Source organism: Silurus meridionalis, chromosome 7 (assembly GCF_014805685.1).
Source record: "Silurus meridionalis isolate SWU-2019-XX chromosome 7, ASM1480568v1, whole genome shotgun sequence".
NCBI classification, from domain to species: Eukaryota; Metazoa; Chordata; class Actinopteri; order Siluriformes; family Siluridae; genus Silurus; species Silurus meridionalis.
This window is the reverse complement of record NC_060890.1, coordinates 7,543,515-7,655,514: the sequence shown is the minus strand read 5'-3', so window position 1 is coordinate 7,655,514 and position 112,000 is coordinate 7,543,515. Positions and strand designations below refer to the sequence as shown.

At 39.1% G+C, this 112,000-nt stretch overlaps 1 protein-coding gene across 1 annotated transcript; it reads right to left on the bottom strand.

The window, feature by feature from the left end:
• Positions 1-5,878: 5,878 nt before the first annotated feature.
• Positions 5,879-108,601, bottom strand: ank3b (ankyrin 3b). The gene is given in 50 exon segments (XM_046853623.1): positions 5,879-7,320; positions 7,838-7,916; positions 8,279-8,446; positions 8,578-8,661; positions 10,212-10,298; positions 10,592-10,817; positions 10,938-11,577; positions 13,002-13,145; positions 13,459-13,590; positions 13,971-14,045; positions 15,979-17,875; positions 17,877-19,264; positions 19,267-21,837; positions 22,964-23,045; positions 23,830-23,856; positions 24,291-24,413; positions 24,599-24,724; positions 24,866-25,094; positions 26,506-26,602; positions 26,743-26,947; positions 27,335-27,546; positions 28,060-28,214; positions 30,212-30,436; positions 31,775-31,807; positions 32,095-32,201; positions 36,433-36,535; positions 39,034-39,157; positions 44,425-44,497; positions 44,727-44,822; positions 46,646-46,744; positions 46,851-46,949; positions 48,760-48,858; positions 51,485-51,682; positions 54,082-54,180; positions 55,369-55,467; positions 58,856-59,053; positions 59,299-59,397; positions 59,975-60,073; positions 61,758-61,856; positions 63,762-63,959; positions 64,155-64,253; positions 66,205-66,303; positions 68,192-68,290; positions 69,837-69,860; positions 70,322-70,507; positions 72,135-72,233; positions 74,468-74,566; positions 75,620-75,718; positions 79,257-79,358; positions 108,338-108,601. Coding segments are annotated over 49 exon segments (11,892 nt in total). The 5' UTR covers positions 108,449-108,601; the 3' UTR covers positions 5,879-7,320; positions 7,838-7,856.
• Between the last annotated feature and the right edge of the window lie 3,399 nt (positions 108,602-112,000).

Here is a 112,000-nt window from a genome sequence, read left to right as displayed (position 1 = left end):
TTAAATTGGTAAAAAAAATAGAAATAGTAATCATGAGTGTGTGTGTGTGTGTGTGTGTGTGTGTGTGTGTGTGTGTAAGAAACACAAGATGTATTTATTTATTCTGAATATTATTTGTTTTATTCTGTATACAGGAGGATTAAGGCAATGCTGGATAATAATGGTGCTCATTGGCACATTGACACAGTTTTTACATGTTCACTGAGGGTGCACTTTTGTTGCCAGTTATTTAGACAATTATGGTTTTATGTTGAGTTATTTTCAGAGGACAGTAAATCTGTACTACTATACATGCTGCACAATTAACTACTCTAAAACTTTCATTTGAGTATTGATCCTTCAGAAGATATACTAAAATGGTTGCTGAAATGTGAGGGGTGTTTTCACTTTTGTGAGCTACTGTACATACTTACATACATGCTTGCATACTTACACTCAGACAAACTTGCGTACATACTATGCAATAACTATGTAAGTATGCATGTAAGTTTAGAAGTTTGCAAGTATGTTATTATGTACATAAGTACGCAAGTACATAAATATGTATGTAAGCATATATGCATGTAAGTATGTAAGTTTGCAAATATGTAAGTATGTATGCATGGAATAGCCCCAGCTGAGTCTGGAACAGCATGTAGGTTCTGGTACAGCATGTAGGTACTCCTTCAGGGGAACTTGCCATTACCTTTTGCAAAGATCTAAAGTTGTAACGTATTTGGCTTAGCTGATCGCCTTCAAAAGGTCATCAGTGTGTGGCATTGGGTATCATCAGGCCTTGATTGTGTATTTAGCTTTCTGATGTCGATGCAGATGTGCAGGGTGTCATCTTTCTTCAGGATGATAACAATTAACTATTGACTATACGATAAATATTGGAGGGTTCAATAACTCCTAATTCCAGCATCGTCTTGATTGTCCTTCAGTGGTGCCACCTACCTCACAGGAACTCAATACAGCCGCTGTTGGGAAAGTGTCTGATCAAGAAGGTGAATCTGGTCTTGTATCAGGTTGGTTCTTCAAGGCCTTTAACAGAAAAACAAGGTCTAGTGGTCCAGAAGGGGTTGTAGCTCAGCCTTTTTGTCCTTCTCCGAATGAAGCAGATCAATGTCTACTGGCTGTGCTCTGCTGTTCTCTCACCTTCATTTCTGACTGTTCATCAAGTTTTGAGGTTTCAAGTTTCAAGTTTTATTTGTCATATGTACAGATGTCAGTGGCAATGAAATTCTTAAGTGAGGCTACAGGCAAACTATTAAATATTTAACATTAAACAATCTACAAAAACAGAGGAAGAAAAAGGAGAGAAAGTAATAATGAGGCATAAAGAAATTTTTTACATGTGGGTGCAGAATTAAACAAATTATAGAATATATATATATATATATATATATATATATATATATATATATATATATATATATATATATATATATAGTTCTCCCACTTAGAAATCGTGGAGGGGTCTGAAATTGTCATTGTAGGTGCATGTCCACTGTGAGAGACATAATCTAAAAAAAAAAATCCAGAAATCACAATATATGATTTTTAAACTATTTATTTGTATGATACAGCTGCAAATAAGTATTTGAACACCTGTCTATCAGCTAGAATTCTGACCCTCAAAGACCTGTTAGTCTGCCTTTAAAATGTCCACCTCCACTACATTCATTATCCTAAATTAGATGCACCTGTTTGAGGTCTTTAGCTGCATAAAGACACCTGTCCACCCCATACAATCAGTAAGAATCCAATTACTAACATGGCCAAGACCAAAGAGCTGTCCAAAGACACTAGAGACAAAATTGTACTCCTCCACAAGGCTGGAAAGGGCTACGGGGAAATTGCCAAGCAGCTTGGTGAAAAAAGGTCCACTGTTGGAGCAATCATTAGAAAATGGAAGAAGCTAAACATGACTGTCAATCTCCTTCGGACTGGGGCTCCATGCAAGATCTCACCTCGTGGGGTCTCAATGATCCTGAGGAAGGTGAGAAATCAGCCCAGAACTACACGGGAGGAGCTGGTCAATGACCTGAAAAGAGCTGGGACCACCGTTTCCAAGGTTACTGGAAACCCCGTTGTACGAGCAACCTATAGTACGAGCAAACGGAGATATGAGCGACCTCGCTCACAAAATTTTACCCTATTTCACGAGCAAATTTCGAAGGCATGAGCAAACCCATGCTGTTGGTTCCCCGTTTTTGGCGGAAGGAAGCATCGGTCGCTTAGTTAATGACGTATCACTCGGTTGCTCTCGTTGTTCAGTGCAGCAAAAACTTACCTTTTTTTAGTTTTATATTTTTATTTCACTAGAGGGTCACCTGGTGGTCTAGGAACCATCCCCAGCCACTCTCAGTGCCGGTCCCAAGCCCGGATAAATTGGGGAGGGTTGCGTTAGGAAGGGCATTCAGCGTAAAAACATGTGCCAAATCAAACGTGCGGAGGATCCGCTGTGGCGACCCCTAACGGGAGAAGCCGAAAGAAAGTTTATTTTTATTTCACTAGAAATTTTGAAAAATGTCTCCCAAGAAAATCAGTGATGGTGCTGTGAAAATGAAAGTAATTAGAATTACCATGGAAACCGAAGAGGTTATGAGCGTGGTGCGCATCCCACACTCGCAATCAACCACTACCACATGAGTAAGTGTTAAATTATGTTTACATTACGGTTATTTGCGGTGGAATTTGTTTGTTAAAATAGGCTACAAATACTTTTTAAATGCAGAAATAAGCGATCGAATGAGATCTCGGAACGGATTAAATCGCTTTTACATTCATTCTTATGGGGAAAATTAGTCGAACGTACGAGCAAATGGACCTGCGAGCAATTTTCAAGAGCGAATTATGCTCGTCCAATGGGGTTTTACTGTATATGTATGTTAGGTAATGTGAGCATGAATTACTGTCAGGGGATGGAAAAGACTGAATATGTTTACGGGAATGACGCATGCTATGGCGTGCGTGTGCAACATAATCAAGTCATTATTTTTCTTCGACACCTTTTTACAATAATTAAACATGTATACACCACCTAGTGGACATAAATGGAATAGTTATTAGATAATAAGAGAATTATGTAGGAATATGTGTAAGTATTTATGTATGTGTTACGGCAGTGACCACGCATAGAAAGCGGGAGTAACTCAAGCATTGTTTATTGAGAGACAAAACATAAAGTTTTGGGAGAGTTACGAACCATAACACGGGGATAATCCAAAATGCGGGTAAAATCCATAAAGCAGGTACAGTCCGTAACGTGAGTATTATCCTGTTACTGGGAACAAGGAGCATGAACCAGCGGGGAATGCTGGCGGTCTGGAATCCGGTAGATTACTAACATGACTAAGCAGATTCGACAGCGACTGAGGTCGGAACGGAAAAATTAGCCACATATCAAGTTTAACAATGCTTAATTTAGACATTTCAAAGGTTTAAATGTTGCTTGTTAAAAGGAAAAAATATGCATTGCTGTACAAAAGCATAAGCATTCGCTTCTGTTATTTGCTGCTTTTAGATTTAGTGTTTGTTCGCACCGTTTTAATTGAATTCGTCACCATGTCGTGAGCTGATTGCGCAACCTGATGCTCGTGAGTCACGACAGAACAGATCCAGTGCAACTGTACCGAAGATACAAACACTTTACACAATAACACTTCATTTAATTATTCAGTTTTCACATGATGATGATGATCTACAGTTTTTGCTTACCGTGCTGATGTTTCACCTTCATCCATGACACCAGTGTGTCTTCTCATGTGTTCATGCTTCACTGTGGTACTTCCATCCCACACAAGCTCCGCTCCTCTTACAGGTTACACTTGTGTTCTTTGTAGCTTCGCTGTGTTATCTTACCGTCATGCTAACCCTTAACTCCAGCAGCCCAACTATTGATAACAGCATTCATTGACAACAAATTAAAATATCGATTATTATCCATTAGTTGTTGCAGCCCCAGTCACATAGTTTTCTCTCGATCTATTTAAAAATTTCTTTCGGCTTCTCCCATTAAGGGTCGCCACAGCGGATCATCCGCATGTTTATTTGGCAAATGTTTTTACGCTGGATGCCCTTCCTAACGCAACCCTCCCCATTTATCCATGCTTGGGACCGGCACTAAGGCTTGTGCAACCCTAATGGCTGGGGTTGGTTCCCTGACTGGGGATCAAACCCGGGCCGCAGCGTTGAGAGCGCCGCATCCTAACCACTAGACCACCAGGGAACCTCGTTTCTCTTGATCTATTTAACAGGGTATAAAGTTGCAGCAGAAAAGCTGTTACCTTCCAATCAGATCGGGTGTTCCACATGGATAGATGCACTCCCAGCTAGGTCATCAGTACCTGTGAGTTTGGATCCTTGTAATGAATTGCCAACTAAAAACTGTGGCCTTTAATTCCAGGAAACTGTGCGCAAAAGTTAATACAGGTCCTTTTATGTCTTTAATTAAATGCTGCTCATCGACTACATTTGATGCCTTGCCTGAAATACTCATCATTCTTAAAAGACTGCTGGGTAATGTGTCAAAAACACTGCAGTTATTAGCACCACGACACCCTACCACATCTTCATGGAGTTTCTAACTTCTCAAGCATATTATGATGTTTGAGAGTTGCTTCTGGCACATCTGTCACAGTCCCTCAAAGGCCCAGCATGTGGTTAAGAAATAGGTTTCTTTTGCCTGTGAAATATTCACATTAACAAAAATGTTTTGGTGAAGTGCACACTTTGGATATATCAGAGTAAGTAAGAGTCTTTTTACTTGTCACAAAGACACTACCGCATAGTAAAATTCTTCCCACACATATACCAGTGATGTTAGGAAGCTGGGGTCAGCCATGATACAGCACCCCTAGAGGATTAAGAGCCTTGCTCAAGGGGCCAAGAGTGGCAGCTTGGCAATACTAGGGCTTAAGTCCACCAACCTTATGACATAGTAACCTAGAGCCTTATAAAAACCAACATCATGTATTCCAATTTTTAGCCAAAATATTGATTTTACACATCTTTTCAGTTTATAAACTGAATTATATAGTGTACACTTTTCATCAATAGTCTGACAACTCTTCTGAAATGGTAATAATTTGATGGGTCCTGTGGATTAAATTTGATGTGATCGCTGCACATTGGCACTTCCCTGTATGCTGGTAAGTCTGAGGTTGCACAGTCGGCTTAACTTTTCATATAGCAACTTATACAGTCACATTCTGTCCTAAGAGGCCTCGCATTAAAATATTCCTCTTCTTGTTTTCTCATGATCCCGACATAAATGTTGTTTTCTCATTATCATGACTTAATTTTATAGTGATCTTGACATAAACATTGTTTCCTCATGATCAGTACTTAATTTTTTCTTTGTATTCGGCATAAGAGCATGTTCTAGAGTCATGGATAATAACCATAACCGGCGAGAAAACTCGGAGTTAAAATTAAGTCGTGATCGCAAAAAAATCACGTGAGAAAACAATACAGAAAAATATTTATAATGCATGCCCTCTTAGGATTTCTGTAACACACTGTATTATCTTATATCTTAATCAGGGTCCCGAAACTTTTTGCCATATAACGTTTTCACCAAGAGTGGCAATATTAGTGGAGGGCACCGTAGAATAGCATTGCAGAAAGCCATAAAAAAAAAGTAATCCCAATCATTTTCTGTGACCGCCTTATATTAGTGTAATGTAAATAAAAAAGAACTTGAAATATATAGTACAGAAAATCTGCAAGGTGTCTTTTAAGTGGTATTGAAGTCTTACAATTTGGACACATGATGTAATACACAACTCGTATGTGACGTGATCATTTGCCATCCTTTGCCTTCAGCGAACAGAAGGGTAAATGATGTGTGTGGATTTTTATACATGCAGATAAAAGTTCAAACGAAGCAAGCTTTTCAGATTTTGAACACAATTTATTTTTATGCTTAAATAATTAATTCAATCATCCAGTGTATGGTTTCTCATACAAGTTTGTTACCAGATCATTCAATGAATACCTGAAGGTTCTCTCTCTCTCTCTCTCTCTCTCTCTCTCTCTCTCTCTCTCTTTCTCTCTCTCTCTTTTTGAGTATATTCAACATAAGGAAATATTTCACCAAACCCAAATAAAAAAATGCCCCTTATAACCACAGCAGCCTTGGAAACTAGTAATACACTGTTAGAATGGTTACAAATGATTGGCGTACAGAAAGACGTCTTAGTGCCAATACACATGAGACCGGTTAAAAGTTAACGGTGTGCCAGTTTAAGGCATGATCAGCTCTCTCTCTCTCTCGTTCTCACACGCCGAGCTTTTCCATGACTGCATAGCATACCAAACATTTCGCTGTGAGAACTTTGCATTTCGATCATGTCCGGTTTACTTCCTGTATAGTCTGTTGTGGTACAGTGGTGTCATTATAAAACAGTATCAGTGACAAATACCAAGGCTATGAGTGTGCACACAGATAGAACATTTATCACACTTCTGGTTATGTAGATAGGAAACAAATCCCCCAAAAAATTATAATAAGGTGAATCACATGCATCAAAATATTAGTATTCTGAGTAAAATCTTTTTTTTTTAACACAACTGCTGCTATGTCTGTTTTGCCGTTATTGAGACATTGTGGTATGCTTAGAAAGAAAAAGTACTTTGTTCAAATCAAGCAAACTTGTGTAAAAAGTTCTTTTTTTTGTGTAATTACAAGTACCTGTGGAGTTCCCCCTTCCCCTCCCCGATGTTTTTTATTTATTTTTATTTATTTAAAGTTGAAATTAATTATCAGCATTCATTTCGTTTCATTCCAACACACACTGTGACTCTTTCTTGCCAGTGCATTCACATTTGTGTGAGCTACTTTTAGAATTTATACAGTTCTGGTGTATGTACAGGATTTTTTTAAAAAAGCATTATACAGCCCGACGCTAGTCCGAGAGTGGGGGAGAAAAAAAACATTTAAGGTGAGTGTATTCAAAGACATGTTCTTCAATTTCTGTCAGTCCACAATGCTCCTTTTTTTTTGTGTACCATCTTTGGTCATGGAAATTCTTCAATGGCGTTTCTTTGTTTTGTTTTTAATCATCGGCACTCCTCCAACATAAGGCGCAGAAGAAGCTTCGTGCCGTCAACCGTCTCGAGCTAACGTGTCATTTCCCGGCACCGATCGTATGCTTTGTGTCGTTGACAGGAAGTTGGAGTTTTTCCATGCTCATGCGAAATCATAAAGTCCTCGTCCTAAAAACCATGCGTTTATGTAAAGGCTGCAGACGCATCTCCTGCCCGGGTCTCCTGCGTTGCGTTTCCAGTGATCCTTTTTCCTCAGGAAAACAATGATGAAACAAGTTCAGATCTCTAGCAAAGAGAAATAAGAGCGGGCCAGTTAAATGAATGTCCGTGTCGTTTGTATAGACCTTTTTAAACAGCGTCACAATGCTTTACAGGAATCCGGATGTAGATGTGGATCTCTGGTCAGCAAGATAGAGGGGACACGTTCAAGGAAAAACTCCCTGCGACGTCATGCCTTTCACTTGACTACATTCTATCAACTGATTGTGTTACCATTTAAACATTTTCTTGCTACAAAGTACATGATTAGCAGTTGTTTGTACACTAAATACTGAGCTTTGGATATTCTTTAATCGGTTGTGTTTTATGACAAACATGTATCTGGCTGGTTGCATGGTGAGCACACAGCCTTCAAAGAATTCTCTAGTGATCAGGTCATTGTGCTGTTTGCCAAAGAACAATGTGGTGGCCTGTACAGCATTATGACTTGTGCTGGAAAGAAATGGAAATGTTACAAAGCATTGTGGACGTTCAGCTGGTCTTTATGCATTAAATGGGAGCAAACTCTGGGACATTAACGTACCAGATAGCACACACGACTGTTACGATTGGCTCTTTTTCCCTTTTTGTCTCGCGTCTTTCTTCTTGTCCCCCTCTCTGACCTAAAAGAGAAAGAAAGATATGGTGAGACAACTAGAATCTGAAATCCTGCTCGTCCACGATAGGTTAGGACGCGGAATCGTTTCCTGGAATGCAAGCTTGTAAAAAAAACCCCACAACAACCTTGAAAGAATAGCAACACACTCAAGCAGATAGCACAAATTGAACTCTAATACTCAAACAAAAAAAAAAAAGGTGTTAAATGCAACACTGTGAGCCACTTGGTGATGGGAATGCTCTGACTCTTTTGTTCACAATCTGTCCACACAAGCATCCAAGTCTTAGATGTCACAACAAGCGAGTCACACGCAAGCATTTTTTTTTTTTACAACTCCAGTGGAAATCAAGCCTGCACACAGCACACCTTCCCAACCTCAGAGGTTTCGCTTATGCACTCAGGGCTTTTAGATGGCCCCTCTTCTTCTTCAGCAGCACGCTCCTCGGCCCTAGCGGCCTGTCTGGAGTGCCTGCTTCTCTTCTTCTTGCCTTTTTCATCTTTCCCAGGCACACGACGCACCACTTTCCGGATGACCTGAGAGAGAGGCTAGTAAGTCATGCAATACAACGCGCTTCTCACACTCACGCAGATGAATATTGAAGGATTGACACATTAATATATACACAAATGGAGAGCGGAAATGTGACAAATGGCTAATTGGTTACTTTTCGGGTGACAATGTTTCCCTCTTCATCTGTGAACTGCTCCTCTGTGACTGACTCGCCAGGAATGTTTTTGGCCTGATCACCCTATAGAGGAAGACGCATAAACAGACTTAATTGTGTATTAGTAAGCACGGACATGCGCATACAGTCACGCAGACTTGTGCAAGCTACAAGCAGTTCCGTAAAGCAGTAAGTGATCTGGAATTTTCAGCTGTAAGGTCTTCTGGTTTCACAGAAAATAAGCCATGGATAGAGTTGAAAAACACAGCAGGTGTCTACAATGAAACTAATGAACTTTACACAGGCTTTAACGAAAGACAGTGTCTGTTACACTGCTTGTATCTAAACAGTAGCCTACCAAGAAAGTCATTGTTTGCTGTCTTCCTCCTTCCTTTCACAACTATTTCTAGTTTTTCTTTTTGGCATCGTCGTGCGTTTAAAAATCACCATCGGTGAATCTTTTCTCCCCATGCCGTGCAGCTCAGAACACAGGTGAAGTGTGTTTTTTCATGACCGGTTGTTTTCAACGTGACGAATGATTCGCATTTCCTGTTGACAGTCCGAGTGAGCGGCAGGTCAAACATCAGAGGAACCTCATCCATATTTATGATGTGGTGCGGCCCGATTCAGTGGGAGCGCATCTGATTTAATATAAAGAGTTTCATTGGTTCACCTGAACCCGTTCGGCAATTCCGTTGGTCTAATGTTTTGGTGCTCAGTTTTTTGTCTTGAAGCTTGTGAAACAGGGAAAAACCAAGGAAAAATCCATTTATTAGCCGCTTTGTTGTTTAAGCCGTGGGGTTCAAAGCGTGGGAAAAAAGTAGCGGCTTATAGTCCGGAAAATACGGTAAGTTGTTAGCAACCAGCCTTAACCAGCTCCAAATTTATTTTTCTTTAAACTTGCACTTCCCCATTGCTAAAAAATAAAATCTGTTCTGTGGTTCAAGACACAGATTCGCGCCAATAACAGAAAGCTGATTGGCTGTTGGTCCTATTTGGTTTTACCACAGAAACTAACAAACAAAAACATTCTAAAGTGCTGCAGAAGCATTTCAATGAGCGTTAGAAGAAGCGTTACATGGACATCGAAAAAGTAAGGCCTGTTTAAAATAATTTAAGACCAAAATTTTTTATATTCAAGACTTTATAAGACTTTTAGATGCAGAAACCCTGAATATAGATGAGCCTTGTCCTGTGAGTTTTAGGTACAGCCAACAATACAACATTTAATGGTCATGTGACCAACTAATGGACAAGTTCAATTGAACTATGCAACAAGTGCTTACAATAAAGGTCAATGTAATCTTTTCTTCTTGAAATAAATGTTGTAGACAGAATTTTTAGTGCAACAATCCTAATTACTTTAAACATAAGAGATTTAAATCTGGAGAATTTTTTCCTGTCTGAATTCATCTTTTTTTTCCCCTTTATCTTCAGATGATGCAAATAAAAGTCTACAGAATGGTAAAACAGAATAGCTTTAAGAAAAGTAAGTTAAATGATGAAAAGTTATAAAGATGATAACCTATGAAGAAATTTTTATAATAGAAAAGTAATCACTCCATGCCCACACATACATAAATATGAGCACACACAAAGACCACTGCACACCCTGCACTTGTAACATCAAATACCTTCAGAATCACCCTCCGCCGATACACCCTGGTGGTGACTGTGTGTTCCTCATCAGAACTGGAGTCATTGTCTTTATGTGCTCCTTGCTGAAAGCAGTTCAGTATATTTTGGTTGGCCCAGAGCCCTTATTTATGTTTTAATAAAATAAAAAAAGAACACTTTAATTTAGGCTACTGTTCTACCTCGGTCTCAAGGTTGGCTTCCAAAAGCAGTGAAATAAAATTGTGTTAAGACTTAAAAACCTAACCACAAACTCCAAACCATGAAACCATGTTATTTTGGAGGCATAAATTACCTTCTGTGATTGGGCTCTATAAAATCTCTAAAGTGTTCAGTGTTCTGGGTTTCTCTGTTTAATTCAATTGAATAATGACAATACCTTAGCTTTTGGCTCTGCTGTTTCCTCTTCCATGGTGCCCTGCCCAGAGGTGGCATCATCTGGGTGGATCCTATCAATTTTCTCAGAGTCCCTGCTGCTTTTTCCTTTCACCTTACTAGGTGGTTCCTGGGGCTCATGCAGTGAGCTAGCTTGGGCCTGGAGCTCTGTATGATCCCCGTTCTGTCTTTCAGCTTGCAGCACAGAAGGAGTGGATGTTGGCTTTTGGCTAAAAAGAGATTAAAGATAGGTCATGAGCTTGTCCAATGGTGCCTGGTTTGTGGAAGTGAGGGCCTCGTTAGAGGATGTAGTTTTTAATCTATAAAACTGGAAAGTTGATAAATCTCACCTCCTGTCCTGCTGCATTTGTGTTTCAGCATGCAGAACCGAAGCGGCGACCTCCTGGCTTAAACTGGATAGTCCTTCTTGCAGCCCTGAAATCCAAGACATCTCTTTTTCTGCCTGTTCCATTTGTGAGAGATCTGCCTGCACTTTTTCTTTGCTTATCTCATTTTCTGAGCCTTCCTCCAAGTTAGTGCCTTCAAAAAGTGACTTGGGCTTCTCCTGTGCCATCGCTTCCTCCTCTTCCTCTTCAAAACCAGACCTGCCACTTTCTCTTGCCCCATAGGCCCCACTGGGAGGAACCTCTTGCTCTTGGACAGCGAATTCCGTAAATACTTCTGGATGTTTAGATGCCTCATCACTGCCAGGAAGCTCCAGGTCGTCTTCAGTCGAGCCCCCTTCTCGACTATAGGACCCCCTGCCACCTATTGAGGTATCCTCAGCTACCACAGTAGGGGGTGCTGCACTGGAGGAGAGTGCATCCCTGGAGGTGGTTGCCAAGGACAGTTCATTGGGTCTGACAAGGGTTTTACCAGGTGAGTCTACACTACCATCCTCACTAAAGAAATCATCATGGCGGAGGGGGGTGGGGGGTTCATAGGAAAACACTGAGGGACTCTGCAGCTCCATACTGATGTCGTGGAAACCTGAGTAATACAACACAGCAGGACTGAGGTGCATGCAACACCACAACACCAAAATGCATCTACCGGGTTCAACAGCTTTGTGAGTTTTTTTTTTTTTTTTTTTTTTTAAATAAACACATAAAATCAACACAAAATGGAACAATGGTAATGATTTTGAAATGAAAGACATATTACATGGCAAAACAATTATATGATAGGTATTAGATTAATGAACCAATATAGATTTGAATGAGGGTGCGGGTCACATAAACACTGTGGCTCTTCCATGTAGGAATGATGAATTATCAGTGGAGTGAAAAGAAAAAACAAGACAGCACCGGAATATTGCAAACAGATAACACAGTTATAACAGGTAAGGAGGCACAGAATGATGAAGAGGGGACACCCGGGAAAAGTCAAGGACACCTTAGGGTGAAGTTTGGAAAAGAATGACAATGCAGTGTTAATTGTGAATATTAGTACAATGAAAGCTAGCAGTTCAGAGTTTGCAAATGTTGCAGGGTTGAGCTGACAGTGAGTATGGAGCTGCAGCTAGAGTTAGCATTATGAGTGCATTTACGAAACTAGGTAGCGAAAGAGGAGACAGTTGCGGCTATGCCAAGAGTGTTGCTCAAATGCACAGAGGTGTCGCCTTGGGAGCGGGCATGTGGCTTGAAGAGTAGCGGGTCTGGTTTTGCAGAAGACTAAAAGAAGGCACTCTAGCAGGAAGGTTCAGAGGCTGGGATATTAGAAAACAATCAAGCTCTACAGGCACCAACAAAGCATACATTCCACCATGCTATCAGAAGAGCTAGATGAGATTGCAAGATAGCTGTTGTTCTTATTGGAAAGAGTAGAACAAAGCCTGTCAAAGCATGCATGTTACAGATAAGCGATGTAGCTATCATTATGTTTTCATGTATCGAAGAATTTGCACAATTTCAGCATCGCAGGTTTTGTTCTGAATATCGTATATACATATAAACATAATGGTTATGTAAGTTTAGCATGAACCAAATGTTAATCCCACCATATAACACACAATTTATAAAGCAGACATGGGCAATTATAAAATTCGAAAGCCATTTAGTCAGAAGTTTTAATAGCCGAATAATGATGTCTCATTCCACAAAGATGGGATTAAGTTTTAATATTTATTACTGCATGCATTATACCAATCCATACAGTTAAACACAATCATATCACACTGCCCAACGCTGGTTAGTCGCACCGGTTTGACTTAGGAGCAGCATAAATAATTTGGAGATACAAATAACCTTTGTGGATTTAAAACGTGAATCAGGTGCAATCAAAATCGGAATTTGGATTTGGATTTTAGTTCTGTAAGTGTTTAGCCTTTATGATTTCATTTTCCTACTTCGGCAAAAATTCAAGAAAGAAAGAAAAGGAGAAATAGAGTTCAGCTAGATGGGGCTAAACTTTACCATCAGCCTGATCCCGGAAAACTGCGTTATCATCTGCAAAACACCTTGTGCCTGAAATGTTACCATAATCAAATATTGGCCCTTCCAGCAATGTCACAATATCCATCCGATTGATCTTTGTCAGTGCTGCGGTTAAGGCATCCGCTAAAAAAATAGAAAAGAAATACACTTAGTTTCAGAACTCATACAGAAACCAAGTGGAATTGTAGATTCATTGGTAATATTCAGTACAGTCAGTTTGAAGTTTGGGCATGAATGGCAGTCTTTTACAGAGCAGCCACTCTGAAAGAAGCAGCTGGATAAATTGTATATATAATAATATGGAATAGCGCAAAGATTTTTGCCCAGGCGATATTTAGCTGCTTATTGTGGATGTGTGGTATCTATCTGAAGTTCAAATGTAACATACCCTGCTGTTTACCATCTAGCAAAAAGAAAAGAATACAATACAACTTACTTGTTGCATTTTTACCGTCTCTGCTGACCCATTTCTTTAATAGCATGAAACTTTGTGCTGTCAACGAGTTTGGGTTCTCTACACGGATGTGATTTATCTCGTCAACCGAGAAATCCATTTCCCTGGCCAGCTCTGCAACACAGTAAAAATACATTACCGGTCTGTCTCTTTTTCAGACGCCTGTACATAGTACTGCAGTGCAGGAGGGTCAGGAGAGTGCAGATGGTACCGCTACTGCCAAATACTCATGAAAGCTTAAATATAGAAAAGTTAAATGAGCAACATCTATGGCATATGGTAGACACCAGTTTCCAAATTGACCTACAATTATCTCATTTATACACCTGAGCTGTTGAGCAGTCAACTCAAGGGCCCAGCATTGGTAGGATGGTAATGGGATTCCATACACTACTATACAATCATGAGTCCAACATCCTAAACACTGCTCTACCACTCAGAAGACATTTTTCCATTCTTTAGACAGAAACACTGCTTAGAATTTTCTCTCTTACCTGTCCAGCTGAGGCCAAGATGATCAGCCACTATAGCCATTCGCAGGTCTGTCCTCTCGCAAGGACTTTGAGGGCCTATTAGTTAAAAAAATGCAATTAGTAAATACATAACAATAGCAAATCCAATTAAACCTAATGGAAATGAAAATAAATATATAATATATTGGTATAACCTTTACCCCCAAAATTAACTAAAGTTTGGATATGTTGAGGAGAAAAGAGGACAAATGCTATGTTTTAATTCATCTGGTTAATAATTTGTCAGTGGTGTTAAAATTAGTAAGTTTGCAAAGAATAATTTGCTACTAATCTATAATTCTTCTTAGAGTGAAAAACTATATGGAAAAAAATAAAAAAAATACCTCACTGAATACATGATGATGAACACAACTCACAAATGAACAATGGACAATTGTTTCAAATGCTTCTAATGTTTCTGCGTATGACCAAAAGTCAAATAATTCATACAAGCTACTTAACACTTTGCATAGGTGATAATCTGTCCAGCACCCCCTCTGACATAAGCATGCTACAATAAACCTGGCTACATCATATAGAGTGAAATCATAACAAGAGACACATGTACACAAAGAGAGAAGGATGAAAGAATGATAGAAAATACATCTACAGTTAAATCACGCCACAAGCAGTCACAATGGTTCATGCAACTAAGATCATACAAGTGGAAAATTTTACAAACTAGGCTCGATTTCCACGCCGGGGGCCACTTGAGACCCAGCACCCTGACTGCCTTCACTTCCACCCGTCCTCTTACTCCTCCTCCTCCTCCTGTCTCTGCCGGCCTGCTCAACCTCTGCTCTCACGTCTCTAGCAGACCTGGATGTAGTGGAGGGCTGGGATGCTTCTGACAAAGATGTGCTCCTGGATGTGCTCCTTTCTTCATCCTTATCATCTCCCTGCATCTTTTTGTCTTCATTGGCATGGCGGTCCACAAGTTTTACTGTTTCACTAGCCTTCGCGTTAGCACTTTTGCCCACGGCCTGCACCTGCTTCTGGCTTTTTATACTTTTTGATGTGCTTGGAGAGTCTTTCTTGGGTGTACGTTTACCTACTAATCCCTGAGCTCTTTTTTTCTCTTTCACTAATGTGTTTGCCCTACATTTTGCTACTGAAGAAGGACTAAAAGTCTCTTTTTTAACCTTCAACACTGGGATGCGAGATATCGGCTTCACAACCGTGAATGGATCTAGTCTTTTGCTGGGCAATGCTTTGATTTCTTTGTTCAACAGCCGTAAACTTAAACCTGCACTGCTACATGGTTTTGTTGAACGGCGTTCCAGTATCGGCAACCTAGACTTCAGCGGCTTTCTTTTATCATTTTCGAACTGTGGAATTAAGTTTTCTTTGTTCGCGGCACTTTGTTCATGGCATTGTGGAATTACATTTGCCTTGTTCAAATTGGAGCTCTTTTCTCTCACTAAGTCTGAGTCTGTTTTGAGTAAATCCTCTGGAATATGCTTAGAGTAGCTGGACTCGGGATGTGACTGCTGATCCTGTTCTATAGTTCTGTATTGCATGTACTTATTTACAACACTGGAGACCTGAAGACTGTTATTATTATTGCAGTTTTGTGTCTGGATACATGTCTTTTCTGTCTTGGATAAATCTGTCCCTTGCTCGAATTGGCTTTCTGTACTTGTTACTGGTTTGAGGCCATCTGAAGCTAGTGAGGTTTTAAGTGTAAAACTGTCCCAGTCCATACACACCAAATCCTTATTCTCACCAGAAGTGTCTTTGACTCCTATCTTAAAAGAGGAACACAAATTAGAACTGACTTCTGAATATGAGGGTGGCTCCATAATGTTGTCATGAGATGGAGTGTCCGAGCGATCAGCACAAATCTGAATGATATTGTATGATATTACTGAGCTGTTATCCATCTTAACCTGTGCATGCTCTACTTGCTGTGGTGGTTGTGATGTGACTACATTTGGATTTGTGACCCCTTCCCTTTTATTCCCAGGTCTCCGTCCATATAAATGCTCACCAATCTGGAAAAACTGCAGTCTCTCTTCAACAAAATCCCGTTTGCTCATGTCAATTGCACCACTGCGGGTCATCTCAAACATCTTCCCTTCATGGAAGGGAAACGGGTTAGGTTCACTAGTCGGTGTGCTTTCATCGGTTGGAGTTCTCGCAGGAGTCGTGTCAGGGGTAGTCGCTTGGGACTTCTCGTCTATAGCTAGCCCAAAAGGCTTGGGCTCGTCATCTTTAATTCTAGCATCGACAACTTCATCATCTCCTCCTTTACTTGACCAAGGATCAAAGTCCAAGCCTTTTGTTGCAATTGTTTTGAATGGAGTATTAAACTCTTCCTCAAGCTTGTAGCTAAAGTAAGTGTCAGACAGTCCTTCTTCTTTGGATTGTCTTTTGTCCATTTCATATTCTTTTCCATTTTCGCCTTTTTTATCAACAGGATCAGTCTTTGTTTTTGCCTTTTTGTACTCCTCTGTTGGTGATTCCTCTTCGATTACTTCTAGTTTGCTTTGGCTGAAAGAACGGTCACTTGGCCTAAGCATGCTTTCTGATGCCCAAATGTCTTTCCTGTTGTCATTGGAAAATCCAAATGGTTTTACATCTTGTTCATTAAGGCCATCATCCTCATCCTGAAAGTCATATCCATCCAGAGAATCGATCTCTGTGGCATCTGTGTCATGGGAGAACTCAGCAGTTGTTGCTATTGAGCAGTCTGTAATAGACTGATCATTGCCATTTTGTTCATAGTCATTATCCTCTGCTTTGCCATTACCATTTACACCTGGTTCTTTATGATTGTCATTTCTCTCATTCTTTTTGGGTTTGGATTCCTTTTCGTGGTCCTGCTCTTCAATTTTAAAGGTATATTTCTTTACAGGAATGGGCTGAAATACTGATTCATCATCACTTGAGTCACTGTCATTAGCTCCTGGAGGCACAGGTGATGGAGGCTGAACTCTAATTATGGGCTCAGCAAGTAGATGCTTATCATGCTCCTCCTGGAGGTTCACCTCCATCATATCAGTGTCAATCTCTACAGATGGCGTAGACCCTTTTTTCTCTGTTTGTGATGAATCAGAGTCCAAGGGAGGGGGAGGAGGAAACTCTATGTAGGCAACTCGTTTGTCTTTACTTGTCTGCCTGGTATCCTGACTTCTGCTGTCTGGAGTGGTGTCTATGAGTTTTTCTGGGGCAGGTTCCTTACATGTAAACGCTTTGCCCTGCTCTGAATCCTCGGATTCTTCTGAGACTTCAGCTATTGGACTAGCACTGCCTGGTATAAATGCCATGAAACATTCAGGGGTTCTTGATGTAAGATCATAACTGACTTCCTCAGAGCTCGGTGTTTCTGGGGTCATGGGACTTTTTCCAGAGCTATCAAGAAAAGATATTTGTTCTAATGTGTCGTCATCTGGGCTTCCCTGAGGGGAAGTTGGCTGTCTCTGTTTGACTGTGTAAACTGTTCGGCTCTCTGAACCGACTATTTTTCTAACAGATCCATTTGGCCCTCCTGCTAAATCTTTCTCACCCTGCTTTCCCACTTGTACACTTACATAAACAGGTAACGTTTTCAGTCCTTTGAAACTTTCTCTGGTGGTGACTGTAGTAACCTTTTCCACTCCACTAGTGTCATTGTAGTTCCCTGAACCACCTCCCTCTACAGAACCCTGACATATCTTTGTTACAGCCTCATCCCTAGACATTTCTGAGCGACCCTGAACTCTTGTTTTAGCTAAGGTAGGTATTTGTGATGGGCTCTTTTCTGATTGTTTAACAACTGTATCTTGTTTTGTTTTCTTTGCTTGGTCAGCATCAGGGAGACCAGAGGGCATTCGTACAGGAATTTGTGATTCCAGGATCTTTTTTTTAAGAGTCTTCATTTGTGCATCCTCACTGTCTAGATGGTTTTTTTGAAGTCACATCTGATTTTATCTCCTTTACAAGTAACTCATTTTTTAATTGTTGCCCCTTAAGATCTATACCAATTGTGCTCTGCTTATCAATACTATGGATTTGTTCCTTAACACTTTCACTAGTTCGAATTTTATTGCTGTCACTAGGTTCCTCTGTGTCTTTTGGCTTGCTGACCTTATCAAACTGTGGCTTGCTAAAAATGTTGTCTGGTGTTTCTGAGGAAAATGACGCAATGCCAAATTGCCCGGAGGTCAGTTTACTTTTATCACTCTCTGTAGATTTGTTCAGAGGCTTTCCTTCCTCTGTGGAATCTACATTGGAAGCTTTTGAGCCTGCAAAAAATTGATACACTGGTAACTTACTTTCTTGAAGCTTCTTTACAGGTGGTTTTGATTGTGCACTTGGCATACTTTTATCTTGATTTTGGACCTCTGTTTCAAATTTAAGCCTAACAGAGCTCACTCTGGAAGTCTTTACTTGAACTGGGGGAGAAATTTCACCAGGCTGCGACTGCCAAGCACTGTTTTCCTGTTTTGATTTGTCCTCGTTTAAGCATGACTGCACACGCCTCTCTGGGCTGCTTGGCAAACTAGTGCTTTTTCTTTCATGCATGCTCCCAAACAGTTTCTGTTTCCCCTTATCCCATTCCTCTGAGCTGACCTCAGTTTTCTGCTTTGTTTTCTGAGGACTACTGCACACTGAGCTTGGGCCTGACCGTGTCTCTCTAAAGTCTCTAACTGAAAGCTTTTTCTCAGGGGATTGAAGCTCATCATTCAGCTTTTCTGTTTTGTCTCTAAAAAACTGTGAAACTTCACTTAACTTTTCTTCTGCCTCTTTAACAGTTTGGTCCACACGATCTTCATATATAAGTTTCTCTCTGTTTCTGTCTTGCCTGTCTTGGGTGAAACGCATCCTGACTGTATGCTTGGGGCTGCCAGGTTCTGTTGTATAGTGCAACACCGTCAGTTTATCATATTGATCTTTATGGAAAAATTTGTCAGATGTGTCCCTTGCTGACCTAAAAATGGATTCTTTTTTGGGGTCATAAAATCCTTCTGCTCCCAAATCAGTAGCGTTGCCATTTCCCTGGTTAATGACTGAATCTTCAACGTCAGACTGTGAAGCATCTAATTTCTCTGAAAGAAGCATTTTCTCAGCAAACCTATATGACTCTCCCCTCAGCTCGGACAGTTCATCGTCATGATATTCAATTGACTGCTGGCTTAGAAGTTTAAAAGCTTTATATGAGTCATCAGCAATTAACTGAGCAGAACTGGGTCGACTCTCCTCCTCTTGAGAAACAGGTGTATTGACTCTAGAGCTCTCTAAAAAAGAGGGCACTGTTTCCTCAGCAGTAAATAATTCGTCTTCTTGCAGCGCCCAAAATCACCCTCTATTCTGTTAGAGAATTCCCTTAGACCACGGCTGCTTTTGCATACATACTCAGGGTGTTTCTTTGTCTCTCTGATTATTACTTCTGTCGGGTCTGTTGTGTTGCCCTTTTCTATGTGAACCTCAATTATTCTTTCAACTTTAGGCTTTGTGTCCTTGTCAAGGAACCGTGGTGTTAATTCATCTCCTTTGATAGAATCCTTATTAGCCTTGTGTTCAAACAGACCAGCCAGTTCTTTGGAAGGGTCTCTTCCTGACTGAAAAGCTTTCATTATGTCTCGAACTGACATGGTTTCTTCAATTCTGTCAGAGCCTGCATCTTTTAACTGGGGTTTGTGGTAGACCATTCTAGTTGTTGTGGTTATATGAGTTTCCTCTTTCAGGCACATACTTTTGCTCATTACAGAATCGTCTTCAGAACTGACTTTCATCTGGAAGGCTTTGACTTTGTCTTTGAGCGAGCCAGCAGCAGACTCGGGTTCGATACAAGCAGGTGACTGTAATGCTGCAGCCTCTTCCATAAGGGGCTCACAGGCCTCCTCGGGATGTTCATAGCTTCTGATGACATGAACAACCTCTGTTCTGGTTTCTGTTATGACTGGGGGTATAGGGACATCTGAAAAGAGAGGTTTGGGTCCTGTGCTTTCCGCACTTTGAGGAGCCGAAGGAGTCTTTTCACTTCGGGTTTCAAAACCACTGTCTGAAAGTGGGCTTTTATCTTGATCATGGGAAAAGTCATCAGGGGATTCCAAAATTGCATCTGTACCACTGTATGAATCAGTTAACTTGCATAAATCTTTCTCTGAAGGAGAGGTGCGCATGCCTGGGGGTGGCATTTTGAGTTTATGCTCGGATTTGAATGTACGTTTCTGCTTCTCCTCCCCCTCCTTCATTTCATTGTATTTGCTTCTTTCACCAGCAATTTTTGAAAGTGAACTAGCACCAATGTCATTCATTAAGTAGTCAACCACCTTGGCTAAATTCAGGTCTTTGTCTTGCACCGACTGTGGCCTAACTGGTAGGGTGGATTCAAAAGGGGGAAGGGGTTTTAAAACACTCTGTTGAGCTTCCTCTATTTCATCTTTAGAGAACTCTTCCCACTCATCCTCAGAGGCTTTGTCCTTAGTATAGACCTTTGTCTCACCTAGTACATCCTTAGAAAGGATTTGACTAACTTTCACAAGATCTTCTTTAACTTTCTCAACTAAACTGAAAGGTTCCTCATCTTCCATTTTAGATTCCCTGGTACCCTGGGACTGATATGTCTTCGATACATTAGTGGCATCATTTTGCAATATGGCAGTCATTTTTATTAGACCCTCTTTCATGTCGGCCACGTCTCGCATAATATCTTGACTTGATGACATTTGCGAGGCAGTGGCTGACTTAAATGCTGCTGAAGGAATATAGAGTTGAGGTTTTGAGGGTTTAGATCTGGAAGTAAATGTTGTTGGTTGACTGGTTGTCTGAGGTACAGCTGACATTGTGTCTGATATCTTCTTTTCTTGGGGCTCGGGGAGAACGTTCATTAGTGAGAAAACTGGCACAGTCATAGTATTAGTTGAAAGTGGGGTACCAGAAGCACCCGGGGCTCTATATGAACCATACACTGAATTTGACACATTAGATCTCAGAGGAGATGGCATGGATTTTATTGTGTCATAGCCGGATGTAGAATAGCCAATTAGAGTTTTTTCAGCCTCACAAAAAGCTGCACTAACACTGGATGCAGCTGCTTGTGTTGTAGCTTGTATTCTCTCCTGCAAACTGCTAGTTCCTTCTGAGAGCAGTCGGGGTGATAAAGGAGTATACGAGGAGAATTTGACTGGTGACACAGATCCATTAAGAAGAACTGTTTCAGCAGAGGCAACAGTAGGTCCAACTGATGAAGAGAGAGATGAGAAAATTGTCCCGTTGGAGATTGTACCTCGATCTGGAGATGTTTTCATAGATGACAGACTTGTTAAGGTTTTAAATGTGGGTGTTGCTGCAGTAGGTGCGGAGGTAAGGGTTGATCGGAGTGACAAATTTGAACTATAGAAATTTGCAGCTGACTTTGGAGAATCAGGGGGGGTCATTGTGGCATATGCTCTATCGAGTATAGAACCATTTGTTGTTACAGAGATAGGCCTTGAAGACAATGAAGCAGCAAGTCCCTTGATCGACACAGGATCTGTGCCGGTTTTAAAAGATGAAGACATGAGACTACTAGAAACTGGAGAAGGGTATTGGCCTTGCTGTACAACAGTTTTTATGGGTGAAGAGATAGATCTGTATGTTCTAACGGGTGATGCTATGTCACTAACAGACTTTACAGGAGATGCATTTGTGGTTCCCAGGGTTGACTTGAGTGGGGAAGCTGAGGTTATTGACCAGACTGACTTTAATGGCGAAGCAGATGGTGTGTTGGAAGGTGAGCTGGAGAGGGAACCCAGTCCACATTTTGTTTGCCCAGGGATGGTAACAGGAGCAGCCGACCATGCCTGGTAAGATCTTGTTGAAAAGACAGGTTTGTGAGGGTAACCAGCAGGCAGTGTTCTTGTTGTACTTCGCTCAACTGTTTCTTTAAACAGGCAAATTAAAATCCAACACAAAATCAACAAAAATGGTTGAGAAACAGAAAGACCAGAGGGAAAAAATTGGTCAGTGGTGCTGTCATAGCAGAAAGAAGAACAATGTTTTCATGGTGGTACAAATGATCTGAATGATGAAAAGCCAAAAAAACCAAAAGATTCACTGTGATCCATGGTCCACAAACAGCACACAAAATATAACTTAAATAAGTCCAACAAAGGAGATGACTTTGACAAGACCCTCCCTCCCAAAGCAACAACAACAAAATAAAATTACACTGCGACATAATGAACAAGACAATAAAACAAACCTCAAAATGGCAAGACAAATGCAGAGAACCCAGAGGAAAACAATTTCTCTTTTGACTTTAGATGTGCTACATTCCCCTGTTACTGGCTACCTTGATTTTTACTAAAAGTGCCTTTTATCTGTTTGGAAAAACCAGTTTCATTCCAAATTCGGGTATTCTGACAAACCAGAAATTAATATTACTAAACAAAACAAAAAGATTCTACCCTACTTTCTGTGCTTTAGCAAATTGTACTATTGCAAAAAGCAGGCTAAGTGAGTAGGTCTTAGGTCCATAATGACTCGTCATGCAGGACTGAGTAGTCTTGGTGACAGGCATTTCAGTGCAAACTGTGAGAGCATTTCAGAGAAAGTCTGTTTGTGACTCTCCATGCATTTCTGTCAAAAAAATAAAGAAAGATTCCGCACAATCACAAAGCCAAAAGGAGCAATACTAGTTGTAGGAGGGGATGAAAAAGGAGGAGACTCATGACTTAATTTGTCAAGGCAAAAAAAATTTAATGGGTCATTTCATTGTTTTCTTGTCAATAAGAGAAGAGAACAGAGACAGTGAATAATTTCTAACAAAATGAGCAGGCACAGCACAGCAACTTAAATATCATCGAAAAAACCCATGCAAAATAAAAGGAAACTGTATAGAACAAGCATGAGGACTTTGTTATGCATGGCAAGAATGTGCAGATATAACATTTGCATTTTCAATTGGTAAATAGTCTATATTAGTCACATGTTAGCTTTTTTATGTTAACGTTACACACTACTAAATGTTCACCCTCCCAAGAATGTTAATGAAATATCACACTCACTCAATCCAGGCTCAGTCAGATAGCTGTACCGCTTACGTAAGGCTAGAGATGCAAAGGTATGACGTCGTTCTGGCTTTTCAGTCTGCAACAACAATAACAAAAAGGTCCTATAAATTCCCCCCCTTATTAGCCCTAGATGTAAAGCTATGCTAAGAATTTTAATTTACTCACAGAATTTTGTAACCTGGCTTCACTATATTACATTGTCTGACTGTGCCTTTATAAAATTAAATTTTATATATATATATATATATATATATATATATATATATATATATATATATATATATATATATATAAAACTTTAGCTAAACTGTTGTATATTCACCTAAAAATAAAAAAAAGCTTTTCTTCCTATATGGGGCAATTGGTACTATGCAGTAAAAGTTGATTGATACTGATAATGATGAGAAAGATACACCTTTTTTCATTGTTTGTACTGTGATCATGTTATTATAATAATTTAATCAAAATATAAAACATGGACTAACATGTTTTTCTGTCTTTTATTTTTACTCCACATATTATGTAGTTTGCATCTAAAAATTGAGGTGACAATCATAAAAAAATAAAAAAAAATTATAATAATAAATAAAAAAACATTAATCTAAGCCATAGGCAATCTTTAATGCATTGTGACAGAGTACACGGATGCGTAAATAAAAATGATGGCAGTTCGCCAATGATATGAAATATATATATGGTCTTACAGTGTATGGAGTTAAGCCAATGCAAAATTTTAAAATCATACAATAAAGCCCCATGACAGGCTGCACAATGTGTGGTTTCACAGAGCAAATAACCTAGAAACTAAAGCAAATGAATCACCAGCACACCACATGGAACTGAGGGGACAGGACTATTACCTCTTCATCAGGATCTGAGTCCATATCCTTTTGGTTCCCAAGATGCATTGCAGAAACGGGGAATAACGCAATGGAGAGCAAGGGGTAAGAAACATCAGGATGTGAAAAGGGCGATTGTGAGCACACAGAAAAAGAGCCACCGCAAAGCCATAGCAAAGAAACAGCAACAGAAAATTAAAGATGAACTGAAAAGATACAGGAAGCAACCACAAATTATATACTGTTGGGAAAAAAAAGCATAAGCCTGTGCACCATCAGCCAAAGCATGGTTCCAAATCAAAATTCTGATTTGGTTAGCCATAGCCACAGCAAAGACCAGAGAGAAGCTCAAAACAGATAAAAGACACACTCAGGCAGTTTTGACCAAGTTTATCCCTTATCGCTGCAAACACTGATCTACCTTCTCCTGAGTATGAAGATGACATGATATGACACAGATGACTGGATCATTTCAACCTTACCTTTTTGAGCGCAGGCAGTGTGATGTTTAAATTACAGACAGCGGTCTGAGGAAGCCCCTTTACGTTTTTAATCTCTCTGAGGAAGGACAGTCGTCCACAAGGTTCTTGACTGTTGTCCCTCACCTTTGGCGGTTACGTGTAGAATGAGTAGATAAGCATAAGACATTAAAGATGTGAGCTTTGCATAGAACCTTGACCATAGCGCCTAACTAATTCTTCTCGCTTTAGTGCAAATGCTAAGCTCTATGGAATTATATTTTGTATGTATTGTATATAAACTAAGTTTACAAAAAAAAACAATATATTACCTTTACACAGAATGGAAGTCTGTTCTCTTTAAATGCATAGAAGTTAAGAACCAGCTGCTGTCCAGCTTTGATCAGAGGGGTTAAATTGCCATAGCAGTCCACATAAATGGGCTTCCCTTCCAAAACCTGTAAAAAACCAACAGTAGCAATGTAGGTTTTTAATTTATATGGTTTATATGCAGCCTGAAGTGATTGATCTCACTTCCAATACAATAGGAATAGGAGCAACGCTGATCTCTATTTTGTTGTTTTTGTTCGATGACCAACCTCAATGTCTTTGCTTCTGGCCACCTCCTCAAAGTTCTCTTGCTGCTCCAGGGTCTTGTCCACTTTGTCATCTGTCATGCAGAAGCATCGCAGATTAGATTCCACATGGTCGTTCATCTTGGCGAACACTACGAACTTGGCCATGTAGGGCACACAGATGAGTTCCCTGTAGAGCTGAGTGGCCAAAGCTACCGTCTCTGGAATCTGATGGCAGTCAGCAAGCCAGAACCTTAAAAGAAAAAAAAGAAAGAAAGAAAGAAAGAAAGAAAGAAAAAAAAAAAAAAATATATATATATATATATATATATATATATATATATATATATATATATATATATATATATATATATATATATATATATATATATATATATATATGTATAAATACTATGTTTAACTACTTGGGCTGTCAATCGATTGAAATATTTAACCATGATTAATCGCAACATAATCGCCCATTATTATCTGTTTACAATGTACCTCAAATAAATACTTTTCAGGTTTTTAATACTCTAATCAACATGGGCATGGACATACAGTATATGGATGTTTTATGCAAATGTATGATTATTATTAGTGTAACCAGTCTCAACACAGAGCATGAAGTCTAAATAGTCCTGTAAATGTTTTAAAGTAATTATGGTGTTTTAAATTACGTAAACCATCGGGACACACAGTGGAACTTTTGCTATGTTTCCACACGGACGGTTTTAATTGCCGGATGTCTGCATCATGGTTTACACTCTACATCACACTTTAAAATGTATGCATTTGTATATATATCAATATAAAATTGACATTTAGATACAGACAAGCAAGACACTGTCCACATTGAGTCATGAGAAAACTGAAAATTACATTCAATGTAAAATCCCAGAGAAGGTACCATGTATAAACTACATATAAACTCCCAGTTAAAGTTTTTCAGGTGCAGAATGTGAACTTAAATATAGATAAATATGTGTTATCTTAAATGGACTCTGAATGACTGCTTGCTCTAATGTCAAAGGCATTTGGCAGCTAAACGAGCTGAGCTTATATCAAATGACAAATACATGCTGTGTGCTTTAAATGCTTAGGACTTTTTAAATAGTTTAACTAAAAAAAAAAACCCAAAAATCCAGAAGAAGCCAGCTGTTGGTTCACTGATCAAATATATTGTTCAAAACCTTTTGACTTTCAGTATATTTCCAGCTATGTTGCTCTTGTTCTTTTGCATTTCATGATCTTGAAGAATGATAACTATCAACTCCATACTATATTGTACTAATCATGTATTTGATTCCTATAATATATAATTCCTATAAATAATGATTTTTGGTGCTTGATTTGAGACTTGGCACATCAGTAAAACAAATGTTTATTGATTACAATTTTTTTAAACCTGAGTAAGGAAAGGATGTTGTGAATAAATGCGTGTTGCGTTGAAGGTTTTAATTTTGCCTTTTTTGTATTTATTTATTTCTATTTTTAATAAAAAGGTAAAATAGAAATGCTAGCTGCAATAATCACAACTTAATAAAATTAGTGCCGTAAAAAATGTTTTTTGTCAATTTTGACAGCCCTAATAAATACATTAGATCATTATTTCTGATTTAAAAAGAAGTGTGACGCTTTAAACTGAAATCTCAGTCAAATACCTGGCAGATACGTTGGTAGTGAACGAGACGCAGTCATTCGAGAAGGTGAGAGGAGTAGTTCCAGTAATGTCTTCCCACTGTGCGGGCGAGGTGCCACCTGTGAAAGAGCCATCATCAGCATGTGTGTAAAAGGAAATGGACGATAAACAAGCCCATCAACCAAAAGCTGGTGCCTTTGGGAAAGCCTTTCTATGAGCCACCAGTGTTAAAGAAGCAATGATTATAGACCGGTCTTACCTGTGATGCTGCACAGAAGGCGCAAGCATGGTGTGGTATCTCCTTTGTAGCCGTTCATGCCTTCCCCTGATCGGGGAGGCACAGGGATGGTCATAGTGATGGGCTTGTGGAACTTTCTTCTACGTGGCTCTACCGTCACTATGGGGCTGAACGTGGCTCTGTTGCCTATGATCTTCTTCACCGTCTCTTCTGGGACTGGCTGGGTCTGAAAAGCAAGCAAGCAGTCGATCACTGGCATGGGCCTGATATACTTTTTATATCATACTATTACTTTTTACCCCATTTGAATAAAAATGCCATCACCCACTTTCTAACTCTCCTGCTAGCTCTAGCCCATCACATGGCAAGGGCTAGCCTACTAAACACATGATCCCAGCTATTTCATATTTTTTAATCATCTTCGAATATGCTCTCTTCAATTCTTATATAATGTGTCATTCATCTTTAGATAGTTTACGGCTCTAATATAAGGACTTTCAACCAACAATGAGACTTAGAAGTTTTTTGCAGCTGTAAGGAAACCAAAATATCTCATTTAATCTGTTAACTGGACTGTTATGAACTCTGAATTGACTTTCAAGTGTCTGTATACCTGAAGTCCAACCCTGATCTTCTTTGTGAGAGCTCCTTCAGGGAAAGAGGCCTGGACCTGAGGAACAGTCATGCTGGATAGCACCCCTCCCTCGGGACCCATATGGTTAGTCTCCTGCTTGATCCGTGACACCACCGCAAAATACTGTGGGAAGTCTTTAGTGATGATTCTACAGATGCGCTTCTTCTCCAGGTCTTCCACGCTGTCCAGTTCTTTAGGGAAGAACCATGTACAGTGATCATTTTGAGCTTGATACATATAAAGGGAGGCAATATACATTCACCAGCCACCAAACACCTGCACAGTTGCTCATTTATGCAACCATGCACTAAAATCTGTAGACTTTATACAAAAGGTTCTTCTTGATGAGGGAGTTCAGAGGTGAATGGACACTAGGTTAAGCTGACAGGAAGGTTATGGTAAATCAAATAACTATTTTATACTTTTGCTGTAAGCAGAAAACTCCCAACTTCTGGTGGACAGACTACTGCAACAGAAAACAACATCAGAGTCGACTTCTGTAAGCTGGAGTCTGATACTACAGTGGGCACAGGCTTTCTGGACACTGGACAGCTGAAAATCATAAAACTATTTCCTGATCTGTTACAGAAAACTTTGTGTCAGAGTTACAGTGGACTTTCTGCCATATAATGTTATAGAGGTTTTTTATTGGTACAATAAAACTATTCTAATTATAGCTTCCTAGTGTTTTGATGATGTCCTACCTTCGTCCATGCCATTAAGCAGATCATTAAGGGCTTCAGTCTTGTAGTCGTATTGGTGCTCCTTCCAAGATTCTCCATTATCACTCCTAAGAATGATCAGCTCACGCTCCTTTCCTCTCATGGAGCCAAAGTGAGGGATCTCCACTATCACAGGGCTGTAAGGACAGATCACACACCACTAAGATTTCAAAGTTGCTCTTTCTAATGGTAAATGACTGATTATAGTATGCATGGGGCATACTTCAGCAGTGCAAAAGAGGGCCACTTGGTTCACCTGATGATAAAGAGCATTTATATGCAAGTTTTTATTTTCTATACACATAGGCATGTAAACTAATATATACTCTATCAAAGTCAATACTTTCTCTTTGTTTTATCCACTAGATGTGAAGAGATCCAACAAGATGAATGAATTAAAAGTCAATTCGAATGAACCATTCGAGATTTGGATTGGGTGCTAAAGGACTTGAGAAAACAGGTGTTTTGTATGTATAATTGTATCTAATGTAGGGTTTCTCAGTTCTGGTAAAAGAGTACCTCTGCTCTGCACATTTTGGTGTTGCCTCTGCTCTCAAATCATTAATCAAACTCATTGAACTGGGTTTAGCTATGAGGAGGGAAAACACCAAGAAATGCAGGACAGGGGTACTCTAATATGAGGATTGAGAAACTTGTGTAACATTTGCTTAATTAGTGGCATATAGGTTTTTTAAGCAATCCATAATACATTAGTTATATTGCTGTGGTAAAGCTAACACTTTTAAATGTATGCATTTGTATATAAATCAATATAAAACTGACATTTAGATACAGACAAGCAAGACACTGTCCACATTGAGTCATGAGAAAACTGAAAATTACATTCAATGTAGAATCCCAGAGAAGGTACCATGAAAATATTACACATAAACTGCCAGTCAAAAGTTTTTCAACACAGGTTCAGGTGCAGAATGTAAAATAAATATAGAAAAATATTTGTTATCTTGATTGGACTCTGAATGACTGCTTGCTCTAATGTCAAAGGCATTTGGCAGCTAAACGAGCTGAGCTTATATCAAATGACAAATACATGCTGTGTGCTTTAAATGTTTAGGACTTTTTAAATAGTTTAACTAAAGAAAATAAAATACAGAAGAAGCCAGTTGCTTGTTCACTGATCAAATATAGTGTTTAAAACCTTTTGACTTTCAGTATATTTCCAGCTATGTTGCTCTTGTTCTTTTGCATTCCATGATCTTACAGGATAATAACTATCAACTCCACACTATATAATACAAGTCATGTATTTGATTCCTTTAATATAAATCGGTCCAGGGTTGACTCTCTAAAACCGCAAAAAGAATGATACCTTCTCCAGAAAGAAAAGAGCAAATGAATCCATCTCCCACATGGGATGGCACAGTGGGAGTCTGAGATTGGTCAAACATGGCAAAAGTTGGCAGCCATAACAACAGCAGTGAACATGCCCAACAAGCACATTACAGCGAGCATGATCCACTTTCAGCGACCTCACTAGTCGTCTGAAAGCCTTAAAGAAACGGGTGACTGGAACGTAAAAAAAAAAAAAAAAATGAAAGAAATAAAATCAACAATGGCTTCAACCAAGAGCAGTGTCGTCTTTTCTCAGGGTCTCCTACCCAGCAAATTTTGTTCCTTGCGGCCCAAGCTGCAGAATTCGGCTAACGGAGCTCTCGCCCTCATTAAGAGGGGGGAGTTTTCGGGGAAGATGGAGTTTACTGAATAACATCCATGCAGCAATTAGAAGAACAAAAAGGAGGGAACACAAAACATCTGTCATCGCTGCAGGAATTGCTTGTGTTTCATTTAGTCACTTTAACCTTCTAAACCTCTCCACATATTACAGTCAATATCGTGCATTTGTTATGGTGGAGCTCCTTCAGAAGTCTTTACTTTTGCTCACATAATCAAGGAAAGTACACTCATCTGCTTGGAAAATGACAGCACTGGGACATGGCTACATTGAGCTTTGCATTAAATTGCAGCATTATTGTGAAGTATCAGAGGCTGGCTTGACACTAGTCTCACTCCCAAATTGCCTAGCCACCACACACTTCAAACACAGATGGGTTTCATGGCAATGGGGAGTAAAGAGGAAACAGGAAAACAGAATTTGCTTTGGAGCACGACCTACCCGAGGAACTGAGCTCCGGCAGGGCCCACCTCCACCAAACGGCTTGCCAGTCCCTCTCCCTCCACCATGGGCGGTGGTGAGGCAAGCTTGTGCCGCTTGACCAGGCGACAGGTGATGCGAGTCGGGGCTGTGCACTTGCGTGGAGGGATGATGATTCGCATACCATTGTGGCGGCTGCCTCGCATGGAGCCGCCACGAGCATCCACCATGAAGCTCACCAGGAACCTGTAGAGAGCAACATGGAACAGTGATGAAAAAAGGAACAGACAAAGACGCTTTGCCCTTCAGTGATCACCAGTGAGGACTGTTTCCATGCTGTGATAAAGAACTCACACACAACAAACACCAGAAGAGGCAAACGAGAAGAGAGGCTGGAAAGTGGGACGATGAGATCTCAGCCTTGGCAGTTCACTCATGAAGGCATTTTGAATGCTTTGTCATGTGACAGCATTAGTTATTATGTCTGAGAGTTAATGATCTCCAGATATGATTTTATTGTTGATAACAATCAACAAGCATGGTTTGAAAGTTTTGTGCAAACTGCCAAGGAAGGTCACTCCACAAGCAAACGCGATCAATGGTGTCACTGGAAAAATGTTGTGTTACTAGAAAGAAGAGATTGTTTCAAACAAATTTTTCATGCTTTATCCAAACCAGGTAAGACAGCAGATAAAAGTTGACCAACAGTACTGGCGGTATGGCTTTATTTTACCAATAATGACTAAGACACCAACATTATTTTTACCACATGTATGTCAGCATTGTAACATCTCTGTCCATAATGGGTTCTTTAAGCTTGGCAATTGTTGAATAATTGTGAAATCTTCACAAATTTATATCTAACATATCTAAATTACTTAACCAGTGCTCTGAGTTTGTTAAGACTGTAAGTTTAAGCCTATGTTACACATACTAATAGAGATATCCAACAATAAAACATTCTTACCAACTATCACCCATGTATTAAACATACAATCATATTACGCATTAGTGCAGTTTGTGAATCTGCACTAATACAACTTGCTCATATATTTGTTTATATATATTATTTTTGTACTTGCCCACCAGCGCCCACAAATTTCTTACACTGCCCAGAGCCTTTATATTTATTTGCTGCACAATTTATCCACTTAAATATTATATGCTGTACATATATCAAAGGTCTTCTGATAAATATGGTCTACTACTGATACAGGGCCTCCCTCAAACAAAGTCAAAAGCACTGAGTTGTCCAGAATGTCTTTATATGTTGTAGCATTAAAATCTCTCTTCATTGGAACTGAGGATGAAAATGCCCTATGCACAGTCCATTAAAAGATGGTTTGCCAAAGATGCTGTAAAACTTGAGCAGCCTGCAGAGAGCCCTGACCTCAACTTTGGGGTGAACCTTTGGTTTACAGTTAATATAAGCAGAACACTGCTGTATAAACCTGTTGTATAAACCCCCAACATTTTATAAATAAACTTTTTATTAAAAAATTTTATTTAAAGAAGAGCTCAATTAAAAACGAGCAGGCAGAAGAGAAGAAAGAAGGTGTAATCATAGAACACAACCATCATCACCTGGAGTCAGATCGAGGAAGTGGAGTAGAAACACTGCAATGAAAAATAAAATGGAACAGCGAAGGAAAGATAAAAGTCAGCAAGTTGGATTAACAACACCAGAGCATTGCAGGAATATAGCAGAGACATAAAGAGAGGTGATAGCTGCATAAAAAACAGCAGAAAGACAAGGGAGGAGAAAGAATGCATATTATATGCATCTTATCCATTGTTGGTTGGCTGAGGATCCATTATTAAAACAAAAAAAGAAGAACTGAGAGATGTTGGGTCCCAAAAGAATTTGGGGTATATGTCATTTTAGGCACACGTGTACACCTTACCCTGAGTGGACTGGGCTGGAGACCAAGTTGACATTGTCCAGGGCGTCTCCTGTCCAACTGTATCGCCTAAGAGAGTCAGTGTCGTACTCTTTAGCTACAGCCAGATGCTAAATGTGAGAAAACACACACACACACACACACACACACACACACACACACACACACACAGTCATTACTGTGTTTTGGCGGTAAACCACAACAACCTCAATTTCAATGCATGCCAATAAAACAGCACTAAGTGTGAAGTGTTGTGTAGCTGAGAAGTGTAGCCTTTGTCACAATTAGCATCTCAGCCACACACGTATCATCGCACTGAGTGACCGATGGCAGAAAGCATCCAAAGAATATATACATGCATGTTCAAAATAGGTCGTAGGGGCAGTGGAGAGTAGGAACTGAAACTTCAAATGCAAATAATACTCTAAAGCAGTCAAAACTGGGCTACAAATTATAGAGCAACAAATAAAGAAGTGCTTCTCGGATAGCATAGGGAATACAAGCACCATGTAGATTAACAGCCGCTATGCAAATGCAGTATTTTTTGTATCAATATATTGCCTGCATTTGAGCTGAAGATCAGCAAAATCACATTACATCTTTCATTGAATTGAATACCTTATTATGTGGCTCAACAACGCAGTGCATCGCTTTACAGACAGCCTGAAGCATTTAAAGAAGAAGAGAATTTTTTAAACACACTGTAATCACCACTGATAATGAACTAACCACATAGTTCCACATAGTTCCTCTTAAAAAAGTTAAGCCTGTGGGATGTGTGCAGTGTTGAATAGCGTTTTATAGGGAGGAGTTAATATCAGAATTACACCCAAAGGCATAATGGTACTCAGATCTCAAACAACCATAGACATAAGTACTAACAACACAGTTACAAAAATAAATCTGATCTTTTTAATTGTCTGGCAAATTGATTGCAATAATTCACATATGATATTTATGTTTTTGGGCAGTAAATGCACTCGAAAAAAACCCAGAATGCCAAAATTCAACATACCGATACACCACTATTAATCGATATATTCAAGAAAGAGACTTACAGTATCTCACAAAAGTGGGGACACCACTCACATTTCAACAATCATTTGAGTATATCTTCTCGAGGGACAATACGATAGAAATTAAACTTGGATATATTTTAGAGTAGTCAATGTGCAACTTGTATAGATTTATACAGTATAGATTTACTGTCCACTGAAAATAGCTGGCAACAAAAGTGAGTACACCCTGACAGCTGTATGTCATGCAACCATACAAAGCTACATGTCTTATTCTTCATGTTTATGTTTTTGTCTGATTGACAGGACCATACATATTTGTGTATCTTGTATTAGAGCAGTTAAAACTTGGGGCTTTGTGTACAATTCTCTCATACTGACCACTGGATGTTCAACATGGTACCTCATGGCAAAAGACTCTCTGAGGATTTGAGAATTAGAATTGTGGATCTCCACAAAGATGCCTCGGCTCTAATAAGATCGGTAACATCCTGAAACTGAGTACAGTGGCCGTGGTCATACAGAGGTTTTCCAAGACCAAAAGAAGTCGAGGCCTTGTGCTGTGTGTCAGGTGCAGAAGCTGCTTTAAAAAAGCAGACGCATGAGTGCTGCAGCATTGCTTTAGAGGTTGCAGAAGTGGAAGGTCCGGTTGTCAGTGCTCAGACCGTACGCCACACACTGCAAATTGTTGGTTTGCATGCCCATTGTCCCAGAAGGAAGCCTCTTCTAAAGCTGGTTCACAAGAAAGCCTGCAAACAGTTTGCTAAAGACAACCTGTCCAAGAGCATGAATCACTGGAATTATGTCCTGTGGTCTGATGAGACTAAGATAAAACTGTTTGGCTCAGATGGTGACCAGCATGTGTGGCGACACCCTACATTAGTACAATAAAACCTGACTTTACTAAAGTCCTTGTGGCTAAATAAGCCAAATCTCCACAATCACTCTCTAAAATCTAGTAGATCTCTCTAGTAGTTTGGAGGTTATTATAACAGGAAATGGGGACTGAGATGTTTGAAAAGCACATCTGTATATACTATTACATGTCCACAAACTTTTGTCCACATAGTATATTCAACTGAAAACAATTTGCATTAATTACTGCGATTAGATGTTTATTTCAAAGCTTGCCATCTTCTCATTTAGTTTCATTTTTAAAAATAATATTCCATTTGACAAAAACCACCACCAACTCTTTCTTCACTCCACATATTAAATGTTTTTTTTTTCTGAGGGCTTAAAGCAGAGAGGGTGTAGTAAAGACAATGCTGTAGATACAAGTGGTGAACTGTGGCACAATAGTTACTCAAGAGAAGGTTATGGTTAGCCCTAGCACTGCCAAATCACCACTTATGAGTCCCTGACCTTAATCCTCTTTTCTCCAGTTGTGCTGCATCATCACTGACCCTGAACTCCAACCGCAGTTTCCTAACAAACTGTGATATTCGAAGAAAGAATTTCACTATGCTGAAGTGTATATGTGACAATAAAAGCCTCCTTTAAAAAACAGTTAATTTTTCAAATGCATCTTTTAAAGACAAACCTAGTAACCTGAGGTCCTGAAATACAATGCAGGCCATATTAATATTTAAATGTGTTTGTCAGAAAACATTTGAATACAGCCCTAAGAAAGAAGAGCGAGAGAAACTAGAATTTTCAGTGGTTTAGAGGCGTCCTTTGTTGAAGAGCTTGTGCAAATAATAAGGGAATGTTCTGAATAATTTAAATAAAGCCCCTATTGTATTCCCCAATTATATATGAATCCAATATTATTTGTCTGACATTCTTCAGGTACTTCTTTCTAAGCCTAAGAAGCCACAAAATCACATGTATATAAGCAGAATCTAAGAATATCAGTAAATACCCCACAGTAATATGGATTTAATAATTATATATATACGCACATACACACAATTTATACTACTGTATTGAATTAGGCTCTATCACATTGTATCCTATGCTTCTTGTTGTTCTTTTATTTAATCAGGGTTTACCCTGATGGAGGCTTGTAGACATTTTGTAAGTACATAAACCACACCAGACAGCATATTTTAGATATTTCTAAATAAAAGATATTGCTTTGTAATAAATATAGCTTTCTGAACTATTTTATAATTATGTTTTTTCTGCACAAAGACATTTTCAACCTTTAGTGGAGCTTGTGGACAAGCAAATATAGCCCTAAAGAAATTTGCTGCCTGGAGAGGTTTAAAGGGTCCATCTAAACACATGCTATTGTTCCAAATAAGAATACGTTGAGGTGTGCTACTGCTTTTAGTACATAATAGGCAGTGCAAAGACTATAGGTGACTATTATGTAAAGTAAATCAACAGTGGGTCTAAAGAGTGGTCCAATAAAAGAGTGTTTAGTCCAGAGATCGCAAGCTTATATCCTGATACAAAAGAGTAAATAATTTGCAAAGTTTTCTGAGTGTCGCTGTTGATCACTAAACAGTCATGGGGGTCTGTTAGCTTGTGTATGCAGTAGTGGGTGGATAGCGCTTTTGTACGAATGCGTTACTTCAGCTCAATACTTTAATAATAACTGGCAGATCAAAAAGCTATTGCTTTGTAGGCCTCTTGTGTCTCAGAGGAAGCATGTGATAGCCTTCAGCCTCCTGGTTTAGTAGCTATGATAAAGGAAACTTAACCTGTGGCCTGGAATTGGCGAAGACTAAAATTAGGTAAAATATCAGGAGGTTAAAAATGTTTGTGAGGTTTGAAGCCTTGTTACATACATTTTGGAATTTTCTTATACCACAGAAATACATCAGCTAACAACTCAGCATGTGCCATTTTTTTTTTTTTAGCTGTTTTTAGTTTTTAGTAATTTGAAGACAAAAACTTGCAGCATGTAAGGTGTGACTGAAAATCCTGAAAGAGTTCCCATTCTGAAATAGTTCCCATGGTAGACTATAGCATTACCTCCGATTATTACAAAGTCTCCTTACAGAATTATCACAATATCAATGACTGATTTTTCTATTTAAGTAGATGTAACGTGTATCGCATAGAAAATAATTTTTCATATTGAAACGATGCAGCTGGGGCTGTTGTCTGTGTTGCTTTAACTGATAATTAATCGAAAACTTTAATTTGATTTAATTTGTCAATTCAACATCTGACGTTATCTAATATACATTTTTTTTCTTTACTACATAGTCATTTAACACTTTTGGTTGAACATTATGAAAAAAAATAGGCCTGTTTAAGGTTACACTCTGAAACAAATCCTGCTACTCAAAAGTGTTAAGTCAGCTCCTGGCAGGAAAAAATAAATACAAACGAGAGAATAAGAACAGGATGGAGAGGATAGGAGGCGTACCGTGTCTTTGCTAGGTGCCAGGATCTCCTCGATCATCATGCTGTCCCTGGTGAAAGAGCTCCGGTTCAGTGTGTTGGACCTATCCGAACTGAAGGAGCGCAGGCTGTTGGCATTCGCAGTATAATCACACACAGTGCACGTGGGGGAGGGAGCGGGGCATGACAATGAGATGAGCACAAAACACACAGGCACACACAAACACACACACACACACACACACACACAAACAGAAAAATAAAAATAAAACACACACCTGTTACTACATGCAGCTTCCAGGGAAACTGGCGCACAAATTCAAAAGAAAAACGACAGCACAAGTGTCAAACGATGAAGAGCTCGTGTTGTGAAAATAAAGATGTATAACCATGAGTAGCGTGTGGTATTCGAATAATAATTGTATAAACCTGGAAATGGCTGACAGAGCTATGTAGAGCTATGATATAAGCTATTTGTATGAGCTTTTTCTCCCAGACATGTGGTGATAAAAACAGTGATAACGATCTGCGGATACTCTTACGGTATCCCGACATTGAAATAGATCGCCATCTCAAGCTGCAAAGAAGGCGACGCCTTTCTTAAAAATAATCTAAGCTGAGCTACTATGTTCCTGCAAGACTGAACTCTATACTTCCAGCACATGTGTGGTAAGTACTAGTGCTCTTTCCCATGGTCAGTTCTAAGCTGTGCTGGCTGCTAATGCAATACCTGCCCATAAATTGTTCAGGGGCAGGTGAATTTACTGCCAATAAAATATCAGGCATGAAAAAGTGATTAGAAGAGGAAGTTAGTATCTGTGAACTCCATGGAACCCTGGAAGCCACATGAGGGGAAAAAATAGAACCACATCAAAAACCCGAAAAAAAAAAGAAGCCTCAAACCAGTTAAAGAGCTCGGAACAGGCAGAGTTCTTTCGAATTACATCAGGCCAAATGTAAGCTGAACTCTGAAATCTGAACTTTGGTCGACAGACACAAAGTTCGACAAGTTCCCAAGGGTCAAAAAAAAAAAAAAAGTAAAAAAGCTGGATTTGTCAGCAGTTTTTTTTGTGCATGTTTTTCTAATCTTCAACAGCAAAACAGATGAAGGACATTACAAGACGGGTGTTTCCATGATGTAATGACTCATGGAAGCAGGGGAGGGTGGTGAAGGGTTGATTTGGGGGGGGGGTGTTTGAGGAGGGGTACATCAAAATCCACAGCCATGCCCTCTTACCTGACTCTAGGACTATGTGAAGAAATCAGTATGGTGGAGGAAGGAGAGAGGAGGGACAGAGGAGATAGATCGAAAGCAATGAATCAGAGAGCGAGCAAAATGCAGTGGTTGAATGACAGCAGCTTGTAATGTTCTGCAGTTGCATTTGCAACACGCTCTTCAACCCTGCCGAGCTCCTCGGCTACATGTGCTTTCGTTCAGCGTGTAATATCCCTCGAAACATAAAAACATGACGTACATGTTACAATGTTATATGTTACAGTGTTTTCAGAACGAGTGTGTTTCTGTAAACAAATCTGGCTCTCCTAGGGGCAGCAGGGTGGGGGGTGTTCTGTTCAAACAGAGAGGAGATCTGCAGTGCTGTCTAAGAACATGCAAAGCAAGCAGATAGTTGGCAGATGTTGCTTAAAAAAAGGAGGATTGAAATTTAACAGAGCTCCTCAGTGTCAAACAGGAAGGACTGAATTAAAACCGAACCCACAATTAGACTTAAACATTTAGAGCCGACTCTTCACCAGATTAGCAGTATGATATCATCAAAGCATCACAGGAAATGCTTGGGCCGATACGGAGCACGGTCCTAACTCCCTTTCATCCTGTGTAATGTTTGTGTATCACACATACAGTTTGATTTACTGGCCAGTGTAAAACTTTTTAACATCCGAGCTCCATGTGGGTTAAACATTAGCCTTGTGGGTCTAGTGGGTTAGTGTGTAGTATGTGGGGCAACGGGGGGGGCATTTAGTACTGTAAACATTGACCAGGCTTCTAATAAAGTTAGCAATCCGAAGGAAACAAAATAAAAAAATAGAGATAACAGAACAGATAGTCATTCAGCTCAAGGTCTGTGTGAGCCATACAAAACAATTCCCTGCTGTTTCCTTCCATGCCAAAAACATGATCGCATCCATCCTGAAAAAAGCCGGCGACTTGGAAATGATTCCAGATAATATTTTACAACCCTTTGACTGACATTATTGAATATGTGAACAGACCGTAAACTACAGCATTAATGCATTCAGGTAACATTATTAATAAAACTAATATTGATGTAAATGTTTGGTTAAAAATGTGAAGTTACACCTAGAGAGCACCAGAACTATTAAAATTTGTGCATGAATAAAGTGTATTTAGAGATATCAGTCAATGTTAACTTCCTGTTACTTTGTTCATCGTATTTATTGCTGTATCAATGCTGAAGTTTATATCAGACTTTCAAGATCTTGTTATGTAACACTTCTTCAAACATTATTTACAGTGCATCATATTTAAACCTTATTTAGGTAGAATGCCTGTTTATATATATATATATATATATATATATATATATATATATATATATATATATATATACAGTATATATGTATGTATGTAAAAAATCAGGGTTACCTTCCAGATCGGGCACCAATGCTAAAACCCACATATCCTTCCTGAGGCAAAGAGTCGTCCCCCAGCTCTCGCAGGTCCTGGGGGCCCAGGTACTTATCCGTGTCCCCCATCATCACGTCCTCACCTAAAACGCAGACAGACTAGGCATAAAACTCTCTTGTATACTCTTGGTACATACATCTCAGCTCTGTAAAATCGACAGTCGTGCTCATTTCACGATGCATAGAAAAGTTGATTTATTTGTCAGTCACTAGCAACACATGAAAAAAAAAGGGGACAGAAAATGTTTTCTTCAAGCATTCAAAAGACGGTAATGATCCAGGCAGCAATTTGTGAGTTTGATTGAGAAAAGAGAAAACTCTGGCAGATACAGTACACGCACTAGAACAGTATAGAATCTAGGAGTGTAAAAAGAAAAGATTTCCAGCAAGTGCACACTAGAGAGAAAGAAACTGGGGTGTGTGTAGGAGGGGGAGACAGCATTCCAGCAGTGACAAAGCGGATCCTGCTCCCCCGCTGCTCATCGCCACAGCAACCCCTCCCCATGAAACCTCTTCTTCTGTACTATTACAGACGCACACACTCTCACACACACATGCATATCCCCCCATACAATGTTTACTTATCATAAAAGAATTTCCCTTCATACACCCACACCCTGTCATGGAAAAACAAAAAACAAAACAAAAAGAAAAACAAAACCACGTACCATTGACTAGCCCTCCACACTGCCTGGCTTTCAACCACAAGCTTAACAGTCAGCAAAACCTTTCTGAGCAGTTCTCTCAGAGCACACACACCACACTCACACGCTCACACACACATACACAGATCAGCTTTCTCTCGCCTGAGCTGCCATGCGTGTGCTGCAGTGCTAATTCTATCGTACACGACCAGCCCAGGACGCAGTAAACAAACCCAGGCAAGCAGCTGCAGCAGCACTCAGACTAACTCTTCCACAGCTGAGTGGTCATGACCCTCCTTTAGCGTCACTCCATAGTTTCAAAGGCCATTTCATTCCCTGTTCGCTGCATAAGTCCACTTCAAATCTCAAATCAGATCAAATCCAGAGGAACGCACATACTGATGCAGCTGCATATCCCGGGCCCCTTCCCCCTGCCTGCATGGCCAAAAAACGACAGTCCTTCCCATTGCTCTGCACAGACACATACTCTTGTACACACACCCTCTTGGCATACACACCCCTCGGCTGCTGACGAGAATTTGAACTGCGCGGGAGCACAGCAATTTCGAAGGTCACGGCAGGGGTTGTATAGAACTCGACTCAATACGCTATGATTGGATACTCGAAGCACCATAGCCCCTTTACTATAGCACAATAGAGAGTGAGTGTGTGTGTGTGTGGAAGGGGTTCTGGGGAACTAGGTGTGCACAGTAATCCGACTCTAAGGAACGGAAAAAGGAACAAAAGAGCTGCTTTAGAGGCAGAAGAACAACCAGTCTGGTGGGAGGGATGGATGGACCGGCAGCCACCTGCCCCTTACCCCTTTATTAAACAGGAAAGACCATGTGAGCTTCCAGGGTTCAAATACCATCTAAATTTAAACACATACCAGTCCAGAAAATCCAATTCACATTAAGCATTTATGACTTGCCAGGACCAGAAGGAATCCTAAGCTTAGAAAGGGGGTTTGGTTTGTCTGTAAATATTTTGAATGTGCCTCTGAAAGCAAAAATGTTTCTTGCCCCTCATTCACTTATTTATGACATATTTTAATTTCATAGTCTGTCACCGGCATACCTAATAAGAACTCCAGACAGACAGGGGTTAAACCTGGAGCTGTAAGACCACAAACCTATTAACCTGACCATAAGATTAGTATGTGATTTTTAAACATCCCATTCTAAATTTACAGTAACTCACAAAAGTGATTACACCCCTCACATTTCAATCATACAGAGGTTTTCCAAGACGGGTTCCTCTCGGAACAGACCTCGCAAGGGTCCATCAAAGAAGTCGAGGCCTCGTGCTGTGCGTCAGGTGCAGAAGCTGCTTCAAAAACAGACGCATGAGTGCTGCTGCATTGCTTTAGAGGTTGCAGAAGCGGAAGGTCCGCTTGTCAGTGCTCAGACCGTACACCACACACTGCAACAAGTCTGTTTGCTGGCCGTTGTCCCAGAAGGAAGCCTCTTCTGAAGCTGGCTCACAAGAAAGCCTGCAAACAGTTTGCTGAAGACAACCTGTCTATGAGTATGAATTACAGGAACCACATCCTGTGGTCTGATGAGACTAAGATAAACTTTGGATAGTCTCCAGCATGTGTGGCAATGCCTGGTGTGGAGTACCAAGAAAATTGTGTCTTGCCTACAGTCAAGCATGGTGGTGGTACCATCATGGTCTAGGGTTGCATGAGTGCTGCTGGTACTTGAGAGCTGCGGTTCATTGAGAGAAACATGGATTCCAAAATGTACTGTGACATTGTGAAGCAGAACATGACTCCCTTCCTTAAGAAACTGGGCCGAATAGCAGTTTTCCAACATAATAATGACCCCAAAAACACCACCAGGATGACAACTTTCTTGCTGAGGAAGCTAAAGATGATGGTGGCCAAGTATGTCTCAAGACCTGAACCCTATTAAGTACCTGTGGGGCATGCTCAAGCAGAAGATTTAGAAGCACCACAGCTCCGTGATGTCGTTATGAAGGAGTGGAGGAGAATCCCAGCAACATGTTTGACATGTTCACTTAGGGTCACCTTTGTTGCCAATTATTTAAACAATTATAGCTGTATGTTCATTTACTTTTAGAGGACAGTAAATCTGTACTGCTATACAGTCCAAGCTGAACACTGACTACTCTAAAATATATCCAAGTTTCATTTATATAGTATTGTTCTTTTTGAACATATACAGTAATTCAATGGATGCTGAAATGTAAGATCTGTACTCACTTTTGTGAGATGCTGTAGTCCCCATTTGGTGTTATACTGGAACCTAAAGTCTACTGGGAAGATGTTTCACTAGATTTTGGAGTGTGCTTGTTGAGATTTGTGCTCATTCGTCCACAAGGGTCTTAGTAAAGCAGTCGGTATTAGGGTGAGGAGCTCTGGAGTGCAGTCAGCATTCCAATTCATCCCAAAGATGTTCAGTAAGAGTCTAGGTCTAAGCTCTATTGGAGGCCACTCAAGATTTTTCACTCCAGCCCATCCAAAGCATATCTTTATTGGAGCTGGTTTTGTGCACAGGTGCACTGTCATGCTCGAATTGGTTTGAGTTTCCTAGTTCAAGTAAATGGAAAATGTTATGCTACGCATCCAAAAACATCCAATTTTGTAGTAACAATTAAAGGTAGAACCACATATATCTGAAAATGTCAGGTTTCTCAATAGTTTTGTCCAATAATTGTATTTGCATGTTCAAAATCACCAATTAATACATCTATAGGTTTGCAAGGATTTACAGATCATCGTCAGAAGCCAATATGAGACAGCTGCTGGATAATGTAGTTGTCAGTCTGCCAGTTAGTTTTATATTCGTAGCCTTACACTGGCACTCCTTCAGCTGGAGAGCAATCCATACAGAGAGAAAAGCAGAAGAAGAGAAGGTATGGCCCTATACAAGGCACCCAGCCTGTTGCATTCATCCACTAGGTAAACTATGTCCACGTGTAAAATGCTGTTCATTGTCACATGATTAAAAATGTGCATGTAAATCTAACCTTACACCAGGTGTGCACATTTAGAAAATGTGTAAAAGTGTGTTGACTAATGGATCCAAACACTCCAGCCACAATAACAGGGTGTATTCAAAGGGCACTGGCTATATGTGTAAATGAGAAGCTATCAGAGTTATGTCAGTGGAATCATGAGGGCAGGCACAAGTGTCAGCTAACAGTAACTGGACCCAGAGCAGTCTTAAGACACCCACACACAGTTTACTGACTAGGACTGCACTCAATAGACAAAAGTTTTTGGACACCCGTCTATAAGATCGGTGTGTACACAAGGGTGTTAGTACAGTCAGGTATTGAGGTAGGTGAGGTAAGGAGGCCTGGAGTGCAGTCAGCATTCACATTCATCTCAAAGGTGTTCAAAACGGTTGAGGTCAGATCTCTATAGAAGGCCACTCAAGATATTCTATACCAACCCATGTACCATATCTTCATGAATTTCCCTTTATACACAAGGGCATTGTCATACTGGAAGAGGTTTGGGTCTCCTAGTTTAGGGGAATGTTATTGCTACCACATCCAAAGGAATTTATAAAATTGTGTGCCTCCAACTTTGACAGATAAAACAATCAAGAGTTTGAGTAAATGTTCAGTTCAAACATCAAATGTGATCTTTGTGATTTTAACTATTGTAGGTTTTGGGTACCATATGATTTATATATTGATTTATACTGATACTGAATTATATATTCCATAAACTGCCATTCTCTTAGATTTTCACATACAACAGTCTCTAGAGTTGCAACAGACTGGTGTGAATAACCAAAAACAACAAAAACAAATTCAGTGTGTCACAGTTTTATGGGTGGAAATACTTTTGAGACATCACAGGAAAATGGACAGATTCAACCGTGTAAGTGTTCCAGAAAGCACATCACAACATAAGGTTTGTGAGCTATAAAACAGAAGACTTCATCAGGTTCTGTTCCTTTTAGTCAAGAACAGGAACATGATCCACATGGGCACAAACTCAGTAAAAAAAACCAGCTTACTTTTCAGGTGTTTTTCAGCAGTTTCTAAAATTCTTCTTTATTTTGATGTTTGATCTTGACCTGTATATACATGATTCAATGTACTGTACTGCTCACACATGACTGGCTGATTAAATAGCTATTCTATTTATATATACTGTATATATATTTTTTAACAATGATACGTAGCTGCAGTGTCCAAGTAATATACATATTAGCCAGCTCAGATATGAACTCTGCATGACCCTGCATCTGATGTGTAAATACCATTATTTATTAAAACAGAACACTTGGGAAACCTTATACGATTCACAAATAGCAAAGGAAGTGAGAGTGTCCAGTTCGACTGGTATTAAGAAGCAACGTTTGCGTGAACACAAGCCTATGATATTAAGCACAAGTGCATCCAGCACTTAAATAAATGAAAAATGCAAAAAGAAATGCTGTTAGTTTAGAGTAAAGAGTGAAAAAAAGACTTGGAAGAGCTAGTGGAAAGCAATAGAAAAAAAGAAAAAGGAACAAAATAATACCTTCTTCAACATCTGAAATATAGTCCTCACTGAGAATTTCAGGGACATTGGCTCTACGAACTGCATGATTGAAGCATGAGATATTAGGATGAATATTCATGTGTGTGGATTAACAAAAGTTAGTATAAATTAAAGTGGTATAATAATAATGGAGATAAAGAAATGAGTTATTATTGGACAGAATGAATAGCAGATTTACCTTCATCATCAGACATGTCCAGAACCTCGTTCATTGTTTCTGGAACGTTTATCTTGTGCTTTTCAGTCACAGTCTGCAAAAAAACAAAAAACAAAACAGTGTTAAAAAGTGGCCTTGTTTTAGTTCTTGTTTTAGTTGTAAGATTCTGAATTAAAAAATGCTTTACATGATTATGTATATATTCAAGCTACATTCATCTGTACATGTGCTTTGAATAAGTGCTGTGTGTGCATAGAAATCATTAATCTACACTTAACTAATCATTTTATATTTAGTCATGTGTGTATGGCATGGAGTCTCACCATTGTGGTCAGGGTCTCCTCTGTCACGACCTTGAGGGTGTCCACTACTGAGATGTAACCCAGTCTCCTGGCGATAGACAGAGCTGTGTTTCCATTCTGTAAACAAATAAAAAAACATCATATCAGATCATATTAATCATACTGTATCATTTATCATACTGTCTATAAGGATACTTGATTACACTAAGATCACACCCCCATTCAAACACTCAAAGTCAGCAAGCTGTACACACACACACACACACACACACACACACACACACATTTATATTTCGATTTAATTTATGCCGCTTTTTCTATTTGCTTTTGGTTTTATTTCCTTTTGTTTTAATCGTTCCTAAAGTTTTCACTTTTTGTCTTTTGAAGGAAAAAAAAACGCTATGTTTAGTTTGTTATTTAGTTTGAGAATCATTTTGTTGCTGATATAATACATGCTAAAAACCTTGATGCTTTGAATTAATGTGTATTTGAAAAGGTAAATGTTCAAAAAGACAAGATTTGCTAAAAATGTTACAAAGAACAAGCTATAAAAATCACTGAATGTTAAATTTAACATTTATTAAAGCTCAAAAACACAAAAAACACAGTATTAAGCATAGGTAGATTACCACCTGTAATGCAAATGCACTGTAAGCATGATAGCAGGGGTTTTTAGTATAAAACAGCCAAAACAAAGCCGGATTGGCAGGGAAAACTCAAAAATGTGAAAAAAGGCTATGGTTCATCCACTTCTGCATTGTACCTAGATCAACAGCACTCGATTTTTTTAAAATCCTGTGTAATTCTATTTATTTTTTGTTTGTATTGCTGGTAAACATTATAGCTGCAGCTTGGTTTTCATTTATTTAATTTTTAGTTGGATAAAAATATTGCGACACCTGACCCCAATTGTTACCACAAAGTTTTGCATAGGGGTATTGCATTTGCCTGCGGTAGCATTAAATTCCCGCTTTTAGAGAACTCAAACCTGTTCCAGCATGACAATGTCCCTGTGTACAAAGCATGAAGATATGCCTTACATAGGTTGGAGTGTAAGATCTTAAGTGGCCTGCTATTAAGCTCTGACCTCAACCCTATTGAATAACTTTGGGATGAATTGGAATGCTGACTGCACCCTCACCCTAAATTTCTACCTGCCTTTACTAAAGCCCTTGTGTCTAAATTAGCACAAATCTCCACAAGCTCTCTTTAAATCAACTGGAACATCTTACCAGAACAGTGGAGGTATACACATACAAACCTTCTGATCTCCAAACTTTTGTTTATATAGTGTAGTCATGCCCATATGTTGATCACCTGATTTTTTAACTTGCTTGTTTTTTAACTTGATTTTGATCAATATTATATAATATATAATCACTGGGATATGCGAAGAAAGAATCTCACTGTTAAGTACATGTGACAAGTATAAAGCCCAATAATAAATGTAACTGAATTGCACAATTGAGTCGTTATGTATCATTTAAGGAGGAGTCTCCAGTGTCAGTGGTTTGTAATGGACTGGAAGTTTTCTTGCTATGGGAAAGTCTGTTAAATTTTAAGTAAATATTATGACAGGATGAGTTTTTTCGAAGGTCCTTGTTTAATGGACATTTCACTGCAGTACATTAATAGTTATGGTGAAAGAGGCCTAGGGGCATGCTTACATAGGCAATTTTCTTGTCATTCATGCAGTAATAAATGACAATTAATAAACAATATGAAAATATTGCCTCAAAAATGTGTAAATTATATTATAAATTATAATTCATAATTGTAATTATAAATCTTTAAAGGCTATCATATATAGGAAGTGCTTGTTGAAAATGTATTGTTCAGATAGAATTCCTTTCTAGTCCTGTTTTACTCCATTTCCATTCTTTCACCATTACGGCCAGCACATGAATGCAGCGTTTAGCTGCAGATAAATATCCACTTACCACTGTGAGCTCGTTGGGCGAGGCTCCGTGCTGAAGGAGGAGGTTAATGACATGTGTGTGGCCTTGCTGTGCTGCCTGGTGCAGAGGAGTGTAGCCGTTCTGCACAAACACAGACAGAAATTACATTTTTTTTTTTCATCTCTGATGATATAGATTACAGTAAGTATAAATATCACAGCGTTAACCTGTCGTAATGTGTAATTACCTTTGTTTTAGCGTTAACCTTAGCCTGGTTTTTCAGGAGAAAGTGCACCATCTTTATGTTGCCATAGTGACAGGCGACGTGCAGTGGAGTGTATCCCATCTGCAGATGAGAGCAAGGGCGGGCATGAGGGAGAGAGAGAGAGAGAGAGAGAGAGAGAGAGAGAAACCAAGAGAATGAAAGATTACACCATTTGCTTAGTGATCCAGTTATTTCTGGATGCACTTGTATAAATCTTTCATACCTCTGCCCCTGTTCTACATTACACCACTGCTTTTCATGTTTCATTCAACTTGAATGTCTCTAAATGCTGATCGTTATGTTTTAGATATCAGGTCCTAGACCGGTGTTAGCCGGTTAATTCTGTATATTTGGCTTCTAAATACATTTATTTGATATATTTCTTTGTATTTCATTGATTGTTATGAACAAATGGTTTAACTCCTACAACCTGTACGCTGAGGGAAAGGGGGCAGCATAGGACCACTGACTTACTCACATAGCGAATTGTATCCAAAGCAGATAGTAAGCAGATAGTGTGTGTTTCAATTGCCTTCATTACTATTACACCAACTGATGTATTTTACGATATGTGGAAAAAACCTGTAGAAGAACCAGACTTAAAAAGGAATCAATTCAATCAACTAAGGAGACGTGAATGCAAAACTGTTCATGACAATTGTAGCACAATCCATGGTAGAAGGTGTGATGGTATAAATTGCAAACCAGATGAATCTTGATGGTGTCTAAGTGCCACCATACATGGTGTTTTTTTTGTTTTTTTGTGTGGAGCTGTTCACAGCAGCAGCGAATAGTTTCCAATTGTATTCCATCCAGAGAGAGTGTAAGAATGGTGCAGTGAGTAATACTGCCACCTTACAGCTTCAGGGTTTCTAGTTCCATCCTAATCTCAGATTACTGCCTGTACATGTTCTCCTGTGTCTCAGTGGGTTTTTTCTGGGTTCTCCGGTTTCCTCCCACCTCACAAAAAAAAACATGCAAATGAGTGCTCAGTGTTCTCTGGATTTGGCAAGCACCACAGCCTTGTTTGGGATGAAATCTTTACTTTGAAATGAATAAGTGAAGAAGAATATTATGGTTACGCATCTCATTAATGGGTTTTGTCCTGAATTGAGGTTAAATCGACATAAATAAAAAGCAAAACTAATACACAATCCCTGTTTACATAAATTAATCTGATGGAAGATTTGCACAAATGTATCTGAAGTGCAAGGTTTTAGACCGTAATATAGATTTGTATAGAAGGTAAAATAGGTGTACCTAATAAATTGTAGATTTAGTCTTAAGACTAAATTTAGTCTGAGGAGTGTGTTTTCCCACGCCGTGTGTTTTTGAGGCAGAAACTACGTATTACTTTGTGTACACGGATGAGCGAGCTCACTAGCAAGCTTTCCATCTCAGTGGACCCTCAGTTGGTTGATATGTTGTGTGAAAGAGATACTGAAGAAAAGGGCATGATTATGATCACGATCAACTGCAGCTGGGAATTTAACCCCGGTAAATAGTGTACACACTTTTATATATTCCATCGCTCCTGGACTACTCTAATCTCGCTCTACACCTTCTCTTCTCTACATCTCCAGTGGTGTGTGAGAGAGGTTTCCTTTTCTTCTTTATTCTGGTTGTGCTTTTGCTGTGTCAAGTGTTCTGAGTCAGTGTGTACACCATGCTGTGCTGAGTATTGATCAGCGTACGGGCTGCCAGACTCGCTTCCTCCCTCACTACAGCTGCACTCAATGACCTCCAGCCACTCCTGGATAATACGCCCTGCAGTAGGGCGTGATGCCACCGGCCAGACTGTGTGTGTGTGTGTGTGTGTGTGCGTGTGTGTGTGTGTGTGTGTGATTTGCTGTGTCTTTCTATGACAGTGGAAAAAAGTGTTGCAGTGTACCTTTGTTTCGGGATCCACAGTGGAACCCTGGTTGACCAACACTTCAGCTACGTTCACTTTGTCCTCCTGGGCCACCAGGTGCAGAGGAGTCAACCCACTCTATAACACACACACACACACACACACACACACACACACACACACACACACACACATGCAGATGAGTATTTAATAATAATAATAATAATAATAATATAAAAAGAAGAAGGCAAAGAACAATAGAAATAAGACAAAAAAGCAGGAAAAATCACAGATCAAAAAGAAGAGGAAGAAGAAGAGAAACAAATACTACAATAGGAAAATGAAAAAAGAGAACAAGATCAAGGGAAAAGAACAAGAAGGCAAGGAAAAACAACAAGAACAAAACAAGAAGAAAAAGCAGAACAAGAACAAAAAGAAACAGAAAAAAAAGAAGAAGAAAACTGAGAAAAAGACATGGAGAAAAAGGAAAAATAAAGTAAAACAAGGAGGAATTAGAAAGAATACAAAGAATGCCAAAAAGTTAGAGAACAAGAAGCGAAAGAAAAGTATAAAGAGCGAGAAGGAAAAGGAAGATGGGAAAGTGGAGAAAAATAAAGAAGAACAAGAAAAGGAAAGATAAAAGCAAAAAAATGTGAATGAAATAGAGAATTGAAACAAATCTCAGAGCTCAGATCGTTGGTGTAAAACAGAGACACTTTATCAGTGTTTTAAGTTTTTTTCTTTATAATTATATATGACATATACCATTATGATCACCTGCCTAATATTGTGTTGGTCCTCCTTTTGCTTCCAAAACTGTCCTGAACCGTCGAGCATTAACATCATTAATTGTGTTAATTGTTGGATCGGACCACATGGGTCAGCCTTCGCTCCCTACATGCATTAATAAGCCTCTGCCGCCTGTGACCCTGTCTCTGTTTCACCACTGTTCCTTCCTTTGAACACTTTTAATAGATACTGCCCACTGCAGATCAGGAACAGCCCACAAGAGCTGCATTTATGGAGATGTTCTGACCCAGTCGTCTAGCCATCACAATTTGGCCCTTGTGAAACTCGCTCAAATCCTTACACTTGCACATTTTTCCTGCTTTCATCAACTTTGACCACACAATGTTCACTTGCTGCCTAATAAATCCCACCCACTAACAGGTGCCATCATGAATAGATAATCAGTGTTATTCACTCACCTGCCATAATGTTATGGTCAGTGTATTACATTGTTACATTAAATCTTGACAGAAAAATAATCATATATTTGTCTCCTTAATAAGCCTGTTGAAATCTTTATGTGTTTTTATAGGCCAGACTCTAAAGAGGATCAAAACGCTAAAAACCATCATAGTTCCTTTATAATTATCACTTCCCATCTGCTGTCCTGCTCTTCTCTAGTCACAGCTGGAATTAAAATCCGAGGCCACATCTGCTTTTTAAGCAGCATGTTTACTTTCTCTCAGCTACATGCTACATGCTACATTTCGTGAAGCATATTCACTTCTTACTTTGCTCTGAATCTAACTGCTTTGAGTTTTGAAGATGTGTACTGTGTACTTGGGTTTCTATACAGTGCATTGATTAGTACAGAAACTGCCAGGCTGTCTGTCTGTCAGTCTGTCTTAATTCATGTCAGTCAATTTTCTCTGTACTTTTAAACTTCAATTATTTTCAGCTTTGCCTAACAGTAAGAAGGTCAAGCTGGTAAATGAGCCACTGAAATGGAGATAGACTTTCACCTTTCTGAAAATAAGGGCACTGACACAAGGATTACTCCTTGATACAAAGCAACCTACACAAAGGTACAAGTACTCCATGTACTCCATTTCTTTTCCAGTATTCCAGTAAAGGCATCATCATAATGTTCCAGACTGGCAGATTCTATCTGGAGAAAAGAATGTGGACACCTGACCATAAGATTTGTATGTGCTTTTTGAACATTCAATTCCACATTTATAGCTCATTTATATAACTCAAAATCTTCCATTAAAACACATTTAACCATATCTTCATATGTAGCTATCATAGTTCACACAAGCATTGCCATACTGGAACAGGTTTGGGTCTCCTAGTTCAAGTGATGGGAAAATGTGATGCTACTGCACCAAGAATAATCTTGTACACTTGTGTACTTTTTTTGTGGTAATAATTTGGAGAAGAACCACATATGGCTGAGGAAATTAGTTGTCCCAGTACCTTTGTCCATATAGTAAACATTCTTCTTCTTTCGGCTTCTCCCATTAGGGGTCGCCACAACAGATTATCCGTCTCCATACCCCCCTGTCCTCTACATCTGCCTCTTTCAACCCAACTACCTGCATGTCTTCCTTCACCACATCCATAAACCTCCTCCTTGGCTTTCCTCTTTTCCTCCTTCATGGTGTCTCCATTCACAGCATTCTCCTACCGATATACCCCATGTCCCTACTCTGCACATGTCCAAACCATCTCAATCTCGCCTCCCTCACCTTGTCTCCAAAACGTCCCTATATGCGCTGTCCCTCTAATAAACTCATTTCTAATTCTGTCCATCCTCGTCACTCCCAACGAAAATCTCAATACAGTAAACATTGATTTAAAAATAGACAAATGGGCTCAGTTAGTATAGACAGTTAATATAGTGAGAAATTACTAATATGATTCTGAGCCATACACATACACACACACACACACACACACACACACACACACACACACACACATATATATATATATATATATATATATATATATATATATATAGGTACTCTACCTTGTTGCCCATATTGATGGTGGCATCACGTGCAAGCAGCAGTGTCACCATGTCCACGTTGCCCTCCTGGGCTGCCAGGTGGAGTGGACTGATGCCCTGTCGGGTGACCGCATTGGTGTCGGCTCCATATTCCAGCAGTGTGGTGGCGATCTCCATCTGATTCTTCTTGGCAGCTATGTGCAGAGGAGTGTAGCCATTCTGAGAGGAGTCAGAGGGGCAGACAGAGCAAATCAGGACACGGTAATAAAAACAGGCCTACAGGAATGTTTGGTTACTTTAAAAACAATGATAAAATGAGGGCTGAGTTGATATCATTTAAGATGAGTGATCCTCTGAGATATATTAGGAATATATCTTTTTCTCCACATTAATCAGTTTTAACATGCAGCCGAGAATTTATTTCCCATTTTGCCTTGTGGTACGACTGTAAAACCACAAGCTTTGTTAAGTGTCGCCACTGTCGCCCACAGATTTATGGGATTTCCAAAACTACAAGCCAGTCCGGCTTTTTTGAAACCCGACATAGCGTGTTCGATGAAGTCTGTGTAAGCTGTGTAAGAGAGGGGGAAAAAAAATCACATGGTTTTAAAAGAGAGCAAGTCTATAAATGTCACTGAATGGGATTGCCAGGAGCAGTGGTGATGTCATGGCAGGACTGGGTGGCCAGGACCAAACAGCCTCCTCCACACTAGAACTGACAGCTGGGAAAACAGCAGATTGAACTGGGTCAACCTTTTCTATCAGCGAACCCAGTGTGCCAAAGCTGACAAGAGCCCCAAAGCAGATTAGGCAGACTTCTACCATTTACCACATACATATATTCATGTTTTTTTAAGTCATGATTCACAACTCCACCCATTTACAATTTTATTGAAATACTAATTACTGCTTTTGAATCACAATTCTATTTAATAATAATTTAGATCATGATGATTTCTAGCCTCCACTTTGCTTTTATACGGTGGTCGCGACCCCGGTTTATTGGGAATTGCGTTTGCCACATAACTAATTAGTTTCGCTGATTTTCCTGGTCTCTCGCGGATAGCACAATAGACCAAAAAACGTATAGGGAATTGTATTATGGAGTTTTATGATAAAATAATGAAATGTATTAATAAAAATATAGTTATCAATTATAAAATGAAGTAAAATGTTAATACAATACAGTACTGTGTACATAAAATAGCATTTCTGGGGTGCATTTATAGCGGTTTTTCTTTTATCGTGGGCGGTTTTTGAACGTAACCACTGTGATAAACGGGGCATTACTGTACTGTATTCATCAGGTTGCCAAATTAAGCTTCATTAAATTATTTAAATTACTTTCGTTCAGCATCTTTGTTTACAGCAAAAAAACCTGAATTCAATTGATTTTCTGTACATTTCGGTAAAGTTGAGAGTGCAGACAGTGTTAGTAATGTACAATATACAAAACTATTATTAATGTAAGATATAATGCAAAGATTGGAAGAGGGAAATTGTTTGGCCTTTTTTGTGGGTTTTATTTATTTTTTTGACAACCAAACTGTCAATGTGTTAATCTCAAACAGATGCCTGTATAAAGAACAGCCTATAGTAAAGTCGAGTGTACTACTTTCTTTCAGCTTCTCCCATTAGGGGTCGCCACAGCAGACCATCCGCATGTTTGTTTTGGCACGTTTTTACGCTGGATGCCCTTCCTAACGCAACCCTCCCCATTTATCCGGGCTTGAGACCGGCACTAAGAGTGGTGGGGGTTGGTTCCCTGACCGGGGATCGAACCCAGGCCGCAGCGGTGAGAGCGCTGCATCCTAACCACTAGACCACCAGGGGACCCAGTGGAAGTCGAGTGTAATAGCCACAATTGCGAAGAAAAGTTAAAAGTAAATAATAATAATCAAAAAATAAATAAAAACCTTTACAGAGTGCATAGTACAAGCCATGATATCGCTGATATTAAATTATTAAAAAGTGCTCAGTAATTTACACAAAAATCATTCAAATAACTATTAAAAAGTTTTTAACATCAGTCCTGTGTGATTTCTTTGTCCTTTGGTTTAGTTTGTGCTCTGTGGCCCAGTTTATCAGACAGCCTTATGTGTCAAGAAAAAAAAAAACCCACAATGTCCCATTTCAAATAATGCATCAATACAAACTGCAAAATGCACAACTCACAATATCCAATACATATTATTTTCCAGCTGCGTCAAGCGAGGTTAAATGAAAAGATCCAGGACCTCACGCCACTGAGTGACAACACTACAGAGCAGCTTTAATTGGTTCAGCATGCTGATTTCCCAGCAGGGCTGTGACCAATTCTTTGAAGGCTTTCTGAAGGGCAGTTTGTTTGTTACTAAGATCATGAGGCAACAGAGATAAGGATCAGGAGCTACTTGAAGATCCAATAGCTCACCCGCAACACCATAGCATGTCAGGGGTGTTAATGAGGACACATACTTTCAAGGATGATATTGGGACTGTAAGTTACATGATGGAAAGAGAAAGGAATGTGGCCTGGAAGTGGAATTAGGCTGTGAAGGATTTATAGGGAGTGAGGTTTATTATGTAGTGTATGTATTACTGCGTATATGTGTGTGTTTGCTTTTGTATACTAGTACCTTGGCAGCTGCATGGGGAGAGGCCCCCTGGTCCAGGAGTAGAAGTGCCACTTTCTGGTTATCATAGTGCGCAGCTACATGCAGTGGAGTTAGTCCGCTCTACAAACACCCCCCCCACACACACACACAGTGAGATAAAGACATAAAAATGCACCATCATATTTGCTGAACTATGTTATAGTCTTCAAAGTTAAAGACTATATGGACATTTGTGCACACCCAACTATAAGATTCATATATGACTTTTGAACATCAGATTCCACCTTTAGTCTTTATTTGCTGTTATAATAACATCTACTCTTCGACAAAGATGTCCCATTAGAATTTGAAGTGTTTTTGCAGAGATTTATGCTCAATTCTATCTAATTTTGGGCCTCCTCTTTTGTGGTAACAGTTTAGAGAAGAAACACATTTGACCGGAAAAGTCAGGTGTCCTAGTAGTTTTGTCCATATAGTGTTGATACACATTATGCACATTTCTGTACAGACTCGTACAAAAGGCTTTTTCCTGGACGACTATAAGCTTTTGGCTTGCTGAGATTACTGAGGGGATTCCAGACATGCATTAGCGTTCATCTTCATTTAATATCTACCAGAAATGGTATGCAGCCTATAATATCTTAAGGCTTCATGGGCAGAGTTGGAGACTTAAGTTCAAATGTTAGATGATTACTTATTCCAAGAAAGTTAGACACAATCAGAAATTTTTTTTCTCAGAACTCTGTACATAAAGTGCATGGGGTTGCCAGATTGAGTTACTTAGAAGCATCTAGATCAAAGAATGCCGGATAGAAAATGTAGACAAGAAACATTTGTCACAGAAAAGCTAGTCTGCACTATATAATTACACGCAGTTTCAGTAACTATGACACTAATAACTGCAAATTTGGCAATGTCATAAAACTCATGTACATTAGCACCATGACTGTGCACTAGCATAAAGTATATAGTCTCAGTGGAGTACAAAGGAAGCAGCTATAAATCCATTTCACTGATTTACATGATCGATGCAAAGGTGCAAAGGGGACAGATGTGCAGTTTCCAATGTTCTGAACTCGCAAGTTCTTAAAAAAAAAAAAAAAACAGGCTATAGTTTGTCAAAATGAAAAAAAAAAAAGAAAGAAACAGGGAGAAGAAAAGCTTAGGCCTGTATGACGTGTATCTCAAGCATGCACTGTTTTCTATTTTATTTTACTCTGGTCATGTTCTGTCCCCACTCCACTAATACACTTCCCCTTTAGAAAACATATACAAAGTATGTAACTTTCTTTTTTTTTTATACATCACCTTTCCTGATGCATCTGGAGGGGCTCTCTTCTGCAGCAGAAGGTTGGCCACTTCGATTTTACCGTACTTAGCTGCCACATGCAGCGGTGTAAATCCCTTCTGAAATATATAAATCAATAAAATGATGTTATGATTATAAGTCCTGTTTTTGTGCAAGGACAAACTTGGAAAGTGGCGGTTTAAAAGATTGCGACAGTATTCTGCTTTTTTTTTTCTTTCAATTGCTCCTCTATTCTAGAGGAATAATGTAACCCTGGTTGCCCAATATCCTGTTGAGTAACCATCACAATATGTTTTTGATGCCAATCATGAAAAAAGTGTGCAACAGATCAGCTTTTATGACAATAAAAAATTGCAAAAGAATACTACAATAACCCCCTTTTATTAAGATTACTCTAAACTATAATATATATAATATATCTAAAATATTTGCTAGGATAGCTCTGGACATGGCACTGTGATTAGCGAAGGTCATTCTTATCACAAATATATAAAATGAAACACATGCCAATGTTTGTGTTTGCTGGTGTGTTTGATCGGTGATGAAACGCTGCCTTCGAAATGAGGTCAAATAGTTTTGTGCATTACAGCTATGCAGCTGCTGTATCTTTTCCTGTTTCTCTCTTTATAACTGACAAACTTGTCTTTTGTTCCACTCACTGTTTTTACAGGCTTGTTCAGTAAGACTTTTAAGTCAAGAAAGTTTCGGTTCCGACTCGAGGCCACAATCTTGTCACAGTCATGCAGATAAGATGAACTGGGGCAAAAAAAACTTCTTTGGACCCCTCCACAGGGTGAAACAAGTGCAGAAATGAACTATTACTTTGCTTCCCACCATTCTGACTCAGTATATGTTTGCTTAGTATGCTAGTTAGGAAGTTTAACCACTGGTCATGAATAACTTTCTTTCGGCTTCTCCCATTAGGGGTCGCCACAGCGGCCCATCCGCATGTTAGATTTGGCACATGTTTTTAAGCTGGATGCCCTTCCTAACGCAACCCTGCCCATTTATCCGGGTTTGGGACCGGCACTAAGGCTTGTGCAACCCTAATGGCTGGGGTTGGTTCCCTGACCGGGGATCGAACCCGGGCTGCAGCGTTGAGAGCCCCACATCCTAACCACTAGACCATGAATGATCTCTGGAATCCTCTGCCACAGATTATTCCAGAAACGTATAAAGAGTGTTGTGTTATGTTATGTTGTGTTGTGTGGTGCTTAAACAACCCTAAAAGAGGAGGACACACACCATTATGTGACAGATGTTTCAAGCTGTGTGCATGAGTGTCTCATCAGTTTGCTGAGGGTCACCTTCTCACACAAACACAATACAAATACAAAGCATTGAACTTATAGTTAATGCAAAAACAGAGAAACACACCCAGTGTTCAAAACTGTAAGAAGAATGAGTTCTCAGAGATATCAGAGATAGTTTTAGCTTAGGCAATGGACTCGCAGGTTTACTTCTCCACCACAATTCTGCCATGGCTGGGCCCTTAAACAAGGCCCCTAACTCTTAAATGCTTAGTTGTAGGTCACTATGGATAAGGATATCTGCCAAATGCCAATAAATGAAGATGTGCAATCAGGAGAGGCAGGGGAGGGGCAAAACAATTATAAATGTAATGAAAGGTGAAATTATAGGGAAGAAAAGGTGAAATTATAAATTAAATTAAACAAAGCTTTTTTCTCTCTGATCTGCGTTATGCCTTTTCTCTATGATACAGCTTTTGTTGTTAAAATCAACAATTTGCAGAGTTTGGGTGTAATTCCTGGTAAGGCACAATGAAATTCAAAAGATGAGCTCAGCCTCATCCCGAATTACACAATCCCATTTACACAGAACTGAGCGTGGTGAAGAAGTGGGTGCATTTGTGTGAATATCACCAGTATACTGTTTGTAGACCTCTTATTTGCATGTAATCGCCTTCCGTCGTCTAGGAAACCTATTTGACATATCTGTCTAAATGAGGTTTATAAGCTTGTTGCTATCGATTAAACTGCCACGAGTAAGCCATTACAACTGCCGCAATGATGTCTAACTGATTGTATAAAATTACGTAACATTGCGGAATCAAACCAAGTTATTGAAAATGTAATAATTTAAACTTTTTGGGGTTCATATGTAGTGGAGGTGGTACCTCAGTGGTTAAGGTATTTGACTTTGGTTCGGAAGGTTGGAAGTCTAAATCCAAGCACTGTCAAATGCTATAAATGTAAAAGTAAATATATGTGTAAATCTGGTTCTGTCTGTCCAGTGTCTGTCTGTCCATACTGAGCAAAACATTACGGCTCGCCTTATATTTCCCAAAGACAGACCTATGAGTGCTACTAAGCAAAAAAAAGTTGACACAGCAGATCTGTCTATGAAATAAAAACATTTCCGTGTAACCGCTGAATCCAGCCAATAAAAATAGTCAAAAATATGTGTTTGGCTAGTTTTTGCATGGGTTGGCATGACAACAGACAAATCTCTGGTTTGGACTTGATGATGAACGCTTAACAAGGCGGTCCTGCAAGCCAGGGTTATACAGACTTGCTAAAACCTCGGTGGAAACTTTGCTCAGGAACTGGGTGTATATACCACCTCCCACACAGCACAGCCGCTCTGGACCAGTCAGAGCGCAGAACAGAGCCAACCACCTCCAGAGACAGAGCAGTGAGCCCATGACTCACATAACCACGGTGCAGTACCGTACAGTAACAATGTTTTACATGGTCTGTAAGCTTAAGTGGGCGTGGTTACAGTGCTCAGATGACTCTGTAGTGTAATGTTCGCATTCACTGAATCGTCACTATTTGGCAAACGAAACACGTTAAGTGAAGAAGCACGATTTTTCCGAAGGTGCTTCTAATTTAATAAAACAATTTTTGGAAAATAAATTTGTTAGTGCTAACTTGCTTTGATGACATAAAAATAGCCTATAAAGAAAAAAACAATGGACTAAGAAGTGTGAAGAAATGTTGATCAATGATTAGTTGTTAGCAGAATTGTGCACTTCCTGCCAAGTTTTTTATTGCTAGGTATTTTAAAAATACATTTATAAAAAGAAAGGACTCTAAATTGTCACTAAAGTTAAATTGCTAAGCCACAAAACCGATATGAAGCTAAGCTAAGCTGGTGATGCAAATGTCAAATAAAATATATTTACTGTATTAGAGAATTAGGACAGTGGGATTAACCTTCGTTTACCAGTGTGCTCGGATGTGAAAATAAAAACCCATGTGCGAATTGTTTGACTAATAGCTATGCAGACAAGGTAAGCAATGTCAGGCTGAAAGCTCTATACTTTATGGTGAAAGATGTTCTAGAGAACTCCATCAAGGGAGAAAGTCAGCTGTACTACTTCTTTGCATTTGTGAATTGTTCACATTTGAATTTGTGAATTCTATGCATTAGAATTTTTGGAATTCTTCGCATTTGAATTTCAGAATATGTACATCGATCCAGATGAGTTACAAAGTGAACGCATTCCTGTGTGAGACAGACCTTGGTGGTGATGCTCAGTGAAGCGCCCTGGTCCAGCAGTATAGAAGCAACGTCCTTGTGGCCCTCGCGGGCTGCCAGGTGCAGCGGTGTGTACCCAGACGTGGTGGTGGAGTCAGGGGCGGCACCGTGCTGCAGCAGCAGCTGCACAATATCGGGCTTCCCCAGACGACTGGCGATATGGAGAGGAGTCTGGTCATCCTACACACACAAAACACCCATAGTGCTGCTTTAATAACGAAAGATATTTAGATACAGGATTCATATATATATTCGCTCTACACTAAAACTGAAAAGAATTATTATCCACATGGTGGCTGTTGGGACGTACAGTAATCCCGCCTGTTTAGGTTTCCAAGCTAGAACAATGCCGAAATGTTTAAAATGAAGTACTACAGCATCACACAACACAATGAGGACACACACTTATACACTATCTATCATACCTTGGACTTGGCATCGACGTGAGTTCCGTTCTGCACCAGGTACTTCACTACGCCCGTCTGTCCAGCCCTGGCGGCCATGTGTAGAGCTGTCTCTCCCCTCTACAATACACACACACACACTCAAATACCACCGACTCAACAAGTAAGCTTCTGGGAAAAGGGACCACTGCACCAAGACACTACACTTTTGTCTTTGTGAGTTTCTGTCTGTGTGTATGCCCATGTGCTTGTCTGTATAGCCTATTAGCTAAAGCCAGTCCCCTTTTTCTTTCCATCCAGTCTGCTGTCTTTATTACAACTGCTGCTACACACGTGTCCCAAAGCAAATTTCTGTCTGAGGGAGGGGGGGGACAGTTGCACATGATTACAGTCTGCCTGCTGGCCTGGAACTATAATTACAGAAGTGTTAGAAGCTCAGACCTGTGCTCTCAGACCCCTGTTTAGTCACAAAAACCAAGTCTGTTATTACCCTAAAAGGCATTATAGCATTAGGACATCAGGGGGGAAAAAAACAACAGGACAATGACAGGTTTTAGACAGAAGCTGCATGCCTTTAATGGGACAGAATTGTTTCCATTGTTTTTCCTTAACATTTTTTTTTTAGAGATTACAGTAGATGTGTGCTTTATCTGACTGTGATACACAAAAAATGTGGGGCTCTTGTTCCAGTACTCACCACGTTGGTTGTGTTTGGCGATGCTCCATGATTCATCAACTGAGTCACAATGTTTTCATGCCCCATAAAGGCGGCCACATGAATCGGCGTGAGTCCAGACTGTCAAGATAAAGGCAGAGAGAGAAAAAGACAAAGAGAGAGAGGGAGAAAGAAAGAGAGAGAGAGAGAGAGAGAGAGAGAGAGAGAGAGAGAGAGGGGATTAGAAACTTGCCCCTTTGAAGTCCTGGAAATTCAGATGACCTCATTGCTCAGTGAAAACACTACACAGCTAGAGAAGCGATTGGTTTGCTACAAAACATGTGATTGAACAAATTTGTTTTACAGCAGTCATTCTCAAATGTTTTAGAGGGCAGATATCCCACTGTGCACAAATGCCTATAATCCTAACACGCATTTGTGATTCTTCCCCAACCTGTTTTCACATGACAGTGCCCCTGTGCACAATGCCAGCTCCATAATGATATGGTTTACATGGGTTGAGTTGAACACCTTCAAACACCTGACTGCACCCCAGGCCTCCTCACCCTACATCATACCTGACTTTACTAACGCCTTTATGGCTGAAAGCAACAAATCTCCACATGCACACTCCAAATTCTAGTGGAAAATCTTCCCAGAAGATTGGAGGTGATTATAACAGCAAATGTAGACTAAATGTGTATCGGGGTTGTTTAAAAAGCACATATAGTCTTATTGTCAGGTGTCCACAAACCTTTGTTTAAATTTTAGAGTTTAGGTAACCAGAGAGTTAACTGTCTGGTTAACACTATATCAATACATTTCTAACACACATGATAATCTAAGTCTATTGATTAACCAATTAAAAAGCAAACAGCATAAAAAATTGCATACAGTCTTCTTCTTTCGGCGTCTCCCGTTAGGTGTCGACACAACGGATCATTCATCTCCATACCCCCCTGTCCTCTACATCTGCCACTTTCATACAAACTACCTGCATGTCTTCCCTCACCACATCCATAAACCTGCTCCTTGGTCTTCCTCTTTTCCTCCTTCCTGGTGGCTCCATCCTCAGAATTCTCCTACCAATATACCCCATGTCCCTCCTCTGCACATGTCCAAACCATCTCAATCTCGCCTTCCTCACCTTGTCTCCAAAACGTCCTACATGCGCTGTCCCTCTAATAAACTAATTTCCAATCCTGTCCATCCTCGATACTCCCAACGAAAATCTCAAAATCTTCAGCTCTGCTACCTCCTGCTCCACCTCCTGTCTTTTAGTCAATGCCACTGTCTCTAAACCGCACAACATGGCAGGTCTCACCACAGTCCTATAAATGTTAGCATACAGTAAATGTTAAAGTTTTCTGTATGGAAACTGACAGAAGGAGTTTCTACTTTCAGTGCTTAGTGATAATCCCAGGTAAAGTGAAGTATTTTACTTGAGGAAAATCTTCAGGAATATAAAGAATGTGTGCTTGGCAGTTTTTCAGTACAAATCTGCATATTTTTTTTTTTTGCATCAAAAAAAGTTTGACTTATGTTCAGTTGCTATGATATAAAAGGAATAAAACATTCTGATTTTTTTAGCATGTCACATGATGTGCTTGTGAGTCCATAAAAGCTCTAAAGAACTTTGACCATAGTTTGACTCCCCCCCTACATACATGCATGGGGTGTTAAGGTACACCCCATGCATGCATTTTTTTATGTTTTGCATTTACTGTAATTGAAGCGAACCGTGACATAAAAACACGGTACGTACCGAACCGTCAATTATGTGTACCGTTACACCCCTAATGGGTGCACATCCTTTCTCTCTTACCTCTGTCACTGCCTGTATGGATGCGCCATGTTTCAGCAGCAACTCCATCACTTTGATCCTGTTCTTCTTGCAGGCGATGTGAAGTGGCGTGAAACCATTCTAAAAAAGCGAAAACATCAGAAAATCAGAGCAGGGCAGCATCACTGAGTTTCTACCTTACACGCAGCAGTTTACTATATTACTTTACCCTTCAGATAGGTGAAATCCAAGCTGTATTTCTCAGGCTGAACGGAAAAAGCTGCACCTCTACTGTTGCAAGGTTTGCCAAACTCTTATTTCTACAGTTTCCTTTCAGTTTGTTCCCTTTCCCTCCCCCGTACAGTGAACTTCAGCGGCACACCCATTCTTTTTCAATTACTTAAGAGCATGACAGCATGCTCTCCAACTCTCAGCCAAGTGTGTGCATGTGTGTGTGTGTGTGTGTGTGTGTTTGCATCAGTGTATGTTTTACAAATTTCCATGGTGCTGTTTAAGCATGCTGAGTGTATCATATACATATGTCTTTGCAAAAAGTTTTCTTACATTTCAATGATAAGCTTCAGACATGAAGTGTGCATTCAGCCGTGAACACACCTATTCTTTACACTAAAACTAGTAAATTATGGAGGCCCGAAAAACTGTAAATGAAAAAGGTTTGAACTCATTCCCTTTATCTGAAGGCATATTACTCATGGACTAAACGTGTATCCAAAGTACTTCTGTTAGTAAAAAACTCCTTATAGTGTATAATGTATTATATTCAGAGCTGACTTCAGTATCAAATGTAACTGCAGATTTACAACCTTTTTAGATATCGAGGGACAGTTACGGGCATGAGGGGTGGAGTTTGAGTCATACAGATATATTTTTTCCAGGTTATGTGTAATTCTGAATTTAATCCCAAGCACATATTTCTTACACAGAGTTGGCTCGAGCAATATTAAACCCAGGACTAGTGTCTGACACTATGATCTACTGCCTGTCTTCAATATGTCTTGCTGAAATTCATGTTTTTGGCTGTAAATACAAACAAAATGGTGCAGGGAATAACATTTGAGAAAAGTGTTAAATATGACATTGAAATATGACTTTAAACTGCACAGGTTTCTTTTTTTTGCAAAAGAAAGTCTGAGTAAGCACAATTGTAATTGGGGAGACTGCTTATTTTTGAGAATAAGACATTTTTATTATATATATATATATATATATATATATATATATATATATATATATATATATATATATATATATATATGGCCGTTCAGCTTCTCCTACAAAACCATAGGAATGATGGCTTTACAATTGACTGCATTAAAAGAACAAAATCATTGGCATTAATTTATTACTATGATGTTGAATTATTGAATGAAACTGTGATTAAAAAACCTGAAAATTATCATGATCTCATGGCCTCAATTTAGTATGTTGTGTCTTAATTGAGTTGTAGTTAAGTTGCAATTAGTTTACAATTATCGTAATACAAAATAATTGAATGTGCTCGATCATGTGCTAGTTTAGAGGCTGCTGAATAATCATTGTGAAAGCCACATAATTATAAACTAGAACTACTGAGGTAGCAATATATTTTTCCAATAGACTGATATTAGATGTTTATTTCAATATTCACTGTCTTCTCGTTCACATATCATTGTATCATTACTATTTGTATGTAAATTTTGCATTTGATAGCAATTTTTGGAAATATATTAGCATTTTCTATCCCTGATTTTTTCATGTATAAAGGAAAATCTTTGTGCTTCTACTTAAAAAAATCAACCCCAGAAGTGTGACGTGCAAGTTATTTGCATAATCTGAATAATGAATCCAAAAAAATTCACTTAAGTGTCAAATTCTAAATACAGGCAATACAATTCACCACCTCTGAATCAAACAGGAAATGTCCTTATTACAGTCAGTAATGCAATTTTGGGCCACCCCAGGTTCTAGTAGCTTAAAATAGCCAAATGTTATATTTTTTCTCCACATGAATGTTCAGTTTTTGCTGTACTCTTAAGTGCTACGCACCAGTGCTTTGGCATTTGGGTTCGCCTTCTTGTCCACAATGACCTTTGCCACTTTGTAGTGCCCACAGTGGGCTGCCACATGCAGCGCCGTCAGGTAATCGTTGGTGACGTCATCTACAGGTACGTCATGATGCAGCAGAAGCTGTACACAGTTAAGGTGATCTCCCTGCGTGGCCATATGCAGCGGCGACAGTCCATTCTGTACAACATAGTTAACAAGCCTTTAAACATTTCTGCTGTGAAAGATAAATCGGTATTGGGTAACTTGTGAAATCCCAATTTTATAAATAAAGCATGCTGCACTGTCACATTTAAGAGTACTGTAGCAAAGGGAACAGAGCACAGTGTACACCACTTAATGACTGCACTACATCAGTGCGTGATGAATCATTACTTTAGTCTTGGACAGAATGTGAGCTCCTCGGTCCAGCAACATCTCCACAACTTGCTCATGGCCACTTCTGGCTCCACAGTGGAGTGGAGTAAGGCCATCCTGCATGTTAAATGAAAAAAACACAAGCATGTTAGAATCAAAGTGGAAGAACTGACTTCTTCAAAAACCTTATCCAAATCTTTTGTACAAAGCTCTCAGCAAAATCCAGTAAAATATACTGGGAAAATAAATAAATACGACAGCTGCTCGTAACTTCTACACAACGGTAATGTCAAACACATGCTGCCCTGAAGTACCATGGTTCTAGAATAATTTAGCAATGATTATACAGTATCTCACAAAAGTAAGTACACCCCTCACATTCCAGCAACCATTTTATCATATCTTCTCAAAGGACTATACTCTAGTATTGAAACTTGGATTTTTTTTGAGTATTCAATGTGCAGCTTGTATAGCAGTACAGATTTACTGTCCTCTGAAAATACAACCATTATTGTCTAAATAGCTGGCAACAAAATTGAGTACACACTTAAAAAAACGTTTGCCTAATTCACTTTTTTTTTTCTCGAGTTTATTTGGAGCAATGGAGCTCACTAAGCTAAATGCAAGGCTTTTTACTTAGGACACAAAAAAAACCTGCATAAGGAAATCCTATCACATTAATACCATTAAAGCAAAAGTGTAGTCTTGTGGTGTTTGACTTTCAAACTGGCTTCAAAAAGTCTGCTTCTTCGTACAGTCTGTTTTCGACACCACTCGACAAGCCGACGCATTTTAGTGCAGCATTAGTGCTACTAAGAAACAATCTGTTCCATTTAGAATGCAGCATATGGACAACCCTCTTCTATAATTCCTTAAATTGGACCTGTTCCAAACTTTGGAAAGAAAACATATTTTGGTAATAATCTAAAGATTTAATATGATAATATTATGATATGCAAGAATTGTATTGGCTAAGGGTGTGTATCAGCAAGAATGCATCACAATGCAAGGACTGCTATACAGTATTTTGCGATACTTTGACATAGTGTAAACAAAGCGATATATAGTGGAATATTTTTTATTGTGTGAATAGGATAGAATTTTATAATCAGTCATTAAGATGCCACCGTATGCAAACCTTAACAAAAACCTACCTTTACCTGAACACAGTGTGATGTGTATTTGCATTAATTACATCTAAAATATTACTGCTTACCTTAGCCCCTTAAACCTACGCATACAATGAAACCTGTGCCAGCCTTAAACATAAAATTGCATATTGCAATACATGGAGACAATTAGTATCGCTGCACCTAAAATGGTAATAAAAAAATAAAAATAAATTTTAAACATATGCACATAGTCGTTAAAGACACCTAATGTAAAGTAGGATTGATGATGATGATGATGATTATAGTTTATTATTAGTATTACTATTAGAATTAGGCTAATAGTAAAAGCATGATCTGCGCACTAACAAGTGTTTTATGTCTAAAAGCGTAAAAATGCAGAGTTTGTGTATACATCACTGCTCTTTAAGCCACAATTTATCTGGTTCTAAGTGTGTGACAGCGTGCGCATAGATGGGCACAGGTTAGGGCCATTTTTAATGCCATTTTATCATATTCCTGTGTAAAAAACAAACCGCACAGTAACCCTAGTTCTGGTGGTAACCCTATACCCATAATAGTTTTTACAGCAGCGCCCCCAGAAAACAGGTGGATATTAACACTAAAATTAGCTGTGTGCCCTTATGCTAGTACTTCCTGTGGTCGGGATATAAACCCAAAACAAAACAACTGCAATCAAAACTGCAACTGCAAAAAACTATATATATTTTTTAAATATCGATATTGCGTTTTTGAGAATCAATACAGTATCTCTAAACAAAATATCACGATGCTTACATGTATCGACATATTCTTACACCTCTAGTATTGACATGTCTATATATACCAGCCAATTTAATTTGTATCTTTATTTATACTGTTTAAAAGCATGGCCTCACTTTCAATTGGTTAAATAAGTAAACAAGAATTAGTTTGGTGGCACCACAGGTGGCTCTGACCTTCGTTTTGGCATCGATGCGTGCTCCTCGTTCCAGCAGCAGCTTGACCATGTTGCTGTTTCCTCTCTTCGATGCCACATGGAGAGGAGTGATGTCATTCTGCAATGGTTTAGAACAACAAATGATATGATTTGAGAATGATTTCTTCTATTATAAGGGAACAGTGGACCCCAAAGCATTTTTTTTATCTATTGTAATGCATGATTTTTATTTTTCTATAGTGCCCTATATTTTTTTATAGAACAATGTCGATGAATCAAACAGTGACATTGGGTTTCAATACATTTTGTCCACCAGTGTTGATTGTTTCTATAACGTATACCAAAGTCAAGTACCATTACGATACCTCTAGTAACTGTAGTAACACCACCCCCTAGTGACAGCTCTACACCATATTACCATGCACGCACACACACACACACACACACACACACACACATATGAGAATACATTCCCAGTCAAAACAGAATATATCTTTAAAAAAAGCAGTCACAACATGACACACATGCTGTCATCCACTGATGCTATGTAATCGTGACAACATTTGATCAATCCTGCAGTAGAAAATCCTACATGAAAGCTCATTAGTATGCATGAATGGCAAATAAAAGATGTTTTGAACATCTACTACATAATGTGATCTTTTTTCTAAATCGGATTGGTACACGGTTACTTATAATCTGACCACACTCTATTCTGGGCCATGTTTTCAATTCAGCAAATGGTAGCATGCTATGTTTACTCCTTCCTGCAGTCTAAACATGACCTTTCGTATTACATTTAGCTGTAGAGTAAACTCAAACCTGTATGTAGCTGTGTAAGTGTGCAGGGGGTGTAACAGCAGTGTACACAAGCACATGTGCTATACTATAGCCCTATATATGTATATAATGCATATGCAAGGGCAGGTTATGTCTGAGTCACACCCAGTTTTCTCATTCGACAATAAACAAAAGAAGACAAGGGTATTTTAGGTTGAAATAAGACAGTCTTTAAAATCCTGTTCAAAGAACATTGAACATCTATGGCTATGTTTAAAAGTGAAAGTAAGAGCATTTCCACATTCAAAGGTAACTCAAGGGATTGGGACTAAACTGCTGTGTAGCCTTAAGAAAACCACTTATCAGTGAAGCTAATCGGTAAAAAAGGCTTCACTTTGCTAGGCAGCATAAAGATTGGACTCTGGATCAATGAAAGAAAGTCATTTGGTCTGATAAGTCCAGATTTACTCTGTTTCAAAGAGATGGTCGCATCAGGTTAAAAAGAAAGGCGAATAAAATGATGCACCCATCCTGTCTAGTGCCTACCGTACAAGCCTGTGGGGGAAGTGCTATGATTTGGGGTTGCTGCAGTAGGTCAGGTGTAGGTTCAACAACGTTATAAGGCCAAAGAATGAGGTCAGCTGACTACCTGAATATACCAATTGACCAGGTTCTTCCATCAATGGATTTTTTCTTCCCTGATGGCAATGCCAGGACTCATCGGGCTCAAATTGTAAAAGAGTGGTTAAGGGAGCATGAGACATAATTTTCACACATGGCCACGACAGTGAGAGTCCAGACCTTAAGCCCATTAAAAATCTTTGGGATGTGCTGGAGAAGACTTTGTGCAGTGGTCCGACTATGGTTTTATGCATATAGAAAAGGGTGGAAAGATTAATAGGTAGGTGGTTTAGTGTGTTATTATGCGCATAGTTGGATAGGTAGATTCCGTGAGAGCAGGTAGGTGGTTTGGTAGGCATGTTCAGACCAGTGGTTGGGCAGGTATGTGGTTCTATTATTGGTTTAATGCTTAGTACAATAGGTGTTTGAGTAAGTAAGCTGGGTGAATAGATAAATAGGTGGATAGGTAGATGGGAAGGTACATACAGTTCCTAGGTACAATGTAGGTACAATGGTAGGAATTTGGTGGGTAGCCGCATGCTTCCATAATTGATTCCATTTATCCTATGCAGAAAGAAAATACATTTGATGTCATGAGGTCTTACTCTGGCTCTGAAGTCCACGGCGGCACCACGGTTGAGGAGCAGTGTAGCCACGTTGATGTTGCCATAGTGTGCGGCAATGTGCAGAGGGGTGAAGCCACTCTGCAAGAGTCAAAGCCAGAACACATGGGGTCAAGACTTTATTCACACATACCTCCTATAATCCCAAACCACAAAAAAAACAGACAAAACCAGGCGAAATCCAGCCAGCCTTTCACAGATGCACTGAGCCAGGAGAAGCTGCACGTCCTTCAAACAAACCTCTTCACACCAAAGTAAGAAGCTACTCACTATGAATTTAAATCCAGAAATGTCTCATGTTTGGCCGAATGATAATACAGTTATTGATTATCTATAAGTGGTGTGGGTTGCCAATAAAGGACGTTTGCTCCTTCAAGGTTTCAGACCTTGACCTTCACCGAAACACCAGCCCTAGAGACAGACATAAAACTGTTATGGAATCCTAGCTCCATGCATCTGGAGATTGCATTGGATCATGCATGTGAGTCCACAATGCAGAGCACCATAGTGGCACCTAATAAAAATTTCTTACATGCCAAGAACACATTATTCTTATTATATACATCTAATGGCATTTACCTTTTATCTATAACCAAATATTACATAAATTGCTAAAATTGTATAAAAGCTTAGTAACCTTTGCTGCTTTCTGCAGATCATTTTACAACAACTCATTCAATATAACGCTATCTGGAAAAAAACAGCAAGTGATAGGATAGTGCAGTAAATCTGTGAGCTTATTAACTTGGAAGAATTTTCAGTGGTGTTAGTGAGCAGCAGGGAGGTGAAAGTTGGTGAGTCTGACACGTGAGTTAGGGTATTTAAGTAGAGTATATACCAGACGTTAAGGCGTTTATAAAATAACTAATGTCTGGGAGAAAGACCACATCTGAAGCTTCACTTCTGATCTAAATTTAAGTTCTTTCCAATAGTCCTTACTAACTGTAATTTAGTCACACTTTTAATAGCAAAACAAATCTTCAGTCCACTTGCAAGGTACTTCATTAGGTACACTTATGGTGCAATCATCTGCATACTTACAAGACTGACCTTCCATAATGGTCCAGTTGTATGGGCAATATATACAGTAGATATATATGGGTAATATATGTGCAATTACACACCATAGCTCATACATGGCTTTTCGCAATAGATCAGCCTTTATTAGCTATACAATCGCGAAATTGTATAAACCCAGGAGCTCAATGTCTGGAAATGGAACAATAAAATAATAAATTATAACATCAGATGACTAGAAAAAAAAATAGCAAGTGGGAGATAATGTTTATATGTATTTGTAACTTTTCATAACGTTTCATATATTTCATATATACACCTGAAACAATTTATCCACATCCCTAATCCCCAACTATTTCCTCTACACTATCCAGCAATTTCCCCATCAATTCCAAACATCTTCAGCCTCAGCTGTGGTTTTCCTCTTCATACCACTCTTCCGTTTTTGAAGCCCACACATTGCTGTGAGTCTGCTTTGCTATGGGTTTACTGCAGTTGGAAAAGTGAAGCACACAGAGTGGGAAAGGGTGATGCGATAACAGGAAGCAGCCAAAGCGTGAGCAGAAGAATGGTGTAAATTCGCTGCACATATATATATGTATATATATACCTCTGTGGTTCTATTCACCATCATCTATGGCAGCGCATACCCATGGGCCCGAGAAGGGAGGAGAGAACGGCACGGTTAGTGTATCACAGACTCACAATGGTACCGATGAAAGCTGCTTCATGGTTGAGGGGATAGTCACAAAAACATGAAAAACAGACCAGAACAAAAACACAACCACAACACGCCACGAACACACCACAATAGCTCAACTGGATGGTGCGTAAAAAAAATCTGCACGCTACTAACAGCACTTGCAAGGTTTCCTTTAGTGCTGCTATCTCCAGCAAGGCTACATAGAATAGAAGTGTTTTGTATTTTTAAAACAATCAATACATCTAGATATTACGTACGTAGATAGCAATTTTCAGTAATCGTATTAATGTTACATGTTGGAGAAGCGATAAACAGCGATGTGAAGCACCATCAAGTTCCAAAGACACGTGATAAGCATCGAGTGTGTGAGGTGGAGTGCACATTAAGGTCACCTTAGACTCTACGTCAGCGTTGTGGTCGTTCTGGAGCAGCAGAGCCGCAGCTTTGGTGTCATCTTTGCGGGCGGCGATGTGGAGCGCAGGAAGACGTACTTTCCCTTTCGTGTCGTTCTCCAGGAGCAGAGAGACTACCTGATCATGGCCTTGCTGCAGTGCTACAGCCAATGGAGTGAAGCCATCCTACACACACAAACACACATATACACCATGGCATACTGAAGAAAAAGAACATGAGCAGTACTTTGGGTTAATACTGTAATCTTGCATACTAATAGACATGCATAATATTTTGGGTAAGTCCACTAATATTATTAATATTAATATTTTCATAACTTGAACCACGGCCCATTCACTACTTATAAACCAATCCAAATGTTAATCCAGCAGTTTGTGTCCTACATAACACGGTGCTACGTAAGCAACTCCTGAGTCAACTTCTAATTATAAATCATCACGGCCCGATCTTTTTTTCCCCCCTACTTCTCAAATCTTGGTCTTGCTCAATTTTAACATTCATTCTTCTGAAGTACTTCAAAAGCTTCAAGCAACTTATCTGCATAATGTGTTGTGTTTGAGTTCGTTGGCTAAGAATGTGTAGAAACGGCTAATACATCTTTAAGCACTCTTAAACCTCAAATACACACACGTCTGTCTTACAATCCTTATAAAGACTCATCCGGTCACATAATTATTCATGCAGTCATAATTAATGGTTTGACAAAACCATAATTCAACCCTAACTGTGGCAGTGGGAGCGTGGCCAAGCGCTGGTTTGTGAATGGAGGGCTGAGACAGGGGTATAAAATGGTAACATAATCTGTGTCCTCTGTTGCAGTGAGCGACAGAATGGATAAAAAGAGGCAACGGAATGAAGCCATTCTTTTTGTTGACCACCTGCCGCAAGCCACCCATTTCTTTCTCCCTGAGCCTATGAGCTTTCCACACTAACATTAGGCTCAGCAACCAACAGGATTTTGATTACAGCTAAAAAATTTTGTGTATAAATGCCATTTTTCTCATTGTGATAATTGTCAAGTCGAATCTGTCCTGATATTTGAGTTGATCTTGACTTGACTCTTGACTTGAATTGATATTTCTATCCTTGTCAAGGAATTTCATCCCTAACAACATAAAAACACATGCACAGCCTGACATTCTACACTCTTGCTGCATAAATAGTCTTATAACCTTTATCACCCTTGTGGGAAAAGAACTGAGAAGCCAGTTGGTTTAAAGTTCTCGTATCTGACCGATGACACAACAGCAACAGAAACATTTGTTTGCTCTCACTTCAGTTTGTGATCACAATATAGAGATTTACACCACAGTGATGTTTAGTTCTCAAACCTGATTGGTCATAAGGGATTGAGTGATTGAAAAGCAGCTCTGCAAATAACAGGTTTGTATACCTGTGTTTGTTCTAATATGGTTTTGTTTTTACAGTAACCATTTACTCAAGACTTGAATATTGATGGTGCCTCATAAAGACAGCCTGATTTTTGATACAGTTAGTTTTAAGTGAGGTTTATTCAGGATTTATGAAAGGAAGTAAAGCTGACTTTTGAATTATAATTTCATGGCTTGCTATTTTCATCCAAAACGTAAAAAAAAACAACTAATATTTATAGCTGCATGAATGTAAGTGATAACTTTTTTTTTGGGTACTTTGCCTAAGGTTATATGCAACTAAAGACATATTAGTAAATCTTTTTAACAGCCTGCTAATACATGCATTTGTGTGTATGTGTGTGTGTGTGTGTGTGTGTGTGTGTGTGTGTGTGTGTGTGTGTGTGTGTGCTCTATGTACCTCTGTGGCAATGCTCTGGCTGGAGCCGTTATCCAGCAGAAAGCGGACCACATCGAGATGATTCTCCTGCGCCGCCATGTACAGTGGCGTGAAGCCATTCTGAAAAAACACAGTCAAATCTTGGTTTACATTTTGTCATTTTTTTAATTGTTTTTATATAAAGATATATGCAGTAGCATAGACTTTATTAGATCATTCATATTCAACACAAGCAAGAATGAAGGAAGACACTGGTGTAATATTTCAACATACACACTATTGTTCTTTTATTAAATGTTAATGCAAAGATCTGTACTTTCAGTTGCTTTAAAACTTCAGTGATCAAAAACCTTCTTTTACACTTAATGACTCTTTAATATAGGAATGCTGCTGTTTAGTCTTCTTCAATTCTGTGAATCAACAGCACAGTGCACGTGTTCTAATCACCTGTCACTGAGGAAATGACAGATCATATTGTTAGGAACATTTCCAGTAAATTCGCCTTATTAAAACGAGGCTGCTGGATACTCCGAGACGTCACACTGCCTCGGAAGATCCATCAGCTGTTCTGCAGTCACACCGAGTCATTTAAGGCCAAGCTGTCAGTATTACAAACCAAGCACTCATTACCAAGCCAACCACGTAGCAATGCAGCTAGTGATATAGCCCAGCCCAGCATGGAGAGATAGAGAATCTCTGTCTTATATGTGAGTGTGTGCTAAACAATCACTTTGCTCATTACAGGTAGTCATTTGTTTGCCTATGGCAATGTAGGCTGTTTAGATGGCTAATGGAAAAAATATTTACAGGAGCCACCTCAACAGTGCCTGCTACAGGAGGAAAGTCAGAATCCCACTTGCTACAGAAAACAAATATCTGTATATAATGGTAAAGAGGGGGAAAAGTCTTAATTTTTATTTATGAATTGCACTCCATAAAGGAAAACCTTCATAGGAAATAGAGAGGGTATCAATAACATAGGAAGTGCAATTGTTGAAGAAAACCCCTCGACACTCTAGTTCACATGCTAAAAGTTAATGCACCTGCATTAAGTGTACTTGCAAAACATATTCAAGAAATAAAGAAAAACTTGCAAGGTTACTTGAAGAAAAAGAAAAAAAAAAGCTACAGGAAGCACGTTTTAGGAGGTGCATTTGGAAAACAATTTGGAACACTATAAGAATGATGAAGCTCCACAGGAAGTAAGAAACACCACTAGAACATACACTCACCGGCCACTTTATTAGGTACACCTTACTAGTACCGGGTTGGACCCCCTTTTGCCTTCAGAACTGCCTTAATCCTTCGGCATAGATTCAACAAGGTAATGGAAACATTCCTCAGAGATTTTCATCCATATTGACATGATAGCATCACGCAGTTGCTGCAGATTTGTCGGCTGCACATCCATGATGCGAATCTCCCGTTCCACCACATCCCAAAGGTGCTCTATTGGATTGAGATTTGGTGACTGTGGAGGCCATTTGAGCCTCAGTTTCCTGTTCTTAGCTGTCAGAAATGTGGCCCCCGGTGTGGCCTTTTGCTGCTGTAGCCCATCCGCCTCAAGGTTCGATGTGTTGTGCGTTCAGAGATGCTCTTCTGCATACCTCGGTTGTAATGAGTGGATATTTGAGTTACTGTTGCCTTTCTATCAAGCTCGAACCAGTCTGGCCATTCTTATCTAAACTCTGGCATCAACAAAGCATTTGCGCCCACAGAACTGCCGCTCACTGGATATTTTTTCTTTTTTGGACCATTCTCTGTAAACCCTAGAGACGGTTGTGCGTGAAAATCCCAGTAAATCAGCAGTTTCTGAAATACTCAGACCAGCCCATCTGGCACCAACAACCATGCCACGATCAAAGTCACTTACATCACCTTTCTTTCCCATTCTGATGCTCGGTTTGAACTGCAGCACATTGTCTTGACCATGTCTACATGCCTAAATGCATCGAGTTGCTGCCATGTGAGTGGCTGATTAGAAATTTGCGTTAACGAGCAGTTGGAATAAAGTGGCCGGTGAGTGTATATTGCTAAATAAAAGGCCTCTGTAGGACATGCACTTGATAACAGAAGGAAATGCACTTTCTGAAAGAAGATCTGTACAGAAGTGCACTTGATTAAGAAGAAACAAGTCTATAGGAAATCCACTTGCTAAAGGAAACTCAAAAGTAAATACGAAAGGTAAAACATCTATAGCATGTCTATTGTTAATTAAAGAACGGCTCTGTAGGAAGTGCACATGCTGGAAAAAAAAACATCTACTTGTTAAAGACAAAATACCTCTACATGTACAACATGCACTACTTGTTAGAAAACTCGATCCAGTTTCCTGTTTTGAACCTGGCTCTTACCTGAGACTGTGCATTGACATTGGCTCCATTATTCACCAGCTCTCTGACCACATCAGTCTGCCCAGCCAGGGAGGCGATATGCAGAGCCGTGTTTCCTTTCTGTGGGCACAAACACACAAGCTAAATGTTTAATGCTTTCTATTTTTCTGCTAATAGCCACGCGGGTAGGAGCGGCCCACTAGTGCTGTCATTTCTCATTTACTTTCACAGCTTCCCGTATATAACATTCAATTTAATAAAGTTCTATGAGTTATTTTCATGACATATTTTCATGGCTCATATTAAGGTGTGGGGTGGGAATATGTGCTAGAAGGGATGCTAGTCCAAGCATCTACCTCTTGGCAAATCAGGAACAAAGAAGAACCCAGAGGAAAATCACATAATACTCCATACACAAGGGTTGTAACCTAATCTCTTTACTGATGTAGGGTACCTGGAGCTCTGAAACATTGACTGTACTCACTGCCTCCTCATGACACCCAGTTTTAAAGTTTCCTAATAATTTTTAAGTGCTTGTCTAGATTCTTGTGCTGAGGAGAATATGTTTTTTGTTGAGTATTGTATTGTCAGTAAACCCTTCTACTGCATTAGTGTCATCAGTCCCCTTGTAAAGCGCTATGTGAGCTAAACTAAGGTCGGGTGTAGGAGGAAGCAATCCGGGTTCCTCAATCATCTAAGAAATTCATCTTAACTATTCATTCGACTCATTTGATAAACGATGAAATAAAAGCAGTTTGTGGCAGAGAACTCAGACTGCTCAACCCTTATGTACTGACATATCAGCGTAATAAAACTGCTGTGTTCTGCTTGTGTTCGGTCCATTTGACAAAAAAAAAAAAAAAAAAGAAAGAGAATAAGAATACTGGCCAGTGATTATTAACAAACACGGAATTAAGCCATGAGGTTTTGAAAGTCTGTGCAATATCATTGTTATGGAAGGAGTTTTACTGAGAGACTATTTCCACAGCTTAAAAATGGCCTCTACGTTTTAGGAGTGTTGTCCATAACATTGAGTTTGGAAATTTGCAGAGGCAAAGCCACCGACAGCTGAACTCATTACGCTAGCCTCCAGTAATAAATGCTCTCACTGTAATATAAGGTGTGTGTGTATTGGTGAGAAGTGAATTTTCTCACAGCACCCTTTGTGCCTACCTTTGTTGCTGCATCCACGGAGGCTCCAAGTTTAATAAGCTGTGCCACCATCTCCACATGGCCTTCTTTGGCGGCGAGATGAAGAGCATTCAGGCCATTCTGAATGCACAGAGAAACAAACAAAAAGGTGAGGCTGTAGAATGTATTTACATTTGTCCTATATAATAATAATAATTTAATCATCAAAACCACTTGCTAGCTATTAATGAGTCTACACTGACAAGCAAACAAGTCTTTCGTATCATATTGCATACTTATGTACTATCCTGGACTGTTATTAAGTGAGTGTTGAATTTTTAAAAACCTCTCACTTTCATTTGAGCAGTCAGATTTGAACCTCAAGTAACAGACATAATCATAATGTGGCACTGTTTGTTTAGATTTTGGGATATAAAGCCAGCTAAATTCATCAGAATTACTTTTCCAGGCACCAGTTATAAACTGCAGTGATGTAGTTAAGGTTGAACAACTGGCAAATTAAAATGACAATTTCCCTTCACTAGCACTAAGTGACCCAAACCATTTCAAGGAAAAATTCCCCTGTGTAAAATGTGAGCACCATTGGTTTTACAAAAGTTGTTGTACAGAACAGCCCGAATATCCTGCAGAGAGCCATGAACTCAACTTCACTAACACTTTTGAAACACTGACTAAGCCTCAGACCTTCTCACCCAAAATCAGTACCTCACCTTACTAAATCTAATGTGGCTGAATGATCACACATCGCCACAGCTACGCCCCAAAATCTAGTGCAAAGCCTTCCCAAAGGAGTGCTGGTTATTACAATAATAATAGTTTCAGTAATAGTTCAGTACATTTAACATTTCATGCTGTGGAACATCTGCAGACAGTTGAGAAGTACACCTTCTAAATAACTAAACTCAATAGTGTTACGGTATAAAATTGCTCAAGTAATTATAAACTACTTGATTTAAAACAGTAGTGGCATGACCACTGTTACGACTAGTTACACTACAATGACACAGAGACACAATTTTTGGCGAGTTTGTAAAACAACAATGTTTACATTTTTCTTTTACACCTTAATGTTTAAGGTCCAGCTGTCCAACTGTTTTAGGCTTCAGTTTGAGGCTTTAGATATAATACACTACAGCAGGTCCTGATAATAACCATTCTCAAATTCTAACATTTATCTAGGAACTAACTGGTTTTATTTCCAATTCACTGATTTCTTGTCACTATTAGGCTTCCCAAAATTGAAAACACCAGCTTAAAAATTCACATATATACAGTATACAGAAATTCTTTCTAGATAGTTTTTGTCTACTTGCTATAACATCTTGTTGGATCTAGAAGCAGCAAAAGCTACGTGCAATTCCAGAAGGGATGAAGAAATAAATTTTAATTGTTTTCAGGGACTCGGTATGAAAAAGCTCTATGCCTGTCAGTGACTGGCAACGTGCACACTAGTGTCTAACAACCAACCACTATCAAATGCATAATTTAGAGCAGCGGTGGCCAACCGCATGCGGCTCTTTGGCTGGTTTCATGCGGCTCTTACGTTCATATCGAAGTTTGTGTTTTTTAATGTGTGTGTTTGCTTCGCTTGAGTTCAATACGGTATTTTTAAGACTTAAATGATCTTGCCCCTACTGGGAAACTTTGCGGTATTTTCATCTAACGCACATGCGCATTTGACGAAAATACCGTATTAAACTCAAGCGAAGTGAACACGCACATAAAAAAAAAAACACAAACAATGTCTGTGTTTTCTACGCTGAAACACGTGAAATCAAAGCATCGATCTGTTCTGAATGACACCCATGTGAAAGAATTGCTTCGAGTGGCAACAACGGAATACGAGGCAGATTTGAAGAGGATTGTTCAAGGCAAGGAATGCCAAAAGTCCCACTAAGTAACATGCATAGTAAAAGAAAAACGCTATTGTAAATTATTATATTTTTGTTTGTGGACTTGGTTAAACTAAGAGTTTGTGTGTGTGAGACAGTGCACAAATTGTTTATTGTTGAAAATGACTGTCCTGTGGTCTTAGAACTGTAGGAGTCAATTTCTGTCATTATGTTGGTGTGTGACATTTACAATAAATCTGGCTGAGCAGAGGTATGTGTGTGTGTGCGTGCGTGCGTGCATGCGTGCGTGTGTGCGTGCGTGCGTGCGTGTGTGTGTGTGTTAGAGGAAGGGATGGGTGATGTTCATGTGTGCCCATGTGTATGATGTGGCTCTTAGCGGTAACACAGTAAAAAAAATGTGGCTCTCAGTCTCTGACTGGTTGTCCACCCCTGATTTAGAGAATCTAAACAAACAAGCTCCAGTAACTAGCCTAATATTATTATAATTTTTTTTTTTACTTAAAAGGACCACTGACTAAAAGAGGTTTGCGAACCCCTGCTGTGCATAACTGTAAGGTATGAATTAACATACATCAGAAATTTCCCCACTGTGGGACGTATAAAGATATATCTTATCTTATCTTTGAAGTATTACATGCATAATGTCAATAGCAATTGAATTTATAATCTTATGAAAATTAAGTCATCCGTGAGAAAAAAAAGAAAGAAAAAAAAATTAATGCATTGGCACTTAAGGCTTCTGTAGGTAATCTATATGGACAAAAGTACTGGGATTCCTGTCTTTTCTAGCCATATGTAGTTCTTCCCAAAACTGTAACCACAAAGTTGGTATGAAACCGTAAAATTGTATGAAAAGCGATAGCATTAAATCGCCCTTTTATTCGCTTTGGGATGAATTTAAATGCTGACTGCACCTCATGCCTCCACACCCTACATCAATACCAGACTTTACTAACACCCTTATAGCTAAATGAGCACAAATCTCTCCAATCGCACTGCAAAATTTAGTGCAACGTCTTCCTTAAAGAGTGGATGATGGTATAACAAGCAAAAGGGGACCAAATGTGGAATGAGGGATTCAAAAAGCACATACAGATCTCATTGACCATGTATTGTATATCTGACAAATTTCTGTTTGAGGCTTTAGATATAATACACTACAGCAGGTCCTGAAAATAACCATTCTCAAATTCTGACATTTATCTAGGAACTAACTGGTTTTATTTCCAATTCACTGATTTCTTGTCACTATTAGGCTTCCCAAAATTGAAAACACCAGCTTAAAAATTCATATATACAGTATACAGAAATTCTTTCTAGATTGTCTACTTGCTATAACATCTTGTTGGATCTAGAAGCAGCAAAAGCTAAGTGCAATTCCAGAAGGGATAAAGAAATTAATTTTAATTGTTTTCAGGGACTCGGAAAAAGAATGAAAAAGCTCTATACCTGTCAGTGACTGGCAACGTGCACACTAGTGTGTTATAGCTAAATTACAATTTTATATAGGTTTTAAAGGGAACCTGGATGGTAAGATTTACTGAGCATCTTGAAGAATCTGCTATAGCTTTTTATTGCTTTAGACACTTGCTTGTCCCACTACATGCTATGACTGTTAGCTTCGAAATATATACTTATTTACATTCATGTGGTAATAAAAAAGGTAAATAAAGCCAGAATATATTTTTCTGTTGTATGGATCAGAAGTTCTTACCTAGTGGCTATATTATGTACTGTATAGTCTATGTTTCATAGTACGTCGAGCTTCAGTACAGCTTGATTTGTAAAAGCAAAGTATAACTGACCTGGTTGCAGATGTTGATTTCGACCCCAGACTTCAGGTAATCGAGGGCTTTCTCCAGGTTTCCAGCCCGGGCTGCTCGCAGATAGCTGGCATTGGTGTCAGTCTGCAAAACACAGACACACTCCATTTTACAAAACATCATTTCCAATAAAGAAACACGTACAGCAAACCCATGTCTGTTAGCCAGAAATCTTGATGCCTGGGAGAGAGAGATTGCTGTAAACTGTATGTATTTCTTATGCCAAATTTTAATCATATTATTTAACTATAACACGTTCTCTGTCACTGCCTGATGATGTAATAACGAATAAACACAAATATCACACAAACGCATAAGCTGTATGTTGATGATGTGTTAGGTTTTCTGTATATGATACCACACTCAGATTTTTCCACGAGCCCTCTGGTGCTTGTTACACATGCTGCCTGACATTTTTTTATAAACTGGAGCAGTGAGAGCTGGAAGATTGATGCAAGAGAAGCATTGGAAGCAAAGTACTATAAAAATGTCGACTGCTGAAAGACAATGGGATGGAAAGGACATATTTCTACAGGGGGATTTCCACTGCAATGAGATGAGCAAATGCACTGCAGATAGCCCAGATGAGCCCACACCCACACTGTGTAAAAAAAAAAAAAAGACAAGACTTTCCATGCTGCTACAGTACAATCTAGTGCATTAGTGGAAGATGATGCTCATATTGCATCAGGGAAAATCTAGTTTGTATTTCAACTTTGCAGGTAGAGCTCTGTACTAGAGACTGTAACGTTGTGAGTACAAATTCAAGATGAGCCCCCTGTTCCATTTGAGCTTAGATTGTTTTTTGACTCACACAAATAAGGAATTTGCCCAAAAAACGTGTAACAAAATGCTATCTTGTGACTGGAAAGAAATGTTAATGGGACTCAGCTTTATATTTACCGTACCATATATCATGTATCCCAACTGACTCTGGTCAATGGTCCATCATTATTTGGATCTTTCCAAGATTTTGCAAACATCTTTATAAAACGAGGCAAATAGTTAACCTCCATTTAACCCAGTATTGTACATCATTCTTCTACTTAACTAATAGCACAAATCCTCTGTTCAAATATGACTTCAGTAAAAATAAAAGTAATGATCTAGTGGAACTATACTTTTATTTATGCAATTTGATGCATCCATTCTTCTGCACACCTTAATTTTTTGAAAGGAGGGAGGTTTCTATTATTACAGACAAACATTAAGACCCGTATTTCACACACTATTTTTGCACAAAGTGGTAGCTCATTGGTTAAGAAGTTGGACTTCTGATCGAAAGATGGTGATCTCAAATCCCAGCACCTCAAAGCTGCCACTGTTGGCCCCTTGTGCAAGGCCCTTAACCCTCAATTGCTTAGATGTATAAATGAGATCATTGTAAGTTCCTCTGGATAAGGGCGTCTGCCAAATGTCATAAATGTAATGTAAAAAGCATGGAGTTATCCTGTGGTCTTGTACCAAGTTCTTATTTAAATGCAATTTATGTTTCAAAGTTCCCAGGAATTACATGCCTTTCTGGAATATAGTGGAGTTAAAAGTAAGATATTACACATTAAAATGTAGTGAAGTAAAAATAAATAACTTAAAAAAAAAAAGATTATCTTCTAAATTACAGTAAGAATAAAAAAAAAAACCTCTTCCTGTCTACCACAGGTTAAACCATATAAGATGCCAAATGGAACATAAGAAATAACACATAACAGGCTGTGCAATTACAATTAAATAATGCAGCCGTGGTGATGTGATGCAATTCGAGGTATAAGCTGGGTGCTGCCACCTTTTCAATGTATTATCATGTTCTGTAGTTTTATTCCACTTACACCACACTAATTTGTTAAACCTGCTGTCCGTTACAGCCAGAACTGCTTGCATTATAGTATGAAAACAATATACACTTAGTGACCAATCAGACTGAGACATTTTACCGCACTCTTGTAAAGGAGTGTACACTAGAGATGGACAAATTTTCAATGGATTAAATTGACCACAGAGCACATTAAGGCCCAGTCCTGTGTCCTGTATTCCTTAACCTAAACTAAAAAGCATCTTGATCCTCACCTGATAATGTCTGTGGTAATTAAATAATTTGTCTTTGACAAGAATACAGAAAGTGTTTGGATAAAGATTTAAACCGTGGTGTGGTTTTCTCAAAGTCACATGTATAAACGTTATCTGGCTAGTGTCCACATTTCCATTCAATTAATTTTGATTTGTATAGAGCTTTTAACAATGGATATTGTATCAAAGCAGCTTTACAGAGATAAAATGATTATAAAGTTGTATAAAAGAACGTATAAGTTCAATCCATATAGCAATATATATAACAATGCAACAATTTTTTAGTTTATCCCTAATGAGCAAGCCAGTGGCAAGGAAAAGTTCCCTGAGGTAGCATGAGGAAGAATGCTTAAGAGGAACCAGACTCAAAAGGGAAACCATCATTATCTGGGTGTTATCGAATGGCCATTCATTACAGTTTCACTGATGCCTGTGACTATTAGATATATTTATACCTGAGCAGATTTAGACACTACTATGCTCACTGTAATACATTATTGTTTCCATAGTAAACACATTAAAAAGTGCTTCTACAAAGTCAGGGGTCTCCAACACTTTTGTGTAACATATAAATCAGTTCGTACCATATGTACATTTGGATAGTGGCTTTTAAAGGGCAAAATTTCCCAGAAGTTTCTTGCAACCTGGTAGCAACTTATTTTACAGGACCAGGTGGTTGGGGACCTCTGACACTAAGAACTTGCTTCACGAATGTTTCACAAAAGTAAGCACAGCAATTAGTTTTAAAAAGTTAATTTTACTCATAGACTCTTAGAGGACAAGCTATATGTTATATGTTCTTACACTTACTGTGTATTACATGATCAGAATATTATTACACAGCATTTTCTGTTGAAAAGAAGAAATTCAAAGCTTTCTGGATGCACAAAATCTAATTCAGGACAAAAGACATGTATTTCCCTACATTATTTCTCGAATGGCATAAACAACTGCAGCGGCGAATATGAATACCCATTGGAAAGAGAACTGCAAGCTCGGAGTGTGTGTGTGTGTGTGTGTGTGTGTGTGTGTGTGTGTGTGTTTTGTGAAAGCAGTCGATGCTCGAAGCCCAGCGTTTTTGCATTGGGAACATTCTTTCCATTGCTGTACAGAAAAGCATCCACAAGGGTCGAGAGTGAGAAGGTGTGGCCTGTGGAAAGCCAGACAAACAAGCGAGTCAGCATGTACGAACACACACACACACACACACACAGAAAGAGAGGGTGGGGGGTGATCCGTGGTTGCTGCAGTGCTGTAACAGAGTAAAGATTACCGACACACCCTTTCACACATGAACACACACTACGACACTTTGCACCATACAACTAATGCACTCGTGTTTTAATCAAACTGTTCACTCCTATATCATATGCTTTTGTCTGCGCATTCTACAGTAAAGGTTGGTCCTCCGCAGTGTGTGGGTGTTCTTCCTTAAGTCAAGCATACTGCCTCTCTTTCTCTCTATCTTTCTCTAAGACAAGACTTATTCTTCTATTTTAACCTTTTATTAAAACCTATACTTTGTACAAATTCGTTTTTTTTCAGCCCAAAAACATGCAGATCGTGTAATGATTTTACTCCCAGTGAGTCATTTGCTGGACATAAGAGACAATAACAAAGCAGATTTACTGCTTTATGCATTTTCTGCATAAAAGAATAACAGTTATTACAAGGTTTATGCATGGATTCTGAGAGCAATGCCATTTTGCATTCAGTCTTCATTTGCTCTTATAATCCCCACTCATATGGAAGGATATTCCACTAGATTTTGGAATATGGTTATGGAGATTTCAGCATTCAGATTTTGTAAAGTCATATACTGATGGGGTGAGGAGGCCTATCTCAAAGATCACAAAGATTGGGATCGTAGCTCTATAACAGGCCACTCAAGATATTTCATCTCTCTCTCTCTCTCTCTCTCTCTCTCTCTCTCTCACACACACACATATTCACTAGTGTGGCTTAGTTGGACATTTCTTTCTGACCTTGTAATCTAATACATCCCAGAGCAATACAATGGCATTTAAGTGCAATGACTGGGCAGGCCAATCCATTTCAGATAACACTTCACCTGACTGTTTGCTTTCTAAATCCCACTTACAGAGCTTGGGTGTATACTTTGTGTCATTGTCTTGTTTACCGTCTTACATAAGTTCCTCTGTTACAACCATAACATTTTTAATTTGGACTCATCTGCTTACAAAACCTTTTTTTCATTTTTTATAATTTGGTGCATATGTAAGCAACCTGATTTTATTTTAGATTACACCATTTCGAACATATCAGGATGCAATAGCTAGAAGAACTATGTAAAAAAACAAAACTACCTTTTAAGAAAAAAAACTACCTTTTAAGAATATACATGTGGTATTATACATAAACAATTTTTCCAAGTATTAATCATTAGGCTTATACACCGATTCATGAGGCATGTGTCAAAATAAATTCAAATGTCAGCACATATTGTCTAATTTACTGCTTTTAAAAGCAGTGTTTTTTAATCAGATTTAAAATATTTCATTTAGCAGTGCCTTAAAACACACTATATAACAGTAATTGTAGAAAGTGAAAATATCTGTACACCTATTTCTGGACATTATTACTCCTTTAAAGCTTGTAGTTTACTTGTTCTATTGGTAGATTTGCTTCATTCTAAAAATAAAAGCAAAATGATTTACAGAAAGAACAAGACAGTAAAAATTACTTGAAATAGGGTTTATAATCTTATAATAAGAAATAATAATAATAATGCTAATTATTTAATTATATCTAAGATATTTCCATTTGCTTAGTTCACGTGCTGTTGTGTTTTGGGGGGTTTTGGTATGGTTGCCTAAGTAAAGGCCTCTATGGAGAGATAAAGCTGTTGACTGACACACCACATACACTCACAATCACAGCAGACTCAGATAACAGTGAGCCTGCACTTGCTCATGGAACATAGATTGAGAATTCAGGAGCTCTAACACATATGCCCTGTATTCTACTGTCTCAGATGAATATCGTATATCGCAAAAGAAAAGGTCATGAGTTGAGATGGCAGTAATGTGACCCGCTCACCGGTGGACGAATTATTGAGTGCCATTGCATTAATGCTTTATTACATGCAGAAAGCTCCATGCTGATGATACCTCATTTTTTGATTAATTGATAAAGCAAGCAAAATGTAGTTTCATTTTTTTTTATAATCACAGCTCTATCATTAAAGCATTAGAGTAATGTCAGCTGTGATCATGCAGCCTTTAGATTAGCTACACTACACTGCATGACCAACAGTATAATGACACCTGTTCTCCACTCCCATATATGGGTCTTCAGCAAAGTGGTGCCATAAAGTTGGAAGCACACAATTGTACAGTTTTACAGTCTTTTCATGCTTTAGCGTCATTCGAGGCCCAAATCTGATTGAGAATGACAATGCCGTTGAAAAAAAAGCGAGCACTATGAAGACCTCGTTTGCCAAGGATGGTGTAGAAAAACCCGATCTCAACAAACACTTTTATCATGAACTAAAATGCTGATTACACCCCAGGCACCCTCACCCAGTACCTGACCTCGGCTGAATAAACACAAATCCACACAGCCATACTTCCATAGATGAATGGGATATAGTGTGCATCACATTCTGAACATCCTCCGACTTATAACAGGTCAAAATATGATCATTCTAAGTGATGTGATTGGTACCGTTTAGCATATCTAGGAATACCTAATTTTAACCATTCTTTCTACCATTTCTACTTCTATCATTTATTCACTGGTTATTTTCTACACACAATTGATAAAAAAAATCGGAATCCTTCATACTACTCTTGGCAAATTTGCTTATGATCCAAACACCTAAATGTTACATCTATATTAGATAATAAATTGCTTAACACTTATTCTACAGCATATGGACAAACATTCGTGGACACCTGGCCATAAGATTCTATATGCATTTTTGAACATCCCAGATGTTCCACTAGATTTTGCGGGTGCAGTTGTGGTGTTTTGTGGTCATTCAAACACAAGGGAGTTAGTAAAGTCTGGCAATGATGTAGGGTAAGGAGACCTGGGGTGCAATCAGTGTTCCAATTCAGTGTTCAAAAGGGCAGAGGTCAGAGCTCTATAGCAGGCCAGTCAAGAGCTTTCTCTCTTCAACCATGTAAAAATATCTTATTTGAGATCAATTTGTGTTCAGGATGATTGTCATGCTGGAACAGGTTTGGCTTTCTTAGTTCAAGTAAAAGAAAAATATTTTATATATATATATATATATATATATATATATATATATATATATATATATATATATATATATATATATAATATTTTTCTTTTACTTGAACTAAGAAAGCTAAATATATATATATATATATATATATATATATATATATATATATATATATATATATATATATATATATATGGCTGAATACTTTTATCCATATAATTTTTATACCAGCCGACTACAGAAAACAAATACTTATTCAGCACTTCATAAATAACATAACTGCTGTCAACCCAGATAAAAAAATGCATTATTGTAAAACTCTTTGTTTCTATGATAGTCAGTATATGAGCTTTTGTAATGTTTTAGCAACATTTTTAAATACCAATTGTTTGTTTAAAAAAAAAAAAAACATTTCCATATTGTTAGCCTGCCTATAACAGACATTTTAAAAACCATTCAACCATCCATTGTTACAGCATACATTCCCACACAATTCAAGAATAATCTCACGCTGTTGTTGTATTCTCAAGTCTGATTGGTCAGAAGGTGTTAAATTTTATATAGCAGCATGGCTCGAACAGCAGCATGTGCTGCAAAGAAAATCAGAGGCTTTGCACGATCTAATACAATATTGCTCATATCAAAGCAGTTTATACCTGGACACAAAAAAACCCAACACAAAACAGATTCCAAACGTGTGGTATTATTGATGTTTGTTGGACGATGATGATGAACATTTATTTAGTCTTTTTAGAAGGAGTTGCCAGTGTCAGCCATTTTTCAGACAAAGGAAAGTCTTCGGGATAAAAGGTTTCGCTGGGTTTCCAAGCAATTCCCAGACATTTTGGAAAATGTTGAGATTAATTGCCTCCAGTTAGAAATGTTAAAACACTATGGTAAAAAAGACAGAAAAACGTCTACCCTGAAATTATTTCATGAAGCAATTCCTATACCAAACTGTATAACAATCTATATTATGTACAATCTATGTGGTAAACAGCACATCAGATTAAGTACTAGTTAACTGTCAATTTGTCATTAGAAACCTCAAAATGCATTACCTAACTGTCTAACCAATACACCATGTTTGTGAGTAGAGATTCTAAAGGTCATAAGCCCTATATACAGTGCTGCATTTTCCTCCCCATTAATGCTCAGATCGACACAAAATACCACTATTCCACATCATAACTCTCCAGACTATGCTTTAAATCTCAACTAAAGCATAAACATAGTTTCATCGAATCCAAGGTCGTGCAGTTACATATCTTTTCAGCGGAGCTCTCACACTCTCCTCTGCCATGCCAGCATTTGAAACACATTTAAAACCTCAATCCGCCAATATGCAGTGGCGTGCTGTAGTCATGCCTTATTCCGGTAAATGCCTATTGACGATACATGTGCTTAACCTTCTGTCCTCGTGCACTCTAATCATGCTAAAAATCCACTGACCCTCCCTAGCTCATATTTCTCCCTTGAAATACATTAGCAGCAAACGACCTAAGCATTGTGGTGCACTAAAAGACGTTTTAAAAGTTCACTTACTAGCACTTGGCACTCTGCTTCCTCTTCCACAGCCATATTGACTGCAGTCCAATGTGAAACCTGAGTATTTGATTATCTATCCCTGCAAGCTCGAGCTACAGTTGAGGGGCATTATGGTAGACGCTAAAAATACACGACCTAACAAGGCAAGGTACACAAGGAAAGACTAATCAGTTCGTATGCTGTTTTGCTGCAGCCGGATGATTCCCTGTCACATTGCAGAAGCACCTCCTCTCTCATCCTTCCGTCCTTGTCCTCAGTGGGATGCTAGCTCAGCTAACATCCTCCTAAGCACACACATCTCTGGCTCAGCTATGTCCGCTGTCCCGTGCCCTCGCACTTACCATATTTGTAGGCGCTAGCGACTTCTGTGTTGGATGAGTGTAACCATGATCTTCTGGACTGAAATAGCCACAGGGGGAAGTGGTGGCTATGCTGAGGCTTTGAATGCCGGCAGGCCTCCCACACTGGGATTTGTCCAGCACGAGGCTTATTGTCAACTTGCTTATCAGCTCTTTTTTCGATTCCCCCCTCACCCCTCCCACCCTTCTCGCCTGTTCTCATCCACAATGTCCCGGCACAGCCAGGCTCAGTTCAGACGCATGGTACTGTTGGGAGCCAGTCAGCCGGACAGAAGAGCATTAGGATTGCTTTCGGTTGCATCTGAGGGCATTTCCCCATGTATTAATAGCACAGCAGCGTGTGGATTGCCACTTCCTGCCAGCTCCCGGTGGCATCAACAATGTAAACATCAAAATTCACACAACAAACACACATGCTCTAAGCTCTATGCTTTCTTGTTCGCTGGGTCAATCAATAAAATCGTGCAGTGAATTAATGGAACCTTGCAAATCTTGCTGGAGTATTTTTGATCCTGTCTATATGTGTAATTTCATTCATTTTTCTAACATATGAACAGTACATGTCTACTTAAACGCTCACTAAAAAGAACCCCAAATAATGGACAGCATTTTACATAATTCCCTGTGAGAAACTTTGTTTCATGCTTATTCTTCAGAAAGTGCTCTCTCTGACCTCTAGTCTCACACTGCAACCAAGATAACTGTCATGTCTGTGATGATTTTAGGTAAGCAACTGTGTTCCTAGCATACATATGTACACCAGAGACACACAAAACAAACAATTGCTACAGACGACTTTTAGCAACATTTCTTAATAGAAATACATTACGTCTGACGATCTTATCCTAACCGCATAGCCCTCGAAACAAAGATCAGACCCCACTGGGCACTCAGAAGAATGTGAACGCAAACATACCCAGCATTCCAGTACTGCTTTTATAGCACCATGTGTTCAGTGATTCTAAAACGCTTGGTGAGAGCACACTTGCTTTTGGCTACAAGTACACTGTTGTTTAAAAGAATTATACTCACAAGTCCCTTTTAAAGCATAGTGACAGTAATATTAGCAGGTTGAACCTACATTATGCTAATTAGCTAGTGGGGTAAGGGAAAAAAAAACGGTTAAATCGAGAAACTGTTGTTTGTTCCGTTCCCCAGCAAGAAATACAGAATCCTACAAATATTTGGGGTTTGAGTAGAAAGTGCTAGAACAATAAAAAAATTCTCATTTTACTATGGCAGAAAGATTCAACAAACTATAAATGGTCAGAAAATGAATAATTAATAATCCAATAGTCCAGCTCATCAAGATGTTGAAAAACACTGGAATAAAAAAAAAAAGGTTTATTATCATGGAGGATTCATTTACTTTTCGGGAGCTCACACCTCTTGCTTCCCAGAAAGCTCTGGGAAGAGCAGATGCATCAGCTAACCATCTCTATAGGACATGGTTGCCATGGCAACTGCTCCAAAAGAGACTGTTATAGGGACGGATGCTGGTGCTTGAGGTCTGAAAACTTATATATAATTAGGGAATTCCTTTTTTTTTTTATTTATCTATGTAGACACAAAGACATTTTTGCAACATGGTCAGGTTTCGGGCTTTCTATATAAACATGGGGTTTAGATTTGATGTGCAGTTCTATAAGAAAATAGCTTTGGGGAATATAGATATATAAGGTTAATGAAACTTTCTGAGATACAGTATTATTCTAAACAGTCTTCCCTAACAAATCCCCTATAAGTTAATATTTATAACACCCAGCAGAGTGCTCAAATCTAATTGGTCTGAAGGTGTGCATTATTTTTGTAAAAAAAAAAACAAGGTTTGGACCAAAGTTTCTGCTGTAACATGAATAAACAGCTTCAGAAAAATATTTCTCTTTGCGCCGAAGCGCCGCATGCCACATGCCACGTTTGTACCTACATGTGCATCTTTGTTTTTGTAACATCTCCACCTCGTTTCGTCACTGGTTCTATGTCACATGTGTTTGTTTTTGTTTATATAATGTCTCCATCTCTGTCCTTTACTGGTGTTCAATGCCTTTTCATTTACAGGTCTATCCACTTTCACGTGTATTAGTTTTCCCTGTTTCACCTTTTTCACTCTGCCAATTTAAATAAGTTTGCCTGTTAATATTAATAATACAATGTGTGTGGGGTTTTTTTTCCAGTCATGTGAGAGAGAAAAGAAAAGAGAAAAGCTGGTAAGGAAATAAATACCATGAAAACCTTGCCCCCTTTGAGTGTTCCACAATAATAAATCAAGTTATAAAGGGTTCAACTGCAGCCATGTCAAACAGTAATAAACAAAAACATTGTGTGTATTGCCAATTCACTGTGGGAAACGGAATGAACAACAACAGGAGGGGGTGATGCGCCACTACCCCCATGTTAAACATGTATTCAATATAAAAGTACCACAAAATAAAGCTGTGCTGTTTTTATTATTATTTTTTTTTTTTAATTTAGCACTTACTGTTGGATTTTGTTCGTAAACCTGAATATAGTAATATAATATTTGTAAAATGTTTTCCTCATGGTTATGGTGGATTAGTATCCATAAAACACCAGACATAAAGGAGAAAGCCACCCTGGATATGTGCCAGTCCACTGCATGCAATATTTACAAATCACAAATATGTCAGAGATAATATACTGTATATCTACAATTTTACAAATTAATTTTGCTTCATGGCAAATAATTGTAAGCATTAAAAAACCTATGCACTTGGTTAAAAAAACACTCTCTGTTTCTACTTATGTTTTGTATTTGAAAAATTAACTGCCTATAGCATGAGGAGCACATTGATGATCTGAGGTCTATCCAAAACCAATTTCGATATGGTTGATGCTCATTCGGTTAAAAATGGGTGGATGTGTGTGCATTTGTGTGTGCGTGTTTATGTGTGTGTGTGTGTGCATTTGTGTGTGCGTGTTTATGTGTGTGTGTGTCGGTGTGCATTTTCGATGCTACTGATGGCAGTTTACGACAGCTCCTCCTCCATTTCAGGCCAATGCAAGTATAAATCACCCAGCACACACACACTCCTTTCTGTGATGGAGGATGCTAGTTTATCACTGCCATTGCTTTCCTTTATTATTCACACCACACACACACACACACACACACACACACACACACACACACACACAAACACACTTTCTAATGCAAGATCTCTTTCTCTTTCCAGACTCCTTGACTTCGTCATTTTGCTGTATGAGTCACAACAATGTGCTGAGCATTTTTAGTTTACAGCCACTAAGGTGACCGTGACAGTGAACCTTCTCATAATCTGTATAGAAATACACCATAAAACACTGACAAATATTATAATTAAGCTAATAAAATAAAAAACATTAATCAAATATCCTGCCAATTCAAAATATACTGTATATTGTATGTAGTTTGTAACCCAACCATTGGGGTTGCACAAGCCAGTGCACTTAGTGCCAATTATAAGCCCTGGAAAAATAAAGAGGGTTGCATTAGGAAGGGCATTCAGTGTAAAACATGTTCCATATCAAACATGTGGATCACAAACCTAAATTCGTTTGATGCCCGGGTTACCAACGACTGCCACAGGTATTGTTAGCCAACAGAGTACCGGTGGAAATTGGGCTACTGCTGGCCAGAGGAGGAGAAGGAGAAAATGAAGACATTTACAGAGACAGGAAGGAAAGGAGAAGTGAAGGAAATTGAAGGTAGGGTTGGTACTTTAAATGTTGGTACTATGAATGGTAAAGGGAGAGAGATAGCTGATATGATGGAGATGAGAAAGTGGAAAGGGAGTAAGGCCAGGAACATTGGAGGTGGGTTTAACCTGTTTTATCATGGTGTGGATGGAAAGAGAAATTGTGTAGGGGGGATTCTGAAGGAGGAGTACAGTAAGAGTGTAGTGGAGGTGAAGAGAGTTTTTGATAGAGTGATAAATGTGAAGCTTGAAGTTGAAGAGGTGATGATAAATGTCATCAGTGCCTATGCTCCTCAAGTTTGCTGTGAGATAAAGAAGGAGAAATTCTGAAGTGAGTTAGATGAAGTAGTGGAGAGTGAAACGAGAAATTAACGATTGGTGATTGGGGCAGATTTCAATGGCCATGTAGGTGAAGGGAACAGAGGTGATAAAGAGGTTATGGGTAGGTATGGTCTTAGGGAGAGGAATGTGGAAGGGCAGATGGTGGTAGATTTTGCCAAAAGTATAGAAATGTCAATGGTAAATACTTATTTTAAGAAGAAGAAGGAGCATAGGGTGACCTATAAGAGTGGTTAAGGGTGCACACAGGTGGACTACATTCTATGCAGGAGATGCAACCTGAAAGAGATTGGAGACTGTAAGGTGTTGGCAGGGGACAGTGTAGCTACCTGAAGGAGGAAGACTGTAGTGTGAGGTTCAGGGAAGAAGTCAGACAGGGGCTCAGTGGTGGTGAAGAGGTGCTGGATAATTGGGCAACTACTGCAGAAGGTACTTAGTTTGACATCTGGAAATAGAAAGGAAGACAAAGAGACGTGGTGGTGGAATGAGGAAGTGCAGGAGAGCATAAGGAGAAAGAGGTTGGCTAAACAGAATTGGGATCAGCAGAGAGATGAGAAAAGTAGGCAGGAGTACAAGGAGATGCTGCAGCAGGTGAAGAGAGATGTGGCGAAAGCCAAGGAAAAGGCATATGAGGAGCTGTATGTGAAGTTGGACACTAAGGAAGGAGAAGAGGATTTGTACCGATTGGCCAGGCAGAGGAAATGTAGAAGGTGTGTGCTGCTACCAATTGTTAAGAATAAGGGATAGTTGTTAAGAATAAGTGCAGACCTTCTTAACTACAGGGGAATAAAGTTGATCAGTCACACCATGAAGTTATGGGAAAGAGTATTGGAAGACAGGCTGAGAGAAGAGGTGATGTTTGGAAGAGGTATTGTATGAGAAATTCTAGTTTGTCAGAGAAGTATGTGAGGGTGGTGCAGGACATGTATTAGGACAGTGTGACAGCAGTGAAGTGTGCAGTTGGAACAACAGACTGGTTCAAGTAAAGGTGGGACTGCCTCAAGGATCGGCCCTGAGCTACCTCTGCAAAAGTAAAAGGGAAAGTTTATAGGACCGTGGTGAGACCTGCTATGTTGTATGGTTTAGAGACAGTAGCATTGACTATAAGACAGGAGGTGGAGCTGGAGGTGGCATAGTGGAAAATGTTGAGATTTTCGTTGGGAGTGACAAGGATGGACAAGATTAGAAATTAGTTTATTAGAGGAAGAGCACACGTAGGACGTTTTGGGGACAAAGTGAGAGAGGCCCGATTGAGATGGTTTGGACATGTGCAGAGGTGGGACATGGGGTATATCGATAGAAGAATGTTGAGGATGGAGCCACCAGGAAGGAGGTAAAGAGAAGGAACAAGGAGGATGTTTATGGATGTGGTGAGGAAAGACATACGGGTAGTCGGTTTAAAAGAGGCAGATGTAGAGGACAGAGTAGTATGGAGACTAACAAGAGCAGCCGAAAGAAGAAGAAGATTGTATGTAGTGTGTATCAGTTCCAAGGAAGGTTTCAGTTAATCCAAAAAAATACAGTGTATTCTTCAGTCAGTCAAATCGATAAGAAGTAAAATTACCTGGTCAATTACTATGCTTATGCAGGAAACTAAACATTTAGCCACAGCATAAATCTTAGCTCCAAGCCAGATCAATACACCAGAGTCTGAGTCTTATGTCTCTTTGGAATTTTCAGGAACAATGTGCAAGAGTGCTGAACACAGAGGTGAAGATTGAGCAGCCTCCAGCACTCACTCCCTCTGGTGCCCAAGTCAAATCAATACACTGCTCCCGCATTATACAACCTAATTGTGACCAATTAACAGAGCAATGACGCCACACTGATTAAATCACCGAAAAGAGAGCAAAACTGACGCGTCCTTTCCTGTGCATGAGAACTATGGACTTCCTGAAAAGACATGTACGTGTGTGATTGGCTAGTCTTTGAGTTAACAGCAAGTAGTGTGGTGTTTTCGTGTTGCTCTTGAAGAGCAGTTATATGCTAATAGAACTAAGATTGCAGGCAAGCACAATCATGAAGACTGATGGTCTACCAATTCAAGTACAGTGGAACCCCGTTGTACGAGCAACCTACAGTACGAGCAAACGGAGATACGAGCAAACTCGCTCGCAAAATTTTACCCTGTTTCACGAGCAAATTTCGAAGGCACGAGCAAACCCACGCTGCCGGTTCCCCGTAACTGTGGCCGCGGGGGCGTGGCCGAGTGGCGGTTTGTGAATGGAGGGCGGGTCCGGGAGCAGATAGGCAGGGGATTGCCTCACCTGAAGTTAATGTGACCTAATGATTGTTTTCTTTTTTCAAGTGATCGGAGGGTGCATTTAAGGAGGAGAGCGTGTGTGTGTGTGTGTGTGTGTGTGTGTGTGTGTGCGTGCGTGCGTGCGTGCGCGTGGGGCACTAAGTAGACCAACACAAAAAAAAAACAAATAAAAGTGGCTCCTGTATTCATACGCTCTCCCACAGTAACTGTTTTTAGTTTTATACTTTTATTTCACTAGAAATCTTAAAAAATGTCTCCCAAGAAAATCAGTGATGGTGCTATGAAAACGAAAGTAAATAGAATTACCATGGAAACCGAGGAGTTTACGAGCATGGTGCGCGTCTTACACTCGCAATCAACCATTTTCACATGAGTAAGTGTTAAATTATGTTTATATTATGGTAATTTGCGGTGTATTTGTTTTTAAAAATAGGCTACAAATAGTTTTTAAATGCAGAAATAAGCGATCGGATGACATCTCGGAACGGATTAAATCACTTTTACATTCATTCCTATGGGGAAAATTAGTTCAAACTTACGAGCAAATGGACACACGAGCAATTTTCAAGAACGAATTAATACTACGAATTAATACTAAAAAAGTAAGCAAATCGTACACTTGTATGTTCCCTGAATGCTGTTTTCCCTCTGCACTTGTTGCAAAATGGCCGCATGTGCGAGCTGGAGAATCCAGGTGCTGTGAACTCTGGTTAAAGCCTCTCGTGATGCAAATGTCTGCCATACAGACACGGTCAAAGAGAACATCTGGAGAAGAGCAGTAGGCAGCCCTCCAGAGGAACTCACACAAATCGGTGCACATGTAGTCACATACAAACAACACACTAATGTTAAAACATTACAAGCAAGCATGCTGTATGTGAAAATATATCTGAGAAGTAAAATAGCAATCACGGTCAAACATTGTTTGCAGTAGATTTATAAATAATGTAGCTGAAACATGTCATTCTTCTTGCCAGTGTCAGTCTGCAATGATCACATCTGCAAGGTGGTTTTGGTTGGAGAAAAGTACATTTGCTTGTTCTCAAATCTCAGTCTGAATGACTTTTTTAAAATTAATTAGGAATCGTAATGGTTTCAAATAAGAGATTTTTTCTATTTTCACAATTGGGACAAAAAATTTTGAAAAGAGAAATAAATTACTGTCAGGTACAAAACAATAATAATCATGAGAGCATTTAAAATTGTTTGAGAGTACAGTAGCAGGATTGGTCATAATTCCAACAGAAACTGATAGGATTGGTCAGAATTCCATCAGCAGCTGAAAGTAGTGGTTACAATTCCATTAGAAGCTAACAGGATTGGTCAGAATTTCTTCAGGAGTGAATCAGAAGTGAGTCAATCAAGATTTTTATAAAAAAAAATCGCTGCAGCTTCCTGTATATCCATCTGCAAAAAAAAATCTCAAGAGATTGCCAAAAATTTTATAATATAAAAAACCTCTCCCAAATTTCTCATAAACTTTGCTGAAATTCTATAATTTTCCCATAAGGTTTTCTTTATGATTTATACCCATCAATTCCGTCATATTCAGAATTCTGAATTCGGAGGTGACCTTGCTGTAGAGGACTTGAATGACTCTAACTTATTCATAGCAGTCAGTCTCTTGCTGTCAGAGAGCATTAGAATATAGTGTGAATGGGTTTAGGTAGCTCCAGACCATGCTGGAACTCATCACCTTATATCATAGAGTTCCATCAAAATTTTCTAAGATCCCAAATGGTGTTGCATTTATGTCATTTACAAAGAATTGTAGGAAATGTCACATGTATTACACAGATATGCAAATGGGTTTTTGTTGCTTGGGTTTTTCACAATAGCCACAATGGGTTTGAATCTCAGAAGGTAAAACTAAAAACAAACTCTAGTATAATGAGATCACAGGCAGAGAGACACACTGCAGAATAATGAGGATGTAAAGACATATACCTGTGGACATAAGTAAACAATAAGATAAATGTAAATAAACTGTGACAATGTGACATTGAAAATGAGAATGTATGGCAAATATGTATTATGACACCAGCTTTACTGCAATAGTAACAGATATCTCTTATATATTTCCTTTTTATCTCTTAAAAGGACTGTTTTGAGACACACATAATTTTAAAAGTGCTTACTAATTATTCAGTCTTCATAAATAGAAAAAGGTGTTTAATCGACGGAATCAGGTGTCTGCAAATTGAATACATGGTCTCCAGATGTAATACTTTCCAAGCTATCACTGTTCCCAAAGTGACTTTTACAGCTGTGGTATTTTGTTCAAATGACAGTCACAGCCATCAGTAGACCTGGTCAGTAAATTTTGCATGACCAAACTATTTCTTACACATCCCAGAAAGGGTGTAGTGAATCAGGGCCTCAGTGTAACTTTTGTAAACACAGATACAATTGATTTACAGTAACTGAAGGCATACATTCAGTGACCATAGTTCTTTCAGATCTTTCTTGCAGTGGCATGTAAATAGCTTTGCATAATACCACCACTCACTTTACACTGTTATATAAATAAGGTTGATTTTTTTTTACTGCTGTCTCGATTGGTCTGTGGTGTTGGGTACAAGAATCTTTTAGACTTTCGGGGGCCTAAAAGCTCATTAGCATTAGCTGAGGAGACTCCAGAAGACTCCCATCAGTACCACAATAGATTAATGAGCATGGCCCAACCAGTATTAGCTCACATTACAACATGAAACACAAAACTATTAACATTAATCTTTAATAAGGCTCAAATATGCCTTGTATGGTGTACCGTAACAAAGAATGTCATACAGCCAGCTTTACTGGGAAAAAATGGTGCCCATATTTCAAGTTAATTTACAAACCACCAGACCAGTGGTCCAGATTGCTTCAGCTTGTATATATATATTTCTACGTTTTTAATTAGATGTAACATGCACAAAGAGGTGTACATTGATACTGAGATTCTAAAGGGCACAACAAGAAAGTAACAAGATTGAAAGGTTTTTAGTCAGATGTAAAAATAAAAAATATAACTGTAAGGTACAAACAATAACTATAGGAGCAGAGAAAATTGGTCACAGGAGCACAGGAGGAAGCAGGATTAGTCAGAATTCTGTCAGTAGCTAATTGAATGGTTGGAATTCTTTTAGGAGCTTGCAAGAATTGTCGGATTTCCATCTGACAATCTGGCAAGATTGGACAGAAGTCTATCAGGATTGGTCAGAAGTCTTTTAGGATTGGACAGAATTACCTCAGTAGCTGAATGGAGTGTGCGAAATTGGTTAGAACTCTCAGTCAGGAACTGGTGGGATTTGTCGGAATTCCATCAGGAGCAAGCATAATGTGTAAGATTGGCTTAAGGAGCTGGTGGAATTGTACAGAATTCCTTTGGGAGTAGGGAAATCTGGTCAGAATTTTATGATTAGAAAGCAAGATTGTCAGGTTGACTTAAGAAATGGTTGAGAATGGTTTGGAATTCCTTTAAGTGCTGAGAAGAGTGGTCAAAATCCCTACAAGAATGGTCAGAATTCCATCAGGAGTGGCAATGTTGGTCAGAATTCCATCAGGAGAAATCAGGATTTCTCGGGTTGGCTTTATTGGTGGGTATGAATGGTCACATTTTCTTGCGGAGCTGTAAAGAATGGTCAGAATTCCATCAGGAGATTGGCAGGACTGGACATAATTCTTTCTAGAACGGGCAAGAGTGGTCAGAATTGATTCATAGGTAAGACGAGAACGGTATTAAAAACACAGCCGTCATAATAAAGTAGCTTGGAAGTAATTAATTTCAACAGATGCATTTTCACAGTCAGCATCTTGCAAAGTCAGCATTTTGCACCTACAGCTCGTCACTTCTATTCACATTAAGGCGTATTAGCATGCCTGAGGTAGGCCAACATACACACAGATCTTTTTTCGTACTGATAAGGAAATCTGACATCTTTTGCACTGATTCTGTCTCATCTAGGTACAGTGTGACCCAAAAAAAATGACATCTTTTGTAGGCTAAAATACTGTACGCATGGTTTTTACAGTGTCTGCATTTGAATAAACTATAGAGCTGTTTATAATGTGGAAACAAGTTACAAAAACAGCATCTGCTTTGACTTTGGTGATTTAAGGCAGATTTCAGATGCAGTGAACACGGCTTGTTTATCGAATACAAACCATAAAGCTGATTCATTTGCGCGTGAGCGTGATAAATGGTGTGACAAAACCAGTGTGCATGTTTGCTCACAGATGGACCTTTCATGGTTCAGTTGCACCCCTCTGGAGCCAATCAGAGACCCTGGCACCTCTCACAGCTACACAAACAAGCTTGCAACATAGATTAACGTGGAGCAAAATCTTTAAAAACTGATATTCCAAATCAAATATCATCATCACACCAAAGAATAAGGCCATGGTAGGGCTTTGTCACAAACCTTAAATATGTCCAGAGGGCATTTTGGAAGGTTTTGTGCTATTAATTTAACAGGATTGTAATTAGTATCTATTTCAACTCTACTACTGAATTAGTTCTCCGGTTCGGTCTATATCAATTCCATATGACACACACATTTTATGACTTTCATTTTATCACTTGTGTACAATCATTTATTTGCACTATTAGACTTTTAGACTATTTTTTCCCTCAATTTCAGTCAAGGCTTCAATCTAATTTCCAATACTTAAGGCTGCTTCCAGTGAATTTCTCAAAGGAGAATGACTGCAGGAAAGGTAGCTATAAAATGCAGGAACCTGAGAGCATAAGGTCATTCTTTCTTTAGCAATCAATGTCAGTAAGAGGACAGAAGCTGCAGGTAGAGGAGGGGGAGGGAACTTTCTTGGTAGATGATGGTCTGTCAACTGATGGGTCAGGCAACATTTCCGTGCAGACTACGCATATTTCCATTCCAGTTTTTCAATCCCTTGCCCCACCTGTATATATCTGCACTGGAGGTGGGGTACTGTTACTCCTTCTTTTGGAGCAGCAGCATTGTTTTTAACAGCCCTATGCTTGAACATGCTTAAGCAAGCTGTCTCCAGAGTCGTTCAGCAGCAGCAGCAGCAGCAGCAGCAGCATAGAAGAACTAGTCCTAAAACACCAAACCTATCTGGACTCCATTCCCATAAATAAACCTGTGCTATCTTCATTTAATGTGAAATATCTATTAAACAAACCCTCTCTCCTAAATGTACTGAGGCATAAATAGTTATCCCTTAAGGTTAGTTGTTTGGAGAAAAAATTAAGATGATCCATTATCTAATTTGCCACTATTCAACTGGTTTTGGAAATAAAAACAAATAGAACACTATATATCTGCATCAGTACAGTCCTGTTCATTTTTGCCTGTACAGTATGATGCAATGTACAGAAATGGATAAATTGTTGGTTAAGTCTAGGGGGATGTTATGTTACTGTTGTTTTTTTAATTCAAAATTCCCATGCCCTACAACCTATAAGTAATTCCTAATTATTTGTTTTTATTTACCAGCATGCCAGCAAAGGAACCAGCAGAGTGTAATTACAGGCCTTGTTTAAATTGTTGTTTATTCTGGTTGCCACTGTCCTCACCACACAGAGGTGGCAAAAGTACACACATCCTTCACTCAATTATATGCTCATGTTATAAATTACTTTGGTAAAAGTTCTGACTACACTTTTGCACTCAAATTAAAGTAAAAAGTTCTGACGTGGAAAATTACCAATACAACAACCTGTTTTGGTGTCATGCCGGTAACTGGACCTCACATCATATTTATATATTAATACAAAATAATTTTAAAATGATGTTACTTAATGAATGTATTCAGGCTGAACAACCACCATATAGAACACAAGCAGAGAAAAGATGATGATGATTAGGTGATCAGAAATGTCTCTGTTCTCAGTCATGTTCTCAGTCAGCCTCTTCTTGTTCCCTTCTGTCTTGCTTGTTGTTAGCTTTACAGGCTAGCTTACGTCTGTGGTGCATGATAACCAGGAAATTATACACCAGCTTTAGATTGAAAAAGCCACGCAATGACAAGAAATAGGTTGGTGGGCTAAAAAAAGGCGCAATGAGAAGAAAAAATATTGATCATGTCCCCAAATAAATTAAAACTAAAGTAAAAAGCCTGAAAATGTAAGAAGTAGAAAGTACAGATATTCGTGCAAAAAATTTAATGAGGGAAAGTAAAAAGTTGTCCGAAAAAATAAATAGTAAAGTACTGAAACCAAAAAAATCTACTTAAGTATTTGTACTTCGTTAATTCTCATCTCTGTCACCACACGATTTCACGGTTGATTTGAACCCGTTAATAACAGCTCCAGCCTGAAGACTTTCTGTAGCAGAAAAACTGTTTTACCACTGAAATTGACACCGGGGACTCCTTTCATAAGACATATTTGATTCTTCCTGTTACCACAAAATACTGTAGCATTAAATCTTCCCTTCAATGAACTAGGAGATACAAAACCTTTTCCAGCATGACAGTGCTACACAATATATGCTTCATGTAGATATCCTTTACATGGGTTGGTTTGGAAGATCTTCTGCTATAGAGCTCAGACCTCAACCCTACTGAACACCTTTAGGGATAACTTTACTAACGCCCTTGTGGCTGAATGAGCACAAAACTCCACAATCCCACTTCAAAATCTAGAAGTGTGAACAATCTAGAACATTTTTCTTCCCAAAAGAGTGGAGTTTATTATAACAGTAAATTGGGACTAAAGCACATATGAATCTTATGGTCGTGTCCACAAACTGTCTGTAAAGTGCTTTTGGAACAGGAAGTCAGGGATGAGTAGCAGGAGGGTCAGACGACATTCTGTCTATGAGAGAGCCATTATACAGGACAAGATGGAATAATGGACAGCGGAGGATCTGATTACAGTAGATCCTTACAGTGGCGGAGAGTCTCAGCTTATCAGCAGAAGTTAATGAAGACGCTACTGTAGAGTAGCACATGCTTCTTCAGCTCACTCTGACTGCTGATGAAGAATAGAACAGGGCGAATAAATTAGGCCACCGTCTTTCTCTCTTTCTCTTTCTCTCTCTTCTGTGGTCATTGCAGAAAACGCCCAAGAAAGACAGAGACATGCAAGAGATCAATAACTCTCTCACGCCGCAAACATCAGGATGAGTTACGTCCAAAGCCCACCAAGACAGTGACCACTGCCCCTCCCCTTCACTGCAGACACTGAATCACATCAGTGATGCAGCGCCAGACCCACACAACAAACCGCATCCTTTTGCATTTTGCTACTATTGAGCCACATGCAGCACTCTTATTAATAATACAGACCTAATACAGTCATGCATCATGTGTTTTCCAAACCATAAAAACAGTGCAGGCTGCAAAAAAATTGTTTAAAGCTAAACATGATGCATCTTTACCTGTTGTTAACCCCTGAAATGCATACTAATGCAAATTGATATGTGCAATGAAATAAACTCAAAGGTTCGAATTAATACGCTTGTTTCTGACACATTATTGTTCCTATAATAATTAATCATACACAGAGATATTTATATCATTGATATTTTGCCATTTCTTGGTAACATGACAAAAAAAAAAAACAGCATGTGCTTTAACGTAAGTGATAACAGGAAGTAACTGTTTTTTTTTTAAACAATAAACTTAAATATAAATAGATAGAAAAGTTATAATGTTTCACATTTCATGTTTCAAAGGTTTTCTTAATTGCACAATGTTTTATAGTGTCCTGTGTATTAGGTTATCGGGCCTCTGCAAGCCACCAGAACAGCATTCAGTGGATTTTACAAGTTCCTGGAACTGTACTAAAGCAAAATACACCTTTCTACCAAAGACATTCCATAAATTGCTGTTTTTGATGTTGGAGGGAGAGAGTGCTAATAACTTAATAAATAATAATAAAAAGAAAGAATGACAGTGTTGGATAGTTAATGCCTTGATTGCGTTCTGTTTAATAGACCCAAGAACAAATAACAGGAATTTATCTGTCTGTCACAATAGGAAGGGACAGAGTTGCCATAGCAACAATATGTCCTTCACCCCAAACCTCAAAGCATTGTACTTATTATTACTTTGTGTATGAGGAAAAGAGTATATATTGTGTAGTTAGTGTGGTAGCTTTGGATAAAGCCGTAATCATTGTTTGTATGTGTGTGTGTGTGTGTGTGTGTGTGTGTGTGTGTGTGTGTGTGCAAGAACTAACCAAGAACAAAGACAACCGCTCATTTGTGCTAATCAGAGCTTTCTGAAGGGCCTTGATGGGGGTGTCATGTTTATGCTTAAGTGTTGAAATAGAGGCAAATACTTAGTGTGGCTTTGTAATCCTTACTTCTCATTTTACCCTCTCTCTCTCTCTCTCTCTCTCTCTCTTTCTATCTCTCTCACTTATTCTCTGTCATCTGTCCCATTAACCAATCTTGCTAAGCAGCATCACCTGTGTAAAACCCCTGCAGAGATAATATGTCCTCCTATAGGATTTACACCATCCAGTTAGACTCAGAAATATGGTTTGTAGTTTCCTCAGTAAACTAAGATTTGCTAGCAAAGCAGAATGGAAGCTTTGTAAATATAAATAAACTCTTTAAACTCGAAAGAACATTCATTCCCAAGTCTTCCAACTACATGCGCTACATGGAATAGTTCTTCATTGTTACTAAACAAATATTTGATTTTATATAAATAATATACCACACTATCTTCACCTCGTATCCTATTCACTCTACACCAGCAAGTGACAAATAGCTTGTCAACTATGTAATCTGTAGCTACTTTATAGGTAAGATAAAATGACCTCAAAACCTTAATGAAGAGGAAATGTGTTATAGCTTAGTGGTGAAAAAAGTACTTTGGGACAAGAAGAGTCAAAAAGAAACCTGGACAATTCCAATTCAGAGATTTTATACTCTTTTCCTTCTTGTAATGTAAATGCAATTTCAGTTTAAATGCATAAGTGTAACAGTGGTCAAGTACAACTTTGCTTGTTACAGACATTATAAATCAAAACATCAAGTAATTCTATTGTTTAAATGTTAATCCCAGTCACATACACTTTTGGTCTAAAATAGTCCTTGATATCCTGCTACTACTCGGCTAAACAAAAAGATTATTCACCTGGTTTTAGACAAATATTACATAACTACCTCTACGATATTCAAGACGTTTTTTCAATTAGCTCATTCTGACATATGTATTACAATGTACCTAAATTGAGGCAGTCTGTAAGTTTTTTACGCTTATAATCTCTACTTTCACGTTTTTGTTTTTCTACATAAAGTTTCTACATACATTTTTATAATCATGTATTGTTGTATATGACTGAACAAAATCGAATCACGTGTTTTTTAGTAACAGTAACTAATCAAGCACTAGATGGGGAACTAAAGAAAAGTCTGAGCACATTTGCCACAGGATTTGCTTATAAATTGATAAACATTTATGAAAATGTCCCAATTTGATAAAAGCAGTACCAGATTTTCATTCTGATGTTGAAGGGAAACCTAGCTAACCTAGCTAGCTAGCTAAAAAAATCCCCTGAGGTAGCTCAGGAGCTAGTTGTCAACATTGGTTTCTGTCACGGCTTTTAATTTTCATAGCTACAAACATTAAAGGCACATCATGTCCTAAACTCTTGTTGCGCTTTTCGTTTGGAATGTTTATACAAAAAATATTTTTCTCATGAAGAGAAGTGCATTATTGAGAAGAAGCCCTGTGCTTCATCTAAAGGGACGAGACTGCGAGGATGGAGACTGTGGAAACAGAGAGAGGTTGGGGAAGTGAGGTTTGGTTTCAGGAGGCAGGCGATTACCGTCAACTCTTTGGCTGGCTCTGAAGCTTTTCTCTTGTAAACAATGATATGATTGTGGTTGTGAAATTGATTTTATCACCACCACCTGCTGCTGCTGCTGCTGCAAAAAAAAAAAATCCATAAAAATGTTCCATACTATTTCCTAATAGTATAGCAAGACCTAAAGCTGGAATCGGTACAAACTTTTGTTTATAATATGAATCTATACATTCTTACAAAATATACAGTCAAATTGTCTATATATTTAAATGGAAATAAGAAATAAAACAATATGGTATATGCCGTTAAAACTATATACTTAACGTTGAAATGGGTTGCAAAATACTACCAGGTCGTTGATAAAATTCATATTACTTTTGTCAAATAGACAATAGTACAATAGACTACACAAATTCCCAGCATTTTCCCAGTGCCATAGGTTCTACTTTCATGTCATATTGTTTTGAGTTCAAGTCTTGAGATTTTATTTACAGACTCCCCATTTGTTTATCCTACTGTGTTCACCTGTTCTGTGTTAAGTCTTTGGTCAGGTTGTCTCTGTGTGCCCTGATGAGTCTGTTCCTTCGATTAATTATGTCTATTTTACATTGTTTTTATGTTCTGGTTTGATTATACTGTTTTAAAGATGTCTATCTGTGCACTCCTGCTCGGACCATTCTTGAACATTCTTGTGCTGTTCTAAATAAAACGCACACTAAATGCCTGTAATTGCATCTACATCTTAAATGGGCTTAAATGAAATTATAACCATTATATTTGGAATATTTAATAAAATATCAGCATTGAAGAGAGAGCAATCGTGATCTATTATTTATATAAAATATACATGAATCCTATAAAATATTTACTCAGATGAGATAACGAGTGCTGCCATAAAAGCAACATTATGGTAATGAGACGTCCCTTCTGAAAGCGGATAAAGGAGATCCCGATCTGCCGAGAATAAAATGAATGGATTTCATTTGGGAATTAATCAGAATAGCAGGTCCCAGTGTGGAGGGAAAGAGGGAGAGAAGGAGAGAAGGAGGAGCCATGGAAGAGGAAAAGATGGAGAAATTGCCTGAGGAACAATGGAGGTGGTGGTGAGGAACTGCAGAAATGGAAGCTAAGTGACGGAGGATTAATGCAGTTGTCTGGTGTGTTTGCTCGGCGGACGGTTGGGGGTGAAGCTGCCGGTGTGAGGATTTAGGGCCTGCGAGGGGGAGAAGTGTGGCAGGGAACAATGGTGCACTCGAATTTGACCACGTGCGAAGAGGATGAGGAGATGATGGAGAGAGCGAGGGAGAGCGGGAAGAGAAGCAGGAGGAGGGGTGAAGTGATGGGGGCAGGAATGTAGATGAAACGCAGCAAAAAATTAATTAACAGCAGGGGTTCAATTTTCCACCATCAGCCCACTCATCCCCCCATTTCTCTCTCTTTCTCTATCTCTCTCTCTTTCTCTCACACACAGACTTTCTATCTGCTCCTCTATCTCTTGCTTTTTTTTGCCTTCCATTTCTCAATTTCCATATTTTCACTCAATTTTTTGCCTCTCTCTCTGGTGACCTCCTTTTATTCTTTCTCCCATTCTATCTATCTTAGTCCCCCTTTTCTTAGTTTTTTTTGTTATCGCTTTCCTCCCCTCTCCTTTCTTGTTTCCATTCAATGTTATTGCTCTCTCAAGCCATCTTTTCTATCCCTGATTTATCCATCATTCTGTTTTTTCTTATTTTTCTTTCTCTATATTTCCCTTTCTGTTGCTATGGTATATCTCTGTCTCTATTTTCAAACCTCCTTGTCCCAGCATCTCTCTTTTCTCAGCCTCGCTCTTTCTACTTTTCCTTTCTCATTCTCTATCGTTCTACCTATGACTGTCTCGTTATGGTCTTTTCTTTCTTTTCATACCCCCCTTGCCTTCATATTTCAGCATCTTTCTCTGCTTTTTTTTGTGTGTCAGCTAATCAGCCTCTTGCTTTTCACCGACTTTTCCCTTTCTCTTTTTTTAACCTCTTTTGATTCTTTTCTTCATTCTTCATCTCTTTATATTTCTCTCTTCTTCATTCTCTATTTCCATTTGCATGTATCTGCCAGCCCTCAAGTCAATTTACAATGTAGCAGCTGTGATCTTTGTTCATGTGGATCTCTGGCATTGCTAGGATTGATCTTGAAACCTTTAATTCTCAAAAAATGTACACACATATTTTAACTTACATAAAGTAGACTGTTATAATATTTCTGATGTCTTAGAAACCAGCGAAAGCTTTAAAAACATGAAAAGGAGTCCCAGCTCTGAAATAATGACCGACAATTAGGTAATTTAATAATATATGTGTAATAGACAACACACAGAAATACACACACACACACACACACACACACACACACACACACACACACACACACACACACACACACACACAGAGTGCTAAGTCTGTTTGTTTTCATTTGTACAAAAGAACGTAAAGGCAGAGCTGCCAAGTGCTTAGAATAGCAGACAACAAAGTATAGATTTCTTGTTGTGGGACAGTCACCACACACACACACACACACACACACACACACACACACACACACACACACACACACAAAATAAAATAGCAACAGCTGTATCCCAGGCTGCTGTGGACACAAAGACATATTCAGTGAAGCCATGAAGCATATGTCTGTCACAGTCGAAGCCCATAAGACCCTCACCTTCACAGGCTACACACACTGATTAATCACATGGCCATGCCACTGCAGTCTAACAGTTTTTTTTTTTGGTTTTTTTTGGACCAGGTTATAGAAATGTATAGAATTTTTCAGACTGTGTGACGTACATAGTACAATTATGCATCAAGAAAGTATGAAATGCAAACCATGCCTTTATTCTTTTCCAATTTGGCTCCTCGCGAAGCTTCCAGACTTCTCTCTACTAATGTCTCATACCTAAGACTCTTCAAAACTCATGTCCATACAGTTTCACTGCTACTCCGGTTCCACTATCAATCAATGATGAAATGAAAAATCGACTCAACATCTCTGTCATGATCAGACATAATCCTTAAAGCTAATCACCTTAACCAGTTAGCAGGGAAAAAAAAAAGCTGAGGTAAGGGATTTCTTTATTTATTTAAATTTCCCAGTGTGCTGCGTGTGAGAGTGTGATAAGGTGTGATGGAGGAAGCTGTTTGACCTTGATGAGGAAGCTGCAAGTGTTATAACACCTGTTCATTAAAAGCTGATGCTGCAGTTTTACACTGCAGGTCAAGGTATTCTAGACTAAACGTGAACACACGTGTGCAAACACACAGATCTATATGGCAGGGGTGACTTTGAGTTAGTGCGGCTGACAGGCAGTGAGGCGATGACCGCTAAGGACTGAACATTGTGTTCTTTGTAAGGACTTAACCTCCTGTCCATTCAAATGGCCGCCAATACGGGCTCACCTCAGCAACAGATTCATTTCAAACCAAGTTTAATTAATAGAGATGTACTAATCTATTTTATTACATTTTTTAAACGAATTGATATCAGTACGCAGATTATACATCAAACATGGATACCTCCATTTGACATTATTTCCATCCAGATATTGAAGTGCCTAAATTCCTGCATAACGCCTTGCCAGTTAGCATTAAACCTTTACACTACTGATAAAAAATACATCACATGATCGTGAAATATTTCAAATCCGATCTAGTAGTGGTACAAAATTTTAGGTCAATATTGCGTAACATACAAATGATCATCCGGTTAGAAGTGATATTAGCATGCACGGGCTAGTCATCCACTCTGGTTGTTCATCGAGGACATGCGCTGCATCAGTAGGTATTGCATTGAAATGCACGCTAAATATAAGCGGTGTGGAGGCTGCGGGGTTCTGCAGAGACGATGGTATTTTCTACAAGGAGCATGCACTCAGCCTGCATGAATAAATAAAAGCCTCCTCCTATGGCGCTTGTCATGAAAACGAACCTAGTATCTAGGTTTTTCGACATACTATTTCTAAGAGAACAATCTTTTTTTTTTTTTTTGACAAAAGAAGGACACACATGGTGGCGTTGCTGGTTGGAAGAGGGTGGGAGGTGATGGAGCAAAACACCAGCTGGAGACACCACCGGGGGTTGGGGTTGAAAGAGGACAGTAAAGAGCAGTGTGTCGAGAAAGGCAGATTAAAAAAAGACAGGTAGGATGGATGGGGAGAGGGAATAAAAGGAAATTAGGGAAATGAAAGGAGGTTCAGAACAGGGGGACACTCTTTGGGGGGAGAGAGTCTTTCACAGAGCCCTAGGGAGTGCCTGTGTCTCCCTGGAGTCCAAAGCATTCACAGCTTATCGCACCAGCCATAAAGCATGCATGGAGGACGCTGGGATATCGATAAAACGTCAAACATGCACACATATTGCAATAAGACACCAATACTGGAGGAAGCAGGACAAAAATAACGGCAATGTAGTGCAGATATTCTTAAAATGTCCCTAAAGGACATCCTGTTGGGAAAAAGGACTAATCTTGTTAGGCTGGAGAAAAAAATCAATATGTAGTAACTAATTTAGCCAGGCATTCCTGAAATACTTGGAAATTAAAGTGTGAGATAAATACACAGAAGGATCGCATATTGTGGTCTTTCTGTGTAAAGCACATGCTGCTCCTATAAATAAGTCCAAGCTGCAGCATCCTTTACTGCAGTCTCACAGGTGATCTTCTCCACAACAACAAAAAAAACCTTCACACAAAAGGATTTTACTGCCTGTGAAGTGGACAGCCCACCACTATCTGTGTGTGAGCTGCAGCCTGCAACTACCATAACAACACAATGGAATGTCCACCCCCCTCCTGGCTGTGTGCCGTCTTGCCCGGTCCGTACCTTTTTCTTGCCTTCCCGAGACCTCTTCCTGATCTTCTTCTTCTTCTCCTCCTCGGCAGCGGTGAGCTCCAAATCCGCTTTCTTCTTCAGCTGGGATGCGGCGTGAGCCATGCTTCAGAAGGGTATCCTCACGATGAAATAATGAAATAATGTCCGAAAACGGAATTAAAGATCTTGCAGAAGAAAGGCGACCCCTGCGTGATGGAGGGATGTCTCTCTCGCTGTCAGAGGCAAAAATCTATCTTTTTTCCTGCTATCCACAGTTGGGGTGATTTAAGACTGTATGTGTATGTATATGAGAGCATTTTTAAGGACATGCTGTTCTCTACTTGATCAATTTCTTCCAGGTCCTACCTGATCCCATCCTCACGGTAGGTAGCAGAGACAGAAAGTGAAGGATGGAATGAGGCTGAGAGAGAGAGAGAGAGAGAGAGAGAGAGAGAGAGAGAGAAAGAGGGAGGGAGGCAGCTGGGACAGCAAGAGGCAGTCTTGCACTTGTATCCTTCACCACCAGCTGGAAGTGCATAAGTGTGGGGAGGGGTCCTGGGGACAGGGGGGGCTTCTGTGCAGATTAGCGTACACACCGAAACACAGGTGGGGGGATGAACACACACCAGCTTGGAGCAAATTGCTTCATGTGAAGATGATCATGCCGTCCGGGCTTGAGATCTCACATCGTCTCATGTTGATGTAAAGCCTCACACATCAAGGGGGTGATCGTATATAATCGGCAGCCATTATGTGCCTATGTGTGTGTTACGTTTACTGCATTCACATGTCTGTGCTTTGCTCCACACGGCACCTGAGCTCATGATGGAGAACTGCAGTCTGTGAATGTTAATGACGCGGCACGGGGCGGGCTGAGTGAAAGAACGTCACGCGGCCATTGGCCGTCTTTACTCCAGAGCGCACCACGCGAACCACAATACGCAGTGGGATGAAAAGAAGAGCGGAAACGAAAGAGTGCGGCACAGAGCCAATCCACTTTTTCACACCCTGTCCCAGACTGCCTGCCGTGTCCGAAGCTGAACTGTTGCTAGGTGGATGCCATCTTCCTTTTATCCTTCTCTTTTTGAAAGGGGAGCTTCAGCAGCGAGTGCCGGATAGGAACAGATGGGTGTTTTGAGAGTCATGACGCATGTTTCTGCTTTGTCCCTCATACAGAATGCACCAAAGCCAGATAGAAAGAAATCTTTCCATTATTATAAAGATTATGATAAAGAACCTGATCGGGTATGCAAGGAAAATATACCAGTAGAATGGTAAAAAGGAAATATGACATAACTACACCATTAACATTCAACCTAATATAATGTCAAAGACACTGCTGGTCTTACAATTGAAACTCAAAAATAGTATTTCTGTGTTTTCTTCACCTCATTGCAATGTTGCGATGACCGAAAAAAAATTTTTGACGCTCTCGACTCAATCCACGACCACGAGCCACCACAAGCCCATTTCCCATTTCACTCACCACTTCTACTCTGCATTTTTATATCCAATGAACATCGCAGTCCAAAGGAATCCAAATTTGCTGTTGGAATAACTTCTATTACCTCCACTAGAAAAACCACACCTAAGGACCCCCACACCCACATTCACTGATCGTTACCCCCATATACTTCTATACACTATCCCCTTACTCTCCATCTCTGGGGTAATTACTGTACATACTAACGACTCCCCCCCCAAAAAAAAAACAAAAATTAAAAAATCTTTAACAAGGCTATCCAGGGAGAACAGGATCCTCCACCTTGAAGCATACAAATATGTGGAATCCTGCCATAATAACAACTCTTCAGGGAAGGATTGCCACTAAACATAGCTTGGCTATGGGGATTTGTTCTTATTTAGGTACAAGTGAACTGGGAATTAATCAGGAAAAGAGGTCTGAGACATACTCGAACTACTAGTTTATTCCAAAGGTGTTTAGTGTAGATGAGTATAATGTTCAGGTGTAATATTATATATATTACACCTAGATGAGTATAATATAGGTGCAATATTTGTATTTGTACAAGCAATATTCAGTAAGCTAATTTTCAGATCACAATACTCAACAAGCTCCTAGCAAACATCATGGGCTTCAAACACAGGCAATCCCCAAAGTGCACACACACACACACACACACAGCTCTCCCAATCAGATCAGAGTTTCTGACTAAGCACACCTGTGTGCAATTATACACACACACACACACACACACGCACACCACCTTGAAAAAACTCACATATATTCCAATTTTTTATAGAATGCGCTCAGTTTTGGTTCTGTACATATGATTATTCCATTTGATGATTATATATTAAAACACATAATTTATACATTTTTTGATGATTATTATTCAACCTCAGTTAAATATGGGCGTATTCTTTTAGATATATTAATTTGTAAGTCTAAAAGCAATAAAAAATTATTTAAAAGAGCTAATGTGGCTAATTTAATAGTTTTAAATTTTTAATTATGCCTTTATAAAAGTGGGTGCACTAGATTTACTCCTTGTTAAGCATATGAGGTAAATGTTGCTTTCAATAACAGTGGCAGGTGTCAGCAAAAGTGCAGGGACTTTCGCACTTTTACGCCATAAGCACACTGCGAATCAACGTCACTGATACCCCGAATGAAAGGATCCAGCCATTTCATAACCACAGAGCCATTTCTGTCTATACAACCAGTATGTCTTACAGTAAACTGCGGCCTCCTTCTCCGTTTACATACGTAATAAATAGAGGCCACCTAAAAAAGATCCTGGAATCAATACCTGAAAAAAATGAAGCCTATTCTAACTCTTTTCACTCACATAGTGTCTAATGATAAAATAGAGCAAAAACAAATAAAAAACATCAAACCAGCTATAAGTTATAGGAGCATAAACACATTCTTGGTTTGAAGAGAAATCTTTATCCTAAATGTCACTCATCTGCTCAAAGAAAATAGAAGAGCAGGTTTAAATGGAAGCATAGGTGAAAATGGGGGGGTTCAGATGATGGTGAGAGAATCTCCACTAATAGAAAAAGATGAGTTCACACTAAACCTTGACAAAGTATTAGGAAAAACCTGGCATTACAAAGCTGGATTTATCCTCACAGACATGGCTTGAAGAGACACTACAAATGAATACTAACTTCTTTAGACAGCAAAAATCTGTCCCACAGTGAAATAGTCCAATACTAATGGGAGTGGGTTCTTCTGGAATGACTCATCCCATCTACAGGACATAAGTGCTCACTGAATGATTTGAATGATGAAAATCATACTCTGTGTCCTTCACAGTCCGGATCTCAATCCAATTTAACACCAATAGGAGATTCTGGAGTCGTTGTTCTCATCATCATCATTCTCATTAAAACTTATTAACACACTATATGGGTAACTTAAAATATTTGTATATAATGCATGGAATATATAACACATAACATTTTCCTTTTACTTGAACTAGAAGATGTTCCAGCATTACAATGCTTGTGTGCACAAAGCGAGCTCCATGAGCCTGTGGAAAAAGCTTGAGTGGCCTACTACAGAGCTCTAAACTCAACCTTGCCGAACACCAATGGGTTGAATTGTAATGCTGACTGCACCTCAGGCCACATCATCCTTCATCATTACCTGACTTTACTAACACACTTGTGGCTTTATGAGTACAAATTTAAACACGCACCTTC